Genomic DNA, 144,179 nt, shown 5'->3' with positions numbered 1-144,179 from the left:
AGGTCAATCCCCAAAACACGTTGTGCCCTGTTTATATTTATTAAAGAGACATTTATTACATTTTGACTTCCTCTGGATTTGCTCTTACCTACTTATCTGTGAGCACAACTGGGGTCCATCTCCTACTGACTCTCCTGATTTGTGATGTCTTTCAGAAGACGCTGGTACCAGTTGCTGCCACCTCTCACCATTTTGTGCAAAATTTGTTGTTGTGACTTATTCACAATGACTCCAGGTGAGGTGCTAGACAGGCCTTTTCTTTAAAGAGGACCTTTCACGGGTTTGGGCACAGGCAGTTCTATATACTGCTGGAAAGCCGACAGTGCACTGAATTTAGCGCACTGTTGGCTTTCCCGATCTGTGCCCCGGGTAAAAAGCTAGCAGTGGCGGTACCGTAGCTCTTTACAGTCAGAGGGGTGCTCCTGACAGTCTGTCAGGAACGTCCTTATCCACAGCAGCGCCTATCGCGCTGTACAGTGTGAGCGGGGAGGAATGCTCCCTCCCCTCCTGATAGTGCTCGTTCCTCCCTGCTCACATTGTACAGTGCAATAGGCACTGCTGTAGAGAAGGACGCTCCTGACAAACTGACAGGAATGCCCTTCTGACTGTAAAGAGCTATGGTACCGGCACCGCTAGCTCTTTACCCAGGGCACAGATTGGGAAAGCCGACAGTGCGCGGAATTCAGCGCACTGTCGCCTTTCCAGCAGTATATAGAACTGCCTGTGCCCCAAACCATGAAAGGTCCTCTTTAAAATGATTGTGTATCTGATGTAAACACAGATGGATCTACTCTAAGGTCAGTCGCTTGGTGTCCTCTTTATTTTTATCACATTGGAGAGGTCCTGAAAGAAATGGAGTGAGTAGTCCGGAAAGGCGTATGAGTTTGTCTTTCTCTGACTTTATTGAGAATAACATCGCAAATCCCGGAGCAGAAGAGGCACAAATAATGTCTCGGATGGTTCAGATGGTCTGGGTTTAGCTCTGAGTGCTCAGTGGACGCGTTCAATTAGAATTTCTTCAGAGTAATCAGGACCCAGTAAGTCAAAAAATATTTGTTTTACAGTAGGGAGTAGCGCCTCCGGGATATATGATTCAGAAAGGCCTTTGATGCAGAGATTGTCACATCTAATCCTGTTGTCTTGGTCTTCCATCCAATCTGCTAAGTCTTTAATATGTTTTTGACAAGTGTGAAGGGAAGAAATAGTGGCTTCTTTGAAGGCTATTAATTGGGCCTGTGTGGTTTCAGATTTATCTACTCTCTCACCAATTTGGTTAACATCAGATTTGATCTCTTGAAGCTCTTTAATAACAGGGTTCTAAGGCTTTTGTGAGGGTGTCTCTGTTGATCAAGGATTCCTCTTCATTGCTGTGATCACCATGAGGTGGTCGTTTAGGGAACGCAATTCTGGGAGTGGTGTCTTGTGTTAACAATGGTTTGGCAGTATTTTATTGGTGTTATAGCTGTTTATCCAAGCGAAGACATCCGGGAGAGGTAAATCTAAGGGAGGGAAGCAGATCAGTAAATAACAGACAGAAGGACAGAGAGAGGTAGCGTTCAGAGGATGTGTCTGCGGCCAGAAAGTCTGGATCATTAACCTGGTGGATGTGTATCAGTAGTCTTTGTGGATATGACCAGACAACAGATCAAAAGCAAAGGACATATATTTTGTGTTGTCCTCTCCAGATGGTGAATGGTAGAGCGGGGCTCAGGTAATCCCTCTGGGCAGACTGCTGGGCCTCAACAGTTGTATGAGTGACTTGATCAGCAAAGAGACAGATAGGTTGGGGGGGAGGCATATGAAGCCAGGCCACTGACCTGGTGCTTTGCCTCTACCCCTTGAGGTTGAGGAGGAGAGGGTCCAACAGATGCGATGTCCTCTGCAATAGTAGTGGCTCATCTAGGCAGCTAAATTGCTAGTTCCATTAAAATGGCGTGAGACAAAACCTCCCTCCATCCACCAGTGGAGAGAGAAAGTCAATCAACTCCATAGGTCAATCAACTAGATTTCCCACCACCAGGAAGACATGTAATTTGGATTTGATTAACAGAACTTGACTTCCCTCTTACCTTAGCCTCCTTTACCCCCGTCCCTCCCTTCTCATTACTATGGCACTCAGCCTATTTCTCTCCCTATTAGCTTCTATCATTAATTGTACCCTCCCCAACTAAGCTGTTCCAGTACTAAGTCCTCCTGGTCTATCTATAGCTATATCCCTGCTCTGTTTTATGCTGTTTCTTAACTTACATAATTTATTTCCTGCCCTGAAGTATAAATTTGTGTTTCAATCCATGTGTTTTATTCTAACTTTGTAAAGAATATATTTAAAAAAAAATACAGAACATTTTATAGAGACTGAAGAACATAAAAAAGAATAGAGATGGAACAAAATACATATTATCAAGGAACTGGCTCACTTGAGGACCACCCAAGAAAAGGAAGACCAAGAGTTCACCAGTCTCAGAAGGTAGCATGTTAACAGCAGCTCAGATTAGAGACCAGGTTAATGCCACACAGAGTTCTAGCAGCAGACACATCTCTACAACAACTGTTAAGAGGAGACTTTGTGCAGCAGCCAGCCTTCATGGTAAAATAGCTGCTAGAAAACCACTGCTAAGGACAGGCAACAAGCAGAAGAGACTTGTGTGGACTAAAGAATACAAGGAATGGACATTAGACTAGTGGAAATCTGTGCTTTGGTCTGATGAGTCCAAATTTGAGATCTTTGGTTCCAACCACCGTGTCTTTGTACAACGCAGAAAAGGTGAACAGATGGACTCTACATGCCTGGTTCCCATTGTGAAGCATGGAGGAGGAGGTGTGATGGTGTGGGGGTGCTTTACTGGTGACACTGTTGGGGAGTTATTCAAAATTGAAGGCATACTGAACCAGCATGGCTACCACAGCATCTTGCAGCGGCATGCTATTCCATCCAGTTTGTGTTTAGTTGGACCATCATTTATTTTTCAATAGGGCAATGACTCCAAACACACCTCCAGGCTGTGTAAGGGCTATTTGCCCAAGAAGGAGAGTGATGGGTTGCTACACTAGATGAACTGGCCTCCACAGTCACCAGACCTGAACCCAGTCGAGATGGTTTGGGGTGATCTGGACCGCAGAGTGAAGGCAAAAGGGCCAACAAGTGCTAAGCATCTCTGGGAACTCCTTCAAGACTGTTGGAAGACCATTTCCGGTGACTACCTCTAGAAGCTCATCAAGAGAATGCCAAGAGTGTGCCAGGCAGTAATCAAAGCAAAAGGTGGCTACTTTGAAGAACCTAGAATATAAGACATATTTTCAGTTGTTTCACACTTTTTTGTTAGTCCGTAGGTTTTAGAGGAGGAAAATAGGGGAAAAAAATTTTGAAGCAAAAAATGGTAAAAAGATTTAATATATGGGAGTTGTAGTTTTGCAACAGCTGCAAGGCCACATTGTATTCTAGGGAAAGGAAGTGATTTAGAACTCTTATTTATTTAATTTTTTTATATTATATATTTTTAAAGCTATTTTTTTTTTTTAACTATTTTATTAGTTCCTAGGGGGCTTGAACCTGCAGTCATTTGATTGCAAGTCCCATAGACGGCAATACAACTGTATTGCCGTCTATGGGACATTCTGTATATTACTATTACGGCTGGTCATAGACTAGCTGCAATGGTAATATAGCAGTGACAGGCCTGGGAGCCTTCATTAGGCTCCCGGCTGTCACCCAAACAGGTCGGCTCCTGCGATATCGCCACGCAGGAGCCGGCCTGCAACTTTACAGGTATGGGGCCGGTGGGGACCGGCCCCGGGGGGATAGTTTACACTTTGGGTGGGGGGGAAGGGGCCGCCAATACAGAACCGGCATCCACTGTAATAGGCGGATGCCGGGGAGGGTTAGACGCCGGCACATGTGTCGGGGCCTGAGACATCGCTATGCTCCTGCCCTGCATGAAGCCAGCAGCGACAGGAGTGATGCTGCTATTGCGGGGAGGGACGGAGGAGCGGAATAGCAGCATCACTCCTGCCGCTGCTGGCTTCATGCAGGGCAGGAGTGTAGCGATGTCTCAGGCCCCGCGGCACATGTTCCGGCATCTAACCCTCCCCGGCATCCGCCTTCCTATTACAGCGGATGCCGGGTCTGTATTGCAGCCACATTCGGACTATAAGACGCACCCTTCTTTTCCCAAAAAATTTTTGGGGAAAAAAGTGCGTCTTATAGTCCGAAAAATACGGTATATAATTCCACATGTGTTAATTCATAGTTTTGACGCCTTCAGTCTGAATCTACAATTTTCATAGTCATGAAAATACAGAAAACTCTTTGAATGAGAAGGTGTGTCCAAACTTTTGGTCTGTATTATATATATATATATATATATATATATATATATATATATATATATATACAGTCTGAAATTATTTTAGTTTATTTTTTTTTTTTTTATTTTTTTTTTTTAAAGCCAGCCAAACAAGCATTATAGTAGCAAATTACAAACAGGGAGAAAACACCCAAAAACCACAAGGCTCAAACTGGACTAGAATAAACCATAGAAATTACTAAAGCCAGGAAATGCTTAAAGGGCAGCCAGTGAGGGACTACTTCCTAACTAATCCTGCTCAGAGAGTGAGCGGCTGCTCAGTTCTGAATCAGCTGCCCCAAACAAACCTAGGCCTTGTTCACACAACAGTGCCAGTTTTGATAAATCTAATGTCTATTAAAAGTAACCATGAACATCCGTTATTTTGCATCCATTATGTTTTTCCATTTTTGATAGCCGAGCGTCATCCACTTTGCATCTGTTTTGATGGGATGTTAAAAAATGGATGAATTTTATTGATCTTTCTATTTTGACCCAACCCACTGAATGTTTCTAATGGAATTAACTTGGATGTCAATCAGTTTCATATTTGTTAAAAACAGATCCATTGATTTCTATTGGGTCTGTGTGTCTGTCAAAATGGACAAAGATAAAGTATTTCAGTTTCTCAACTGACAGCTTTTTCTATTTTTTTATAACATACTAGCTGGTACCCGCGACTTCGTCTGCGGTGATTGTAGCAGTGGGTATATACAGGCGTGGGTAAGGTTTTCGTACTGTGTATAAGGGATGGGATATGAAATGTAACTTTGTATCTTGTTTTTGCTGTAATTCAGAGAATACGTGACACTTTTGTGTTGAAGCTAATTTGTATTTGAGCTGCTATATGGTGTTCTGAGAAACTGTACATAGTGTCTTTGGGACAGAGGGATTTGAAGTTAAGATACCTCGATATACGACATTGTATGCTTTGTTATTTTCTGCCAGTAGTGTGTTGACATTTTTTTGTTTTTAAAAGTTGCCATATTCTGACAGCAGTCACTTTTTTATTTGTCTGTGTCAGGGGATGTCTTTTTTTGCAGGGCCGGGTGTAGTTTTTAGTTGTTGCATTTTCGGGAAATGCTATTGGTTTGATCACTTTTGATTGATATTTGTATGATAATGAAAATAGTGAAAAAACAGCGGTTTTGGACTTTTCAGTATGTTTGCCGCTACGGCGTTAAGCGTCCAGGCAAAATATTTGTATAGCATTGTAGAGCGGGCGATTTCGGACACAGGGATACCTAACATGTATGTGTTTCACAGTATTTAACTACTTTTATATGTGTTCTAGGGAAAGGGGGGTGATTTGAATTTGTAATACTTTTTATTTTATTTTTTTTTCCATTTTTTTTGTTTTTGTTTTTGCATTTATTAGACTGCCTAGGGGTATTGACATGGGTGGGCGGTGTCGCGGATTGTCAGAGCAGTGGGGGTCGGCAAACATGGCTGATCCGGACTGTTAAAGAGAGCCTCCTGGAGTATCGTTAAGGTGAGGGGCAAAGTGGTAAAGTATATGTATATGTGATTGTGTGGGGTTAGGGGCTAGGCTGTAGAGGGCAATATGAATTTTGTGGCTTGCTATGGTCCAAAGTGTGTGAGATTGCAGAGATGGTGGTGTGAGTTTGGGTTTTGTGGGGGTCCTGGCACAAACGTATGTGTGCTATTGTGATGAAAAGTAGCCTATTGCGCAATCGGGTGTATTAACTATGTTTGTGGAAACTTTCAGTCAAATCGGTCGAGCGGGTTTTGCGTGATTGAGGAACAAACATCCAAACACACAAACACACAAACATCCAAACTCACAAAGTTTCACATTTTAATATTAATAGGATTATACCTCCATTTGTCTGAAAACTCAAGGTCTAAAAACATGTAAAAATATTTTCCCGTACGACAAACGCCATAGGGGGAAAAAATTCAAAAGAGCCAAATCACTATTTTTCCATTATTTAGCCTCCCATAAAAATTTGAATTAACAGTGTCCCAAAGTCAAACCGGTTAGTTGTCACAGAGGGGTCCACTATCTGCTGTCCATTACATGGAACAGTGGAGGCTAGAGAGAAAATTCCAACAGGAATTGGAATCAGTGGAGCGGCACCTATCAACAGGTACTAAGAACTTAAGGGATTCTACCATTAAAATACTTTTTTTTCTAGTTGACATGTAGGAATAGCCTTAAGAAAGTCTATTCTTCTCCTACCTTTAGATGTCTTCTCCATGCCGCCGTTACGTAGACATCCCAGTCATTTTCTTGTGGTCTGTGGGCATGCGCAGTCGCATCTGCCCGAGGCCTACAAGTTTGACTGCCTGCACCTGAAGAATACAGTCCTATGAAAAAGTTTGGGCACCCCTATTAATCTTAATCATTTTTAGTTCTAAATATTTTGGTATTTGCAACAGCCATTTCAGTTTGATATATCTAATAACTGATGGACACAGTAATATTTCAGGATTGAAATGAGGTTTATTGTACTAACAGAAAATGCGCAATATGCATTAAACCAAAATTTGACCGGTGCAAAAGTATGGGCACCTCAACAGAAAAGTGACATTAATATTTAGTACATCCTCCTTTTGCAAAGATAACAGCCTCTAGTCGCTTCCTGTAGCTTTTAATCAGTTCCTGGATCCTGGATAAAGGTATTTTGGACAAACAATTCAAGTTCAGTTAAGTTTGATGGTGGCCGAGCATGGACAGCCCGCTTCAAATCATCCCACAGATGTTCAATGATATTCAGGTCTGAGGACTGGGATGGCCATTCCAGAACATTGTAATTGTTCCTCTGCATGAATGCCTGAGGATTTGGAGCGGTGTTTTGGATCATTGTCTTGCTGAAATATCCATCCCCGGCGTAACTTCAACTTCGTCACTGATTCTTGAACATTATTCTCAAGAATCTGCTGATACTGAGTGGAATCCATGCGACCCTCAAATTTAACAAGATTCCCGATGCCGGCATTGGCCACACAGCCCCAAAGCATGATGGAACCTCCACCAAATTTTACAGTGGGTAGCATGTGTTTTTCTTGGAATGCTGTTTCTTTTTGGACACCATGCATAACGCCTTTTTTTATAACCAAACAACTCAATTTTTGTTTCCAAAATGAAGCTGCCTTGTCCAAATGTGCTTTTTCATACCTCAGGCAACTCTATTTGTGGCGTACGTGCAGAAACGGCTTCTTTCTCATCACTCTCCCATACAGCTTCTATTTGTGCAAAGTGCGCTGTATAGTTGACCGATGCACAGTGACACCATCTGCAGCAAGATGATGCTGCAGCTCTTTGGAGGTGGTCTGTGGATTGTCCTTGACTGTTCTCACCATTCTTCTTCTCTGCCTTTCTGATATTTTTCTTGGCCTGCCACTTCTGGGCTTAACAAGAACTGTCCCTGTGGTCTTCCATTTCCTTACTATGTTCCTCACAGTGGAAACTGACAGGTTAAATCTCTGAGACAGCTTTTTGTATCCTTCCGCTGAACAACTATGTTGAACAATCTTTGTTTTCAGATCATTTGAGAGTTGTTTTGAGTAGCCCATGATGCCACTCTTCAGAGGAGATTCAAATAGTAGAACAACTTGCAATTGGCCACCTTAAATACCTTTTCTCATGATTGGATACACCTGGCTATGAAGTTCAAAGCTCACTGAGGTTACAAAACCAATTTTGTGCTTCAGTAAGTCAGTAAAAAGTAGTTAGGAGTATTCAAATCAATAAAATGATAAGGGTGCCCATACTTTTGCACCGGTCAAATTTTGGTTTAATGCATATTGCGCATTTTCTGTTAGTACAATAAACCTCATTTCAATCCTGAAATATTACTGTGTCCATCAGTTATTAGATATATCAAACTGAAATGGCTGTTGCAAACACCAAAATATTTAGAACTAAAAATGATTAAGATTAATAGGGGTGCCCAAACTTTTTCATAGGACTGTATGTATGAAGAGGACGTTCCTGAAGAAGATGGAGGCGGCGCTGGAGAGTTCTCTCGCAGCATTGGAAACGCCCCTAGTGCTGTTTGAGCGCTGGTGACCGCCCCCAGTGCTGCAAGAGAACTCATTTGCATACCGACGAAAACCAGGATGTCTACGGAACGGCGAGGAGAAGAATAGCCTTTCTTAAGGCTATTCCTACGTGTCAACTAGATAAAAAAGTGTTTTAATGGTAGAATCCCTTTAAAATTGTGGAAGTGGTGAAAGGTCCTTTTTAAACTATGTATTCATTGTAGACACTTTACATAAAATAGAAATACACTATACAAACCTGCAGGATTCTACAGCTTGCAGGGTTTTTTCAGTTAAATATTTTTTACTAGCATCTCAAGCTGATTTAAGCAGCAATACTTACTGATCCTCTACTACTTCCATTCCAACATCACCAGGTTCCCCTGCTGGACAACCATCTACAAACAGGAAATGACTGTTCAGCCAATCATTGTCTATAGAGGTGACCTGCCTCATCCAGTGATTGAATAAGCGGCATTTCCTTAGGACCAGAAGGCAGAGATCACTGTGGAACCCTGGCAAACTCTGAAGTGGACCAGCTGGGGTTGGGTGAGGTGAGTATTTTGTGGCCAATATGTTTTTGTTTATTGGGAAAACGGGGCAAGCAAAAATGGTGGACCCAGACTTTTGTAAGCCGACAGAATTATGAAAATATCAATTCCATACAATTTGGTGTTTAGCAGTCACTAGGCCAAACATGGATAAAAGGCAACTCCAAGAGAAAGACATTATCCACTACTGAGGTCCTTCTTGCCCCCCTTGAAAATGACAATCACTTTTAATAAATATTTTAGACTTTGTTCTGGTGTTAAAAGGTTTCTGGTATTATTGAAGGGAAGACTATAGCAGTATGGAGTGTTGTTCTTGCTGATAATAAAGAACATCATTTTTCAGAAAACTATTCAGAAATTCCATGACAGAAATTGACAACCCTTAGATTTCTGATGCAGATTTAAGCTTCATGTGCTATGAATCTTCTTGTGGATTAGCCCTGTTCGATCATGGTTTCCAACTTGGTGAATTCAGGGCGCTGTCATCTTTCTGGCGATAAATGCTGCCAATCTGCAAGGACATGATCCTCTTTAAGTGGCATGTAATGTGGAGCATAACTATCTTCGGACACGTTGGTCTTACCATCAATTCTCAAGAGAGGAAGGGGGTGAAGCATTGGGAAGACAAAACACATTAGTACACAGAGTTTGGGCGGGTAGACTAGAGAACAGAGCCTAGAGTAAACTGTAGTGGAGCCTGGAGTTTGTAATGGCCAGTGAGAGGACAGTAGATTTTGGACATCTTCGTGGACTGTTGAAAAGTTGTTCCATTTCCCCAAGTTTCAGTAAAGCACCTTTCAATTACTATTTGGTTGTCGTTACTTCATGTCCTGCACGTGACAATGTCACATTAATGTACATTTCAAATAGTAAAAGTGTAGAAAATGACATACTCTTATGAATGTCGGAGGAAATTCCCATTGAAACCACAAGGTTATGGATTTATGGATCTCACAAAAAATTGTTGGAGTCCAGGTATTTCAGCCCAAGGTTTCTGACGTATGTGTGGTCCATGGCATGTCTGGTGTAGGCCTCAGCTCAGGTGTAGATTCTGGGATCATTACTGACCAATAAAAGGCTACAGAGCCTGCAGTTCATGGCAGTTCCATGAGGTGAAAGGAGGTGTGTGGTTCTGTCCTGTAACTCTAAGTCTGGTGAGACCATATTGCTCCTGTTTTCTTTGTGTGGGTGGCAGAAAGCCACACGTATAGTTAGGTTTTCCATTCTGTTTAGCTAGTGGCTCAAACAAGCAGGTTTTTATTTTGTGTTAGCCTGAAGTTAAGGGTAGGTTCACTCTTGCGCCCGGTCTCTGATTTCGGGTTTCCGTCTTCTCCCGAGAGAAACTGGAAAGGAGACGGAAACCCAGAGGTCAGTTTTCAAACTCATTCACTTGAATGACACAATGTCCTGCATGTCCGACTTTGTGTCCGGGTAAAAAAATGGTTTTGCCGCGGAGAGGCAGAAGATGCTCACGGGTGGACACTTTGCACACCCATTCAAGTGAATGAGTTTGAAAACTGACCGCCAGGTTTCTGTCTCCTGACCAGTTTCTCTCGGCAGAAAACAGAAACCTGAAAGAGGAGACCGGACGCAAGTGTGAATCTATGCTTAGGCTGTATTTTGTTTTGCTCATTTTGTGCCTGAGGTCAAGGTTTATTTATTTCCCTGTTTGTTTTTTTCTAAATAAATCAGTTTGCTGCACGTTTTGTGTCCCTATCTTGACTGACTGTTTAGATCTGCACCACTGCTGCTACCGAGCTAACTTCCTCACTCTAGCATCTGCGGGTTGGCAAAAGCTGAACCTCATATAATGAGCCAAGTGCTGTTGTGTGTGATTGCACCGTGCACCCCCGAGCCATCCACCTGCGTGCCGCCACCTACCGCTTGCTACTGGCCCCCCTTCTCCCCCTCGCCTCTGCCCTTTTCCCCCCGCGCCCCAGCCCTCCTTCGCTTAGGCCCCTCCCCCCCCCGTGCGCCCCCAGCCTCCCGTGCCCATTCCCGCATGGCCCTTTCCCCCACCTGCACCTACAGACCCCCTTCTTCATTGCGGGCTTCCTTTGCATGCCCCTGGGCTCCCCGTGCATCCCCAGCCCCCCTTCCCACTGGGCACCCCTTCCCCATATCTCCCCGCTCCTCTCGGCATTCACCACCACAAGCCTCCCTCCCCAGCTCCTCTTGGCACTCATCACCCCCACCACACCCCTAGCCCACCTTCCTCTTGGCACCCCCCTGCTCCTCTCGGCACTCACCACTAGCACCCCCCCCCCTCCTCTCTGCACCCCCACCCTGCTGCTCCATGCTCCCACAATGTGCCTATGGGCCGCTGCGTCCTACTTTCTCCACCCACCGGCATACTCACTGAAAGCGTGCAGCCGGCCGCTGCATCACACCCTCGACATTAAGGCACCATGTCTGCTTCTGTCTGGGCCGCAGCTGAGATGCCATGTTAATTCACTTCGCTCGGCGCCGGCTTCTTCCTGTATAGCGCCGCCCACTGCAGTCTGTGGCCCTATCGGACAACTATTTGAGGACCTGAGATGATGTCATCTCGGGTCCTCTAGCGTACAACCAACATAATTTCGGGGCTCACGGTGGGGATACCCAGTCCGTGACGGGGATTCTAACCAGCATATGGTCTAATCTGAGTGCCATTGCAGGTATGTGTGAAATTTCAAGCAAATCAGTTCTGTCATTTTGGCGTGATTGAGGAACAAACATCCATACCTACAAACATCCAAACTTTGACATTTATAATATTAGAAGGATATGATATGTGTGTAAAAGTCCATTACTAACGTTCAATGTCCATGTCAAGGAATTAAGGAAGCTTCAAACACTCTAAAAAAAGCAAAATGACATGATCAAACGCTTGAAAAAGAAACTTTTCCAACCAAAAGACAACATTCACACCACACTCTTTCCAATGTCTATTTAATGGGCTGACATTTTAGGCTGCCTGGTACATAACAGAACTAAATGGAGTCTAAGGGATACCATAATGAAAGATTACAGAGAGCTATGTTTTTTTCCTGGAGTTTCCCTATTATATAGAAGTAATTAAATTCTGTCAAGAAACCAATAAAAACATATAAATTATGATACAAGATAAACATGTTACAGTTTATTTAGTAATGAAGCAGATGTGGAACCCAGTATGCTTATGATGGTTCTGTATAAATAAAAGAGGGAAACATATGTGGTCTTCTTCAGCTGCTTCCCAGGGATAAAAAAATGTAAATTGGTATCTCCTGTGCCCTCAGTGTTGTCTTTAGCCAAGTAAGGCTGAGCATGTATTCACTTAAACGTATTTAATAACATTTACCTTTGCTAACCTGTGTTTTGATAACTTAAATGGTTGGACTCACATCATCTTTTACGCACATGGAAGTGATTAGTGGCTTTCCTGCTGACCAGTAGGAGTCCATAAAATAAGGCAGTGAACTTTCTTGAGAAAGACCTTAAGGAGAGTAAGGTTAAAAATGACATATATCATAAATGAAGACAAGTTATATAATGAGGAAAAAAGCACTGGAGAAAATTTACTGTTTACACCAACAAAGGGCATAAATGTTCTATTATTTGGCACAATTTTGGTGCACATTGTCACTCAAACTCACTGAAGTCATTACTCCGGCCCTAACTCATCTTTTCAACCTATCTCTAGCATGCCTTCAAACATGCCACCCTCACATCTATACTTAAGAAACAGTCCCTTCAGCCAACTATCGTCCCATCTCACTGCTACTGTACACTTCACAACTGCCTGAACACCATGTCCACTCCAAACTCTCCTCCTATTTCTTGTCCAACCTGCTCTTTGACAGACTTCAGTCAGGCTTCAGACCCCGTCACTCCACATACACTTGCCTTAATCAAAGTCACTAATGACCTTCTAACTGCCAAATCCTAGTGTCATTACTGTCATTACTGTCCTCCTCCTCCTTGATCTCTATGCCTACAATCATTCGCTCCTTCTTGTTAGAAATGTTCTCATCCCTTGGCATCTCAGTTCTGGCCCTTTCCTGGATCTCCTCATACCTCACCAACTGCACATTCAGTGTCTCCCACTTGCATACCACTTCCTCACCATGTCCTATTTTTTATAGGTGTCCTCCAAGGATTTGCAATAGGATCCTCCTGTTCTCCATCTACACCCTTGGCCTGGGCCAGCTCATAGAATCTCATGGTTTTTATTACCATTGCTATGCTGATGACACTCAAATATATTTCTCTGGACCAGACATTACCTCTCTGTTGTCCAGCATTCCAAAGTGTCTTGCGGCCGTAGACTCCTTTCTCTCCTCCTCTTTTTTCAAACTTAACATGCAGAAAACAGAGTTAATCATCTTCGCTCCACCTCGTATGGCCCCTCTACCTGACCCATCTACCAAAGTTAATGGAACATGTTTAACCCTGTCCCACAGGTCTGTTGCCTTGGGATAACCTTGGACTTTGACCTATCTGTCAAGTCGCAAGTCCAAACTCTCAACACCTCCTGCCACCTCCAACTCAAGAACATCCTTCGAATCCGCTCCTTCCTCACCCATAAACTACAAAGATTCTAATCCATTCCCTCATAATCTCCCACTTAGATTAACCCTAGAACGCATACCCATAGAAATCGGGTCCGCCAGGACGGGATTCTGTAATGGATCTGGACCTCCTGGCCAGGCCTGTGAGGCCCCAGGTATGCATTCTAGGGTTAATGTAACACGTTTCTCCATGGCCTCCCAGTGAATACTCTTTCCCCTCTCCAGTCCACCTTAAACTGTGCTGTTCGTTTAATACACCTCTCCCCCGTTCTTCATCGGCTGCTCCCCTCTGCCAATCTCTTTAATGATTACCCGCTGCCCAGCGAATAGAGTTCAAAATACTAATGCTGAAATACAAAGGCATCCACAACCTGTCCCATCCATATATCTCTTACCTAATCTCCGGCTATCTGCCCACACTTACTTCAGATTCTCCAATGACCTCCTACTCCGCTCTATTCTTATCTGTTCTTCACACAACCATCTCTAAGATTTCTCCTGTGCATCTCCCATACTCTGGAACTCATTACAAAGACACATAAGACTGACCTCCACAATCACAGGCTTCAAGAAGGCCCTGAAGACTCACCTATTCAGGAAGGCCTACAACCTCCAATAACACTACTGTCACCACACTGCCATCTGAACAGCTTCTCCCCTCACCTACTGTCTCTATCCCTCTTCCCTCATAGATTGTAAGCCCTTGCGGGCAGGGCCCTTTATCTCACTGTGCCAGTCGGTCATTGTTAGTATTATATTTGTTTGTATATTTTGTGTACCGTATGTAAACCCTGAAATGTAAAGCACCATGGAATTAATATAATAATGTACATCACCATGGAATAAATATAATAATGTACAGCACCATGGAATTAATATAATAATGTACAGCACCATGGAATTAATATAATAATGTACAGCACCATGGAATTAATATAATAATGTACAGCACCATGGTATTAATGTAATAATGTACAGCACCATGGAATTAATATAATAATGTACAGCACCATGGAATTAATATAATAATGTACAGCACCATGGAATTAATATAATAATGTACAGCACCATGGAATTAATATAATAATGTACAGCAACATGGAATTAATAGTTTTATATAAATAAACAATAATAATAATTGTGCAACTCTACTTTTTGGTCAGTTTGGCCACAAGCTGAAGAAGAGGAGTGGGACTTAGCCAAAAGGGTTGTGGCTTAAGGAAATGTTGTTTGAGATGAGACATTTTGCACTAAAATTTCTGCATAAATTTTTTTTCGAAAACTAAAGCTCCACGCACATAAACGTGACCTATGTCAGTGTGGTAGCTATGTTTTAATATATTAATGTGCTAACAAAATCCTTGAGAGGTGCAGTTCACCCTTCCCAACTGGGTTGTCAGACATAGACACATAAGTTGTGCCACAATTTTGATGCATTTTCAACAATACATCTGCCGCTTATAAGAACATTTATCAAGACTGGGACACTTTGTGCTAGTCTTAATATTGTGAGTGCTGGCAGAAGATGTGCCAAAAGGACTACAAGACTTAAGTCCTTTCATAATTCTGGCAGTCTGCAGGCAGACCTGTGTGCAAGAATTGAGATCTATGTCTGGCAAGGACTGTAATAAATTCCCCCAATATGTAAGAAAAAAAAAATGGAAAAACTGACACATTAGGAGAAATTTATGAAAGTCTAAAAAAAGGGCCCATAACAACCAATCATTGTGCAGCTTTCAGAACTGTCATACATGTCCTGTACCATATTTATTATAGTGTTAGGTGAACCTCTCTAGTTTTCTTTTGAACTTGACCATTTGTGTTTCAAGATTGATTTCAGTCCAAATAACTTTGTTCCAAATCTAAATTTAAATTGGCTTAAAACAAAGTGGCCCAGGTTTACTATTGTGGTTATGACACTGGTGTAAATTTGGCACATCTTTGGCATACTGTAGTGCAGTGTGGTGCATCTTTAGCATATCTTGGCACATAAAAGCGCCACCATGTGCCAAACATGTACCAGAATTGTATAAAAAAAATTCTAGTTTCAAGTAAGCCAATTTACAGTAGGTATAAATGTAGCCCAGACAATAAGGATATGCCAATTTATCATCCAGCTTCAGCCACGGTGATAAATCTGGTGCATATTCAGTGTAAATTTGCACTGTCAGACTATTAGTGAATCAGGCCAATGTATGTCACCCTGAGGACCCTGGAGCTTTTTCTCCGCTAGCGGAAGGCTCTATGTCACTCACTCCTATGATCTCTCCCTATATCTGTCTAAGTAAATACATCTATCTAATCTATCCTCTTCTCCTCACTTTCCGCTATTACCCCTCCTATATTGAACTGTATTTTTTGTAGTAATACTATTTTTTTTATTTTATCAAGCTGCTGATCAGTTCTCTGACTTCTTCAGTTCTCTCTGACTTCTACACAAAATGGCAATTCTCTGGGTATTTTCTTATACATATGTTGCCTTTACCATTGTCATTGACCTTTCCACCCACACATAGATACTCATGACTGGCTGAGAGGCTGATGTAAAGGATTATTGGAAAATCCGTCTGGTTCACTGATCATGTGGTCCCTTGTTCTCCACTTCCTCTGGAATAAATGGAAAATGTTTCAGCGTTGCTAGAATCTGAAGTTCTTGGTGAATTTTGGTTTGGTGGGAAAGGTGTTATAGATGTTTGGAAAGTGGCATGGATTATGAATCGACAGTGTGTGTCAAAACAGTTAAAAGTTTGATGCAATTTTCACCGGCAAAGTAAGGCAACTAATATATGGTATAAGCCTAGACTAGATATTCTACAGATACCCCAGATTCATCATACAACATCAGTGACTGTGATAAATCTGGTGCAGTCTATATTTATCTAGTCTAAATTTACACTGTCTAAAAACTATGCAGAATTTATTAATCTCCCAGTGTATTATTATTCATTAAGAGTTCCTTTGAATTGTTGGAAGCAACACAAAACATACAATGAATATATATAACTCCCAACATGGTTGGCTGCATATTAAAGCTAATAGGGGAGATTAATGAAGACTGCCATTTTTAACACCAGTCTTCACAACCCTTGTGCTGGCAGAAAGCGCATCCAACTTCAGTGTAGGTCCACGTCTCAACAATAAATGAGACACACCCTTATCCCTAAAGGGACCCCAAAGGATCCATGGCACTAGTCAGTTCAGCTCATGCCTCTGATCTCAGGAGCAACACTATCAACTGAAGTCTTACTCGGAGGCTAAGGCCCCACGTTGCGGAAACCCAGCTTTTTTTCTTGCAGATTTTGTTGCGTTTTTTTTTTTAACCAAACCTAGGAGTGCCTACAGAAGGAATGAGAAATATCTAGGAACAACTTAGGGTAAGTTCACACAGGGTTTTTTGGATCAGAACCTGAGCTACTGTATAGTTAACTTCAGACACATTGTAACGGACCATCAAAATATAGACATGTCCTATTTACGTCTGTTTTCATTTTAATGTACACCACAATACACTGAAATGTACGGGAGATTCCTGGAAACGATTGCCCCTCGAGTGCAAAACAGCTGTGAAAAGTGGATGTTTTACAACCATTTTGCACCTCGGTGGTGGGAATGTCGTCTAATGCTAGGGGGTGTACTTTTTGCATGCGCAGGTTTTTCAGCAGTTTTATGTTTAGTTTATGTTTCAAAGAGAGAATGAAAAAATATCAAGTGTAACTCAACTGAAAACAAGTTTTTGATGCACTTTGAGGTGCAGTCAACTCCAGTTTCTCGAAAATTTGTGTTTTCTCCTATTTCTTTTTTAAGCTGAAAGATTCAACAAGGAACTTGTGTCTGAAAGCAGAAGATAAGGTGTATTATTTTCTTAGATTTTGGATTTTTATTTTAAACGTTAAACTTAGAGGATTTACTCTCCACTATGAAGAGGAGAGTATAAAAGTTACAAAGAACAGATGCACAGTCTATGCTTAGAACTGCGAGCCAAAGTTATAAAATTAGAGAATACCGGAAGAGATAAAAGATAATGATCCGATTAGAAGTCTTTTTCCAAATATTAAGAGACGATGTTAAAATTACTATGAACTATTCGAGCTAATAACTATGTAAAATATTTCTAAAAAATACTGAGGTTTGATATCTAAGGCCGAGGCCCCACGTGGACAGGTACAGTATAGTCACAGCAAAGTGGATGAGATTCGCGCCCATAAGACCAAACTAAGACATTCATTATTTTCTTTATTTGTCTATTTTGCGAGGATGTATCAGCGTTTATACTATTTTCCATTTTCCCCTTTTTGTGATATATGTTGTTTTTATATTTTTGTGTACAAATAAATTATATTATATATTATGTGTGGAATTCTCATTTTGGGGAGTGACATATAAACAGTTTGCTACAAATCTGTGATTTTTATATTACAATTAACCCTATTTCTTTGTGTTTGGTTTGTACACCAAATGTGTCATAACTTATCCCAGTACATATCCCTAGATCTCAGAATAAAACAGACCCCAGGCCAGACCCAAAAATGAATAAAAATACAAACTCTAGGACCTAAACAAGGTATAAACTCCACACACCAAAGTAAGTGCAGACTCCAATATTACATACAGACTCTGTACCAAGTATGAGTAGTGATGAGACAGGTAGTACTGTACACTGTCCTGATGTGGTGAAACAATTATAAAAACTCCACTAATGCTAATGCTTAGTATCCCATTTTATTCTGTATATATGGACACTGCACAGTGGCACCTCTTGTTCTGTATGCTATGTGTAATTGTCACTATCTGGACAGTGACGCATTAGGCAGTCTATGTGGCTTTAGTGTGGTATGACTGGCTGACAAACTAGTTCTGAGCTATCCTCAAATACTGACTTGGTTCGGTTTTGAGGCAAAGTGCAGCTATACACCAATGAGTATGATGTGTGCTGTATGCTGGGTGAACACGTTTGTTTAGAGGGTGGGGGTGTTAGTGGGTCTGTTAAGAGGCCCATAGACGTTCAATATTATTTTGCAATGTGGGTTGCACAATATTTTGACGGCGTCCCCTAGATGGTCAATATTATTGTACAATATTTTGGTTTGTACAAAAGATTGTACCGTATGGAGGCAATATTGAAGATTGTGCAATACATTGCGCAATCGCGAGCACAGACGTACAACCACATTGTGCAAACAGTCCCTGCCAGAAGTCAACATGTTGAGTGAAACTGAATTGTGTTGCGTGATAATTGCTGTGACCGCAAGTCGTAAAAAAGGAAAGAAAATAGGCTCGCAGAAAGGTAGAAAATGGGCCAAACAGTGGTTTATTGATAGGGAGAAGTTCACCCATGACAAAGTACTCAATGAACTGAGAGTAATTGAACCAAATGATTTCCGCAACTTTGTACGAATGGACAGAGAATTATTTGATGAACTCCTTGCTTTGGTTACTCCTGAAATCGGTAAAAGGAACACTATCAAGCCCAAATACATCACTAACACAAAAAAATTGCGCAATATTGCCAACAGACAGCACAATATTATCCCATTTGCACAATATATTTTCAAGATTTTGAAAATCACACAATATATTGCACAACCTTTCAAAATTGCCCACATACGATCAATTATATTGCACAAACCAAAATATTGCGCAATAATATTGATCGTCTAGGGGCCCCTTTACTCCAATCAGGGGTGAACCTGGGCTTTCTGACGCCTGAAGCGGCGTCAGAAAGCCGCCCCCCCCCACCCGGAGGAGGGGCGGAGCTGTGGGGCGGGGTTGCAAGAAAGGGGCGTGGCCGTGCTGAAGGGGTGGGGTCGAGCTGAAAGGGGGCGGGGCCGAGCGGAGCGAGCGGCATTCGCAGGCAAAGAGCAGGCAAGGAGAGGACCTGCTCTCTGCCTGAGTGTGAGGGGCGGCCGCTGGAGCAGCGCTGCGTCCAGCAGGGCCGCCCCAATACACCGCTCTCTTCCCGTGTCAGGCTGCAGCTTGTCCTGCACTGGCTTAGGTCAGCAAAAATGCCACCCTCCCGAGACCCTGGCATAGCACCACCTAAAGCGGTCGCTTCAGGTCGCCTCATGGGAGGTGCGGCGCTGACTCCAATACTAGTGAGTACAGACCTTTTGGGACTTATGTAGACCCCTATGGCTTCACCACATCAACTTGAACTCCAGCTCCATTTACACCATTGGGGTGGTGATAGTGCCTCATTTTTCTCAGAGACATACTACCTATGGTATATGGGATTAAGATGTGAGATCCCTATACTGCTAGGGGCTATTACGCCGGTAGTTTTCTATAGACAGACTCTGTTGTACGTAGTTAATACCACTTACACCCACGAACTCAGTTATGGTTCAGTTTTTGACACTTTCAGTTTCCTTTTGATATGAATTGGTACTTTTAAAGGACAAATAAAAGTAATATTTTAGTGTATCTTTTTTGTTTTTCACATACCAGTACTAAGTTGATACACCTTCTTTACTATCACTCCCTCTTTCTTGAAGTATTAACCCATTAACTGCCATGATCCCCAATTGGGGATCGGGTACTTTAACTCGCCTATGACCACCATCTGTCAATGAGTAATAGAAACAGGACATTCACGTGCGCCAGCAGGATAGGAAACCTAAACTGATCACATGTATGCATTGACTTGCGTATACGAGGGCAGTTCCCATAATATTGGGCGAGAAAAAAGGCAGTTAGTGGGTTAATAATCAAGCAAACATGTTGTTCATCATTCATTTCAATGGGACTGAGCTGTAACATTGCCATGTGACCAAAAGACATGAAGTCACTTCCTGAGAAGAAGAAAGCAGCCATGATCATTATTATTAAGTTCTTACATAAAGGTTTACAATTGCTTAGGCGCCTGTCCAGATAATCAGGAAGTCATTGATGTACCACATCCTCACATAATTCAATAGAAATGTCACATGAATTTTATTCTCACATTTGTAGTGGATTTATTTTTGAACACTGGAAACACATAGGGAGTGTATTACATGCATTTGAAAACCAAAAGTGTCTGTGAAGGATATTCATACAGGCATAATATTAAACTATAATGATAAATAAAATCTCTCCAAGTGACTTCTGAACGTCACAATCTCACTAAATCCATGTATTATCTATCACTATCTACGGATGATTAGCTCTTAATATTGTTATTATTATTATTATTATTATTATTATTATTATTAAACCTCATCATCATCATAATCATCAACATAATAATATTATCTCTCATTCACATATGATTTATTGGCTGTAATCTCATTATTATTGTTATTATTATTATTAATATTATTATTATTAATAATAATATCAATAACAATAATATCTACACATGATTTATGTCTCTAATCTAATTATTATTATTATTATTTATTATTATCCATTATTGACTCGACTCACATAATTATTATTAATAGATTGTATTTGCAGTAAATAATAACTTGTATACTGGTTGTATTACTGAATAATTTATAAAATTTAGAAAAATTCTCTATAGAACGGTCAAAATATAAACAGTGTCTTAGACACCATTTCTGTCTTGGGCCCAGAGTGGCAAGGCTATTGCTTATTTATTATTGTAGTCATACTGCTGCATTATTTTAGAGATCATTTTATCCCAGGGAGACATATATAAAATGCAGTTAGATTTGGGAAAACATCAGGAAAAATCTTTCAGTCTTTGAAATTCCCTGCAAAATAATAAACACAGCTGAAAACGTATTTTCTCTGCCAGTTTCATCTTTTCTAATGGATAATGGCAATGACCCTTAAAGTTTCCTGGCCTGACATGAGTCGGATGAAGAGTTATTCCTAATTTACACAGTAATGACATAGCATGTAGTGATGTGCTTGTGCAAATATGGAGTGCTAAGTACCTATTATTCAGTCAGTTCTTACTTTCTTGTTTTCATTGTGCTTTAATTTTACCAATGTCTTCAGCTTTTCTTATTCTGGGCATCCTGGACCCGTGCCCAAAGCCAGCAAAAGGAAGGTGTGGACAATAAGGTCACCAAAGTCAGGTGCATGACCAAATGCTTTGCATTGCCACAAAGATAGTGCACCCCCTGCTGGTGTCATCAGTGCAGGATTTAAAACAACCATATACTGAGAAATAGCATCAGACAAACTATATTCATTGAGCTTAGGGCAGATCGCAGTCTGTTACTGTGCTCCCAGCAGGAGACTAGGCTAGTCTGCATTCAGTGGGGTAAGGGATACGCATGAATACATGCATGGTAGGGGCCCAACTTTCCTTTTTTTCTTTTAAGAGAATGTTACCTTCTGGATTATCCCAGGCAGTAAATGCAAATATTTACTTCCCAATCCCTGCTCCTGCCCACGATCTGCTCCTTCATCTCCTTCAGCCTCTAGGGGCATCATACATTATGTCCTTACACTGAACAGCATCCAGATGTCATGTCCTGGCATAATATACAAAAAGAGGCAGTATATTGTAAGGGAACCTGTAAATGGGGCATCTGCTGTATGGAGGCCAGTAAAGGGATCATTTATGGTATGGCGACCTGTAAAGGGGACACTTACTGTGTGGGAGGCCTGTAAAGGGGTAACTATTATGTGGGGGCCAATAAAACGGACAGTATACTGTATGGGGCAAAAAAAGGAGGCAATGTACTGTATATGGTCCAACAAAGGGGAAATATTCTATATGTGGTCCAATAAAGGGAAATATACTTTGTGGGATCCAATAAAGGGGACCATATACCATTTGGGTGATCAGTAAAGGGGATGGTATACCTTGTGGGGGCCAAAAAAGTGGTTTGTATACTGTGCCAGAGACAATAAAAGGGAAATATACTGCGAGTAGAGTCAGTAAAGGGAGTTAGTAAAGACAGCGAGATATTATGTGGGGGTCAATAAAGGAGACATTATACCATGTAGTTGTCAGTAAAGGGTCCTTATACTGTGTGGGGGGTTAGCAATGGAGGCATTGTACTGTGTGCGAGCCACTAAAGAGAGTGTTATAGCATGTGGAGGCCAATGAAGGAGACGTTATATCATGTTTTGGCTGGAGGACACCAGTCAAAACCTTGCTATGAGGTGTGGGTTTTCTTAGATATTAAACAAATACTATTACTTCTACAGCAGCACTTGAAAGTTTATTCTTCTTTAACCCTTCAAAGGGTATTTTGTAAGTTTATGCTTGGCGACTTTTTTTTCTTCATTAAATTTTTTATTGTTTACAGTGAGTAAAACAGAACAAAGTACAAGATAAGAAAACCTGTACAAAAATGTTGGTGGGAGGGAGGATCAACAAAGGAAGGGGTTTCAGGGGCGTAGCACTTGGTAGGCGGAAATTATGGTAACTGGGGAAGAGGGTAACATTTAACTCTGGCACAGCAGAGTTAATCTAGAGTAGACTGGTAAGGCAAATTGAAATGGATTGGTGATAAGGGTCAGACCTGGGCAACGTACGGCCCGCGGGCCACATCCGGCCCTCTGACTGCTTCTGTCCGACCCGAATAGCTTGTGGAAGTTCATTCAAAGACCTGAGATGATGCCATCACAGCCTATCACCAGGATAGGCTATGACTCGTTAGTGGCCGGAGCCACACGGGACTGTGTGCTTACTGCAAGCTGCCGGCAATGGAGGCTGCTGGATGATAAAGAAGAGAGAAGAGACAGCATGTGAGCAAGAGGGGGGAACTAGGGGCAGATGGAGTGGGGACATTAAACTGGGGCAGCTGGAGGAGGATATTAAACCATGGGGGTAGCTGGAGGGGGACATGTCTGCCTCTAGTTGCCCCCAGTTTAATGTCCCCCTCCAACTACCCCCACTGTTAATCTCCCCCTCCAGCTGCCCCAGTTTAATGTTCCCTTTAGTTTCTGCTAGTTTACACTGGGGCATGAGGAGAGGGACTTAATAGTGTGGGACATTTGGAGGGGAACATTAAAATGTGGGTACATATAATGTCCGGGTGACTGTAGGAGGATTATACTGTGTGGGGGCACATGGAAAGATGATTGAGAATGGGCGGAGTCAGCATTGAAGTTTGTGGAGCTATATTTGCCGCTGCGCGGATGGCCCTCTAGAACTGTTACAATTTCTCATGTGGCCCCATGGGAAAATTAATTGCCCACCCCTGGTCTAGGTAGTTCAAGTCATGCGGAAGCGTGTGTTGGCCGTGTTAGGGATAGGGGGTAGCAGATAGGGTTAAAGAGGGAAACAAACATGGGGAGAGAGAACTAGTGGGGGAAATATTGCAGTGGGAGAAGGAAAGTTAGGTTGAGGAGGTAGAAAAGCTAGACTGGAAGTCAGGAGAGTAGTTAAAGGTGTTCCAGAGGATCCACACTTTCTGGTGTGAGCTGTCACATCCTAGGAATAACGGATCTCACCACCACCAACTCAAATCCAATCAGTTTGTACATGAGTTTGGATTGTAGTTTTGAGTAGGGGAGCAAGGAGGACAGGGCTAGAATGTGATAGAATCTAAGTGGCGAGCAGCCGGGTGAGTGGGAGAGGAATGAAGAGTGGAGAGCATCCAGGAAGTCTGGGATACCCAAGACAGGAGTAAGCAGGCCATCATTCAAGAATAAGCAAGCAATGAGATGGTACCTCCTGTATACACCAAGAACTTGGCGTTTGATGTATGGGAGATCCAGAGTTGCTCTATCTGACCAGTGATGTTTACGTAACCATGGAATAGCTGTAAGAGGTGAGGGCAATCCAGAACTTGGAGCAAGTGAAATGGTGCCAATCTAAGATTCGGGCAGCAACTATCAGGATTGTTTGGAAGAGATGAAGTCTGGGATGGATGTTAATTTTTAGAAGGTTTTGATGAGATGAAAGTCAATAGACTGGACTCTGATGGGTGTAAATGGGTCTGGAAGAAACAACGGAAAAAGGGGCTAATGGATTGAGAAATTGAAGGACCTGTCAAGTTTGGTGGAGGAAGCCGGATGATATGGGGTTGTTTTACAGCCAAAGGTGTTGGATACTTGACAAGAATCCATGGTGGCCTCAATGTTGAGCTATATGTGAGTATCCTACAAGATGTACTTCGTACACTCAAGTACTTTGGGTATGAAAAGGATCACATGGTGTTCCTGCAGGACAACAACCCGAAGCATACGTCGAGATTAGCAAAGAAATAGTATGATGACAAAGAAGTAGAGATGCTGGTCTGGAATCCACACACCTCAACCCAATTGAAGCCAAAAGTTAAAAACATTGTTACCCTTTTGCTTGTCAGTGTATAAGTAAATAACTAAGTCTGATATTTTTGACCCATTTGTCTGCTTTGGTTCTCTTTGTTTCATATTAGGTCTGAAAAGCTAGCACCATTTTAGGTCAAATTTACGAAAAAATATAGAAAAGTCTGATGGGTTCACAAACTTTCAAGTGCCACTGTTCACTATAGAGGTTATTCACTGATTTCCTTAGTAACAGGTGCATTGTAGAATATAAACTTTGTTTTAAGATAATCTGCTGAATAGGGAGCCATTAGTAAGGAGAACTTAGCAGCTGTATACCATTTTTGTGGTGTTTTAGCACACACTCTAAGGCTCCGTTCCAACGGAGTAACGCGTCGCGCATTCAGACACGTATACACGTGTCAGAGTGTGAGCGCTCAAAACAGATCAAATCAAATCAGTGGGTTAAAAAGCCTCCCATTGATTTCAATGTGCAGCGCCCGTAAGCTGGCACACATTGAAATGAATGGGATCTGTTTTGAGCGGTCACACTCTGACACATGTATATGTGTCTGAATGCGCGGCGTGTTACTCCGTGGGAACGGAGCCTAACTCTTGTGCTGCCTGAGGCAAAAATTTAAATGGTGCTCCCTCCTTCAATTTGAGTCCAGGGCCATATTTACCATGAGGTGAGCTGAGCATCGCAATGTAGACTCCCTGAGGGTTGACACTGATTTGGGGGCAGATTCCCTCATAAATTGATCATTCTTATTAATAGTCTCTTTTATAAATATCAGACTAAACAATGACCAGTTCAGCTCCACTGCATAGGTATTACGGAAATGATAATTGCAAAGTTGCAATAAAACTACACATAAATAGAGATGAGCGAGTAGTACTCGATCGAGTAGGTATTCGATCGAATACTACGGTATTCGAAATACTCGTACTCGATCGAGTACCACTCACTAGTCGAATGTAAAAGTTTGATGCAGAACCAGCATTGATTGGCAGAATGCTATACAGTCGGCCAATCAACGCTGGTTCTTCTCCTACCTTTAGAAGTCTTCTCCATGCAGCTTCCCCGCGGCGTCTTCCGGCTGTGAATTCACTCTGCCAGGCATCGGGCCTGGGCAGAGCCGACTGCGCATGTCCGCTTGTAGTGCGGGCATGCACAGTCGGCTCTGCCCAGGCTCGATGCCTGGCAGAGTGAATTCACAGCCGGAAGATGCCGCGGGGACGCTGCACGGAGAAGACTTCTCGGAGGATCCAGCCCGACCCTCACTCGTGGACTTGGTAAGTATAATTTGATCGAACGTTGCCTACCCCTGAAACGAGCATTTTCCCCCCATAGAGTATAACAGGGTTCGATATTCGATTAGAGTAGTCGAATATTGAGGGGCTACTCGAAACGAATATTGAACCTTGAACATTTTACTGTTCACTCATCTCTACACATAAAGTATGGACCATATATGTCTGCAGATTTTTAACTCTTCCTATCAACCTCCACTGGAATTTCATATTTTGGTGACAAAGAAATAAGCAGGAACTGTTTCCTGTTTGTTATGTAGATCCACATAAATGGCGAGAAGTCAACTCAAATCACCACCCAGGAAAAATATTAGTCAGTGACTGTCACAACATCTGCTTTGTGAACTCTACTGAGATTTCGCAAGCGTAGCTTTGCATTCTTGTGTGCCATTCATATACACAAGGATCTTGTTTATAAAACGTGTTTTCGGCAATACCAGTTACGTGAAATACAAGCCTGGAGATAAAAAAACAGCTCACAAAGTAAATTACTCTAGAACATGGACACCACTTTTATCAGATATTGGTATGAATAGAAAACAGCAGATTCTTGGTGTTACGGTGGTATGTAAGACAAGGATCAGCAGCTATTCAATTCTTCCTCTCAGATTAGAGAAGCACAACAACGCCATGAATAGGTCACTCCTTACTTACTAATCCTTTGCCGCACAGGCTCATTGTCAGATTTATACTCACTTCAAATGGGGAATAATCTTCTCTCAGGAACAACTAAGATTGCCCAAAGTCTGAAAAAGGCTCCATGGCAACTCCAGCATGGCTTTTCATTTACTTGGAAGGATTTGTGATGTGCAGGACCCGCATAAGACCCTTTTTTCTTTTCACGGGGATTACTTCCTCTGCAAAGAAAAGAGCAGCTAGAATATGCAATAGACATTTCTTGCTGCATATATTAGAAACTTCTCATATGGTCCAAAGATCAATCTGTAAGGATGTTTCTGGGAAGGGTACACAGAATATTTCAGGAGGCAACTTGGGAATTCTGGACTCTGGGTTGCAAGTAAAGGTAGCCAGAAACACAAAGAATCCCCTCTAAACGAAAAAGCCCATAATTATTTCAGCATTCACTTGTGAATATACATGAATAGCTATAGATTTAGTTTATGTAGTGCAAATATGTGAAAAGTAAAAACAAATACATAAGACCCAAGGCCTAAATTTACTAATAGTTAGATGGTATAACTATAGACTGAAAATACCCCAGATTCACAGCCACTGAGGCTGGATGATAAATCTGCTGCTTCTTTAGACTGCCTAGACTAAGTTTATATCACCTATTAGCTTACTCTGAGCTAGACATTTACCCCCAAATTATGGAATTTTGGCCATGTATTGTTGCATTTAATCCATGACCCTTTTTCATGAACAGAACTTGAGTAAGTAGAAACAATTACAGCTCAAACAAGATGCACCAAGATGTGTCAAAGTGTCCCAAGATGAGCCAAAGATGCAGCACATTTATGTCAGAGACTAGCAGTTACCATAGACTACCCTGTATCAAGTCTGCCCTATTGTGTGCAATGAGATATCTCCTCATGAGGGCATCCATAGGAACACAATGAATTTAAATCTTGCTTTTCATATGTAAAAGTGAGTATTTCAATAAGGGATGCAAAGGGAAACTGTCATCTCAGAATATCTGCTCAGAGAGGGCAGCAGAAAGTAAATTCATAAATGTTTATTTCCCTCATGTGTCATATATTGCAATTCAAGAGTTTTTGAGAATTTACCCTTCAGGCCTGGTTCACATCTGCGTTCGGTATTCCGTTTGGGGAGTTTGCTTGGGGACCATCTGAATGTAATACCGAACACATTAAAAAGCGGTACGTGTGTTTTCTGCTCAGTGTCCGCATGAATCATGCAGAGAGAAAAGTACGGTAGTTCCTGAAGTACTTTTCTCTCTGCATGACTCATGCGGACACAGTGCAGAAAACACACGGACCCCATTATATGTAGTCTGTGCGCTTTCATTGCTCACCGCTTTTTAATGCATTCGGTATTCCATTCAGGTGGGGCTCCAAATGGACTCCCCCAACGGAATACCGAACGCAGATGTGACCCAGGCCTCAGACTTCACAGCACACAGCCAGTTTTATGCGTCCATAATATGTGGAGCCACATTAGCCATGTGCACTTACTCCAAGATTTCCCTGTAGAATACAACTGATCACTGGGGATCCTAGCAGCAGGACAACCTGTTATCAGTCTTCAGGGGACCCTTTTAACAAATATTAGAGATGAGCGAGTAATATTCGATTGAGTAGGTATTCGATCGAATATTACGGTATTCGAAATACTCGTACTCGATCGAGTACCACTCGCTATTCGAATGGAAAAGTTCGATGCAGAACCAGCATTGATTGGCCGAATGCTATACAGTCGGCCAATCAACGCTGGTTCTTCTCCTACCTTTAGAAGTCTTCTCCGTGCAGCTTCCCCGCGGATGCCTGGCAGAGTGAATTCAGAGCCGGAAGATGCCGCGGGAACGCTGCACGGAGAAGACTTCTCAGAGGATCCAGACCGACCCTCACTCGTGGACTTGGTAAGTATAATTTGATCGATTGTTGCCTACCCCTGAAACGAGCATTTTCCCCCCATAGACTATAATAGGATTCGATATTCGATTCGAGTAGTCGAATATTGAGTGGCTACTCGAAATGAATATCGAATATCAAACATTTTACTGTTCGCTCATCTCTAACAAATATGTCATTTCGCGGTGGACAACTCCTTTGCTTTAAGTTTCACTCAACAGGATAAAAAAAAGAGGAATGAGAGGAAAGATATGCTATATGTTAGCCCATGCGCCATGCATCAAAGAACAGGACCTGATGAAATACTAATTATTTGGAACAATACTAGCACAGGAACCACGTCATGGCTGCACGTCTCTTGTGAACACCAGCACTTTGTATAGTCTGATTAAAAAAAAAACCTTTAACCTCTTGTCTTCCATCAGGAAGTCATATTCTGTTTCCTAGATAAAAGTCATGATAAAGTGTCTCCCCTCAGTGAAGAGATGATAGAATACATCAGATATGGTAATAGGACATTCTTGTGCACCTGATATCTCCTGGAACATGATGGTGCACAGTAACTCCTGATGATATATGCTTCTTCCACATCATGATACAAGAGGCACAGATAACTCTTTGTTTGAGAACGGTTTTCTCATTAAACTCACATTTTCACGGTTCACCAGAATAACCAAGATCTGTCTACTGCTTCTTCTGTTCAACAGTTTTATTCCATTAAAGATAACATAAACTGCCCAAACAATTGCAGCATTGTGGTGAGCCGAAGTTCAAAGGGTGAACGGACGTCACAGAGGAAAAATGTCTGCTTTGAAGACGAAATAGCAGGGTATGGTTGTGAGGTTTAATGGCATTATACGATAAAAATATCAATGAACACAAAGCAATGATCTAGTTTCATGGAGGGGATAGAGTGGGATGTGCTTTGTATAAAAATAATGTGGAATTCATATTTTTTGCAGCCTGTGTATATTTTTGTGTTTCCTTTTGTATGAACATCATACATTTCTGTTCCATTTTTACATTTCTCATCAGGAAAAGAAAAAAAGTGATGGCTTCCTATACTGAAAAGAAACAGGAAAAAGAAAAAAAAAAAACATTTGGGATATCTCTTTGGGACAGTGGCTCAGTGGCTAGCAGTGCTGTCTTGTAGCAATGACGTTCTGGTTTCATCTGTATGTTTCAGTGCTTGCATGCGCTTCCCACTGAGTACTTCAGTTTGTTCCCTCTTCCATACTTGCTGATAGCTTAGATGGCTTCCTGTAGTGAGTGTCTAAAATAGGGACATTACATGGCGAGCCCCACTGGGGTACAGGAAATAGTGGGAATAGTTCTTGTCTGGACAGTATTGCGGAATATGTTAGTTTTATTACAGATGTAGCAGAATTGAACTTATTTAATGTATCACAAAACACTACAAAAGTAACTGAAACAATAAGGTTAAGGTTCTGTACCACAGTGTTATTGGTGTAAACTTTGCTACATCTGTACATGTATTGCTTTAGTTGTGTATTACAGTTTCAAGTATTGAAACTAATGCTCTAGATATACAATGTACCTTAAAGGGGCTCTATTATTAGATTTTTGGCATTTGAGATAAACATATGCCTGAATAGCCCTTAATTCAAGTGCTGCTAATTGTTTTAGAAAAGACCCCCCCTGTTTTATTATGATTTACTGGTAAAACGGATATGCTAATGAGTCCCTCTGTGCACCCTGGGCTTACTGCGCATGCCCGAGCGCCATTTTCTTATGGAGAACTCCACAGTTCTCAACAAGAAAATGGCGCTTGGGTATGCTTACTGTGCATGCCCGAGATTTCAATCTGCTACCGCCGAGAATACAGATCCTGGAGGCAGTTACTCGCAGGGAGGAGGAGGAAGGACTTAGAGCACAAGCAACAGAGGTGGGCGTGAGCAAGGTTTGATGCTGGGGGGTGTACGGAATGCCCAGGGTACATGGAGGGACTCATTAGCATATCCGTTTTACCAGTAAATCATAAAAACGGGGGGGGGGGGGTCTTTTCTAAAACGATTAGCAGCACCTGAATAGCCTTTTTAACCCCTTCCCGTCAATGGCACTTTTTGACTTCCTGACCAAGCTCGGTTTTCCAAAACTAACATGTGTCACTTTATGTGGCAATAACTTTGGAATGCTTTAACTTACCAAAGTGATTTTGAGATTGTTTTTTTGTAACAGATCCTGAACCGATTCAGTACATGCAATGCAACTGACACACTGGATGCAAGAAAGGATTCCTTAAAATAATACCAGATAAGTTGGGTCATCAGTTTCTCTGCGGCTTTACTGTAATATGCTGGGGGAATGCTGCCCATGTATGTGAATGAACCCTAAATAGGGTGCGGTTGCAACAAGAGTTTAGTAGATGGCACGATGAATACTTTGAGTGGTGCTGGGGTGGGAAAAATGGTGCCAACACTTAAGGCTAGGATGCAGCAAAGGCGTAGTGTTTGGCAGAATAAGTGCTTTGAGGGTCAAGATTGGAGGGGGAGTAGTTGCTGTCTTCAACTACATCCATGTCTAGTATTTTTAGAGAGAGCTTAGGCAGCAAACAAAATTTTTGTTTGGGGTGAAATCAAGCCTTAATACACACCCAGAAGTGTTTCCTAAGGAGACATAATAGCCCTCTACTACATAAAGGAGACTAGTATTATAAGTTTCGTGTAAAGTTGTGGGGACGTATTGATGGCTTTGCATTAGTATCCAGGAAGTTACAATTCTATCTGCAGGAACTGTACAACAAAGATAACGTAGCTATTGAGGACATTGGAGGATTATGGATTTCTCACCCACAGGAATAGGAACTGACAGACTAAGTAAAAAAACTGGCAAAGTCTCTAAAGCTACAGTGATTATTAGCACAATATAGTGTGATAATCCAAGTGCAGAATAGATTATACCCTCCACAGAAAAGGATTGTCCAAGGTTTCATAAACCTCTAATCTCTTTTATCTCAGTGGGAGGTGTATAAATCAGTACTCATAAGGGTGTATTCACATGAGACGGTTTTGTGGTGTAAGAAATTAGAAAAGAAGATCAGAGAAGCATGTGCTTATTCAGCATTACCTCCTGTAAAGAAACATTGCACTCATGGTAATAGAGGCATATATTACTGAATATTGCAATATACAAGACGAGCATCTCTGATCAACATTTATGGGCTTTGTGCGGCCTGGCTGAATTTCTTCAGAAATACAAAAAAGTTGAGCTGCCTATTTTATTTTACTTAATTTTTTTAATTTTAAGTGGAAAGAAACATGAAAATGTGAAACATATGTAACGCAAATATCAATTCAAATACAAGATAATCCGATGAGTCGAACAATATGTCTTATTCATCACTAAAAGACATTTCCTATTTCTTATAATGTAAGAGAGGACCCTCCTTAAGACGTTCTCCTCTCACAATTGTCATAGTACATTAAGCAACCATTTGCCTGCCAATTGTAAATCCTGATTTTGTGCAGCTACATGGCACATCCAGCTTTACCTTATTACATATGTCTAGAATACTTCAGAGCTTCAGTCTTGTATGAAACATACAATAAAATGTGCAATATTCAATACAATACGCAGATAACACCAATATTATCACTGCTAAAAAGCTATTGTGAGAATTAATTTACTACTTGGACTACTGAACAGACACCTCTTCTGTGTCCTCCCCGGCAAGTACAACTTCCTTGTCTTTATTTCTTCCGCCTATTGTTCTAATATATTTGAAGGTAATTTCATGGAGAATAAATCATAAACCCAGCAAGTACTGATGACATGTGTGCAATATTCTGCAGAATCTCCAGTTGTTTTAATAAAAGTTTAATGTTGTTTAATAATTTCTGTATTTATCTGTACAAAGCAGCGCTATCTATATTGATGATGCTATAGTCTGGGCCACATATTGATAAAATCAGGGCCGCACCCATGGGGGGGGGTATAAGGGGTCAGGCCTCCCCTCTGAGCATCAGAACTTATTTTTTACCATTTAGCATTGGATCCCTCGTTTTACAGTCACAGCAAAGTGGAGGGGATTCTAGCGAATCCCATTCCCACCTTGTGGAACATATATATGTGAAATGGACACACTGTGATCTCCAGCATGTCAATTATACCTATGATAGTGTTAGTTGTTTCCCTATAGGTATAATGCAAGCAGAAAGTCTGCAGAGGAAACCTCTGCAAATTTTCTGTATAAAGTGCTGCAGGAAGAACTGTGATGCGTTGCTGCTGCGGTTTTTGCTGCAACACATTTTTGCTGCAGGACGCCACGTAGGGCCTTAGCCTAATACTATCCAATAAATCCCAGTGGTTCAGTGGTAAGAATTGTTACAGCATTGAGTTTATTAGTTCATACCTGCCTATGGGCAATATCTTCATAAAGAATACTCGTATATACAAGATATCGTGGGGAATTTAGAAAGACTGGCCTTTCCTTCCCCCAGTCTTAAGAAGGTCCCCAAATGGCGCAAAACCTCAGGCCTCTTAATAAATCAGCCCAAACTGAAATCTACTGTACACCAGTCAGGATCTACTTAAGATTTCATGTATAACTGACACCAGTTTTCTGATATGAGTACTAGTAAGTTTCTTGTTTTCCACCCTGCACTGGCCATTTTTGCAGTGGCTACTACGGCACAGAATGAACAATACAGCGTATCTTTTGCACAAGGAAAGTCTCTATGTCAAATAAATAATAAACTTTCCCCCACTGTCTGTGAGTAAAAACCTTATACCTACCTTCCACTTTTTCGTTACTCCACATCCAATGTCATCTTTTTCTTGTTTGATATTATTGTAAAATGAAGAAAATGGAAAGCAAAAATTCTATATTTTTTTGAAATGTCTCCATAATGAATATGTGGAATCTAGCACTCATCTCATGGTAAAAACATTACTTCTTTATTTGAATTCACATATTGAAAACATAAGAAGACATCCTAGAAAGCACGTATATGCATTTGGAGCAGCCTGGATTTTACTTATAGCACGAAAAATGAATGTGCTCCATGTGTTGAAGATGGTAGGTTCTCCTATTTCCATTCACATTTCCAAAATCCAAAGATTAAATTAAAGTTACACTTAAATCATCTTAGATGATCCTCAGACACCATGAGAGAGGCTGAGACCGAGCCATCAGACAGCCAGACTGATCAAATTCAGTAAGAGCAGCATTCTGCATCTTGCTACATTATGTACTAGGAAACATACAAGCTGCAGAAACTAATTTAATAATTTAATAAAACTCTGCAGCCAAATTTTTTTCAAATAAAAGTGCATGCATTTATGTAAAAAAAAAAAAAAGTGATCCAAAATGTGTCTACAGACTTAAAAAATATGGATGACCTTATTAAAGTAGATATTCATATAGATGATTGACATAAGGCAAATATTTTAACAACTCCATAGTACAGTGTATACTTGACGAGTAACACTAGATCTGGCCATTATAGAAATTATATTTTACCCATTTATAGCAGTTTTTCCACTGTAGTTGTATCTGTAGTTTGCTGGTGGCTGGAGAACAGCTGCCATATACTGCTCACAGTAAGTAGGGAAGAATCTGCTCAATAACTGTCCCATCCTCATTCAGAAACAACACCAGGATCATGACCTTTAAAGGGGCTCTATCAGAAAAATTATGCTGATAGAGCCCCACATATGCGTGAATAGTCTTTAAAAAGGCTATTCAGGCACCGCTAAAGTTATATTAAACTACCCCCCAGTTTTAAAATAAAACCCTAAAACAGAATATGATCAACTTACCCATCGTGCAAAGTGGGCGGGCATTCAGGGTCTGCCGTCTTCTTCAGCCAAGCCTCCTCTTCCAGCGATGTCCTCGGGTCCCGTCTAACTAGCTAACTGACATTGATAAAAAATGGCGTTGGCGCATGCGCAGTAGCATGCTGCTTCTACTACGGCTACTGCGCATGCGCCCACGCCATTTTTTATCAATATCAGTTCGCGAGTTAGACGGGTCCCGAGGATCCTGTGTTTTCACTTAGAATCACCAATATTATTGGTAAGAAACACTTTTTGTTAGACCTAGAGACATAGTGTGGACAGACTTGAAGTGATGAATGTTCCTTGTATTTAACACTTGAATGACTGTGCAGCATTTTTCCTTTACCTGATTTCTGACATGTTCTTGTGTGTATGAGTTTTACTCTTTACTTGTTACATTTGAGACACTGGTTTTTCTCTACCTATTTTTTCCTTTACTCTGCTACATAGGGACTTGGAAATTTACACACATATGTGATTAAGATACCTTTAGGGCATCGATGCTGCTTTTCTCTGTCTGATCCATTTGTATGGTGATTTGTGACACAGGTCTCTGCCCTGTGGGTGGCCTTGTTTCTACAGTATTGTTAGTCTTAGCGTGTTATACTTATATATAATGTGCATTGTTTTACATGTTTTTGTATCAATAAAACTGTATTTTTAGAAATATTATAACGGTGAATGTCTTAATTACTTGGACTTTCCAGTCCTCTCTGTTTGTATTGTGTGCTATTTGATTAAGACATATCCTTGATTGGGCTGATTTTTTTTTAGGTCATTTATGTATATTGGATGTTTTTTGACCTTTATGTGCTATGCTTTTGTTATATTGCTGTATTTGTTAGTTTGACTCTTTTCAGTATTAAACTAAGATGTGTACATAGTAAAGTCAGAAATATATATAATTATTCAACAGTCATAAAAACCTTAAAAATGAAAGACCCATATTGTTTCTGCATAAAAAAGTATCACAACTACTCTTCAACCTGCACATGTCAATGCAAGCTCCTCGTACATTAACATTTCAATAATAACAAGGAGTTCAGTGTATTACGTGGACTGGAATTTTTCAGCTGTTGGACATCTGTTCAGTATTCGTCCAGGTCATCTCCATAGTGTGTCACGCAGGACGCCACAGTCAGCAGTCGGCTTTTAAGATGGTTCCAATATCTCTCTAAGTGACCCAATGCTCCCAACCTCTGACCTACTGGTTTTTTTTTATTCTTTTATGTTTGAACCCTAAAATGTTGAACAATTCCATGATAGATAATGGGACACTGACTAGAGGCTGTTTGTTTAACCAAAAACTCATGTGAATTACACCCCGAAAATTAATCTAGATGTCAGGTATTAGACAGAAAATCTCTTATTTCTCAGTTTGTAATGATTAATAGAGGGCACAGAAATGGAGCTTTCCTTATGTTTTTCATCCTCAACCACAAAGCTAATGGGAGTTTTCTTATCAGTTTAGACATCTTATGTAAAAGCTCAGCAATAGGCAAGAATGTAAGATATCAAGTAGTCAGAAGAAGACTATAGGTGTCACATAGACTGAAACATGCCATAGATGCGCATTGGAGCAGTGTACCCACCGAACAGATGGAGCATTTTTGTTTTTCATTTTGATTTTGTACTACTATGAGCATTTATGTGCATTGATGTCTCTGCCCAACAACAAAAGAGTGGCAAAGTATCCTCTTCTTTATTTAGGGCATTGCATAATTCCTTTACTTAGACATTCTGCTGTATAGGTAGATTTATACAACACACCATCTAATGGTCTGGCACTGAGATAGGATCCCACTCCATACACATGTATTAAAGAGAATCTCGCAAAATTGTGTTGCTATGTAATCTTTTTTTATGTAATTGGTGCTTCTGTCCCATTTGGACCTACTAGTGCATCTCAATAAATTAGAATATCAACAAAAAGTTTTTTGGTTTTTTTTAGTAATTTAATTGAAAAAGTGAACCCCATATATTATATTGAGTCTTTACAAACATATGGAACTTTTCCAAGTGTTTCTTTCTATTAATGTTGATGATTATGGCTTACAGCCAAAGAAAGCTCAGAAGTCATTATCTCAGAAAATTAGAGTATTATATAAGACCAACTGTAAACAAATAATTTAATACAGAAATGTTGGCCAAATGAAAAGTCTGTCTAGTAAATGCTCAATATTTGGTTGGGGATCCTTTTGCATTAATAACGGCATCAATGTGGCAATGTGGCCTGGAGGGATCCGCCTGTGGCACTGCAGAGGTGTTAGGGTGCATGCACACTACGTAACGCCGGGCGTGTATGAGAGCCGTACACGCCGGCGTTACAGCAGGGCTGCCGAACACTTCCCATTCACTTCAATGGGAGCGCTCGTAAACGCCACTGTTACGAGCGCTCCCATTGAAGTGAATGGGAAGTGTTCGGCAGTCTGCTGTAACGCCGGCGTGTACGGCTCTCATACACACCCGGCGTTACGTAGTGTGCATTCACCCTTATGGAAGCCTAGGTTGTATGTAGGTTGTATGATAGCAGCCTTCAGCTCGTCTGCATTTTTGGGTCTGGGGTCTCACACATGATAGGCCATGTGTACCTCTTGTTTTTTTACATGATGTGCATGTGGTTATGTACAGTACTGTTTATTCTTTGTTCTTTTCTGGAGATGTTGAGTCTTCCCACTTGCAGTATACCCTATACTACACACACTATGCATAAATGCTTTCTAATCACACTAGATGGGAAAGTCTTACATGAAAGGGACTGTGCTGTACATTTCATGTTTTCTGCCAAGATCTCCATTGTGGCAGCTTGTCACTGCAGTGTATTTTTGTGTAATTATGGGCTGGGAACCCAGTCTGTAACTGAAAGCAAGTGCAGTGAAGCTAGCATGTGCCTGAGTAGTGGGACCTGTTGAAGCTGAGCATATACCCCTGCATACTGGGTATTTGCTATGTGTTGCCAAGGGACCTCTGATCTAACACCAAGAAGGTGGCTATGAATTATGGCGAAATGTTGCTGAGTTTGATCTACTGACATGAACTTTTGTGACTGAGTAATATCAGATTGGTTTGGATGGCATCATAAAAAGAATCATATAGCAATGAACTTTTAGTAATGTGTGAATAGATGTAGCAACTGGCGGCACACTACGTTACGTAGTGCGGCCACTCTTACACAAACTAAAGGAGTGGTGGGCTACACAAATAGCTCAGGCCCTCTATGTGAACAGCAAAGCATGCCTTGACAGTTAGCTTTACACTTGCTATCTCTGTACATGGGAAGAATATGCAAATCTGTCTCCCAAGATGTAAACAGGGAGACAGTGCCTCTGTTATGGTGCCCTCTATTGGGAAGCACCCTGAACATCATGCCCGACTTTCCCAGAAGTCTTTACTGCATAATGTGGGGTTATAACCAAATCAATTTCTCAGCGGCACTGTTTCTGTCTGGTTGGACTTCATTAGTGCAACCTAGAGAGAACTGATTTGGTAGACGTGAGAGGCTGAGAGACCAGATTATGGGGATAATGTCTCTCCTACCAAATCAGTTCTCTCTAGGCTGCGCTGATGAAGTCCAACCAGACAGAAACGGTGCCGTCCATAGAAATTGATTTGGTTATAACCCCGCATTATGCAGTAAAGACTTCTGGGAAAGTCGGGCATGATGTTCAGGGTGCTTCCCAATAAAGGGCAGCATAACAGAGGCACTGTCTCCCTGATTACATCTTGGGAGACAGATTTGCATATTCTTCCCATGTTCCCTTGCAGTGGAGCAACTATGGCTGTATAAGTCTCCACACACCTGAGAAGGTGGTCTCTCCCTAAGGAGTGACATTATCTCTGTACATGTACATATATGTAGCTATGAATGGGCTTTTTAGCAGATTGACCTGTGTTCCGTCCATATATGTTTTACCAAAGCTAAGGACAGATCTTAGAAGATATGTTTTGAAACATATATATAGATAATAACAATACAAAAATTTGCATTACGTCACAAAAGAGCAATCCCATAATCTTAGGTTAATGAGCCAGTAAAGCACAAGAAAGTAGCTATAAGTTCATTCGACTTATTGCTTCATTGCCTCTAAATCCCCTTTATAGAAATGGGAATTTACTTTCTATCCACTACTAGTACATTTCAAAGTACAGGTAACACTGGGAACAATAGACCCCTGTTTAATATACCCTGTGCCTTTAGTGAAGAAAGCATATTTGGCAGAAGACGGCCTGACTCTGTTTGAAGTATACTTTTTCTTGTGTAATAGCTGTCAAAGAGATTTGCCTTGCGTAACTGTTACAATTATCTTTGCCAAGCAAAGTATGGAAGCCAGCAAGAGACGTATCGAATATCTTGTTTAATTAAGAGATAATAGTTTACTATAAATTTTATCACTTGAAAAGATACAGACATTCTTTCAACATCAAAGAAATGAACAAACTTTAAACACGGTTTACCTCCTTCACCTGATTATAATGTTACTTGAGATGCTTAAGGAGGAAATATACTGTTATTAACAAGAAAAGCTTTACTTGTACCATTATGGATCTCTTTAATGTTTGGAGCTGTGGTTTATCTTATTATTGCTTTGTGCGACTATGTAGAATGTGTTAGTGCTTTATGAAAGGAAAATGGCAAAAGCATAGAGGATGGGACGATAAAGGGAATAAGCCAAAAAATAAACACTAAAAAATGTCAGCGTTCGAGGAGTCAGGGAAGGACTTAACACTGTGGGTTCTGTTCAGGTTGTGTATCACTGATAGAATATCTGAGGCAGGGACCATTAGTGAAGTTATGGTTGCTCTTGGATGAGGCACAGTCTAAACAGAAACCATAGTGTGCGGTGTCCTATCCGAGTTTTTCCTGTTATATTTTGCTGCCCTGCTTTGACAGTTCCTGTTCATTGAATGGAAGGGGCTGCGGAAGCATGGGCGGAACACTAGAGACATCCCCATATCCCCCATGCGCCGCCTGTGCCATTCATTCACAGCAGTCGTGTGCTACCAATTTTAAGACCAGGTTTTACATAGAGAAGAGCAGTAACAGCCATTTTTTTTCACAATCATAGGCTACATGCACAAAACAATGCAGCATCCTTAGTTGTGAAAGAGTTCTGTTGTCACGCAAGTGTACACCCAAGGGTAATCTGTTTTTACAAATTTCTTAGACATGAGAATATGGAGGCAACCATGAGATCATCCAGAGAAAAAGCATGTTCTATTTTTTCTCAGATCGTTCACATGGAGATGTGAAAAGATCCATTTAAGTCTATGGGGCTGTGTGCCGGCTGTAAATACAATGGCTAGCATAGAGCTGTGGAATCATATTGTGTGAATGAGCCCACAGCCCTAGATGGAAAAAACAAGCCCTTGTATCATACTAAGAAGATGCGTTTACGTATTAGAGAATCTCTCAAAGGTCTCAACAGAAATGCAGGAGAGATAAAATAACTTTTTCAATCTTTGTAACTTTTTTCACCTTAAAAGGTTTTGCAGAAATCCCTTCATATACTGAAGAACCAGTATAAACATATGCTTCCTACATATTCCCCGTTCTTTCTCTAGCCACCACTAAATTTGGCATTTTCTGCAGAGAAAGTCTGCAGAGTTTTTCTCTGTGGACTTTCTGCCTCTATTATACCTATATGGGAATCGTCAGCATTTCCATACGTATAATTGACATGCTCCGATTTACAAAAACACAACAGTTCTTGAAATCGCAGGTTTTCTGCAGCGGATATTTTTTTGCATTGTGTGGATGAGATTACCCAGAATCCTGTCAATTTTGCACACCCTGTAAAATGCCAAAGCAAAAATGCTACATTATTGCAACGTGGGGCTCCGGCTAAAAATAGATTTGATAGTAAACATTGTGTATTTTGTGCTGCTGTTGTGAGAACATCTCATGTGTGTGGTGTATGTGTGTTGTATGCGTGTATGTGTGTTGTGTGCGTGTATGTGTGTTGTGTGTGTGTGTGTCTTGTCTGCGTATATGTGTGTTGTGTTTGTGTATGTGTTGTGTGAGTGGAGTGTGTGTGTTGTGTGTGTGTGTGTTGTGTGCGTGTATGTGTGTTGTGTGCGTGTATGTGTGTTGTGTGTGGTGTGTGTGTTGTGTGTTTCACACTGCAATATGGTTTACAGTCAGTTTAAACAATGGAAACTCCTAAGCAATAGCTGAATCAGAACCCAAGTAGTTCATGTTTTTATATTTTAAGTATTTCCTGTTCTCTCTTTTACGATATAATTGTGTATGGAAACTCCCGGAGATCCCTTCATTTTTAAACATCAAGTAGTAATCAATTTACATTGCAAAACATTCTTAAACTGTCTTGAAATCTCTGAAAAACACTATATTATAAGTCCTAAAACTGTAAATTTGTCAGATGAATCCCATTTGTACTCATACTCATAGTCGTATCCCAGACTCTTATTAGCTTGAGGATGATTAATAGTCCACATGGTCTGTAGTGTTTGCACTGGGTTACTAATAATGTAGAAAAAGTTGTAATTCAGCTCACCATATATGCTTGAAATGTCCCAATTCCAGAGAGCACGGTGTTGGGTGGACTCCTCCCAAAGAATACTTGTGATCCAAAAAATAAAGGTGCACCAGCTACATCCAGAATGGAAATCAGGAATATTGCAGCAGATATGTAAAATTTAACTTTTATTCTTCATTTTCCAATAAAAAAAAAAGTTACATCGTAACTCTGGTGGTACATCAACAATAAAGCGACGCGTTTCGAGACATATAGTCTCTTCCTCTGGCTTAAACTTTTGATTACCTCCACATCTTTTAAACCATAGCGTTGATTAACCACTCCCACCTACTGCCAATTAACTCTTACTTTTCACTCATTTGACACATTGCATAAAACATACAAACATTGTACTTCTATATGTTTTCCATGTTAATCATTATCGGCATATTCTCACATATATATATATATATTACTGCTGCATAAAACTTGATACAAATCGCTTAGTCTGAACCATGTCTGATTACCCATAACGCCATATAAAAAATAAATATATAAACCATATAGATTTTATAATACTTATAATGGTTTCTTATTTTCCACTATATTGAGTTTCTTCTTAACGCAAGAGGAACCTTACTGCTTTAATGTATATGTATGATTCCCACTCACATTTGTTGATATATTAACGGCTTCCACCTAAAGCTCCAGCCCACAAGTATTCTTTGGGAGGAGTCCACCCAACACCGTGCTCTCTGGAATTGGGACATTTCAAGCATATATGGTGAGCTGAATTACAACTTTTTCTATATTGTACATTTGGACTATTATTCGAGCTCCCGTTATTTATATGATGGATAATGCCATGCAACCCAGTTTTAACCGGTTCACAACTGAAAGAGCATCAAAAATAGCCACAGTTTTTGACTGTAATATGCCTAATGTTGTAGTAGCAGGTGAATTGGATACGGATTGTAATCAAAAGTTGCAAAGATGGGAACGATTAATGAATGAAGAATTAAGATTGTCCTGGGATTGTGTTACTTTGGACAAATATATACAATACCGCATGATCCCTAGGGGACTGAGACTAAAAAAATTTCCTACAGTGGTTTATAACGATCAATTTATGACCACATGGAATGAAATATTGTCAGATTGTTCCCTGAGACTCATGAAATTAATAGTGGAACAAGAGAAAATACGATTGGATGAAATTAAAAAAGATATACAAGATTTACAAACATCATTCCAATCATTTGAAGAGGATACAGGATATAAAGGTGCACGGGACAACATTTTAAAAAAGCTAGAAAATACAGAAAAACAAATCATGTCGGTTAAAAAAAAGAAATTTACTAGAGACATGGAAGACTATACTACTGGATATGTTTATTTGCAGAAAAAACGTGGAAATACACCTAAATCAATATTAAAAAAGAGCAAATATCCTCGTACTTTATCAGAACGAAGAGTCTCCTTCAGCTCTTCTGATATGGGATCCGATATTTCCAATAGTATGCATAATGACAGTAGCAGTACCAATGCATCGGATTCATCTATACCTTATAGAGAAAAGAGAAGATTTAATGATTTTTCTTACAGATCAAAAAACGGGCAAAATGCACAAGGAGGTCGGGAAGTAAACATAAATCCAAAAAATCGATATTTTACACGGTCCCACAAACCTCCGAATTAGAACCGGCTGGTGTGGATAATTGGGACAAAGCTGTGTTGAATTTGTCTTCAGTTCCTTTGTCACAAATGGAGATATCCATATTAGCCAAGGGGCTGAAATTTGTCCCTACTCAAAATTTTGACATTTTTTCAACTGTTTTGGATGTCAACAGGTTTATAAGAGCATTAACTGTAAAAAGGCATTTTTTTGAAAAGAATAGGATTGGTGATGGGTCTATGGAAAAAGAGTACAATGTGATTTCGCTAAATGATATTGATAATACACAAATAAATGTTTTTTCGGGCATGATATATAAAGAACAAGTAGCATTGTTAAACCTTATGCAACTGCAGAATGAAAACACTATGTTTAATGACCATTCTATACACAAGGTCAGTGTAGAGAGTCCTAATCCAGGATTTTATCCCCTAAAGTCCCGGGCTCCGGTCTACGGTTTGTTTCAAGCTGCTGTGGAATCGGACCTCGAGACTTTGAGGGAAAGTTGCAAAACCAGTTGTGGAGGAAATAATTTATCCAGACAGGAACAGGAAGCCTTAAAGGCATTACAAAATCGGAAAGAAATAGTAATCAAACAATCTGACAAAGATGGTAGAGTGGTGGTCATGGACAGCGGAGACTATTTGAAAGGTTGTTTAAAAATTCTGGAGGATAAAAATACATATAAATTATTGGAGGGAGACCCTACAGAACATGTTAAGAAAAAATTGGAGGATATAGTAAATATGGGAGTTTCATTGGGAATTTTCTCACAAGAAAAAGCAAAGTTTTTGGTACCTAATCATCCAGTCATGGCCATATTACACGGTTTGCCCAAAACACATAAAGGCCTGACTCCGCCACCGCTACGGCCCATAGTAGCGGGCATTGGGGCATTAAATGAATCTTTATGTTCATGGCTGGATAGGTTGTTGCAGCCAATGGTACAAAGAACCCCAGGGTATTTACAAGATACTAAAATGGTTTTGCAGAATTTTCAAAATTTTGAGTGGAAATCTGGATATGTATGGATTACGGCAGATGTAGAGCAGCTGTATCCGAGCATACCACACGATGCTGCCGTGATTGCGTTGGAGTATCATTTGCGCAATTATAGTAAATATTCTTTGGAGTTATGTCAATATATTATTGAGGTTACACTTTTTTTGTTGCAACATAATTTTTTCAGTTTTAATGGGAAATATTATTTACAGGTTAGGGGAGCCCCTATGGGGGCCCCCTTTTCACCATCTATAGCCAATTTATTTTTGTCTTGGTGGGAGGAGGAACATATTTTTTCATTTCAAAATCCTTATTACGGCAGCATCGTGTGGTATGGTCGATATATAGACGACATATTGGTCGTCTGGGAAGGCAGCCAAGACTCTATTCCAGATTTCATATCATATCTAAACAGTAACGATTTAAATTTGAAATTTACATCCAACAGCAGTGTATCTAAAGTGGCATTTCTAGATATTGAACTGTGTGGAGATATGGACACAGGGTTAGTGCAGAGCAAATTGTACCGTAAACCAACATCGGGGAATAATGTTTTATTGGCTAACAGCCTACATCCCAAACATACTGTAAAAGCGGTACCGGTTGGAGAATTGCTTAGAACAAAAAGAGCCTGTTCTAGCAATACAGAATATCATAAACAAAAAGTGGATACTTTACAAAGATTAAGAGATAGGGGATACCCTGAGTGGAGCCTAAATAGAGCAAACAATATAGTAGAATCTAGAACCAGGGAATCCTTATTGAATCAAGTCAGTAAAAAGAGAGATAAAAAAGAACATCAAAAAGTGGTATTTTCTACTCCATACTCAAAACAATTCAATTCCATTAAAGGCATTATAGAAAAAAATATGCCTATTTTAATGCAAGATGCTACAACTCGAGAAATACTAAAAAATGGCATTCAGATAGTAGCAAAAAGAGGAAAATCGTTAGGTAGTCAGTTAGCCCCGAGTTTGTTTTGTAATATAACTAAAACTCCTTCCACTTGGCTTAATATGGTAGGTTTTTTCAAATGTGGCATGAATAGGTGTGGAGTGTGCCAGTTTGTTAAAAAGACGACTAGATTTTGCAACTCAGGAAATTCACAAAGTTTTCCCATTCTAGCTTTTTTGAATTGTACCACAGATCATGTGGTGTACGTTATTGAATGTATACAGTGTCAGCTAATGTATGTCGGCTGCACAATTAGATCAGTCAAAATTAGGATAGCGGAACATGTAGCAGGCTGTAATAAAGATAATGAGGGAGTGTCAGGAGCATCGCGACATTTCTTTGTTAAACACAGAGGTAATACCTCGAGTCTTAAATATTACGCTATTGAATATGTATCCAAACCCCCACGGGGAGGAGATTGGCGGAAAAAAGTTCTCCTTAGAGAGGCTTTTTGGATAATGAGGTTGAAGACACGTTATCCAACAGGCTTAAATGTGAGAACAGATATTTCCTATATTTATTGAATACAAATATTCCAGGTATACAAGTTAATGATGTTTAAAAATTTATAAGAGAACTTAAAAGGTAAATAAAATAATATATCTATTGAGTAGTATGTAGTATTAAATGTTTATAGTTTACATCAAATTAGGCACATATTACAATATAATATAAGGGACAGTGTCATAAATTAAATACTCACTTTTAATGAAGCGATGGATAAATATGCGGTTCAAGCGGGCACTTCCTGGTTTACGTATGCGTTCCAACTAGTAGAGCGTTTCCGATCATGTGATAAAAGCAGTCACGTGCAGATCACGTGATTCTGTGAGAAATGGATATGGGCTGGAGCTTTAGGTGGAAGCCGTTAATATATCAACAAATGTGAGTGGGAATCATACATATACATTAAAGCAGTAAGGTTCCTCTTGCGTTAAGAAGAAACTCAATATAGTGGAAAATAAGAAACCATTATAAGTATTATAAAATCTATATGGTTTATATATTTATTTTTTATATGGCGTTATGGGTAATCAGACATGGTTCAGACTAAGCGATTTGTATCAAGTTTTATGCAGCAGTAATATATATATATATATGTGAGAATATGCCGATAATGATTAACATGGAAAACATATAGAAGTACAATGTTTGTATGTTTTATGCAATGTGTCAAATGAGTGAAAAGTAAGAGTTAATTGGCAGTAGGTGGGAGTGGTTAATCAACGCTATGGTTTAAAAGATGTGGAGGTAATCAAAAGTTTAAGCCAGAGGAAGAGACTATATGTCTCGAAACGCGTCGCTTTATTGTTGATGTACCACCAGAGTTACGATGTAACTTTTTTTTATTGGAAAATGAAGAATAAAAGTTAAATTTTACATATCTGCTGCAATATTCCTGATTTCCATTCTGGATGTAGCTGGTGCACCTTTATTTTTTGGATCACAAGTATTCTTTGGGAGGAGTCCACCCAACACCGTGCTCTCTGGAATTGGGACATTTCAAGCATATATGGTGAGCTGAATTACAACTTTTTCTATATTGTACATTTGGACTATTATTCGAGCTCCCGTTATTTATATGATGGATAATGCCATGCAACCCAGTTTTAACCGGTTCACAACTGAAAGAGCATCAAAAATAGCCACAGTTTTTGACTGTAATATGCCTAATGTTGTAGTAGCAGGTGAATTGGATACGGATTGTAATCAAAAGTTGCAAAGATGGGAACGATTAATGAATGAAGAATTAAGATTGTCCTGGGATTGTGTTACTTTGGACAAATATATACAATACCGCATGATCCCTAGGGGACTGAGACTAAAAAAATTTCCTACAGTGGTTTATAACGATCAATTTATGACCACATGGAATGAAATATTGTCAGATTGTTCCCTGAGACTCATGAAATTAATAGTGGAACAAGAGAAAATACGATTGGATGAAATTAAAAAAGATATACAAGATTTACAAACATCATTCCAATCATTTGAAGAGGATACAGGATATAAAGGTGCACGGGACAACATTTTAAAAAAGCTAGAAAATACAGAAAAACAAATCATGTCGGTTAAAAAAAAGAAATTTACTAGAGACATGGAAGACTATACTACTGGATATGTTTATTTGCAGAAAAAACGTGGAAATACACCTAAATCAATATTAAAAAAGAGCAAATATCCTCGTACTTTATCAGAACGAAGAGTCTCCTTCAGCTCTTCTGATATGGGATCCGATATTTCCAATAGTATGCATAATGACAGTAGCAGTACCAATGCATCGGATTCATCTATACCTTATAGAGAAAAGAGAAGATTTAATGATTTTTCTTACAGATCAAAAAACGGGCAAAATGCACAAGGAGGTCGGGAAGTAAACATAAATCCAAAAAATCGATATTTTACACGGTCCCACAAACCTCCGAATTAGAACCGGCTGGTGTGGATAATTGGGACAAAGCTGTGTTGAATTTGTCTTCAGTTCCTTTGTCACAAATGGAGATATCCATATTAGCCAAGGGGCTGAAATTTGTCCCTACTCAAAATTTTGACATTTTTTCAACTGTTTTGGATGTCAACAGGTTTATAAGAGCATTAACTGTAAAAAGGCATTTTTTTGAAAAGAATAGGATTGGTGATGGGTCTATGGAAAAAGAGTACAATGTGATTTCGCTAAATGATATTGATAATACACAAATAAATGTTTTTTCGGGCATGATATATAAAGAACAAGTAGCATTGTTAAACCTTATGCAACTGCAGAATGAAAACACTATGTTTAATGACCATTCTATACACAAGGTCAGTGTAGAGAGTCCTAATCCAGGATTTTATCCCCTAAAGTCCCGGGCTCCGGTCTACGGTTTGTTTCAAGCTGCTGTGGAATCGGACCTCGAGACTTTGAGGGAAAGTTGCAAAACCAGTTGTGGAGGAAATAATTTATCCAGACAGGAACAGGAAGCCTTAAAGGCATTACAAAATCGGAAAGAAATAGTAATCAAACAATCTGACAAAGATGGTAGAGTGGTGGTCATGGACAGCGGAGACTATTTGAAAGGTTGTTTAAAAATTCTGGAGGATAAAAATACATATAAATTATTGGAGGGAGACCCTACAGAACATGTTAAGAAAAAATTGGAGGATATAGTAAATATGGGAGTTTCATTGGGAATTTTCTCACAAGAAAAAGCAAAGTTTTTGGTACCTAATCATCCAGTCATGGCCATATTACACGGTTTGCCCAAAACACATAAAGGCCTGACTCCGCCACCGCTACGGCCCATAGTAGCGGGCATTGGGGCATTAAATGAATCTTTATGTTCATGGCTGGATAGGTTGTTGCAGCCAATGGTACAAAGAACCCCAGGGTATTTACAAGATACTAAAATGGTTTTGCAGAATTTTCAAAATTTTGAGTGGAAATCTGGATATGTATGGATTACGGCAGATGTAGAGCAGCTGTATCCGAGCATACCACACGATGCTGCCGTGATTGCGTTGGAGTATCATTTGCGCAATTATAGTAAATATTCTTTGGAGTTATGTCAATATATTATTGAGGTTACACTTTTTTTGTTGCAACATAATTTTTTCAGTTTTAATGGGAAATATTATTTACAGGTTAGGGGAGCCCCTATGGGGGCCCCCTTTTCACCATCTATAGCCAATTTATTTTTGTCTTGGTGGGAGGAGGAACATATTTTTTCATTTCAAAATCCTTATTACGGCAGCATCGTGTGGTATGGTCGATATATAGACGACATATTGGTCGTCTGGGAAGGCAGCCAAGACTCTATTCCAGATTTCATATCATATCTAAACAGTAACGATTTAAATTTGAAATTTACATCCAACAGCAGTGTATCTAAAGTGGCATTTCTAGATATTGAACTGTGTGGAGATATGGACACAGGGTTAGTGCAGAGCAAATTGTACCGTAAACCAACATCGGGGAATAATGTTTTATTGGCTAACAGCCTACATCCCAAACATACTGTAAAAGCGGTACCGGTTGGAGAATTGCTTAGAACAAAAAGAGCCTGTTCTAGCAATACAGAATATCATAAACAAAAAGTGGATACTTTACAAAGATTAAGAGATAGGGGATACCCTGAGTGGAGCCTAAATAGAGCAAACAATATAGTAGAATCTAGAACCAGGGAATCCTTATTGAATCAAGTCAGTAAAAAGAGAGATAAAAAAGAACATCAAAAAGTGGTATTTTCTACTCCATACTCAAAACAATTCAATTCCATTAAAGGCATTATAGAAAAAAATATGCCTATTTTAATGCAAGATGCTACAACTCGAGAAATACTAAAAAATGGCATTCAGATAGTAGCAAAAAGAGGAAAATCGTTAGGTAGTCAGTTAGCCCCGAGTTTGTTTTGTAATATAACTAAAACTCCTTCCACTTGGCTTAATATGGTAGGTTTTTTCAAATGTGGCATGAATAGGTGTGGAGTGTGCCAGTTTGTTAAAAAGACGACTAGATTTTGCAACTCAGGAAATTCACAAAGTTTTCCCATTCTAGCTTTTTTGAATTGTACCACAGATCATGTGGTGTACGTTATTGAATGTATACAGTGTCAGCTAATGTATGTCGGCTGCACAATTAGATCAGTCAAAATTAGGATAGCGGAACATGTAGCAGGCTGTAATAAAGATAATGAGGGAGTGTCAGGAGCATCGCGACATTTCTTTGTTAAACACAGAGGTAATACCTCGAGTCTTAAATATTACGCTATTGAATATGTATCCAAACCCCCACGGGGAGGAGATTGGCGGAAAAAAGTTCTCCTTAGAGAGGCTTTTTGGATAATGAGGTTGAAGACACGTTATCCAACAGGCTTAAATGTGAGAACAGATATTTCCTATATTTATTGAATACAAATATTCCAGGTATACAAGTTAATGATGTTTAAAAATTTATAAGAGAACTTAAAAGGTAAATAAAATAATATATCTATTGAGTAGTATGTAGTATTAAATGTTTATAGTTTACATCAAATTAGGCACATATTACAATATAATATAAGGGACAGTGTCATAAATTAAATACTCACTTTTAATGAAGCGATGGATAAATATGCGGTTCAAGCGGGCACTTCCTGGTTTACGTATGCGTTCCAACTAGTAGAGCGTTTCCGATCATGTGATAAAAGCAGTCACGTGCAGATCACGTGATTCTGTGAGAAATGGATATGGGCTGGAGCTTTAGGTGGAAGCCGTTAATATATCAACAAATGTGAGTGGGAATCATACATATACATTAAAGCAGTAAGGTTCCTCTTGCGTTAAGAAGAAACTCAATATAGTGGAAAATAAGAAACCATTATAAGTATTATAAAATCTATATGGTTTATATATTTATTTTTTATATGGCGTTATGGGTAATCAGACATGGTTCAGACTAAGCGATTTGTATCAAGTTTTATGCAGCAGTAATATATATATATATATGTGAGAATATGCCGATAATGATTAACATGGAAAACATATAGAAGTACAATGTTTGTATGTTTTATGCAATGTGTCAAATGAGTGAAAAGTAAGAGTTAATTGGCAGTAGGTGGGAGTGGTTAATCAACGCTATGGTTTAAAAGATGTGGAAGTAATCAAAAGTTTAAGCCAGAGGAAGAGACTATATGTCTCGAAACGCGTCGCTTTATTGTTGATGTACCACCAGAGTTACGATGTAACTTTTTTTTATTGGAAAATGAAGAATAAAAGTTAAATTTTACATATCTGCTGCAATATTCCTGATTTCCATTCTGGATGTAGCTGGTGCACCTTTATTTTTTGGATTACTAATAATGTGCAAAGGAGTGCCGGCTACTTAAACTGCTAGTCAGTTTGGACAAAAGCACTTGTACAGTATAAATAGTCCTAAAAGACTGACTATACACCAAAAGACAATGATTTATTCCAAAAACTAGACCCCAGTGCAGGCAACACACCAGCCTGTTATGAGAAGAATATGGATTTCCTAAACAGAGAAAGACTCTTTGTAAGAGAATTCAGACTAGCATGTCAACACAGGATAACAGATCGGATGAAGTCAGTCAATGTGCCCTACGCAAACTATGCCAGAAAGAAGAGGAATAAAACAAAGAATAAAAATACCATTAAAATATACATAGATAATAGTCTTTTTATGAATCTGATATATAAACAATTAAAAGGGATGTATAGTTTTATGTAACTTTATTAAGGTATACCTAGTAAACCAATTTACTTATATACAGTACACATAGACTTGTTAATCGCAATAGATTTGTCCATAACATAGACTTGTTGTCCATAGAAATATCTCTCTGAGGATGTTTTGCTACACCCAACTTAAAGGAATTGCAATGGGAGACGAATTCTGAAAGCACTGTTTAATGGGACAACCCCTTTAAACTCTGTTCACACTGCATTCAGTGGCATTTAAAGTGCGCATCTGAAGGTATGTCCGATATATATATATATATCTAGTATCAGTTAGTTATATCTCCATTTAAAAAGACATCAGCAATATTTTCAATACTGATTGATTTGGCCACTGTCTGGCCATCTAATGGAGATGACCATCTTAGTTTAGACTCCACTTTGAAGGACATTTGTGACCACTGTATAAATAGCTTCAGAGAGATTCCTATAGAAGAGCTGAAACACCAGTCACCTAATACACCCTGGTTTACTATATTGCTTGAACTATGGCAGAATATTAGTACAATTCATCGCTAAAGTAAGAAGAGAAATATCTGCTGAAGGGCTACACAGTGATATATGTGTTTAGCGCACAGAGCGGGATACATTGCATATGTTTGGATTATATAAAGCTCTCTTGAATGTTAAACAGACTTGGCCAGAACAGTACACAAAGATGTTTGGCCTGGCAAGTACATGATCAGGATTGATGATTTGCACATTATGTACAGCAGATGTCTGTATAAATATCTCTACCGTAATAGAAAAATGTACTAAAGTGCTTAAGGGATATGGACGACTTCTGGATATTAATTTACTGCTTGTGAAACAACTTCATTAGGCAATGCAAGAAAAATGGCTGAAAGCGTTACACAGCACTTCTCTATAGTCATCTGTTTCTTAACCTCATTCAGATATCACAGGTAACCTGAAATGTTATCGACACAAGATAGTATACAATAGCAGTGATATAAATATAGAGAAATCTCCGGAATAACCAGTAAATATTTGTTCTATTGGCGCACTATTACATATGCATTTACGTAGGTAGAGATCCGTAACCACTCTTGACATGTCTGTTTTAGTAGATTCTTGAATTCTCCATAAATTAACCTTTATGGGTCATATATTCTCAACTCTGGTTCTGCTGTTCTTTTGTTATTCCTTGTAACTAGGGTTGAGCGATTGTGTTCGGAAAAAAATCGGATTCCGATCGGCGATCGAGAAAATTTCACGATCGCGATCGGAATTCCAAACACGATCTTTTTAGGTGGGATTGGGATCGGTAGTATTTCCCACAATGCCTTCACACTGAGTATATAGTGTATACTCAGTGTGAAGGCTCCGCTGCGGTTCCATAGGAATGAATGGAAGCAGCCGGCACACAGCCTTAACCCCCTGGCGCCGGCTGCCTCCATTCATTCTAATGAGAGACTAAACTAACATGTCTCATAGCTACTTACCTCCAGAGATGGCAGCTCCGCTGCTCCGCTGCTGTTCGCCTCGCTGCCGCTCCAGCTGCAGTCTTCTTCGCCTCGCGGCCCCCTCCCTGCCAGGTTAGGAGAGTGTAGGCGGGTTAGGAGAGTGTGGGCAGGTACAGGGCGGGGAGACGTCACGTCTCCCCTCCCAGTACCCGCCCACACTCTCCTAACCCGCCCACACTCTCCTAACCTGTCAGGGAGGGGGCAGCGAAAGGAGAAGACTGCAGCTGGAGCGGCAGCGAGGCGAAGAACAGCGGAGCAGCGGAGCTGCCATCTCTGGAGGTAAGTGGACACCAGGGGGGACTAAATAGCCAGAGGATTAAAAAAAAAATCCTCTGGCTACTTAGTGATTCACTACACAGCGTGGATTCTAACAATTCTTAGATTCCATGCTGTATAGTGAATAGGATTGCTTTTAAAATCCGATCTCCGATTAATAAAAAAAATCCCATTGACTTGCATTGGGATCGGAATTGGGATCGATATCGGGTTCGAATGAAAAATGATCGGAAATCGGATTTTAAAATCGATCCTGAAAAGTCAGGATCGGCTCAACCTTACTTGTAACATTTATGAAAAAAACAAAACATAAAACATTATATCCTCCTTGTCAAAGGAATATGTCCATACACAGCACTAAATGGACACTGCCAGGATGTGTTCGGTCGACTCCCCAGCTATTAACACCCAGATGTCTATTTATTCATTCATTTCTAGTCAAAGTAACAGTGGAACACCAGGAAGAGTTGTATAGAAATACTCCAGAATTGTTATTTTATGAAGACTACAAGTATTTACTGGACTAGACATGAACTTGTAGCATCCCAGTGGGTTACTCCAGCAGGTAACAGCCTATTAAAAAAATACCCTGGCCCTGTGGAAGCCGGTACCGCTGCTACCCCGCTATTAACGCCATTGGTATTACCCCCTTAGATAGGCTGATTCACTGAAAATGGGAAGCAACTGAGCTTGTGGTAGCTTCTAGCCACCAAGTTCTGGAAAGTGAGTAGACTAAGAGACTTCTGATGTTTCCAAAGAGGAAGGTTGTGTGTGAGTTTAGCTATGACCCAAAACTATTACAACTATGGCCTTCAGCCAAAAGGAGAAGTTCTGGTGTTGTTATAGTGACATTTTATGGGTCTAAGAGCATTATTAAGGCATTAGAGCACCAACCCTGTAGAGCCGCAGGATGGATAGAGCATCCTGAGGATAGAGAGTAGAGATGGGCCACTATTAATAGAGAGAGGGAGAGCGAGAGATCCAAGTGCAGGCTGCTGGAACTACGATCCACCAAGCTCACCCCATCCCCACAGTGTGTAATTGTACCTCCACTATTATGGAAGCTGTCGGCTGCCGTATTGCATTGGATATCCAGTAAAGCTACGTGTGAACTTTTTTTTTTGGAACCACAAGTCTCTTGAGTCTCCACCATCAGGGGCACTCTGACTCCCACTTGGTTCAGGAAGGCTGAAAACCATTAGGATATGCCCCCGGGAAAGGCGACTACCACCCCCAATCAATTACACCGCACACACCCTGAGCTCTCCACCAGCCATTGTGAAAAGTGCTGTTTACTACTACTTCCAGCCACCAGATTCCCTCCAAGAGATTACTGCACGCTGACAGCTCCTTTTTAGAAAAAAATCTCCTTAAAGCGTCCTCCAGTTATAAATGAATAGTGCACCTTAATGCAAGAAAGTTGGTTATTAGAGATGAGCGAGTACTGTTCGGATCAGCCGATCCAAACAGCACGCACGCATTGAATTGAATGGACGTAGCCATCGCAGGGGGTTAAGCGGCCGGCCGGCGTCAAAGCGGAAGTACCAGGTGCATTAATTTCAATGCGTGCGTGCTGTTCGGATCGACTGATCCGAACAGTACTCGCTCATCTCTATTGGTTATAAGTGGTGAAGGAAACATAAAACATTAAGAAGACATATTACAAAGTTTCTTATATTTAAATGTATTATTCATATATGAATAGTGGTTTATAACTGGAGGTACGCTTAGACTATGCTCCTCTAGTGTAGATTTTACCATTATCTGTAAACTATTATGAGAGAACGCCCCTTTCAGAGGTTCTAAGATACCTCTTTTTATGTGACAGTAGACTCCAGCCAAATCTAGGTCAGTACTGAGAATGAATAACATACATCAATACCATAGAATCTTCTACTACTTAAATCACAAGCTTCTTCAAAAGAGTTTGAGGAGTTCTTGAAAGGTCAATAACCCTAAATGATTGGAGGAAGGAATGTTTGCTGCAGCTAATGCATGCATGACATATGCATTTACTTAGTACCTGCTAAGTGTTTAGGTATGTGTGATGTATACAGCGATCCCTCAGGTTACAGTCTGTGTTAAAGGGATTCAATCATCAAAACTGATTTTTTTTTCTCCCTAGCACGTAGCCATAGCCTTAAGAAAGGCTATTCTTCTCCTACCTTTAGAGGTCTTCTGTAGATCTCGAGCGTACTGTGTAAGCGGCCAAAATGGCCGCAGGCATGCGCAGTTAGCTCTGCCCGATGGCAGAGAGGGCATTCCAGAGGAAGAAGAGGCCGTCGATGGACAGTTCTCTCGCAGCATTGGGGGCGCTGGTGACCACCCCCAATGCTGTGAGAAAACTCATTTGCATATCGATGAAAACCACGATATCTACTGAATGGCGACACGGAGAAGACTTCTAAAGGTAGGGAAAGAGGTAGGTTATCAATTTTAGTCACACTGATCAGATTCGCAACCACTGTCTGAGAAACCCACGAGTCCAGAAAGTTGACAGTCAACAAAAGCATTACCAGAAAGGACATCATCATTAAACTTCATTTTAACTGGTAAGATCATTTTCTTTCTGGAGATGATGGGAAATATCTGACTGCCTAGGTGGTCTTCCCAAGAACCACACAGGCACTGAAGTTTTCCAGAACAGGGCGCTTGGGACAGTTTTTGAGAATATGACGGCATCTCTGTAGTAAAAAAAAACAGACCCTGCTGTCTCTGGAATAATCTCCTGTTATGTATCGACAGAGTGAATCCTAGCTGAATAGGTTTTGAGCGTGACTCTGAAGTGGACCCATTGGGGAAACAAAATACTGTTCCTTTTTGTATTCATGTAAATGCTGTTCCAAGCAAATTGCAAATCCTTTATAGCGTTAGGCATTGACAAAACTGACAGCAGATAGTCTGATCATTCTGCAAAATGAACACACCACTTTCTGAACTCCAAACAGCAATCCTCAGCTGAACGACAACTTTGGTGGTGGAAGAGAAAATTGGATTCAGCCACAGAGTAGTCCCAGCAGCAAAAAACGGTCCGCAGAAAACAATTCTGGAGCATGGGGTTTTAATGAAAAGTCCCATGCTTTGGATTCTGCCTGCATAATAACTCATTGCTGCTCATCTCCCAAAGAATAGGGTCGTAGACAAAAATTCAACTTCAAATTCTCGGAAGATGGCAAAAAATTTCCACTCACCAGAAAACCTGCCAGTAAGATTTATTTTGGTTTCTAAGGGGAACAACAAAAGGAAATAGAACTTGAGATTGTGATCTCTACTGCTGTTGAATCCTCTTAGCCAAACCCTGAAGCAGCTGGGTAATACCTTGCATCAGGCCTACGAGTTTCTGCATATGTTCCATAATGGAAAATAGCTGTTATAAGGCCTGCTATTCTGTTATGGTTGAGTCTCTGGAGCAGATATCAGAAATTGCAGGAACTTGCTGACAACAGAGAGCAGTAGAAGTAGCTGTTTAAATCTTATACAGCGCTGAGAGATAGATCCCAAACACCTTAACCAGGGCCAACAACAATTATGCCAAATTTGGGGCCCAACAGAAACTGGTACAAGAAATAAATGCTCCACAAACTGAAGTAAAACCAGAACCCTTTGTAAGGCAGATCAGAACCAAGAGGATAAATCAGTAGTGTGAACATCCAAACCAAAAGTCAGTATGAAGGGTAACGTTAGGACACAATAAGAGATTTTGAAGATTTCCAGTAACAAGCCAAAGGTCAATATAAAGAAGTCCAGCACAAAAATGATCAAGATATGGAAGCCACACTAGGTAAAGCCAAATAGAAGGCACCTGGCTTTAGAGGGGAAGGGTTTAAATATCCCTCCTCAGCTGCTAATTGTATAAGTATAAGAGAGGCCTGAAGACTGCAGAAGCTTCAAAGATTGGCACAGTAACGTTACGGCTAAGGCGCCATGTAATGGGCCACAACAGAAAAACACTGCAGAAAAAAACGTGACAGAGACGCAACAAGATTTTTCCCTCAATACTTTTCACAGAAAGTCCACCGAAGTTTCCTTTTTTATCCTATTTTTTTTACTAGGACCACTTTCAGTTCAGTTCCAAAAAGCTACCCTTGCTTTTGACTTTTATGTGTCATGACCTTGTTATTTGTATGTGTTGGTGTGTGTGTCAGTTGGGGATTTGATCCAGGCTCCTGTGTTCTGCTGGGGGTTTCTTTGCCACTGGACCATCGGTTTGGGTATTTGGGTATGTTTAGACTTTCGGGAGATAAATAAAATTACGGTCAGGAACCCTTATCCCCTGCCTTTGATACCAGACCTGTTTAACCAAGTTGTGGGGGCCAAATGGTTCTCAAAAATTGACCTGAGGGTGGCCTATAACCTTTTGAGAATCAAGGAAGGGGATGAATGGAAAACCGCCTTTAATACCCCTGAGGGGCATTTTGAGAATCTTGTCATGCCGTTTGGTCTTACTAATGCCCCAGCATTCTTTCAAAATTTCATTAATGATGTGTTAGGTCCAGTTCTTGGTAGAGGAGTTCTAGTTTACCTGGATGATATCTTGATTTATTCTAAGGATATTTCATCTCATTGGGCAAAGGTTAGAGAGGTCTTACAAATACTCCAAGAAAATGCTTTGTATGCAAAACCGGAAAAATGCCTGTTTGCGGTTCAAGAGTTGTCATTCTTGGGGTATATCCTGTCACATGAGGGCTTCAAGATGGACCCAGAAAAGGTTAAAGCTGTGTTAGGTTGGCCAAGGCCTGAGACTTTGAAAGCATTACAGCGGTTTCTGGGCTTCGCCAATTATTATAGAAAATTTATTTAAAAATTTTCTGTGATTGCTAAACCTATAACACATTTGACAAAAAAAGGGGCAGATCTCTCGCAGTAGCCTGTGGAGGCAGTGGAGGCTTTTGAGGCCTTGAAGGCTAAATTTAGCTCAGCTCCTGTGCTTATCCAACCAGAAGAAAATAAACCTTTTATAGTTGAGGTTGATGCTTCGTCCGTGGGTGTTGGAGCGGTACTGTCACAGGAGAAAGAGGGGCATCTTCATCCATGCGCCTTCTTGTCTAAAAAGTTTTGTCCTGCGGAGTTGAATTATGACATTGGGGACCGTGAATTATTGGCAATTAAGTGGTCTTTGCAGCACTGGCGTCATTTTTTGGAGGGTGCGAGACACTCTATTAAGATCCTTACGAATCACAAAAATCTAGTCTATTTGGATGTGGCTAAACGCCTAAATGCTAGACAGGCTCGGTGGGCGCTTTTCTTTGCCAGGTTTAACTTTTCAGTCACCTACAGTTAGGGCCAGAAATATTTGGACAGTGACACAATTTTCGCGAGTTGGGCTCTGCATGCCACCACATTGGTTTTGAAATGAAACCTCTACAACAGAATTCAAGTGCAGATTGTAACGTTTAATTTGAAGGGTTGAACAAAAATATCTGATAGAAAATGTAGGAATTGTACACATTTCTTTACAAACACTCCACATTTTAGGAGCTCAAAAGTAATTGGACAAATAAACATAACCCAAACAAAAAAAAAATTTTTTCAATATTTTGTTGCGAATCCTTTGGAGGCAATCACTGCCTTAAGTCTGGAACCCATGGACATCACCAAACGCTGGGTTTCCTCCTTCTTAATGCTTTGCCAGGCCTTTACAGCCGCAGCCTTCAGGTTTTGCTTGTTTGTGGGTCTTTCCGCCTTAAGTCTGGATTTGAGCAAGTGAAATGCATGCTCAATTGGGTTAAGATCTGGTGATTGACTTGGCCATTGCAGAATGTTCCACTTTTTTGCACTCATGAACTCCAGGGTAGCTTTGGCTGTATGCTTGGGGTCATTGTCCATCTGTACTATGAAGCGCCGTCCGATCAACTTGGCAGCATTTGGCTGAATCTGGGCTGAAAGTATATCCCGGTACACTTCAGAATTCATCCGGCTACTCTTGTCTGCTGTTATGTCATCAATAAACACAAGTGACCCAGTGCCATTGAAAGCCATGCATGCCCATGCCATCATGTTGCCTCCACCATGTTTTACAGAGGATGTGGTGTGCCTTGGATCATGTGCCGTTCCCTTTCTTCTCCAAACTTTTTCTTCCCATCATTCTGGTACAGGTTGATCTTTGTCTCATCTGTCCAGAGAATACTTTTCCAGAACTGAGCTGGCTTCTTGAGGTGTTTTTCAGCAAATTTAACTCTGGCCTGTCTATTTTTGGAATTGATGAATGGTTTGCATCTAGATGTGAACCCTTTGTATTTACTTTCATGGAGTCTTCTCTTTACTGTTGACTTAGAGACAGATACACCTACTTCACTGAGAGTGTTCTGGACTTCAGTTGATGTTGTGAACAGGTTCTTCTTGACCAAAGAAAGTATGCGGCGATCATCCACCACTGTTGTCATCCGTGGACGCCCAGGCCTTTTTGAGTTCCCAAGCTCACCAGTCAATTCCTTTTTTCTTAGAATGTACCCGACTGTTGATTTTGCTACTCCAAGCATGTCTGCTATCTCTCTGATGGATTTTTTCTTTTTTTTTCAGCCTCAGGATGTTCTGCTTCACCTCAATTGAGAGTTCCTTTGACCGCATGTTGTCTGGTCACAGCAACAGCTTCCAAATGCAAAACCACACACCTTGAATCAACCCCAGACCTTTTAACTACTTCATTGATTACAGGTTTACGAGGGAGACGCCTTCAGAGTTAATTGCAGCCCTTAGAGTCCATTGTCCAATTACTTTTGGTCCCTTGAAAAAGAGAAGGCTATGCATTACAGAGCTATGATTCCTAAACCCTTTCTCCGATTTGGATGTGGAAACTCTCATATTGCAGCTGGGAGTGTGCACTTTCAGCCCATATTATATATATAATTGTATTTCTGAACATGTTTTAGTAAACAGCTAAAATAACAAAACTTGTGTCACTGTCCAAATATTTCTGGCCCTAACTGTATGTCCCTGGTACTAAGAATGTCAGAGCAGATGCTCTTTCAAGGAGTGTGACTCCTAACCATGAAGCTGATAAACCTGAGTTTGTACTTAAGAGGGGAGTTGTGCTAGCAGCCTTAGACACTCAATTAGAAGCTCAGATCCTAGCAGCCCAAGACAAAGCTCCTAGGGGTACCCCACGGGATAAATTATTTGTTCCTCCAGATTTACGGGGTCAGTTGTTGATGAAGTGTCATGATTCCAGGCTAGCGGGTCATCCTGGGGTCGCCAAGACTAAAAGATTAATTACAAGGAATTTTTGGTGGCCAGGGTGCAGGGCAGAGGTGGCTGTGCACGTGGCCAAATGTGCAGTCTGTGCTAGGTCTAAGGCTTCACATGCTCAGACGGCAGGCCTATTACACCCGTTGCCTATTCCCAGTAGTCCTTGGACACATTTGACTATGGACTTTATCACTGATCTTCTGCGCTCAGAAGGTTACACGGTGATGTGGGTTGTGGTGGATAGATTCAGTAAGATGTGCCATCTCATTCCTTTTCAAAAGCTACCCACAGCTAAGACCCTGGCAAAGGAATTTGTTAAAAATATTGTCCGTTTGCATGGGGTTCCAGTAGACATTGTTTCCGACAGGGGTTCTCAGTTTGTGGCTCGGTTCTGGAGAGCATTTTGTCGCAAGCTGGGTTTTAATCTATCCTTCTCCTCCAGGTACCATCCCGAGTCCAACGGGCAAACAGAAAGAAAGAATCAGGATATTGAGCAGTTTCTTCGCTGTTTTGTGTCTGACAATCAAGATGATTGGGTAGATTTCTTACCTTTGGCTGAATTTGCTCTCAATAATCACGATTCTTCTGCAGTGGGCTGCTCTCCGTTCTTTTGTTGCAGTGGTAAGCACCCTATATTTGGCCCCTTTTCTGGAGTAAAGTCCTTAGTACCAGAAGAGGAGTCCTTATTGAATAAGATGGAGGATGTCTGGGTCAGGGTGAGGAGAATTCTGATAGCCTGTTCATGTAGAACTAAGATGGTTGCTGACAGGAAAAGGAGAAAGGTAAACTTTGTGGTGGGTGACCGAGTGTGGTTGCTGTCTAAGAATCTTAAGCTAAAGATTCCGTCTAAAAAATTGGGGCCTAAATTTATTGGTCCTTTTTCGGTAACTGAGGTCATCAATGATGTTTCGGTCAGACTGAACATTCCCCCCTCATGGAAGATCAATTCTGTGTTTCATGTGTCCCTTCTTAAGAAGGTGAGCTCTTCAGGTGATACATCTGTGGTGGCACCACCCCTTGATATTGATGAGGAGTACGAGATCTCCCGGATCATCAACTCACGGTACTTGAGGGGATCCCTTCAGTATTTGGTTGCCTGGAAAGGGTATGGTGTGGAGGACAACTCGTAGGTTCGGGCTTCTGAGGTGTCTGCACCCAGACTGGTGGCTGCCTTACACCGGAGATATCCGGATAGGGCTCGGCCCAGGAATCCGGGGGATTCCTGTTGAAGGGGGGGGGGTACTGACATGACCTTGTTATTTGTATGTGTTGGTGTGTGTGTCAGTTGAAGATTTGATCCAGGCTCCTGTGTTCTGCTGGGGGTTTCTTTGCCACTGGACCATCGGTTTTGGTATTTGGTGTCAGTCCTCTGAGCATACTTGAGGTTCCAGGAATTGAACCTCAGGTGTTAAGTATTGCCATCAACCTATGGGAGGATTCTGGGGCTTTTATAAGGAAGAGGTCAGCTCCACTAGTTGCCGGTTTTTGTGGTCCCATCCTAAAATTTGTGGCCCTGGGAGGAGGAGTGTTTTGCTTGTGCTGCAACTGTCTAGGAAGGAGTTTGAGTGTTGTTTGTGTGTGAGTTTGGTTTGTCCCTCCACACATCTACTCTGCCCTGTCCTTCACTTCTGTTTGCTTGGCACTATCTGGTTGTTTGAGGTGGGTTCCAGTTTATTTTGCCCCAGTCCTGTGTTTACCCTTTCCTCATCTCTCCACTGTCCCTCTCCTCACTCTCTTGTTTTTGTATTGTGTTGTGCTGCGTGTCCGTTGTCCAGCACCTCCCAGCCCGTTTGTCTTTCTGCAGCTGCACCTTGATTTCTGTAGGGGTCACCACCTTAGAATCCCCAGTCCCTAGCTCTCCTGTAGCTCTTGCCCTATCTGTCGGCTAGGTCTTCATGCTAGAGAGCCAGGAGTTGTCGGGGCCAAGGCTAGCTTGGGGGCAGCTGACCACCACACGTAGGCAGGGCCTAGCTAGCCACCGTAGTATCAGGGATGGTCTCCTTCCCCTGTTTCCTTAGCGGTGCATTCTGCAGTCTGGTATCTGGGTCTGGACTTAGACACAAACGTGACATTATGGAAGAGCTTGTTTCATTTACGTTAGTTATCTGGCAGTTTCTGTACTGCAGAGATCACTTTTTGGAAGTTATCTCCTTTCTGCATCTTTATTAAGGAGATCATTTGGGGATGTTCAGAGCATGGTGGAGACCTTGCATCAGTTCACAGATGGACTAAGTTTTCTGCAGGTAATCCCTATGAGCCTTGATGAGGTTGAGATCAGGCCTCTGGGGGGTCATACCAGTTAAAGAAGCAAATGCTGCATATACTTCAGGTCAACACTGACACACTTTTGGCTGACACAAACTGAAGATCAACTTGTATTTTTATATTTGTCACATTCCTCTCCTTGAAAAGGATATAAAGTAGGACTTTAGGGAGAGCCAAAGAAATGAGTTCAGAAGGAAAACTAAGGAGTGGACCATGAGGGTAGTGGACGCCTTGTAGTGATGTCATCTAATATTTTTCAAAGCATGCCAAGTATAATTCCTTTTGATGGTTTGTACAGTCCATATTTACTTCCAGATCATACAATTATCTCATCCTACATCATCTGATAGATTGAATAATAAGCTAGTGTTGAATGTCTGCCCATAGACTACATGACTGCGGCTGTGCCATCAGGGTGGAACTGAGTTTTGTCACTGTAAAGAGATTAGTTATTAAATATTATTTTATAACAATATATTCATAGTTAGTATGGTAACAACAGATATGTCTAAAACATTGGGTGACATTTAGTGCAATTAGCCTTAACAAACTGACGTACATGCCTTGCCCCAAAATTTATTAAGAATTTTAGACACTTGTATTGCATCATGTGACAAGGGGTATAGCTAAAGATACAGATAAAGGTCTGTGCTTGCCAGAATTAATTTGACTTGATACAATAATATGTACCCATACAAACCCACAGACCTTATATATTATAATGGGGCGATAGGTTTCCGCCCAATTTCCACGCAGAAATTGCTTGCATAACTTTTTTCTCCGCATTTTTCAATAAGATTCGAGGACGGAATCCCCGAACAGAGTGCAAGTGATGGTGTGAATCCAGCCTTAGACAAACAATGCTCCGGATTTGTCATCCAGCATGAGTCACTGTGAAAAATATTAGCAAATCTGCCGAATTGTAATACAATCTACTTTTTAAAAAGAAAGGACAATTTGGTTGGACCTTAGTTAAATATCAATGACCACCATGTAATGCTTCAACTTTCCTGTGGTGGCGTGCTGTAACTTTTAATACTACCTGAAAGATTCCTTTGCATATTATGTTTCACCATTAGGGAGCCTTCTATTAAAAAATAATTACTGTACCAAAAGAAGTCAACCTTATCACCGAAGAAAATCATTGGTAATTTAATTATATTCCAAGACATGATAAACTTTGTGATGAAAAAAGGTAACAAAAGTATCCCCTCAAATGAGCTCCGGCATCACCAGCAGAGCATTTACTGTAAGGATCTTCAATATTATAGAAAAGCCTGCAGGGGTCTTTGACATCTAATATATGGGTCAGTTGTAACCTCAGTTATAACTAGAAAATGTGCAGAGTGAAGGCTTGTCTGTCAGCGACATCATTCAATCGCTATTAAAAGTGCTGACTACATCTGATCTTCAGGAGGTTACTATGTAATGCAATACTCTTAATAGCTGTATTCTTCACATTCATTGTAAAGTCATTTCTAACTATATTTTATAGCACAGTAGTTAAGAAACTGAGAATGTTGCTCTGAAAGACGTTGTCTATGAGTTTATTACTTATGACCTATTGATGTTAAGTAGCAAATTGATGGAGTTCAATTCTGTCCCCCCTACTAAATAGCTGTGTGCCGAATCTGCAGCTCACTGCATACAGTATATAGGTGTTGTCAAAGGTAAAGTACTGCAAGCTCAGTCCCATTGTCTTGAACTTAAAGGGGTTGTCCAGGATAAACTGATAATTATCCCCTAAACTAAACTCCCTCCCCCACCTAACTTGTAATTTACTTCAATTTAAAAAAAATATAAAATTACCCATATCCTTGGATTGGTCATGTGACCACTCCAGGGATAATTTCTGATAATCTAGTGACGTTCCATTTCACCACTTCCGAAACAGAACGTCACCATAACAATAATTACCAAGCCTTCCTGTGTGTGGGGGATGGGTCCTTCCCCTCTTCCTGTCTTCTACTAGTGGGCGGAATAGATTAGTAGGAGGCGGGGAGTGTGAGAGGGGTTAGTAATGGGCAGGATCAATAGACAGTGAGATACAGAGGGTGGAAAGGGCTAGTAATGGGAGCGATCGCTAGGCTAAAGAGAGACAGGACATGGTGGGAGGAGCTACTAATGGGCGGGATTGCTAGTCAGTGAAGGTGGGAGGGGTTAGATTAGGGACATGGAGAGGAGAAGGGGGCTGAATGAGAGGGAGTTAGTGCAGCAGCTACACAAGAAGCTGCACAGCAGAAAGATAATAGCATGTATATAAAGGCAGAGAATGCAGGAGCAACCAGAGACACCCAGAAATCACTCCAATAACTGCTAAAGGTCTAGGGGTGTATTTATTAACCCATCACTAGCTCTAACAGATCTTTATAAAACAAAAATAAAGATTTTCTGCCCGGAAAACTACTTTAGGCTAAGGCCCCATGGGACGACCCGCAGCTATACAGCACTGCGGGATAAACCACAGTGGCAATGCGGTTATTCCCACAGCTATTTAAACAGAAAGTTTGCGGAGTTTTCCACCACGGACTTTCTGTTACAATATATCTATGGGGATGCCGCCGATGTTTCTATATACATAATTGGCATGCTGCAATTTCCAAAACCACGCCAGTTTTTGAAATCGCAGCATTTCCTCGCTGCAGTTTTTACTGCAATGTGGGCATGGTATTCACAAGAATCCCATCCAGTTTGCAGCTGCTGTAAAACGTCGCAATTTTTCCTGCAGCGTTTCCGCTGCAGACAGATCGCAGGGTTTGTGGCCCATGGGGCCCCAGCCTTAGACTAAGCCCCATGTTGCAGAAACGCAGCTGTTTTTGTTGCAGATTTTGTTGCGTTTTTTTTTTAGCCAAAGCCAAGAATGGCTACAAATGGAATTGGAAATATATAAAAAGATCTTATACTTCTAACTTCTGCTCAATCCACTCCTGGCTTTGGCTCAAAAAAGTCGCAACAAAATCTGCTATTAAAAAAGTTACATTTCCACAACGTGGGGCCTTAGCCTTAAGGACATTCTCTTAAAAGGTTACGCCCAGTGATATCAGATCGTAAGTACAGAACTATAAGAATAAATATGTTATAAGAATCAGTATAGTATGAACAAATACAGAATGTAGACAGGCAAGGTCAAATCCAATGAAATACAGGCAATACAAAATGAGGAATCAAAACAACCACAGTCAAAAACTACTCTAAAGCAAGGTATTAAAAAATGATCAAATGCAAAGTAGAGGTTACTAACCCAATACCAGATCACTAAAAATCACTGAATTTCTCCAGATTTTTACAATGAATGTTTCTAGGACATGTTTTGATTGTCCACTAACCTGTTATTCCGATAAATTGAATATGTTTTACATTTGGAACAAAAATCTACAATATAAAGTGGAACACAATCCAAGTATGAATCACACTAAATCCTTTATTAGGTGAGACATAGCATACGCAACACCACATATGTTAATCCTCCTTTCTCAAACTGAGCATTTACAGCTTTCAGAATGACTGAAAATGAGTAAGAGGTGTTGGAAAAGTCATTCTGTGCAGTGATAGAGACGTCAGCTTTAACTCCTTTAAAGGAAATGTATAACTTTTATTTCTTTTTTCTAACTAAATAAAACCAGATACTGATACATATTTCTTTTTTATTTTATTGGGAAGCCATCTTGCCTGAGTTGCTGATAACAGAATTCTGAGATCAGTCACAAGGACAATAGAAACCTGTAGACTAGAGACGACTCATTATTCTCTGTACAGGGAGGAAGGAGGAGATGAGCTATGGCCCTCGCCTATAGTCAATGATGGATCCAGTGATCAGGAAGTCCTCATGCCTCTTCATCATTGTGTAACCCAAGAAATATGTCAACAACACTCGCTATTACCGCTATTATGCCCCTGCACTCATTAGTGTCACAACCTAAAAAAGTGAGCCTAACCCTATGGACACCTATTCTGTCTACATTTTATATGCCCAACTGGTGATATTGTATTTACACCTTTACAACAGAGGTTTGACTGTTCATTGTAATCCTGTTTGGACTGCTAAAAAGTGATCCTTTAGGCTAAGGCCCAGCATAGCAAGCCACAGAGAAAATGCGCAGTGGAAACGCATTGCATTTTTTTCTGCAGCACTATTCACAGACAGTTCGCAGAGCTTTCCCCTACAGATTTTCTGTTCCTATCAGACCTATACGGAAAACACCAGCTTTTCCATAGGTATCACTGATATGCTGAGATTTTTTGCAATGATTCTGGCTAATCCCATAAACTGTGCAGGTACTGTAAAACACTGTGTTTTTGCCATGGCATTTCCGCCACAGAAAAATTGCACTGTTTTTACAATGTGGGGTGCCGGCTTTAGGCCTGGTTCACATATGTGTTCGGTGTTCAGTATTCTGTTCGGGGAGTCTGATTGGAGACACACACCCCACCCCACCCCACCCCACCCCCGAATGGCATACCGAACGCATTAAATAGTGGTGAGTAATAAAAGTACAGGGAACCCATAGACTATAATGGGGTCTGTGTGTTTTCCGTATGGTGTCCACATGAATCGTGCAGAGAGAAAAGAACTGCTTGAAGTAATTTTCTTTCTGCATGATTTGTGCGGACACCACACGGAAAACACATGGACCCCAATATAGTCTATGGGGTCCGTGTGCTTTCATTGCTCACCGCTTTTTAATGCGTTTGGTATTTCATTCGGGGGGGGGGGGGTGTACTTCGCATGCTCAATTTCTAAAGTGTACTGATACTGCTTCATTCAGAAAGTTGGCACGAGCATGCACAGTATGCACGGCTGGGACCCAAAGTGGCCATGCGTACTGTACACGAACGGGATTTGGAGCAAGGAGGCAGTCAGAGTGCCGCTGGAATGATAGTGAGGACAATAGCATAAAGTTTGGGGGAAGGTCTAGAAAAGAGAAGAGGACATCACATAACGGTACATAAGTGGGATCAGAAAGATGACGCGGCTGTGCTCTGTGGTAAAACTATATACCCCCAGTGCACCCTGAGAAGGCTGAAGATAAAGAAGAAAAGTGAGTTTATTTAAAATCTACAAGATGCATCTGAACCACAAAGGTACTGCTGGAAAAATATTTATAAAGGCTACAATACATGGTGTTTAGTTAAAAAAAAAAAAAACATTTTTGCCAATGATATATTCTCTTTAATTTGTTATGGAAAAAAGATCGATGGGGATAGGTGAGTATGTGCCAGGGACAGGTGAGTATGTGCCAGGGACAGGTGAGTATGTGCCAGGGACAGGCGAGTATGTGCCAGGGACAGGTGAGTATGTGCCAGGAACAGGCGAATATGTGCCAGGACAGGTGAGTATGCTTCTTTTTTTTATTTTTTGCCTCCCCCAGTCTCCACATGAGTTCCTCCAATTCCTGGACAACCACTTTGAGTGTAAGTTTCATCACGGCATTGTCAGTGAAGTGTGATCTTGGTTTTGTGCATGAAAACATGTTCTTATTGCTTTAGCTTTCATATTTCTTCATTGCATTGGCAATGACCTTTACTTGCATTAACCATTGGGTTAGGCCTAGTTAACACGGGGCAAGAGGGGTGTATTTTGGTCCTGATTTTGATGCGAGAATCAGCCGCGGAATCCGCCTGAAGAAAGGGCAGTTCGCTAGTAAGCTAGCGGTCTACATACAGGGGCGGATCCAGGGCCAGGCGAGCCGGGCAACCGCCCGGGGCCCCGCGCCTAGCGGGGCCCCGCGGCAGGGCCCGTACCTAACAAAACTCGGGTCAGTCGGCAGGGCAATTGCAGAGAGCCCCAGCACTTGCAGGGGCCCCCTGTCGGTCCTCTATCAGTAGCTGCAGCTCCCTGCACACAGTGTGCTTTACACATATACTTTCCCTATTAGGAAGTATATGTCGGAAGCACACTGTGTACCTGCAGCATTGGCTGATAGACAGCAGCCAGCCAGGGAGCCGCAGCTATGGATAGAGGACGCTCCCACCTCAGCCCCCTTCTCTGGCTGCCCTCTGTCAACCAATGAGAGGGTGAGGAGAGCCGAAGAGGCGGAGCTTATCGCTCTACAGAAGATCCCTGCTGACCTGCATCTTACACACGAGAGGGAGAAGTTCAGCAAAATGAAAGTAAAGACAGAACACGCAGGTACAGGCTGGAGGGGGGAGGGGAGTTTCTATTCCTATTAATGTCAGGCATTTGGAGTTATTCATTTAGTTTTGGTAACTCCATGTGCCTCATATTAATAGCAACTAACCCCATCATGTCCCTCACATTAACCCCTGTGTACTTCACCATAAGGGTTACTGATGTGTGAGATATATGGGGTACTAATCATGAAGATACTTCATTATTACCTCCATGTCTCTCACATATCAGTAACTCTTATGTGAGGCACACAGGGGATTAATGTGAAGGACATGATAGGGTTAATTGCTGTATCCGTGACATTCTGCATTCATTTAAAGGGGCTCCACATATGCGTAAATAGCCTTTAAAAAGGCTATTCAGGCACCATAAATGCTATATTAAACCCCGCTTCCATTTTTAAATAAAAGCATTAAAACATATATGCTAATCGTACCTGAACGTGCACCATGGGCGGGGATGCACGATGCTACGTCATCTTTGGGTACGCCTACCTCTTCTGTCTTCTTGTAGTTACGCCCTCTGGTACCGTGTCTTCTTCCGTTTTATTGTCTTCAAATCCCACACCTACGTAATAGCGCTTCCCTCCGGAGCACTACTGCACAGGCTCACTTGCCAGTCCCCGTAGAACTACACAAGCGTACTGCACGCTTGCGAACTGCCATTAAGTAAAATGGCGAGTGAGCCTGCGCAGTAGCGATCCGGAGGGAAGCACTATTACGTAGGCGCGAGATTTGAAGACCTCAAGCCGGAAAAAGACCAATAGGAAGCCGGCAGAAGAGACGGGACCAGAGGGCATCGCTCCAAGAAGACAGAAGAGGCAGGCGTGCCAGAAGATGACGCGGCATCGTGCATCACCGCCCCCAGTGCATGTTCAGTAAGATTTGCATATATATTTTTATGCTTTTATTTAAAAACGGGACTGGGGGTTAATATAACATTTACGGTGCCTGAATAGCCTTTTTAAAGGCTATTCACACATATGTGGGGCTCTATTAGCATAATTTTGCTGATAGAACCCCTTTAAATGGACATCGGGTGCATTGTTTTAGACTCCGTGCCTGTCCTAAAGATGTCCGACTTTTCAAGAGGACAGAAAAATCCTACATGTCGGGTTTTTGTAAGTAGGGCCCCGCCACAGTCAATTGCCCAGGGCCCCGCAAAGCCTGGATCCGCCACTGTCTACATAGACCGCTATTGTGAGGGGACGGATTATGACATGGATTCAGCGCCAAAATCCGCCCCCTCTTGCCCCATGTGAACAGGCCCTTAGAGAACCATACGTTGTTTTTTAGTTTGTGTCCTACTGATTACAGATGTTCTATCAGTTATATAAGCTCTCACATAATATATACAGTATTTATTAGAAGTAACAGTTTTATTCGTATGGTAGGCGAAGAACGTCTTCCTGTCGTCATCTATCTAGAATGTTTCTTCCATTATCTCCCCAGAGGGGTAATACATGTCCAGTGCTTAAAATGATTGTCTAATGTTTTGTATCGACTTCCATTCAACCTTAAGAGAAGAAAAGTAACTTGATAGACATTCCAGTCGCAGGTAACATTTGCTTCTATTCTCATGCCCATCACTAAAACCACAAAATGTGAGGCTGCAGTTTCTCCTTGTTATCCTGAAGACTGACATCAGATACATCAAACGCTTTGCTACATCAAACAAATGTGCTACAGATGTTATCATGTTTCTGGCATACAGACATACATACATATTGCAGCACATGGCACTACCACATTGAACTGATATAGAATTTTCTCGGCATACTTTACTGCCACTAAATATGACGGTAAATGTTTTTGTCTATCCATTGAAGTGGTCTTGTTTCTTGCAGACTGAAAACACTGCTGGGATTTCAGTGAGAGATGGAAAACCACACACAACCTTCACTTTGCAAGTTCTGCAAGAAGAAAATGACCTGAATGTGAAAATCAATCATTTACTAACTAGACAAATGTATCCGCAGGGAACTAAGGCTTCTTTTATTACATCACATAAAACAGGCAATAAAGAACATCCCCATCCCTTAACTTTACTTCATCACAGAAATTATTGATCATTATGGAGGTTTCTTATGGCCTGTACTGTATGTAAAGTATACACACCTCTGTATAGTCCGTTCATTCTACTGTCAGAGCTTAAGATGAGAAAACTAGTTTAAGCACCTTCCGATATTTAAGGGAATTGAATAGTAAGCAATGGCTCATAAACACTGAGATTTAGAGTCTTTCTGGTTTTTTGCATTCTTTACTAAAGCCACACCTATGGAAAAGTCCTCTAGAGGACGATAACTCTAGAATGGGATTTACGCAAAGATTGTATATCCATTAAAACAGACGAACAGATAAGTGTTCATGAAGTCAAACAATTTACTATACAGGTGCATCTCAATAAAATTAAAGGGATTCTACCATTAAAAACTTTTTTTTTCTAGATAAGACGTCGGAATAGCCTTTAGAAAGGCTATTCGTCTCTTACCTTTAGATGTGATCTCCGCTGCACCATTCCTTAGAAATACCAGTTTTTACCGGTATGCAAATTAGTTTTCTCGCAGCGATGGGGGCGGGCCCCAGCGCTGGAAATGCAATGGGGGCATTCCAACTACTGCTCGAAAACAGGCTCCAGCGACGCCTCTATCTTCTGCTGGATCCTCCCCTTCTTTCTTCGGCATCACCTCTGATGCCTGCACAGTTGGCTCTGCCAGTGAGACACTAGTAGAGCCGACTGCGCATGCGTGCAATTGCGGCGTTCGAACTATGGCCGCGGGCATGCGCAGTCGTCTCTACTAGTGTCTCACTGGCAGAGCCAACTGCTCAGGCATCGGAGGTGACACCGAAGAAACACGAAGAAAGAAGGGGAGGATCCAGCAGAAGATAGAGGCATCGCTGGAGCCCATCTTCTGCTGGATCCTCCCCTTCTTTCTTCGTCGCTGGAGCCTGTTTTTGAGCAGCAGTGGGGACGCCCCCATCGTATTTCTAGTGCTGGAGCCCACCCCCATTGCTGCGAGAGAACTAATTTACATACCGGTAAAAAACGGTATTTCTAAGGAACGGCGCGGCGGAGATCACATCTAAAGGTAAGAGACGAATAGCCTTTCTAAAGGCTATTCCGACGTCTTATCTACAAAAAAAAAAGTTTCTAATGGTAGAATCCCTTTAAAATATCATCAAAAATTTATTTTTTAGTAATTCAATTAAAAAAGTGAACCCCATATATTATATTGAGTCTTTACAAACAGAGTGAACTTTTTCAAGTGTTTCTTTCTGTTAATGTTGATTATTATGGCTTACAGCCAAGGAAAACCCAAAAGTCATTATCTCAGAAAATTAAAACAATTAACCCAAAACAGCGGCAAAGGCTTCCTAAACGTTTAAAAAGGTACCTTGGTCTGGTTCAGTAGGTGACACAATCATGGGGAAGACTGCTGACTTGACAGATGTCCAGAAGGCAGTCATTCACACACTCCACAAAGAGGGTAAGCCACAAAAGGTCATTGCTTTAGAAGCTGGCTGTTCAGAGGGCTGTGTCAAAGCATATTAATGGAAAGTTGAGTGGTAGAAAAAGGTGCACAAGTAACCGGGATAACCGTCTTGATAGGATTGTTAAGAAAATTTCATAAATTTGGGGGAGATTCACAAAGAGTGGACTGTTGCTGGAGTCAGTGCTTCAAGAGCCACCACACACTGATGTTATCCAGGACATGGGCTACAAGTGTTGCATGGCAGTAATGGCAAGGAGTAAGCCAACTAAGGTTTGGTTAAAGCTTAGTGGCTAACATCATTCAAGAAGTGGCCAGTCGATAGCATATATCACTGTGAAACTCACAACCTAGTTTCTCCTATTTCATACTGGGACCAACTTCATAGGAAGACAATCTATTAATATGTTTTTAGCTGTGGGAGCAATCCATAACACTTGAAGGAAACCTACATAAGTATAAGGCCCTGCGTACAAGTTCCATACTATAAATAAAACATTTCTTTTTGGTGGCATAAGTCTAATTGTTCTCAGTAACAAGTGATATTATCAGCAGGAATATAACAGTAACCAAGTTTATGCGTTAGATGATAAATAACTGATGTAATGTTTCCCGCTCTCATCTTATCTTATACAAAATATCAGATATGACAGCTATGTATGAAGCGCCAAATTCATGACAAATAAATAAACAGTCTTGAAGTTTAATCAGAAATTCTTTCACTATTTATTTGCTAAAGCTGTAAGTATGAAGTCGTGGTCTGAAATGATTACTCTAACACAAAAGATGGAATTGTTATTGCTAAACTTGTCAAAGTTTGACTTGGGTCGTCAAGAGATTTTATTCACATATTTTAACTCTTTCAAGGCATATTCAGAGATACAATTCATGAGTACATAGATGATGGAAACACATTAAAAACTAAGTGTAATATATTCTACATATATTCACCATCATTATAGTTAGACCTATGTAAATGGAAGTACAACACTAAAGTACAGAACTTAAGAAAATAGCCAAGTACCAGAGGACCCTTGGTTTAGGTATGTCACCAAGTACCAGAGGACCCTTGGTTTAGGTATGTCACCAAGTACCAGAGGACCCTTGGTTTAGGTATGTCACCATGTACCAGAGGACCCTTGGTTTACATATTTCATCTGTATAATTATGATAATACTGGGCACGTAACATAGTAACATAGTAGATGAGGCTAGAAGAAGACACAACCCTATTCTTTTGATGCAGAGGAAGGCATGAAGCTGATGCAATTGCCCCATGTCAGGGGGAAACCAATTCCTTCCCTACTCCGAATCCAGTATAAATCCCTGGATCAACTTGAAAAATCCTAAAAATCTAATACCCATAAATTGTCATTTTTTTTCCTTTCAAGAAATACACACCCATCTTGATCTTGTTCAATGAATCCAAGGCTATTTACAATGCTCTGTTTATAGTTTGCTAATCATGAAAGACCAGCAGTTACACACAAGTGAGTCATGATGGGTGAACATCAACCAAGTTTTTCTAGAACATCGTGCAATGAACAACAACTACTGCAACAATAGATCCATTTAAAGGCAATTGAACTAACCATGGGTGCACTTTTGGAGGTGCTGGGTGTCAAATCTAGACCCTGTTGCTTGGTCCATGTTCATTTTACTGTATTGAGGGACTCTCTGGTCTAAATAATAATGCTATACTCACTGAGTATAATTGAACCAGATAGGGCTTTGTATGTAAGAGTACCAGGTTCTGCAGAGATCTGAGGGAAAGCTCAGATATAACTGTTTGCAGATTGGTCGATTATCCTTATAGAGAAGTTTGACTTACACTAGGTTCACACCTGCGCTCAGGTTTCAGTTTTTCGGGTCTGCTTGGGGACCTGAAAAACGGAAACCCAATCCACTTAAAAAGCAGTTACCCGCAGACCCCATAGACTATAATGGGGTCAAAAGTATAAGGAAAATGTTTGTTTTTGTACCATGTTAGCCAGTGGATAGGAAATATAAAAACTAAAAACTTGAGAGTCTTCAGTAGTTGATATCTTTTTAATGGCTATCTAATAATGATGACAGATTACAACGTTTCAAAGCTCTCGGCTTCTTCAGGTATATCTAAAAACTATTTCTGAAGGATGCATATTTATGTACAGAGGGACACATAGGAATAGAATTCTAGGAGGGAGGGTAGAAGGTTATTGGTTATTGGTACATACAAATAAACAATTCATCAGTTTGCAATGTTCTTATCAATTCACAGAGTGTCTTTTATGGCTGTTTCAGTTCAGTGATTTCTTTAGGATGCCATGAACCCATGTGACAGATTCATCCCTTTCTGCAATGTTTGAAACAGGGCCATAAACTTGCACTCATAAATCAGTCTCTCTTTCCTGGATTTAAAATTCCCTCTTAAAACCAAAATTTTCATGTCATTGGTGATATTATGATCTTCATTGCTGAAATGTTTTGACATGGGAAGATCCATTCTTTGTTCTCTAATTGTATGACGATGTAAGTTAATCCGCATTTTAAGTTTCTGACCAGTCTCTCCAACATACAAATTTTCAGTGGAACATTTGGTGCATATTGTTAAATACACTGCAATAGGTGTGTTACAGGTGAATGTACCTGGGATTTTATATTCCCTGTTAGAATTTGGTATCTCTATCCTGTCAGTGGTCAGTATGTGAGGGCAGGTTTTTTACCTTTTCTGTCCGCATGGAAATGTTCCTGTGTTAGTTGGGGGTGACAGTGAGCTGCTAGTAACCATATTCCTGAGATTTTGGGGCTGTCTATAGCTCAGGAGAGGGGGGTCTGAAAATATGGATTTTAGATGGTCATCTTTTTGCAGTAGTGAAGACTGAAGACTCCCAAGTTTTTTCTTTTAAAATGGGGTCTGCAAAGTTTCCGCTTTTTTTCAAGCAGAATGGTGGATGGAACACACCAACAAAAACCAAGTGCTGGTGTGACTCCAGCCTTAAATTCTTAGTCATGTTACAAGGATTGTTAGAATATCAAACTTAAAGGGTAACTACCCCCTCTAGGGAGAACTAGAGGTACAATATTTCTTTATGTAAGAGCAGAGCTACTTTATGTAACGTGGTGAGGACACACTTCTTGAACACTTAGTTTATGGCACATTGTAGGGCTAAACTTCTGTCCTGGCTGTGCCTGTTAGTAAAATATGAGTGCAGACCCATATACACTGTCTACCAATAAGTATTTAGACACCTGTGGTAGAATAGAAAAACAACATTTCTTCATATACAATAGTTGGTAGAACCCAGCAGAGGCTTCCTTACAGATGGTATTGATCGACACAATACTCCCGGATGCCTGGTGAAACTCCTGGTGTATGTGAGCTATTGGTTGGGTGCGGTTTCTCTGGCCAGCACTCGTCAGTCTTTATCTCCCAGTTTCGGGGGTCTGCTGACTCGGGGCACATTCTGACAATCACCGTTCACCTTCCACTTCGTAATCACATAGGCCACTGTTGATTTTAGGTAATTCAGTTGGCTTGCTATGTCCTTTAAGGATCAACTATTTCTGTGGTACTCCTCAATTACCCCTTTCTCGAAATCGGACAACTCTGCACTTCGTGGCATCTTGCATGCGAGTAATGCCAATGCTGTTTCCTATTTAACAGCGGAAGGCGTGACATACATCACAACCGCAGATATCTTAATTTGCATGAGTATCCAAATACTTATTGGTAGACAGTGTGCTGCTTTGCATACCTCTTTGTATATTTGAGTTTCCTCAGGTACTTCCGTTTCCTTCCACACTCTAAAAGCAATGTTATAGTTATTACTACTGTCTAAGTCTGTGACTAAATGAGGGAAATTAGATAATATGGACAAGAATTGATGTAAGTGAGCATAATACGTATGGCACTGCAGAATATGTTGGTGCTATATAAACAGAAGACTACCGCTACAGATATATTAAGATTTCAGACAATTTACTTAAACATTACACTTGTCAAAAATGTTACTGAATTAAGAAATGTTTGTCACCAACTTTATTTGTAATTGGTGCCCATCGTCTGATATATATTAGATTCAACATCCTGGCAGTGAAAGAGTTAATGTCCCTCTTGGTATGCACAACTAATGAGCCATACTGGCAGCCTGACTAAGTTCACTTGTTGAGATTATGCTAATAAATATTTCCTTGGACTCTTGATACATGTGAGTGGGAGAATGATGAGGGTCAAAGGCTAATGTTCCTTTGGGGCCCAGTGCAATATACATCCTTGATCTTGCTTTTTCATATACACAGTGAGGTCTGCCAAGCCCATTCCCATGCATTAGAGTAGTTGTACTGATAATGTGCGCACAGATGATTTCCCAATTGTCTTTTCTTTATTTACATAGATTTTTTTCCTTGATGTAACACTGCAAAGAAGGTACCTTCATGTATTTTTAAGGTTATTTCTATTGCAAAATCAATTACTACAAAGACTATACTAGTTCTATTATGTACGACATTTGTGTATTTTTTATTATAAGGTTTATTATACACTATAAATTTTGTATATAGTCTATGGAATTAATACATCACTTGGAACTTTTTGTATTTTTTTTTTAGTTGTCATTGTACTTTTACTGAAGAGAAGTGTCCGTTTTAATAGATGATTACACTGCCAGGATGCTTGACAATGCAGAATTTCTAAAATTTCAGAAAGAGCTCCCGGGCAAGGAAGAATGAGAGATGAAGATACAACTCCCATTCCTGTGTCCCTAAGTGCCTGTATCTTTATATCTGTAGGATATTGAAGTGAATTTATAAAGCTAAGATTCTCTGTTTTACAATGACACCAGAACCATGGTTCAAGGTACTACAGAGCACAACATACTGGCATCTTCAGTGATCGAACCTCCAGCAACTCAGTGCGACTTCTCTCCTCAGAAAACAAGCCATTTTGACTCTTCACGCACACACAGACTTCTGAGTTGATTTGTTATAAACACATGGATGATTTTTAACATAACAAAAAACTAAAAAGGAAGTTTCATACCCTGTGCAGGGGGCTTAGTTGTGCGAATTCTGGTGACTGTTCTATTACAGTATTACCCCCCTCCCCTAATAAGTCACTAGTTACTTTACATGTTGGCACAGTCACTAGCAAGGTAACTGAGTAATACAGCTTTTCAGTGGCGTAACTAGGAATGGCGGGGCCCCGTGGCGAACTTTTGACATGGGCCCCCCCCCCTTCCTGACCGACACCGAAGACCTCGACCGACCACCCCCCCCCCCACGCCGCATTCCTGCGCGCTCTATTATGTCCCATAGTGGCTCCTGCACACAGTATTATACCGCATTGTGGCCTCTGCACACGGGATTATGCCCCATAATGAACACCCACGAACAATTATACTCTGGGGTATTTTCAGACCCCAGAGTATAATAATCGGAGACCGAGGGGAGATACAGACATAAAAAAAAAAGTTACTTACCTGTCTCCGGCTCCGCTGCAGTCTTTGGTTGTGTTGGCCATCTTTAATAACACACTGATGTCACATGACATTTCATGCCCTCCCTCCATCTGCCCCCAGTTTCATGCACCCCTCATCTCTACCCACATTTTCATGTCCTCTCCTCCATCTCTGCCCCTAGGTTACTGTTGCTCCTCACCACACACACATACACACTCACACACACTTACACACAGACAGACACTCTCCATCCTGCATCTCCCTTCCCCCTCCCCTTCATTACCTCGCAGCACACCTCTCCTTCTCTTTCCAGGACTGTACGGGCTATAGACACGCCCACCCAGTCATGTGACGGATGACGTCACACAAGGTCCTTTCAGCTTTCCCCGCTCTTAGCACAGTTAAAACAGTTTGTCTGTGATAAGAGCGGGGGTAGCAGAGGTAGCTGTCGCCGGGCCCCTTATGTCCTGGGCCCTGTGGCAGCTGCCTCTGCTGCTATGGTGGTAGTTACGCCACTGCAGCTTTTATATAATACCATGGTATATACAAAGGAGAAAACCTTGTGCTGCTGACGATGATAATCCAGAACATCAATGGTGCAGTGAAAGATTGTTCATTAATAATATAAGCTGAACTGAACAAATGAGGGTCTAGTGAAGGCACTGGTTCAATGGTGAAGACGTAGCCTAAAGTAACAATGTATATTTCTTTATTTGCTATTGTGAGCGCAATCCGCTCTAAGTATCACCATGTTGAAGTCCAAATTAATAATGTTGATGTATAAGCTAGCTTAGAGAAAAACAGATACAGACACAGCTATGGTGTATATAGTGGATCTTCTTTAATGGAGGGAATAGACAAAGAACAGGTTGGACTAGTATAATTAGCAGAACATGATTGGTGGTAAAGTTGTAAAATAGTTCTGGCTCACGGATATTGGATAAGAAACTGGAGAGGAGTCGTATCCCATTAAGGCTGAGGGAGGATGAGCTCTCTATACAAAGAGCAATGTACAATGGCTGCAGGCATGGCCCTGGTATCCAAAATGGAGGTTACACAAACTGGCATCCTCCACACTGTATGCATATGAAGTAGAGGGCAACTGCCATAGTTTATCCGGGAAGTACCAGCAGCTTATCCTTTTTCACCAAATATACATTTTCCAGAGTTGTGTGGTTTTCCTATTACCTTACCTGCTCCATCACCTAATGTTGGGTTTATTACGCTAATCGGCACCTTGTTTTCTCTACAGTGTTTTTTTGGGAGGGTTTAATGTAGATTGTGAGCCCCATATAGGGATCACAATGTATGGTTTTTTTCCTATCAGTATGTTTTAGTGGAAAGGGAGGAAATCCACACAAACACAGGGAGAACATACATGCTCCTTGCAGATGTTATTCTTGGCGAGACTTGAACCCAGGACTCCAGTGCTGCAAGGCTGCAGTACTAACCACTGAGCCACCGCGTTGCCTCCATCTCTACAGTGTTAATTGTACATACGGTGGAACTCTCTGCCCTCCCTTATAAGCTGTTATGAACAGAATAGTCTCCCTTTTTGAGTCATTATTTGCTGATATAAAATATTTTGTTGTTGTTATGTTTCATAATTGCAGCAGAATATTCTAGTAAAGTATAAGTAAAGGTTATTACTACAATACATAGAATATTATATAACAATAAAATTCCAGTCCTGAAGTTGATTTCCTTGGGCTCTCATTGGCCTGTAGATGTTTTTGTTCAAGTTCAAAGACCAAGTGCCCGACTCATAAAATTATTATTCTCACAGGCTGCGGAGAGAAGAAATGCAGAGCTCATTTTCATGCATTTTAGGTTGAAGTTACAGAAGAAACTGATTACTGCTTATTGTAAAGGAGCATTGAATTGTGAATGGCAGCTAGCAAAGAACATGTGCAAAGAAATACAGGGGTGGTCTTAAAGGTCACTAGGTAGGGCTAATGCTGAACAGATTTCATGAATGGAGAGTCATCCATAGCGTTCCATAAGGTATATATAAGAGGCACTGTTACAGGGTGTTATGCAAAGAAAGGTGAAAACAATTGTATGTTTTATAGCAGCAGTCATAAATGGAAATGTACTGTTAGAAAAGTTTCATTTGGTTTTATCGGATTATTTTCTTACTGTTTTTTTCATGAAAGTGGACGATTGATCGTATTTTACATTCGAAGTATGTAAAAAAAAAAAAAACAGTTCTAGATCTTGTAAAGCGTTATGGTTCTTTCCACTATTAGGGTGCATTCACACTGAGTAAACGCTAGCTTATTCTGAATGTAAAACACGTTCAGAATAAGCGGCGTATAAAGCAGCTCCATTCATTTCTATGGGAGCCGGCATACGAGCGCTCCCCATAGAAATGAATGGGCTGCTTCTTTCACTCCGAGCAGTCCCATTGAAGTGAATGGGGAGTGCCGCGGTGTACGCTCCGGTTCATTATCACTGAGTTCATACTGCTGAATGACACTGATGCAACCCCACTTCTGGCCTTGTGGCCACATGACCACTTGGAGCCAAGAAATGTTGGAGCTTCTGCATCCTAGGAGACCCAGATCAGCTAAACAGTATACTGCAAGAGGCTGCATTCTTACTGTAACTTAGGTTAATGTATCAGCCTCAGTTATAGAAGAAAAAATGGGGGAAAAGAGGAAAGTTAAAGGTCTCTTATGGCTTTATGGGAACACAATGTGTGAAAATAAAAAAAACACTACCATGCCACATCACAGATTATTGCCCTGCCAGCAGTGACACATCAATGATTTGCATCTACAAAATAGTTCCTGTTATGGAAAGGGAAAACTATTTATGGCTAAGGCCCCACGTTGTGGAAATGTAGTTTTTTTTTTTGTTGCCATACAGTGGCCCCTTAACTGGCCCACCTTATAGCAGGATTAGATGATTACTTACCTGTCTGCTCCTAAGTTCCACTCCTTCAAGTGCACTGTTGCGACATCATGTGCGCCCAGAGCAGGAAGATGTGGGAGGGGCTGGAGAGCAGACAGGTAAGTATTACCTGTCTTAATGTTGCCTGTGGCCTATAGGTTGTAGTGTAGCGGAACAGGTTTGGTGCATCATTTCTTCCTAGTTTTGCGATCTGGTTGTATTTTTACCAATCAGATCGATAGAACTGGGGAGAGCTGGCTGCTACATTCACTTTAGTGATCCCTGCTCCTGCTGGCAGCCTCCTCTTCCCTCTTCAGCCTTTAATCGGCCCTGTGTGCCGCACATCACGTTGCAATGATGTAATGGGCAGTGTACATGGGCACCCTGGAGGCTGGAGAGGGAAAAGGAAGTTGCGAACAGGAGCAGGGATCATTAAGTGGGCCAGTCTGAGCTTCTAGAAAGGATATGTATTGGGAGATGATAGATAGATAGATAGATAGATAGATAGATAGATAGATAGATAGATAGATAGATAGACAAAGTACAAAAAGTATAAAGCAGCACAGTAACACACTGCTGAATTGTAGGTGCATAGAAATCCTCATGGAAATCCTCCCTGAGGCTAAACCATGCATTACGAAAAACCTGCTTTTTTTATGCAGAGTTTGGTTTTTTGAGTCAAAGCCGGGAGTGGATTTAGCAGAAGGGAAAAGTATAAGAGCTTCATTTATATTTCTCATTCCTTTTGAGCCGATTTTTAGTTTGGCTCAAAAAACTGCAACAAAATGTACAGCAGAATATGGCCTCAGCTTTGGATAGGTAAAAAAAATATGGTACTAATTCAGTAATAAATCCATAAGCAGTAGGGTTTTGTTTCTTAGCTATAGAAAAAGCTTGAAAAAGATTCCAAATTTAGGAACCTATTTAAGAGTCAAGCACGTGTATTCACTTCCTCTTATACCGTGTTATTTTGATTGGAAGCTCCTGTTAAGTTTTCCTTGTTACAATAACGAAGGATTATGAAGATAATCTTGTTTCCCTTAGTCCTAACAGCGGCACAAGAACATATTGTGCCGCTGGTGGAACGACAGGGAAATAAAATTCAATAAAAATGATATAAAAATAAAGGATAATAAAAGTAATAATAATGCAATTCAAAACAATCCACTGTGTGTACATACATATATCTTTAAGCTATTTCATGATATTGCCGCACCTTTGTGTTTGTAGTGAGAGCGAGACAGAGACATATACTATATATAAAAACAGATAGTATAGACCAGTGGTGGTCATGTTATCCTGGGGGCACGCTTCATGGTAAAAGCCACTGCCCCTCCGATCCTGCCAAGTATGAATGTTCCTGCACAGCCTCAGGTGACATCCTTACGTTACAAGTACCAGGATGTAGGGAGCAAGTGTGTTCAGTACTTACCACTCTACTCCCTACTTATTCTCTGCTCCAGGGGTCGAATGCTGACATTACAGCAGACCCCAAAGCAGAAAGGAAGCATGAAAAAAGTGCTAAGTAGTGAAAGCAGGTTATCACTCGCTTCTTAAACATCATTGAGCATGGGAGCACTGTGGGGGCCCTTTGTATGTGAAAACATTATACTATGTGGGGAGGGGGGGGGCACTGCAGGGCCATAATATGAGATGTGGAGCATCGTGGGGGTCATTATATTACATGGGAGCAATGTGAGTCCATTATCTTACATGTTGGGCACTGTAAATCCATTATATTACATGGGGGCAAAGTGGGTCCATTATCTTACATGTTGGGCACTGAAAGGGCCATTCTACTGTGAGTGTGAGTGCCATTATACTACATGTGGGGGCCCTAGCAGGGCCATTATATTATATGTAGGGGAATTGAGGGGACCATTATGCTACATCTTAGGGCCCTGAAGGGCTGTTAACGGAAGCTCCAAATAAAGCATTATTTTGTTGAAATTTGGTACTTTGGGGGTATTTGGTTGGATTGTTTTGGGTTTCACTTGGGGTACATTGCTTAAAAAGGTTGAGAGACACTGGGATGGATAAATGGATAGATAGATAGATAGATAGATAGATAGATAGATAGATAGATAGATTAGACATGGAGAAATAGATAGATAGATAGACAGATACATAGATAGATGAGATACACACAGAAGGCGACACTCCAATTGGGGAACAAAATTTCAGCCCTATAGAACGGGACATTTCTCAAGCTTGAGAAGACTTTCCTTCTATCAGCGCTGTGTTCATTTGGATTTTTAGATACTGTAAATAGATACTGTGGATGTGAGACGAAGTTTAATGGGGTATCACAGGGATATGCCTTAGTTTTATGATCAATGGGAGTCTGACCTCTGGGACAACCACCAATCCACAGGTGAGACTCCACCAATCGGAAAGTGATGGTATCTCAATATAATAATATGTATAGAATATAGAATACCAGTTTTATTATAATAAACAAGCAGGGTTACTGAAGTTAAAGGACTAAAATACATGGCTAAAGACATAATCTTCTTGTACAATATATAAGTATGATGCAGTACAATGAAATAAAGTCCTAGTTTCTCTTCACAAACAGATATAAATATGTTTATTAATTTTACACATACATGATAATTTTACTTTTTAGTTTCACAACCAGTTTCTATACACTTGCAAGCTAGTTAGATAGTGTATGTTTATTCTTTGTATTTTTATTACAATTATCTCTATGGCGGATTAACCTGTATTATGGCTTCACTTCCCAGCAGTTGCTCCAGTGTGACACTAAGAAGAGCAGGACATGAGCAGCAGTTTATCAGGGCTCTGGTGTAGAGCTGATCACAGAGCTGAGATGTCAGACACCCCTCCCCCTATACGCCCCCTCCATTTATATAGCAGTGAATAGGAAGGAACTCAGCCAGTGAGAGGAGACAAACTCATCCCTGCAATAGTCTGTACATACAGGAGGGAATAAGACTGGAGAGGGGTTCATAAAGTCAGTGTATGGATGGCTGGGAGTGATCTGCACTGAGCCCTGGACACTGAGTTCTCTCACATAGGAGATACTACTGCTGGATTATAATCTACATGCTTGGATTGTAAAGTGTACAAGGCTCAGTCAATGTGAGAAGCCATGGAGATCCCATGCCTGTGTCTTTCAGCGATCGTCAGTTTGCTCCCAGTGCTCATCGTGTCTGGTATGTGTGTATTCCTGGACTTGTGTTGCTTTTTTGCGCTTTACAAATATTATCTGACGTCCGATATATTTATATTGGTATCCTAAAAATGTACTATGGCTGAGAGAATACAGGTCCCTTCTCTACCAGCTCCACTATTGATTAGAATAAGATTTGATAACGTAACACACTATGTGACTATAAATAACATCAATAACCACAAATGCAATGTCTAAATGTGTGATTGACATTTGTGTAAATGCTATTGATACTGAGGGATCACCATATTATGACCACAGTACGTAAATTTACTGGGAATATAATATTGTAAAAAGTGTTTTATTGGGATTTTATATATGTGACCATGTGATCAGGTAAAAGTTTACGTATTCACAAAGCTTAGCAGATAATCCACTGATACGATAACCACTATGTATTTATTCCTTAACTTTATTCTAACAGTTCTTTGTATACATCAATATTAGTGTCATCATATTATCTGTGACCAATATCACAACTTTTTGACATGTTATAATGTGTATAGACAATGCCAGAATGTCTTAAGGTACATATAGAAAACTATCTATACAGGATTTTCTCCTCCATTCACACAGATAATTGTACAAACTAAGAATCAAGATTTAGACAGACATTGTACTTAGAGACAGCAGAACATTACTTATGGGATCTATCTATCTATCTATCTATCTATCTATCTATCTATCTATTCTATCGTCTATCATCTATCTATCTATCTATCTATCTATCTATCTATCTATCTATCTATCTATTCCATCAATGACCAGAGCTATCTATCTATCTATCTATCTATCTATCTATCTATCTATCTATCTATCTATCTATCTATCTGTCTGTCTGTCTGTCTGTCTGTCTGTCTGTCTGTCTGTCTGTCTGTCTATCTATCTATCTATCACCAGAGCTAGCTGGCTATATATTAACCCTTAAGTACTATCATGGTGTCTATCATAATGATATGTATATGGTAGTGGTGTATGATAGACACCATGATAGTTCTTAAGGGTTAAAGAGAAGCAGTATATTGTCAAGAATAATCTGAGAGTTTTATGCTAAAAGAACATCTGTACTTATCTATAAGATCCAAGAGATAATAAAACAAAGTGATTTGGAAAGAGTACAATGTTGTGGAATAGCCATGTCTACAAATGTAACATTATGTTTCTGTGGTGCCCCCACTATCTTCTTTCCTTAGAATGACCTTTTATACTATTATAATTATATATTAGATCATTGTTGCTTGTGCTGCTGCTATTTCAGATTATCAGATGTTTGTAAGATGATCCGTCTTTCGGTGTTCTTAGTACATTTTACTTGAAATAGATTAGACTCTTTTTATTGGGCTTACTCATGCTGTGGTCATTGGCTCCGGAATGAATCTTTGAAGTTGCATTTAAAATTTTATCAGGACTGGCTTTACTCATGTCCAGATATAATGGGCTGAAATGGTCTCAGAATACTGTGATCATTATTGAACTCAAACTAAACCCATATGGCAGATAGATGAGAGGGAGAGATAAGATACATAGATAGATAGATAGATAGATAGATAGATAGATAGATAGATAGATAGATAGATAGATATTATTGAGAAGATCCATAAACAGTATATCTTTATACATGTAGTATTCATGGTACCTACTAACTGGTACAACTAAATTTTTGCCTTAAATCATGTATTCTTTCAATAGAAAATACAGACAATATGACAACCATATTGAAGCATTATTTTCTTTTTATTTAATGAGCATTACAAGGATTGCCCAATAATCATCACAGGATAGATGATAAATAGGTGATGTGAAGGGATCCAAAAACTGGGACCCCCATTAATCATGAGAACAGGGGTAAATGAGCATGCACATGCATTCTAATGGGAGCCTCAGGACCCCTATTCCCATAATTGTTGGGATTCCCAAAAACCGGTCTCTTATTACTTATTATTGGGATATGGGGCAAGTGGTGATTATCAGAAACCCCTCTAACATGTGATAGTGATTTTCATATGTAACTGTAAAAAAGTTAAAGGACTAATGTAATGTCTAGAGCTTTGACCTACAATGGATTGATTTGTTTTTTGATCTGTAGCCTCAGTAATATAAGTGAAGCTTATAGAAAGTTCTACAAGTATCTATCACATACATGTAAGGAAAGATTGCTAGAGGCTCTTAAAATTGGATACATTTGTACATAAATTAGAGCTCATAGTGTAGATCATTTCTTGCACTTCCTGTCACTAACCTCATTGAAGTAGACCAGTGATCCCCAACTAGTAGCTCGGAAACCACATGGGGCTTGCAATCCCCCCATATGTGTGGCTCGCCATAGAAGCCCACATTTAGGGCCATATGGCAGCACTGTTTGCAATATGACATAAATACCGGCATTATGGAGTTTCTGGATGGTATAATGTTCCACCATTAGTTTAATTGTAGTAAACGCAAATGTTTGAGATTTCATAATTTGCTTCTTTTTTATTGACTGTGACTCTTGACCACCAGTCAAAGCTTAATGCAGCTCATGGTAAATCAAAGGTTGGGACCTATGAAATAGACGACAGTCAGCCCCCTGCCCAAGATGGCTTCTCCAAGGCTCCAATAGCTAACATTCAGCTCTACAGTAAAAGATGGATGGAAGGTTTAGTGTCCAAACTTAAACCTTAATCTATTCCTTAGCTAGCAGCACCATTAAGATTTTCACTGTTAGCTCACTTCTTATTGTTCAAAACCCATTATAAAATATCTTCAGTGATCCATATGATATGGCACCATTCAACAACTAGACAGCTTCTTATCCCTCGTAGCGTTCTACAATTGTGTATTCACAAGACTTCTCACACCATATCTCAATGTTACAACCATTTTCATATTGTAAATACTGAACTTATTAATTGATAAAATTATTGATTGGAGAAAAGCTTGAGATCCGCTGAGTATAATCCACTGGCTTGATGTATTAGTATTCCTTGTGTAAGAGCGGGCTTAAAGACCCTTAACAATGTTTTCTTAGGAAAGCCAATGTTGAGCCGCTGCATTGCTCCCATTGTCACTCTTCAATGACTTGATTTCCCTCAGTGCTTAGTGGGGTGAAAGAAATTCTGTCTCAGTATCTTACAAAACAAGTCAGGCATTTCTCACATGAGTCTAAAGGTAAAGTTCCTTGTGTCAGTTTGTTTGCAGTCTTTTCTTTGTAGTCATTGGGTTCAGTCAACACATATTTAGCTGTGTTTGAATGAAGAATATGATTTCAGTGCGAGCCATGAGAATCGCGTCTTGCCAGGAGCATGCTGTTTGACTTCACTTGTGCATTAATCCCGGCTGTTTATTCTCTGCTTTGTGATATCCAATCAATCTCGCTGGAACCTGTTTGCCAGAGACCGGTTCCAAATCTTTTTTGCTCGACTTTGTGAAGTTTTCGGCTCTGCATTTAGCTTCTTCGGATCACACGGTTTGTTTTTCTTTTCCTCTTAAGAAAAGTTATTTTGAGAAACTGTCCAGAAAGTTGTCTGAAAAAGATCAGATGTGCCTGCAAGACTATGCAGGATTTATTATTGAGTTATGTCTGCTGTCCCTTATCCTTTGTTCATAGCACAAGGCCATTAGGTCGCCTTCACACATAGTTTTTGCAGAAAAAAATGCCTTTACTTACCGCCAATAGGAGAATGCCTAATAAAAAGTCAGAGCCGGGGCCATGCTGTGTTTTAAAACAAAATACCAAAGGGGCAAAAACATACCCCTTAAGGCCAGGGCCTCACGTGGTGTAATCCATGGCGTTTTAGAGTCCTTGCAAGGTGGATGGGATTCTAGTGACTCCTATTCACACAGTGCAGAAAAATACACGCAGCGGAAATGCTGTGATTTCCAAAACCATTGCATTTTTGGAAATTGTAGTATGTCAATTTTAACTGCGTAAAAGCTGGCGGTTTCCCTATAGGAATAATTGAAGCAGAAGTCCACAGATGACTTTCTGTGGAATGCGCAATGTGTTTCCACCACCGTTTTTCCCACAGCGCTACTTGGGGCTTTAGCCTAAGATATGTAAAAGGTGGCAAGAAAAAAAAACGGAGTGTTTGTAGGGATTTTTATATTTTACTGCTGAATAACATGTAACATCTGTCTGCGGCATTTCTAGTGGTATTTTTATGAAAGCGTTCTTAAAAGGATCTTATTCCCAGAGAGTTTATACATTTAGGTTGTCATATGCAGTTTTTGAAACTGAAGCCAGGAATGAAGTGAAGAACAAAGGAGTGTTGCACCTATCCTGTACACCAGGTTTTGGCTTCAAAAACTGCATCTGAAAACCTGAACGTGTAAACACACCCAGTGAACTAGAAGGCGATATGTGTCAGACCTTTGTATGTTCTACAAGGGCCTATGAATCCTTCCATCATCTCTGGAGTGCTGCATATAATCCATCATCTGTTTCCCCATACTCTGGAACCCCTTACCACGACACATAAGACTGACCCCTACAATCACAATCATCAGGAGGACCCTGAAGATTCACCTATTCAGGAAACTCTACAACCTTCCATAACCCTGCTGCCACCACACCACCATCTGAACATCTTCAGTCCTCACCTTCAGCCTTCATCTCATAGATTGTAACCCCTTGCAGGTAGGGTCCTCTATTCTACTGCACCAGTTGGCCACTATTGTATTTGTTTTGTGTATTTCATGGGGCTCCATAAGACAGGACACATATCCCTCAAGTCATTTACATAGCAGATGCATACAGCACATATCACTCATATAGTACATGTATGCAGCACATGTCACTGATATAGTGCATGCATAAAGCACATTGCTAATATACTACATGCATACAGCATATTAATATATTACACTATGTACATATCATTCGCCATCCCATACATCTCCTGAGCACTGCACATACTGTACATACCTTTTCCTGAAAGGGAAAGACATTCAGCAAAATAAAACCCTGCCCTTGTTTGTTAAGCCTGGCCCATCTCGGGACTAAGCTCCGCTTGTATGTTTCAGAGGTGCGGCTCTCCAGCTCACTTGGGCCCCTTATTCCCTGGGCCCCTGTGTAGCTCCACTGGCTGCACAGGCAATATGTGGCTTGGAGAGACCTGTGTATGGTACCAAGGCCATTTTTGCAGGACATTTCTGGATTCAGGGTCATGTCCCGCAGTCCCGGTCGGTGGGATGTATGTCTCGGTTTAAACTCATCTGCATCCAGAGGACACAGATGAGTTGCATACAGCAGACAGCTCCTGCTTCAACGCTGAGCTCTGCTCCGGACACAATGTGAGTGACGTCATCACATCGCACCCGGAGCCGGAGCTCAGCGCTAAAGCTGAGACTGCAGACAGAACGACAGGAGATCGATGAAAGGTGCGTATCAGTGTTTTTATGTTATGAACAGTAACCTAGGGGCTGAGATGGAGGGGGGGCATTATAATGGGGCAGAGATGGAGGACATTATAATGGGGCTGAGATGGAGGGGGACATTATACTGGGGGCAGAGATGGAGGGGGCACATGAAACTAGGGGCAGAGATGGAGGGGGGACATGAAACTGGGGACAAAGATGGAGGGGGGACATTCTACTGGGGCAGAGATGGAGAGGGAACATGAAACTGGAGGAAGAGATGGAGGGAGGACATGAAACTGAGGCCAGAGATGGAGGGGGGACATGAAATTAGGGGTAGAGATGGAGGGGGAACATTATACTGGGGCAGAGTTGGATGGAGGACATGAAACTAGGGGCAGAGATGGAGGAGGACATGAAACTGGAGGCAGAGATGGAGGGGGAACTTTATACTGGGGGCAGAGATGGAGGGGGAACATTATACTGGGGCAGAGATGGAGGGGGGATATTCTACTGGGGCAGAGATAGAGAGGGAACATGAAACTGGAGGAAGAGATGGCGAAAGGACATGAAACTGGGGGCAGAGATGGAGGGGGGACAAGAAATTAGGGGTAGAGATGGAGGGGAAACATGAAACTGGAGGCAGAGGAAGGGGGGACATTAAACGGGGGGCAGACAAAGGGGGGACATTAAACTGAGGGCAGACAAAGGGGAGACATTAAACTGGGGGCAGACATGGGGGGACATTAAACTAGGGAGGAGATGGTGGGAGATATTAAACTGGGGACAGATGAAGATGACAATTAAACTGGGGATGAATTAAGAAGGACATTAAAATGGGGACAACTGGAGGGGAACATTAAACAATGGGGGTCACTGGAGGAGGACATTAAACCATGGGAGTAACTGGAGGGGGATCTGTTTGCCTCTGGTTGCCCCCAGTTTCATGTCCCGCTCCAGCTGCCATTAATATATTGTCCCCTCCCAACTATCCCCATTGTTTAGTGTCCCCATACAGCTGCCCCAGTCTCATGTTCCCCTCTAGTTTCCGCCAGTTTAAAGTGGAACACTTGGAAGGGAACATTATAATGTAGGAACATATAATGTATGAGTGACTGTAGGAGGAACATACTGTGTGGACACACAAAAAATGAATGAGAACGGGCGGAGTCAACGTAAAAGTGGACAGAGCTAAATTTGCCATGGTGCGCACAGCGCACCGAACATTTTGTCCCTCTTTCCATTTTTCAGAAGTTGGGAGGTATGCCAAGGCTGTTTTCTTATTCCCAGTCTTTGGACTGGTTCTGTGTACTATACTGAAGCATAATATACATGGTTTTTGGCTCTTTCATCATTATTTGGGGTGACTGCACATGTTTGCTGATTGGACACTTTAATCTGTACTCTATATACTTTATTTTTAGAGGCCCAACCCTATAAAAGACCATTTTCCTGTGCAAATTTGGGTGGTCGGCTCAAAGAGGTCTTACCATAAATGAAAGGTTTGGAGTGTCCTAGTTCTCAGCACCAGGGATCATAGCTACGGTGTATTAAGAATGAGTGACGTACTGTATGTTATCTACCAGTCTGATGCAGCAGCATCTACACTGACATATGTCACTCAAATAAACTGCAGATTGCTTCATTAGTTCTTACCAGACTTCCAAGATGTCTAGGTGCCTCTGTGATCACCCGCCTGGGATTCAAGATGAAGGGTCTGTGGTTAGAGGGTATGGAGAATAATTATAGGGCTGCTCTCTTAGTCCCATCTGCTTAGAATTACAGAGAAGTTTTAATCCTCAGCATAACCTTGAGACAATTCGGAGCCCACAGATAGATCAAAACAACAGCTGCCAATAGATGAAATGGGGAAACTATTCAGTGTTCAGCTGAAATATGTGTTCCAAAGGCATACATGTATCTTAGACATGCCTCTCTGTTCTGGGATAGTGTATCATGTCTAACAAGCAATGATGCAGAAAAGTTACACCACGTGCATACAAAATGACTAAATCTGGATGTGGATGTGCAGTTCTGCCTTGTATCTAATCTAATCTGATGTTCCACAACACTAGATTATACCGTGATGTGGAGAGGACAGAATTCATTGACTTTGAGGCTCGGCCTGTAATACCATCAAGCTGTCACATGTGCGGAGATTTAATATTACCTACACGTTACTTCCCTGGAACATCTGCAGCCAGTTCATCTCCAGCTAAACATTTTCTTAGTGAATATGGTTTTAACTCAGAAGTATATTTGCTTAGTGATTTGTTGTATATTTTAGTTTCCCATCAAGGTTCAGTAAAAAAACAGTTTTACCTTTGGGAATTCAGATATTTTAATGTAATAGACTTACACTGCTCAGCAATATCTGGGACGTTCCTCCAGGACAGTGTACAACTGTAACACCTGCATGGATAGAGGTTGTGTAACATTGTGTATTGACACCAGGAGAAAATTACACAATATGTGAATGTAGACGTCTCCTGTCCATCCTAAATAGTCTCTTATAGTTCTAAAGCAAAATCATGGTTGTCATCTCAATTGTGCAGTATGGAGAAAAAAAAAGTTGCATGTGAATTTGCATCTATTGCCAAATTTTCATCTGGATGAGAATTTTTGCAGTAGCCATAAATTCACTTTTTTTTGTATACGGAATAATTAAAATAGTTTCACAATCTTAAAGTTACTGTGATTCCTGCTCAATTTGGTGTCATTGTGGAACCTTAGACTTTTAAGCCTAAGGCCCCATGTAGCGAGCCAGAGTGAAAAAGCACTGCGGGAAAAACTGTGGTGGAAATCTATCGCAGTTTTTCCCGCAGTGCTTTTGAAAAAAAAGTTTGCAGAGTTTTCCCCTGTGGACTCTCTGCTTCAGTTATATCAATAGGGAAATAGGAATAATTGACATGCTGTGTTTTCCAAAAGCGCAATGGTTTTAGAAATTGCATTTTGTAGAGACTGTAAAACGCCGTTTTTGCGTTTATGCCACATGGAGCCCCGGCTTGAAAGGATTTTTCAGAATTATGTTATTAATGACTTATCCTAAGGATAGGTTGTCAATATTTAAATCCTGGTAATGCCTTTAAGTGGGTGTACCTACATTTATATCAAAGGGAATTACATAGGAGGCAATTCCCCAATGTATATCTATTACATGTATACCTCTATTAGGCTATTAGAGGAACCAAACTACCCTGCAGCTTCCCTTTCAGCTGTCTATTTTCCAGAATTCTGGGTATGCTTTGGTATAGATGGAATACAGCCCATCCTAAACTGCATTGTTAAAGGGATCCAATCATTGGAATCCCATTTTTTCTCCCTAACATGTAGGAACAGCCTTAAGAAAGGCTATTCTTCTCCTACCTTTAGATGTCTTCCCCACACCACTGTTCGGTATAAATCCCGGTTTTCTTCTGTATGCAAATGAGTTCTCTTGCAGCACTGGGGGCGGTTCCCAATGCTGCAAGAGAAATCTCCAGCGCTGTCTCTATCTTCATCCGCGTTTTCTTCCGTCCTGGGTTTCAAAGTTCTAGGCATGCGCAGTCGGTTCTTCTATCTGGCCTCAGGCAGAGCCAACTGCGCATGCCCGCGGCCATTTTCTTGTGGCTGCTTATATAGCTTACTTTGTAATGATTGGATCCCTTTAACAAGGCAAATACCTATAATACTACAGCTTGTCAGTAAAGCACAAAAGGTTAAAAAATACCCAAATACTTGCCTACAGTAATGGCAACCCTATTCGATACCATTGTTCTCTTGGGGTCTGTAGACTATATAATAAAGAAGCCAGTTGATGACAATTTTATACATGTAAAATGGTCTCCATAAGGAATGATAGAGGCTGGAGGGCTATGACCACTCAATACATGCTGGAAGACTATGAACCATGATCGGTCAATAACCAAGTTCATCAGTGGAGAAATAGAATAACTTTGTGTTGCTTCTGCATGATATGTTTCATGAATGTAATATTGTCCTGCAGATGCATTAGCAGACTATAGGCTGCCATTTACAGAAAGCTGTGGAATACATGGATTCTACTCTATGGGTTTTCACAGATCAGAATATGTTTGTTGATGAGATACCCAGCTGCCATATCAGATTGTAAATTTCCATTAGGGAATTACTTATGCAGTTCCCTAATGTATTCTTTAAATCAGTTATAAGGTGAACAGAGGTGTAACTTAAGGGGGTGCAGAGGGTGCAGTCGCACCAGAGCCCAGGAGCCTTAGGGGGCCCATAAGCACTGGCATCAGTATTGAGATTGCAGTACCAGAAACATGTTATAGAGCAAGGTTTACTGAGTAGACTCCTGAGTTTAGGAGTCCAGTGGGCGGTCTTACCCTCTAATTGTCAACTGGCAATAAATCATGGATAAGGCCACATACTGGGCTCAAAATGAGAAGGCATTTCAATAAATAAATGACAAGTTATACCGAATCTCTTCCTGAAAAACTATATTTCAACTTACAGTATGTATCTTTTTCTGCTCTATAGCATGCTACCCACAAAGAAGACAGAAAGGTCAAAGAGAAGCACATTTAACTTAGAAGTCTTCATTATCAGTTCAACCATTGTGCATGTACAAAGATATTTTATTTTTTTCCCACCAATACAATTATTTCATCACAGAATAATGAAATTCAGTCCAAAAAGCCCACCCAAAAATTTGGCAGAAGAAGTAAAGGAATGATAACTTTTCCTGACCTTTTGTATGCATTAGCCATGCCAACAGGAATAGTTCAGTACTTTGAACATTCAGACATCTTCAGGCCATTTCTTTATTCGATTAAGTAAACTTATGTATTCCTGCGATGAAATGTAGAGTAAGAACACTTGATTGGAAGCAGCTCTTCCAGATCCATGAACCTGTCTTTTATAAAGCTAACCTCTGCGCTATAATGCAGACAGTCCCGTAATGCTGAACAAGGTCTCCTTTGGGGAAATGTTCCAAGTAAAAATATTGTAGATCCTGCATCGTGTCAAAGCATTTCAGCTGGAACGTGTCCATTATCACCCATTTCCATTGCTTATGTGAAATTCTATCTCAGAAATCAACCATGAAAATCATTTATGCTATTTTGTTGCTTGTGAATTTTTTATACTCTTTGTAACACTAGTTTCATATTCAAGCTGTTCTATTATGCCAAGACCTTTATTTGCATTTGTTACATGTGCAAAACTGGAAAGGTCAGAGGTTACTTGAAAAATATGAATTTCCATGTGCATAATGGGGGATATTCATTAATGCAATTACAAAAGTTTTCTAGCATAGTTACATTGGCGCTCGTGCTGACTGCCTTTACTGTCAGACTCCTGCCATAGAGAGAATGGGACCACGTGTGTCAGTAGCAGAGCAGCTCCCTTGATCTAAAATAATGTGATATCCAGAAGATTATTACTCCTAAAGAAGGTGGCAATGTCTTGGTATGGTTAAAAACATTGATGATATCACAACTGACATATTTTGATGCTGTATTTTTCCTTTAGAAATGATGCGTTGCTGCTGTGATTTTTGATACAGCGCTTTTTTGCTGCCGCCTGCTACGTGGGGCCTTAGCCTTAAAGACAGAGTACCTACAACTGCAACTTATCATCTATATCACAAGATAAGTGGTGGTCTGATCACTGTGACCCTCACCCATCATGAGCACATAGACCATTTTCTCCCTAGTATGAACGGTAGTGGTCAGAAAGGCATGACATTACATTAATAAATGTTGTAATATACTTTTCTAATTGATTTTGGATCCTAGCTGTGAAATACTGTGCTGAAATCTACAGCCTGTTTGATATTGTTTCCTGTGTTTCTCTCATCGGTTTTCACTGGAGTACGGGTCTATAGCTCTGATCACGCAGTGAAGTTGAGATTGGAGGGGGGTCAGTTCAAACAGATGTACCTACTGTATATATGCACTCTATGCACAGAGCAGCGTATAAATGATGAGATTTTCAACTGATGATATTTGGATCTGAAAATATGAATAATAATACAAGTAGTCATATGAAAGATGAGAATCCCATATTTTGTATGACAATAACAGCACTGTTCCACATATTATAATGCCCAAGATATAACTGTTTGAAATGACCCCCCCAGACTTCCCTGCATTATTAGAGCCCTACACTCATACTCCAGTGAAAAGGAGTGTGAGAAACAAGTGAAAGAATACAGAACCGAAAGAGGAATTCCGTATAGGATTTCACAGAAAACAGCCTCAATACATTAGCAAACTATAACAAAATGATAGAAAATCAGAAATTGTCCAAAAGTTTATGTACACTTTAATGTAGATCTATTGATCAAAACCAAATGGATTTGAACCAAAATTAGTGATGAGAGCGCCCTCGGGAGGTTCAGTCTAGAAGCCTGTATCTCTTATTCGGTATGATGAACATTCAGTATCTGGCTACATAGTCTGTCTACATGGTTTACCTCTCTTGTAACTCCTGGATGCAGTTTTATTAGAGATATGATTTATTGACATGGTTCAGTAGGTATCTTATCTGCAATGTAAGAGGCCGTACTGTGTCAGGCTTCAAGTAAAGGAAATTTCAGTGTGTAACAGGTCCACATAGCATGTATCACTAAAGAAGTGGTTGCTGCTTAAAAGCATTTCTAGATGGCACTTGTCCTTGAAGTTCTCCACTACATTGCATGCGGGTCAGTGCAAGACAAAATAATTAAACCGCTCTTGAGTGTGTCTGTAAACATGTGCTTGGAGTTAGCCGAAGGCAAAAATCTTCTGGAATCAAGGTGCTAAGTGAAACAACCGTTGAAATCCTATGAATACAAGAGGCAGGTGCCTACTCCACAACATGATGACCGAGGGTTCGAAACGGACAAATCCAATCTTGGTTCCTCAATATCATCCATGTAGTTCAATAGAAGAGAGGAGACATGTTTATTATTATTTTTACCCAAGCAGAATCATTTATTGTATGTGAATAAGTCGTTAAGGTTTAGATAGATATATTAAAAATGTTTGTTATATAGTAAAAACCTGAATATAAAAGAAGCAATGCATACAGTCATGCTATCACCATAGCTCATATTTTTTGGCAATCTGAAAGAAAGAGAGATACTTAATGTTGTAGCAGTTTCGTTTACAGTGCTTCATTTTCCGATGCCATAACATCCTCTGAACAGAGTCATCGCCAAAATGAGGCCAAGACCAAGTGCCCCATAACAGAGCCCATCACAGTGTCCCCTGAACTGAGTCAATGGCCAATATGATGCCAGGACCAAGTCCCCCCATAGCAGAGCCCATCACAGTGTTCCCTGAACTAAGTCATTGGCCAATATGATGCCAAGACCAAGTGCCCCCTAGCAGAGCCCATCACAGTGTCCCCTGAGCGGAGTTATCGGCCAATATGATGCCAAATCCAAGTGCCCCATAGCAGAATCCATCATAGTGTCCCTGAACGGAGTCATCACCAATATGATGCCAAAACCAAGTGCCCCATAGCAGAGCCCATCACAGTGTCCACTGAACAAAGTCATATTTTTATTGCGCCCATACTGTTGTACTCAAGGGTCAGACACTTGACATAGGGGCAAAGAATACACATTGGGTAATTTATTAAGCCATTTGCACCAGTTCTGTGGTTCAAAATGCACAAATTTTAGCACCCATTACATTTGTCTTCAAAACTGCAACTTTTTAATCCCAACATTTTTAAAATTGGCAAGAAAAGTGGGCAGCATTCCACAATGGTGGTGGTGTTTAGCAGAGGGATTTAGCCTCCCAAAGACTGATTTTGAGATTTCAATTTCTAGCACAAGGATAAAAAATATGCAAATCTATTCACCAGGATGTAAGTAGGAGAACAGTGCCTCTGTATGCCGCCCTCTAGAGGGCAGCCCCGTCAACATCATGCATGACTCAGTTAATAAGCCTACTAACATGATGCGGAGTTTATTGCCAAATTAGTATTTCTATTCCAAAAGGAACAGATTCCCAGCTATGGACAGCGCTGTTTCAATCTTTTGGACCTCCTCAGCATAGCGCAGGGATACTGATTTAGCAGAGTGAGAGACTATAGACCAGGGTCAGGGGATATTCGTACACATCAGGGAGAGTGTGTGCCTACATAGGCAGTACGGAACTTACAAGTCATTCCTGCTCCGCTAGGGATTCTGGGTAAAAAATATGCAAATCTATTCTCCAGGATGTACTGTAATTAGGAGAACAGTGCCTCTGTATGCTGCCCTCTATATTTGCATATTTTTTTACCCAGAATCCCTAACGGAGCAGGAATGACTTGTAAGTCTCGGTACGCCTATGTAGGCACACACTCTCCCTGATGTATACGATTATCCCCTGACCCTAGCACAAGGATAGTCAAAGAGGCACAAATTTATAAAGAGTAGTGCGATTCTTAATACATTTGGGGCGGCTCACCAATAAAGTTTAATGACCTCCATGGTATTTTTATAACCTTATAAAGACTGAGCCAGCTTTTGATCAAAATATCTAATTTATGGAGTACATTTAGAAGAAAAACATGATTGTTTGGAAACTGAGACTGAGAGCTGTTATTAAGGAAGCATGACTTCTCAAGGAACAAACTCTCTGTGCTTTGAAGCTGCTAATCCACACCCTCAGCTGGAATACTCGCATTGATAACATGAGTGAGTTTTGCCTCCAGACATCAGACTGACATATCTGAGGGGATATAGAATATGCCTTTAAGTACTACTGTATCTTGACTTCAGGACGAGCAAACAAATGTGTATAAGTTCATAAAAGCTTCTCTTAAGATGCCTCCTCTATCACAAGTGCTGAGCTATATGTGGGTTTTTTTTCCAGACAAAACATTCCTTTGTTCTTTGTATCAGCAGAGATCTACTTTAGAGAGAACTTGAGACAGAAATGCGCCTTTTATCTTTCACTTCTTGTCATCTTCGAGAAGAGCCAGCTCTTATAATAAACAAGCGAACAGATTCATTCTCGAAACAAATCAAAAAAAACCTCTCATCATAAACAAGCCAATACTTTGGATAATGTTGAGACCTCAGGAAATGGTTATTGATAAGTGTAAGGCTATGTGCGCACTTGTCACGTTTGTCACAGTTTCTGCAGCATTTTGTTGTCAATATAGGAAGAATATTTTTGTCAAAAAAGATGTTTCTTCTTGAAAATGATGCCCTGCACCAGATTCTGACCCTCACTGTGCCCTTCAGAAGCCTGAAACAACTTTAGGCCAAAGTCCCACGTTGCAGAATCACAGCTTTTTGGGGGCAGATTTTGCTGCTGTTTTTTGAGCCATAGTCAAGTATGGCTACAAAACTAATGTGAAATATATAGGAAGTTCTTATACTTCTATCTTCTACTTAATCCACTCCTGGCTTTGGCTCAAAAAAATGCAGCAAAATCTGCAACAAAAAAAAGCAGCATTTCCGCAATGTGGGGTCTTCACCTTAGCCCAACTTAGTATCAGAAGGACAGAACTGTACCATAAAACGATATAGAGGTTGAAGCTCTAAATTCTCTACCTAGGTCCTGAAATCTATTAACACAATTCTGGAGCATCTTTATTGATAAATGTGTTGTGTCATCTTCTGTTACTATTGGAAATGTATGACTAAACTGGCAATGGGGTGTTATCATTGCATTTACCATAGGGGTCCCTACCGGTTGTAGATGACAGTGGCCATGTTCAGTGTGCTATCCGCGTATTTCAATGGGCCGTGTTCAGTGTGCTATCCTATTCATTTCAATGGGCCTGTACATTCTGTCCTAGCCACAAAATATTGAACAGGTCCTATTTTGTGGCTTTTGCATGGGCAGCACATGGGAAATATGCCCATTTCCCCCATGTGCCGCCCGTGCTTTTAATTCACGGCTGGCTGGTTGCAGCATGGTCATCTGCAACCGGCTTGAACTAGTAGAAACACTTAGATCAATGGGAACTACATACATCCCTATGTACTATCAATTCCTAGTGGAGGCTCAGTCAGATAGAATTTTATCACTTATACCATTACCTAATTATATATGGATTTAAACCATTTTCTTAATTTTCTATATTTTTTTACATGCCCTTACCTCCTGTGTATATACAGCAGCCCTTTTACTGTGTAGTACATTGCATTTGGCCTGTGTATATCAGTTAATCATAGTGGATATATTCTAGATCTCTCTAAATAACACAATAACAATTATTATAACTGTAATAATAAGTCACAATCTAAATCCAGGGTGAGATCATCTAAAGTAAAGCCACCACTGATATTGTTGGCAGGTAAATGTGCATAATGTCATACAGTTATCACCATAACAAATCTGTCTGAACACAATAAGAAGACCACTTAATATAATACTACATAACAGAAGTAGCAGGTATAGCAGAACACGTCAGAAAAGAGTGAACATATTCAAACATCAGGAGTCTGATTGGTTCAGACTAAACTTCAATTTTAGACATAGCCTTTGTGCTTACCCATTTAGCTGGTTGTAATGCAATGACTTTGCTTTTTTTTCCTTAACCCCTTTCATTTTTGACTCCCTGCCTTCCAAAAGCCATGACCTTTTTTTTTTTTTTTTTTTTGGAATGCAATGGAAAGGAAAATTCACAAATTGTACTTTGTAATGGTACCATTTAATATTCTGAAATATGTACTGGGAAGGTGAAAAAAAATCAGAACGAAGTGGAATTGAAGAAAAACTACATTTCCGTGACTTTCATAAAGGCTTTTTTACACATTCACTGTGCAGCCAAAATGACATGTCACCTGTATTTTATGGATCAGTGCGATTCCAGGGTATTTTTCTGGTTAAATCTCTTTAAAAAATTCTAACTTTACAAAAAAATATTTTCTTGGCGTTGCCAGTAAAAAAAAATTTAATATTTCTGTATACAAAGTTGCATAAGGCTTCTGGGGGTTTTTTTTGTTTGCGGAGCCAGATGTTATTTTTAGTTATAAAATTTCAGGGAATGTCTATTGCTTTGGTTACTTTTTAATAAATTTTTTATGAGAGGCAAAACTGCAAAAAAACAGCAGTTTGGCACCTTTGAAATATAATATAATAATATTTGTATACATTTATAGACCAGGCTTTTTCAGATACAGGGATACCTAATGTGCACGTGTTTCACTTTATTTCTGCACTTTGATATATGTTCTAAGGAAAAGGGGGGGGGGTGATTTTAATTTTTACTTCTTTTAAATATTAAAAAAAAACACCTTTTTCTTTAACTGTAATTTTTAGGCTCTCTAGGTGTTTGGAACCCCAGAGGGTCTTATCATTAATGCAATACAAGGTGGGGAAAATGGCTGGCCGAGCTACTTGGGAGGTTAATGCCCGTGATCAGCGCAGGTACTGATTGCGGGTATTGTTGCTGGTTCACCGTTGTATAATACAGTGGAGACCTGGCAACTATGGAAGACAGTCAGCGCCTGAGAAGCCATATTTAAATGACCAACATCCACTGTACTAGGACAGTGGATGTCGGATACTTTACTTTCATGGCCATTTCAATATATGAAATATTTTGGTTGCTGATGTCCCTCAAGTTACAATGACTTCAGGATACAATATTTTCAGCGTACAATTTTCTGGACCACTGTATCACTTGTAAAACCCGTGCATTTAGTGATGTGTATGCAGACTTGCTGACTAGTAGCGCCTCTCTTCCAGTGTACTAAATACAGTGTTGGGTTCCAGTTCTTAAATACATCTGCTGGAAAATTGTGTTTGATAATTTGATAATTATTTTCTTACGCGAAAGTAGACAGCTTAGCTGTCAGCTCCACAATTGTTGTATCTGGGACGGTTTCCTCTGAGACGATGGGCCTTAGCATGTTATGTCACTGTTGCTTACAAAAATTTAAGTTGCCTCAGACTGAAGCTACAGGTTACGGTATATTTGCTCATATATTGTGTTGTGTTGGATTGTGTTGCTCAGTTTTAGGATTTGAAGTGAATTTGCACATTCATTAACATTTCCTATATAGTCAGAAGATCAAAAATATAGGCATTTTGTAATTTTATTTGATTTTTTTAATAAAATCTCTTTTTGTTACCTGGAATCTGTTTTCAAGCAGCTGTTGACCGATCTGTTGTTCCTATTACATGTCTCTTACTATGTATTATCTCCTATATCTCTGAGTGTAGACTGATGATCTGTTGTGAATGAGCTGTTGGACACTTGGCTAGTAATACATTAATCCATGTTGTCTAGATCATTAAGGCACAGATACTTCAATCCAAGCCTTAGATTGGCCATGCAGATTACATGGTTTGACTGACAGCTATTATCTCACCACCTTACACATACGCACACACTTATAGCCAAGCTTGCATAGAACAAAAGGATTAGCCACAATGTATTCCAAGTTGAGAGTAGGGAGACCCCTTACATATTAGGTTGTCCTGCTGAAATCAGCAGGATTGATCAGGATACATGTAAAGGCTCGTTCACATCTGTGCCCGGGGTCTCCGTTCTGCAGGTTTCTGTTTCCTGCACGAAACTGGGCAGGAGATGGAAACCTGCAGGCCGTGAGCGCCCATGAGTGTTTTATGCTACCCGCAGTGAAACCATTTTTTTTTAATGGGACACAGAGTCGGACATGCAGGACATTGTGTCCGGTTTTAAAAAAACGGTTTAGCCGCGGAGAGCATAAAACGCTCACCGGCGCTCACGGCCGGACACTGTCTGACAGGTTTCCGTCTTCTGCCGGCAGAAGATGGAAACCTGATACGGAGACCTGAATGCTGATGTGAACCCATCGTAATGTGTATGGGAGCATAAGATGTGTTGTTAATTACATAATACACTCCTTGGATAAAAATCAGTCCACGGTCATGTGATGAACACACAGCTTGTTAACGTAAGGGTCAGTTCGCGCAGAGTTTTTTGCAGGCAGATTTTGACGCGGAATCTGGCTCAAAAGTCGCCTGCAAAAAGGCCTCCCATTCATTTCAATGGGAGGTCCTCGCTTTTTTTTTTTACCTGCAAGCTATTTTTTTTCAGCTGGCAGGAAAAAGAAGCGACATGCCCTATCTTGCCTGTGGATTCCACGGCTGACTCAGCCGCGGTGTTCATGGTGCGAGACTCCCTCCTGATTAGTTCAATTCATTTGGGCCTATTCAGGAGTGCAATGGTGATGCACTGCATTCGGCATCCCGTCATGGATAACCGCGCAGAGAAATCACACGCCGGAAAAGGTTTCCACCGTGTGAACTAATCCTAACAGCACAGTAATCAGACCATGCAGCTGTGTGTCCATTACATGACCATGGACTGAATTGTACAAATGCACATGGACAAATTGTACAACTTTTATTATACAAATAATAACATTTGTCTCTCAGTGTTGATCCAGATGTAAAAAAAAACCCCTTTAAATATGTGTAAATGGTAAAAAAAAAACAAATGAAACTAAATATTCAAAACATTTCAAAGGGAGACCAATCTGGAGGTACTGCAGGACACATTAGCATGTTTAGGCCACGCAGGCTGGTCACAGTATCACAAGGAACATGTGGCCTTGTGTTGTCCTGTTGAACAATGACACCTTGGATGCTTTGTAGAAATGGCTGCACCACTGAATCCACAACCAAATCAATATGACACCAAGTAGTTAGTATACCTGAAAGGAAAGCCAGAGGGGTCCATCTGCCGCACATTAAGCCCCCTCCATTTTCAGCATCCATTGCCAAAAGCAGTGGTGTAATGTTGATGGAATATTTGTACCCGGACATCTGGCTCATAGCTCAATGTCACCCAAACACTGATAGTTTGTGTCTACACTGTTTGCCACCCTAGGCTTGAGTTGTGATGTCCAATTGACTTGCAGTACTCAATGAATCACTTTGCACTATTTTTCCAACCAGACTATCCATCTTGGCATTTCTTGCTGCTATTACAATTTGTCTTTGTTCTCCCAACCACCAGGAAGGACATGCAAGTTTGAGCAGTGTTGACATCTTAGTTTAGGTGTGTAGTGATATACTGGAGTGATAAACCAAGGTTTCTAAGTTCAAGGATTCTGTCTCTCTACATTTGCAACAAGTGGTGATAAATGGCAGTTCAACAAACAGTCTCACAATCCTATAACACCATTTGATCCAATTTCTGAGGTTTCATGTGGCTGAAAACCTTGCGCTACCTGCTTTAAAATTGGATCATTTGATCTTATGGCTTGTCCTTCTTGGTGTTCTAATTTCAAAGTTAAAGGGATTCTACCATTAAAACCTTTTTTTTTGTGGATAAGACGTTGGAATAGCCTTTAGAAAGGCTATTCGTCTCTTACCTTTAGACGTGGTCTCCGCTGCGCCGTTCCTTAGAAATACCGGGTTTTACCGGTATGCAAATGAGTTCTCTCGCAACGATGAGGGCAGGCCCAGCGCTCAAACAGCGATGAGGGCGTCCCCACCGCTGCCAGAGAATTGTCTCCAGCGCCGCCTCCTTCTTGGTTCGCAGCGTCATCTTCAATGTCTTCTTCCGGCGCAGGCTTGTAACTTCTAGGCATCAGGCCTTGAGCAGAGCAGACTGCGCAGGCGCACAGGCCACAGAAAAATGGCCCCTTGCACAGTATTGTTAGCGCAACATGGGGCCTTAGCCTAAGAGCAGCCTGAAAAACTAATTTAAATGGTAAAACGTATAATATACTAAATCTGTAATAATACTACATAGACTTTATACTTGTTTATGACTTTTTTTTAGATTTCCCCTTCACTTCAATCACCATAACGTTATACCAGCTAGTTAGCTTAGTATACGGCATATTCCCACATGCCCTGACACAGATTTTACTTATTAATTATGTATAATTCAGAGGTTTCATGTAATTGATTATAGAACTATATGAAAAAGTAAAACTGTAAAATGGGACATTAAATGTATGATTTACTGACTCCATTTCTTTATTATTTCTCTTTTACACCCAGGTTTAGGTGATGGGTCCAATGTATTCTTAACTGACAGTAGGTCGCATCCCAGATCTTTGGAGAAAACAGCATGGAGGACTTACAAGGAGTCGCAGTGTCACCATATGCTGAAATATTTGCATAATGGAGCCCGAGTCACAGTGCAGATGCCTCCAAACATTGAGGGACATTGGGTATCTACAGGGTAAAGACATCTATCTATTTATATCATATAAAACAATAGTTTTTTAGGTTACTAGTTGCCAAGCAAAGTAGTACCCCCAATATGGTACCAACTATAATTGGAGTGGTTATGTATTGCTATGGTCAGCACATGGAAACTGAGATCTTGTATATTGTAATACTCTTTTTATGGCTGCAGTATTTTGGGGCAATAAAAATAAAACAAAACAAAAAAGTAATTTGAAAAAATGAAACAAAAAATGCAGCATGCTACATGTGAATCCATATTGTTACATTGTAAAGTATTTGTTATGTATTATAAAACAGACTGCTATGAATTGTGTAATTGACTACATCAGTTCCGTTACTTCATCTGTTTAGGCTCTGGTGCTTTTCTCAACCACATCCTACATTTGATAAGTTATTAATCTGGCCTGTTCTGGACTCTTAAGTTTTGCAACTTCAGTTTTCCCATTTCTGTTGCTGGTTGGCTCTGCTATTTAGACCTGTCTGATCCATCATTTTTATGTATTATGTCCTGTTGGTTTTATTTGTTTCTTATGGACCTGGACCTGTTTAGTCCTGTTTCCCTTTGGCTTTTTACTCTTGCCATCAGGAACCTGATCCTGTATACTGATATCTTGAGAATCCCCCATATTTGAGCTTGTATCTTGCTATCCTAAGAACCCTGAAACCCGAGTCTTCATGCTGGTGTCATGAGAACCCCAAAAACTAGGCCTGTATCCTGTTATCCTGACGTCCATGAAAATTGAGACGGAATCCTGGTATAATGTGTCCTGCTATGCCTGTTTCCGTGGTCTGTTACTAGTCTGCCTGGTGCAGAGGCAATCTGCCAAGACCTTGTTCCTGTGATGAGAACTCATCTGTTTCTGGATACTGTCCCTAATATCTCCCGATTCTCCAGATTTCTCCTGGTTACATCAGGGACCCTGCCTGTGTCACATCATGTCAGTGCCATGTCCTGTTCTGCCACTTTGGTGTTTGTGCACTGCCCAAGGCACTATCGCTTCAGGCTCTTAGTCAGTTGTGGTTTAAGAATCCACTAACTTAATGAGTTTTACTCTTCTTTATCAGAACTCTGCTTAAAGTTTTTGGCTACTTTCAGACCAACATTGAGAGATAAATCTGCGCCGTTCCTTAGAAAAAAAAAAAGTTGTACAATTTTACAATCTACTTTCTGTATCAATTCCTCACAATATCCGAGATCTTTGCATCTGCTTATTCCCAGTGGATAAAAATCAGTCCCTGGTCATGTGACATACAGTCCATGGTCATGTGATATTCAGTCCATGGTCATGTGATGGACACACAGGTGCACAGTCTGATTGCTGTAACTGTAACGAGCTGTGCACCTGTGTTTCCGTCACATGACCATGGGCTGAATATCACATGACCAGGTCTGGTTTATATCTACTGGAAGTAACAGAATGAATGGCAGCAAGCAGCGATCTAGAAAACAGTCAGGAATTGATACAGATAGTATATTGGAAAATTGTACAACATTTAATTATATGAATAACGTTTGTCTCTCAATATTGATCTGAAAGTGACCAACACCCTTAACTTTTGTTGTGTTTTTGCAGTTGTTAATAAAGCTCCATTACACTGACATTATCTTTATAATATATATAGTATGCACTTGTCTGGTTCACTACTCCCTCCTGCCCACTATCATTCTACCATACTTTCTATCTATACATATAATAATCAGATGAATATACAGAGAAGTTCTCCAAGAATATTAATGTTCAGCTGATGGGTGTGGGTCTGTACACTACCTTATTGAGCACTAGCTGAGGACATTGCCAATGCTGTTGGCTCACCCCTTCCTTAAAGTAATTTGGTTTAGAATGATCCTATTAATATTATAAAATCAAAGTGATGCCTCAAGAGACATCACTGTCTGCCCAGTTTAGACCCAAGTCACTGATATTTGATATGGTCATAACACTGACCTCTGTTGACCGTCACTGTCAGAAGGTTAACCTGCAACGTCTGCAGTTCAACCACCAAAGAGAAAACATGACACTGCCTTAGCGCTTGTTCTGGTTTAAAGATTCCTGTGTCCACTCATGAAGTGGTGGAGTCGGCAGCCACAACAAGCTGTCTCCTGTTTCCTTGTGGTCTGGCATAGGACACACTAGGGGAAACCTGTCTATAGAGAGTTTCCTTGCTGTCTGGCCCTAGAAGTACTTGGCAAAGCAATGCTGTTTCTTTTACATGTATATTTAGAATCAAGTACATTCATTCCTTATGAGGCTGTAACTCAAATGTTTTAATTTTGTTGTCAGAGGGGGCTCTTTGAGAATATTGGAATGCAGAACCCACCCTATTATGCTTTGTGGCTATTAATGTATCTGAGCTTTCATTAAAAGCTGCATTCCCCACAATTGACATACCACTCAGATTGGATTATATAAACACTTAGATGTTGTGGTTCCATAGAAGAATGAGATTGTGTTCATGTTTGAGGGGAAAAAAAATCCCAGAGTTCATTGCAACAAGACAAAATTGAACAACTGGGAAACTTCAAAGGATAATCAGAACCTCATAGTAATGATGCAATGTCTTACTATCATTTCATAGAATTATATACTCGATGGTATTGACACGTATTTATGATGCGCTAACTACATATACATTGTTAAAACTTATCAACAATTATAAACAACTTTTCTAAATAAATAATACAAATGAATATAAGAAACTTTATAATTAGAGATGAGCGAGTACTATTCAAAATGGCCGTTTCGAATAGCACGCATCCATAGGAATGAATGGAAGCGGCCGGCACACAAACTTTGCCGGCGGCCGGCCGCTTAGCCCCTTACGTGGATCCATTCATTCCTATGGATGTGTGCTATTCGAAACGGGAGTTTCGAATAGTACTCTCTCATCTCTATTTATAATGTATCTTATTAAAGACTAAGGCTTCTTGCTTAATTTCTCAGGCTCTTCTACTCCTTGATCACTCCATCTTAACCATGCACTGTTATCTTTTCCCTTTCTCATCCAGCAACCTCTCTCCTTCCCCTCCTGTCTCCATACACTTAACTGAAAACCTGTACTCAGAGCTGGAGACAGCTCTATACCAATAACAAGCTGATTAACCAATTAAGTGGAAAGCAGCCTGACAAATGGAAAAAGAAGCATTTTTCTTTAATAAGATATATTACAAAGCTAATATAAGAAGCTTCTTATATTGACTTTCACTTTTCATAATAATAAGAGATACACTTTAGCGCTACATTTATTGTCTACCTGCAGTACTCAATTAATATTATTTAGGTGCAACACGTTGGCTCAGTAGTTAGCACTGCAGCCTTGGAGTCCTGGGTTCGAATCCCACCAGGAACAACATCTGCAAGGAGTTTGTATGCTCTCCCCGTGTTTGCGTAGATTTTCTCCCATTCTACAAAAACATACTGTTAGTAAATCTGCAGATTTTTTTTTTCTGAAGCGACCATAATAGGTATTAACATGTTGCCTGGAAAAAAAACAAACCTAAAAGAATGAGGCTGAGGTCCCACATTGCTTTTTTTATTGCAGATTTTGTTGTGGTTTTTTGAGCCAGAGGTAGAACTATAAGAACTAAATTTCTTCCCTTTCCTCTTGTAGCCATTCTTGGCTTTGGCTCAAAAAAACGCAACAAAATTCGCAATAAAAAAAAAGCTGCATTTGCATAACGTGGGGCCTTAGCCTGAACAAGCTAAACTGTGAAGCATTAGACAGTGAATTTCTTAGGAAATGTGTCCCAGTCACACAGAGACAGTAAATTTCAGGCTGTATTGTTTGGCTAGCATAGGCCTAAATGTTTTCCTTACCTTAGAAGAGTTAATAGCAGATTATTATTTATTGTATTTTCATGATTGTTACAATTGTGGTCAAACTACTTAAATTGTAGTTCTGTGAAAATACGGTATGAGATTTTGATGGCATTTCTGATGTAAATTATAGCTCACATCTTCAACAGCCTCGAATGCTCAAACCCCCATTGATCTGGAGCATGGGGGACTTTTGTTCCTCTTTCTAAATGGAGCGGTGGTTGGCAGTGCAGGCACTACTCTATTCATTTCAATGGGAGTACCCGAGATAACCAAAGTACAGGGCTCACATTGCCATGGGCGCTCACATTGAAATGGATAGCATAGTACATGTGCTGTCCAACCACAACTCCAAGGAAAGAAAGTCCCCTGTTCCCCAGTTGGCGTCTGAGCAGTTGGAGCCTCACTGATCTGCAAGTAATCCCCTATACATAACTTACATTTGTTGGAAAACTCCTTTAACTGAATACAGCTGTCTATCCCACTGATATGTGACCGTTCCTTATGCCTGTATTAAGACATAGGTGACCGTGAAAGCTCTGCCAACCCGCAGTTGCCAATATCTGCAAGTTTTGGGTGGTAAATTTGAAGTTTTACTTCCACAATGATGTTGCCATTGGCATTGGTGTGTACCTCGAAGAGATAAGACTTCCTATATGAATACTAAGTCTTGAACAAATTTGCAACGTTGATTAAAGTTACAAGAAATTATATTATTTTATTTTCCATTAATTTGCATGGTTGCATTTCTACTCTTCAAAAAAAAAAAAAGTGAAATACACATTTCATTAATTCTATACTGTTTCAACAATTTAGATGTGAAGTTCGATCTGGACCTGAATTCATCACAAGATCCTACAAGTTTTATAACAATAATACATTCAAAGCATATCAGTTCTATTATGGGGGCAACCACTGTACAAATCCAACCTACACCATTATTGTTCGTGGAAAGATCCGTCTTCGCCAGGCATCATGGATTGTCCGTGGTGGGACTGAAGCGGATTACCAACTTCATCATGTGCAAATTGTACCTCATAGTGAAAGCGTAGCGGAGAACCTCACATGGTTAGTGAATCAGACGTGCCCTGGCATCATCCCTGAAGACAAGCCCTGGAAACCAGATGTCAGCTATAATCTATGGAAAGAAGACAGCAGTTTTAAATGTTTAGAGGCTCTCAATTTTGCAATGCATGAACTTCAACTTATCCGTGTGGAAAAGCAATACTTGCATCATAACCTGGATCATCTAGTGGAGGAACTATTCCTTGGAGATACTCACACCGACGTCACCCATAGAATGTATTACAGACCATCCAGTTACCAACCAGCTCTGCAAAATACCAAGGTAATTTCCTTTTATCTCTAAAACACTGACTATTATGGAGTTAACACATCTCCTAACTTATTTTCTTAGCTTTCTTCAATTAGCAATAATTTTGACCAAACTATTCCATGTTTTGAAGAGAATCTGTTGTGAAGGCAGATCACATTGACAAAAAAACATCTTATTAGATGACCGAGGTGCCGCAGCTCCCAGTACTGAAATCTTTACTTTTGGACGTACCCTGGGGTGCCAGTTAGTATCACAAACATTTCTATGCCCCTTAGCTGTTTTCTGTGGGTGACGTATCCACTAGTATCCCAATAGATAGACCGGAACACGCCGAAAGGGCACCGGAATATTGGAGACAGTTTTCCTGGTGAAGACACCAGGTTGGGCATCGAAAAGTGTTGACAACTAACTAAGGATTATAAGCTTTCAGCAGCACATCATTATTCCCGGATTTTTTTGTTTTTCTATGTCTACATTTTTACCAACAACCACCTGTTGTTTGGTCCCCAGGTGGTTCAGTAGTTGTCTATAAGCCATACCAGGCTCATTTATTGTCTATCTGAGGCACCAGTTTTTAATCTCACTATTTCGTATCCACTAGTGTTATAGATAGATGGCCTAATATAGACAGGTAATAGATTCATTCCCAGAATTCCCATTAATATACCAAGTAATTGGACTGAACTTCAGTAAAAGACAATGAGAATGAGTTACACTGTTTCTGGAAAACAAACCTTTTTTTTTAAACGCTGGACAGTTTCTTTAAGCATCCAGCTATCATCCATTTTTCCAAAATCCGCTAGTATTATAAATGGCATATAATAGATGATCCTTTTACAAATTTAGCACTGAGGTCTACACACTTTGTTACACTTTTGTGTAGTGTTACATAGAGATGCCACGTCCAACAGAGTGAGACACACTTTTTGTTAGGGCTTTCTGCTCTGGATCAGAGAAAGTGGTCCCAAAGGACGGATCCCCATTCTATAGCAGCCATATGCCCTAATAGGGAATATAGACAGGGTTTATCTTTATGAGACAGCCTAATTAAAAAGAATCCCTAGTAGACTGATAAGACGTCGTCTTCCTACCACTAGTTACCTTTTATTTAGTCTAATTGTTGCTCCTCAGGGATCACACATAGTAACTGGACACTAATCTTAGTAAAAATATTTGGACACATACATGTTTCTTTAAGCACGTAACTTCCCCCTAGGGTAATGTGAACATAATAGGAAGTAATATGAAGTGAGGTGCATAGGTTGTCTTTGTGCTTCTATGACTTCAATAAATTGCCTTACTGAAATAATAATATTAATATCGCTTAAGTTCACGGAAAAATACGTAAAAGAAATTAAAAAAAACAAGCACTCAAAAAGGCTAAATATTTAGGTAGCTGAGCCAGGCAATGATCACCAGTGTCTAATTCTCCACTTGCTTGTGGCTTCACTTGTGGCTTCAAATGAGTGATAATGAAAGGTCCAGACATGCCATGATGTGGAAGGCTGCCATAACCACAAAATCAGCCTTCAGGAAAACTGGACACGCTCCAGATTTCCGCAGTCCTGATCTGATCTCAAGGTGATAAATTCATCTCTCAAGCTAAGTCTAAAGAGTAGCAGGTTATGTTCCCTTCCAAAAATTTGTATTAATTTATTTCTCGTTTTTATAATTCCCAAATATAAATCATCTTCCACGCTGACGGATACCGTTGACCTTTGGCATTACTTTAGGGTCTGCAAATTTCTATAGCTCTGCTTCACAACAGGTCTGTGTGTTGTACGAGCCATCAAATATAAGTCTTGGACAAACTAAATCAATATTTTTCTCACGAGGAAAATATATATTACTCCATTTTTCTTTTTAAAATGAGAAAAATTAAAAAATCATAGATTGTATTTACATATAAATATGGAATACAACACAAAAAAATCTAAAATAATATATTTAAAAAATGAGAATGAAATAATAAAATCTTAAACAACTGCTAGTACTTGTGCTTGACCACATCATTCCACAAGCACCATGGAATAAAGTGATGGGTCAGATGAGGGAACAAACCCAGACAATAGACTGGCCCAGAATTTCTTAGATAAGTCATCTGTTGTAACAGTTATCTATGTAGAACCCCTTATAATGAGTCTAGTCAGGGTAACTATGTGGGGTCCAGTAGATAAGGAGTGGGCTCCGTACCCTGAGAAGTGAGGTGCAGTTAGGGATTATAGAAAACATGAAACGCTGAATGGAGATCACCAAGCGACCACGGACAGGTCAGGGCTTTCTTTCTATATTATATATTGTGTATTGTAATATTACTGTGTGCATCATCTCTGTACTGTGGCATCACTGTTGGCATGGTTCCTGATCTATTCAGTTGCTGAGTATATTATCCCCCTACTGTGGCATTGTCTCTATGCAGTGACATAACTGTATGCCACTACTCTATGATATCAAGATGAGACATCATCGCTTGGATGATTCTTAACCTGTAAGGGCTAGTTCACAGGGAGGTTTTTGCCAGCGGATTTTGAAGCAGAATCCGCCTCAAAATCCACCTGCAAAAACGCCTCTCGTTCATTTCAATGGGAGCAGCTAGCAGGAAAAAAAAAAAAACGACATGACCTATCTTCAGGCGGATTCCACCTGGAAAAACCCATTGAAGTCAATGCGAGGTGGAAAAACCACAACGCGGTTTTTTGGGGTTTTTTTTTAAAGAGAAGCATTTTTCAAAGAGAAGTTTACAGGTCCATACACTGTGCTGGGAAAAAAACAAAAAAAACAAACTAAAAACGCTAAAAAAAAAATGCCTCATGTAAAAAACCGCATCTAAAAAATATTTCCTAATTCCTGAAGCAGATTTTTTTCCACTGCCAATAAACGTCGTGTGAACATACCCTAACTGTGCGGAGGGCATTATCTTTGTCCTGTGACATCATCATTGTCTATATGAGTATGCTTATACTATGACAACACTGTGTACACTATCCCTGTACTGTGATGTCACTGTGTGCATCTTGGGGCAATAGGGGGCCAAAATAATCCTATCCTTTTCATGTTACCACTAAAGTGCTATTACATGCGCTCTCTACAGTCAGTATTTGACTTTCTTACTTCTGTTGGTTTTCTAATAACAGTCATAGGATATTTCATAATTGTTTATGATGGTGGATTTCATGCATATGGTACATTACCAAACATATCTAGGTCGAATGTTTTTTATAAACTTATTGATGTCTCTATAATAGCGGAGGCTTTCTTTTATGTTCAGGATATAAATTATTTTGTTTGATCTTTGCGCTCTTAGCAATGTGGAAGTCAGTTGGGTTCACAGCTCTCCACATTTTAATGACTGTATAGACCTTGCTTGTTACAACATGAACCTTTCAGGATAGGATAACTTGTATGTTGTATTGAAGTTTCCCTTTCAAAGCCAGAAAGAAAATTAGACACTTGTGTAATTTTTTCCTTTATACAAGGAAATATGAAGTATTTTTATCCTATCAGATTCTAGACCATAAATCAAGGTTGAAAAAACAGAAAAATCATGTTTTTGAATGGTATATCGAATATTCTTCAGTGATATTTATGAACTAAAAACTTGAAAGGACTCATTATATATTATGGAGTGCTATAGGATGGAGACTTGGCACAGGGTGAAATCTGTCCAGACATTGCAGGAAAACAGGTTCATAATGCAATGAACTTGCTGAGGGTAGTAAAAAGAAACCCAGAGGAGTACACACACTCACAATAACGTCTAAATTACTATACAGTAAGCACAAGGTTCTGTTCACATCACATTTGGGGAACATATTTGGCATGTGTATAGGAAGTATGCCAGCAAACATATGCAATAGATACATACTATAAACTTATATATTTCCATATTTGCAAAAGGCTTAAAATGAGGCAAAAGAACACTTCTTTGGAATACAATTTGCTATTGAAGCTTATGGACTTATTGGCATATATACCAAATACACATCTGGAATGTTACCAAGGCATGAGGATAGGAGGCACTTATATTTATAATATATAACATTTTTACCATTGTGTCCTGTAAGACAAAGAAGGGGTCACATGGAAAGGGGTTTTTTGACAGTTAAAATAATCCAGTGAAACCACCAACTGGATTCTAAAGACTTGAACTGACAGGAACCAACCCCCTCCCAAGTTATTTTCACTTATAGGGACCAGGTGGAATATAGGGTCCTGGGTGTGTATGTGTTTGGGTAGTGGGAATATAAAGAATGAATTTTAGCAAATTATTTAATAAAAGTTAGGTTTTAGCCATCAAGTTAGGGGTACCCTTTGTGATAACAGTTGTATTTTGGTACTACCAACCCAGTGCATGTCCTGTAAGACAAAGAACTAATAGTATTTACTGAAGGTTCTATGACTGGTTATGATAGATTCAGGTCCTACTTTTGGACCCCTTCCTCTAGTGACCACTGTAAGGGAGCGGTCACACTTGCGCCCGTGTCCACCCACCGGGTCTCTGTCCCATTCCCCAGAGAAACTGCATAGGTGACGGCTTCCCGGTTCTCAGTTTTAAAACTCATTCATTTGAATGGGTTTTAAAAGCAAACCGCCATTGTCTGTATGCAGCCTCTCCACGGGGAAAACAGTTTTTTTGGGCCAGACACAAAGTCGGACATACAGGACTTTGTATCCGGCCAAAAAACCCAGTTTCCCTTCGAAGAGGCTGCATATGGACATAGGGGGTTGGTTTGCTTTTAAAACTCATTCAAAGTAATGGGTTTTAAGACTGACCGCTGGGAAGCCGTCCCCTATGCAGTTTCTCCGGGGAATAGGACAGAGACCCGGTGGGTGGACACGGGCACAATTGTGAATGCCCCCTTAACGTAGAGATGACTGTGCATGGCTTTCTCCATTCAATTGTATCGGAGTACTGAGAACAGTGGAGAAGTTGTTTGCTTGGTGAGAGGCGATATAGTAGCAGTTACATAGAGAATGGGATAGATACTAGATGCTGAAAGCCACTATTTTCCACAAATATGGACTTAGGTAAGAGACTGATAGAAGGTTCTCACTCGCGTTGGGCTAAATGAGCCCTATGTACTGCTAGTATGCATATGTTCTTTGTACATTGCAGCTATGAGGCATTTTCTGTGTACATTGTGTATTTGTGAGCCTTGCTTTGATGGTGATATTTTTGCTGTGCTCTCTATTTTGTACCCATGTCACTAGAAAGTCTTACGTAAAAGTGGGTTTTCCTGTGACTTTGAGGTCTTCTGTCTGGAGTTTCTTGTCTAACTATTGTGGCTGAGTGCAGTACCCCTGCAAAAGGGAGACTAATATACGTTGCTACAGGTTTTCTTCTCTGACACCCATAAGTTACAAAGGTTATGCCATGAAAAGTATTTATCCTTTATCCACAGGATAGAGGATAAATTCCTGATCGGTGGGGGTGCTGCACTTCAGCTTTTTCCGGAACTTACATTGAAGTGAATGTGACTGCAGTATGGCTGAAAGACCATCAGGGGCTTGACCTAGTTCTTAAGATTGGTCACAGTGGACCCCCACCGCTTAGGTATTTATCTTCTAAATGGGGCACAACGAAGGTCACGTTCCTACCCTATTACAAAGCAAAGTTTATACTTTCTTTAATATTATATGAAAGTATTCATCTAGGTGTCCAGGTCTACGTTTATTCTTCGGATAAGAGAAGCTGGGCTTTCCGCTGTGAATGGAATAACTGCTCATCTGTTCTCGTTTCATTTGCCTTCCACCAACTGTTTTTGTCTCTCAAGGATACAGGATATCCTCAGTGATACTTTTCTCATTACACAACATCAAAAGCCCCAATATTGGCACATCTTTATTTAAATTGTATTTATATTATCCGCTGCTGCCAAATGTCATTTTCCGCCAGTAACACAAAGACATTTTTGAACTGCTGAAAGCAACCAAGCCAACAGAAGATACAGAGCTGACCCGTCTAACTGGTTTACTGGCCAACAATTCATATCACATTATGTATAGAGCCGACATCTTCAATCTAGCAGCGTAGCTCAGTACAGCACTGTATATTCACATTCTCTATGCTGCTTTTAGGAGAATGACAAAAACCTTCCATTTCTTTTCATCTAAATTAGTATTTACAAAGGTTATCTGAATTATTTAAAGTGAATATAACCACCTCCACCAAACCTATTCAATTGTCACCATCATATTACACAGCACATTACATTGATAAACAGCGCACCTCTCTTATGTATGTTATGTAGATTTTCAGAAATTCCCTAATAACTTGGATAACCCCTTTAACTTGGGCATCGCTTAAAGAGGTTTTTTAATTACATAAAATGTCACTTGGATGTTTTACAAATATAATTTAAGTGAACGTAATAAGTGTTCTATAATATAAAATCTACTCTAATTTCAGTGTGAGGCTAAGGCCCCACATGGTGTCCCACAGCAAAAACCATTGCAGGAAAAATCAAAGCAGCAACGCATTTTGGTTCTTCCCACTGCATTTTGCACAGAATGTTCACAGAGTTTTCCTCTGCAGACTTTCTGCTTCAATTATACCTATAGGGAAACTGCCGGTGTTTTTGACATGCTGCCATTTCCAAAATGGGAAATCTTAGCATGTCCACTCTGTATATTATCCGAAAGTGGGAATGGAATTCACTAGAATCCCATCCACTTTGCTGTGACTGAAAAACTCAGTATTTTTTCCACGGTGTTTATGCCACATGGGGCCCCCGGCCTTAATCCTCTGGTACATATCAGTGCTATACCTGAAGGGGGCCATTTGTCTAGTTCAGTTTATTTGCCAGGCCCCCTTATCTTTCTTGGTTGGTCCAATAAGGAACAGACAGGCGGCCCCTTTCATTACATTACTGACACAAAGGAAGGGAAGACGTCTACCAAGTCTGTATGAAAACAGGAGTTAGTGGGACCATTGTATGCTTTATCTTAAATAAATTCTACATACATTTCTCACTCAATTTGTACAATTAATCGAATATATCTCAAACAATAACATTAAGCAAGGTAATACATAGTCTAGAAATAAAATAAGTTATTGGTTTTCTTGTACAGCTCCTTTGCAGGCTTATGTGTGTCCGTGAAGTAGATTAAGGTCACACAGGCCATCATTGTAGTTTACATAGAAACGCATAGAGTTGTATGTGAGCTGTATATCCAGAATGATTAGAATGGTGAGAGTATTTGGGGGGGGGGGGTTATGTTAGGGCTCTGCTTACACAAAGCTCCTGACAAACAATATATGTATCTACTTTATGCTTTTTAAGTAATTGAGTAAACCCAATGCTTATAATAGGAGCTTGATATCAGAATTAATCTTTGTATTATACTACTGTATTTGTAAATAATATTTAATATACATAACATTTTAGGGGGTTTAAAGCTAACACAATTTTACCTCTTGCCATTCACAAAAGACTGTAAAAAGTGCTACATGTGACAAGTTATAGTGAGACGGATCTTGCAGACAAACATTTCCTTTATGGAAAAGCAGCACAATATTCTAATCAAGATCAAAGAGGGCTTTGATATAAGATCAAACACGTCCTTTTCCGGAATCTTAACCTCCTCAGCACTAAAGTGCCCTGGCAAACACATGCCAAGCTGCAGTATCTGGCCACACAAGCTTAACCATCTTGTTGCTAGTTTTCCTTAGAACATGGGCACAGCTATTTACATGATTGCTATAAGAAATTACATAACTAACTTAATTTTAAGAAGATTTTTTTAGAAATACAGTATTTCTGTAATACACAATATAGAAGTGCAAAGAAAGAAAATTGCAAATTGGAGTCAAGGCACAGACGTCAAGCTTCCCATACCCCTAGCTGGCCCTTGCCAGTTTGGTAGGTTAAAGGCAATGATGTAAACAGACATTTAAACAGGACGTCCATCACAGAGGAGGGCCCGGGATAGAAGTGTGGCGGGCATTAACTCTGTGCCCAATAATTCATAAAAACTCTTATATATCATACTGTGGCCCCACTTTACCGTGACCATCTTAAGCAGCAAGTTCAGCAACTTGAAAAGTCTAAGATTATTTTGGTGTCCTTGACACACAGGGATGATATATAGTGATTTTACAGTACTGGACAATCACAATACAGAGATAAGAAACACATTGATGTCACAGTACAGAGATAATAAACACGATGATGTAAAGGTACCAGGATAATGCACACAGTGATATCACAGTACAGAGATAATAAAACACAGTGATGTCACAGTGCCAGGCTAATGCACACAGTGATGTCACAGTACCAGGATAATGCACACAGTGATATCACAGTACAGGGATAATGCACACAGTGATGTCACAGTGCCAGGCTAATGCACACAGTGATGTCACAGTACAGAGATAATAAAACACAGTGATGTCACAGTACCAGGCTAATGCACACAGTGATGTCACTGTACAGTATAATGCACACAGTGATGTCACAGTACAAAGACAATAAACACAGTAAAGTAATGGAGGTGCAGTTAGTTTTCCACATCCCTTTCCAACATCCATAGTTACCATATATCGCACCCTAGGTCTCAGTGGAAATTGACCCACTTAGTTATTGGGTCCCATAGCAGCTTCTATGTCTGTTACCCTGTGGTTACACTCATGCTAGCATATACATATACAACATTTTTTACATATATTTTGAATGTTTAGAACCTGATACAAGTAAAGACATTGGATAGTGCATATATAAGATTTTAACTTTATGTTTATTGTTTCAGAATCATGACCTGTCCTGCATTGCCTGTAGAATCATCTTCCGGTCAGATGAGCACCATCCTCCCATATTACCTCCCAAGGCAGACCTGACTATCGGGCTAAATGGGGAATGGGTAAGCCAACGGTGTGAAGTGCGTCCAGAAGTCCTTTTTCTCACCAGGCACTTTATTTTTCACGACAAAAATCATACATGGGAAGGCTATTACTATCACTACACTGATCCAATATGCAAGCATCCTACATTTACCATCTATGCCAAGGGCCGCTACAGCAGAGGCGTGCATTCAACTAAGGTCATGGGAGGAACAGACTTTGTCTTCAAAGGTGAGTGAAAATGAGAAGCAAGGACATATTATCCATACATGTATATATTTATTATAGAACAAAACAGGGCTAGAATTATTAGGCCCTTATAACAAAATCTGTACTAGAGCACCACCTTAAAGAGAATGAATGTACCATCAGGAAATTTTATTATAAACATTTTCAATATATTTTGGTGAACTCCATCATTGCCTGTAGGCTGTAATAGTCTATGACATTTCTCCATCAATTAATTCCCAGTCAGCTGCCATAAAGCAAACACATCCTGCTGCTTTGTCTTAACAGGAAAGAAAGGAAGTATGTTTCTTCAACATGGCCGCCCCCAGGGAAGATTTTATAAATAAAAAAATAAATGGCGATGACATTTGAAAATAGACTAAACACAATGGGGCAGATTTACTAGTACTGTCTAAGTATAATGTTACAATGTGCCTGATTTATCACAATGGCTGATGCTGGATGATAAATTGGGTTCACTTATAGAATATATAGCCTAAGTTTACACCACCTATTAGTCGGCTAAACAACAAATCTTTGACATATCCTCAACCCCTTGTCCCTTTCCCAGTAAACTGCACCCACTTGTCGGACAATTGTATAAAGCAGTTAATAGATCTGATTTTTGGGGGGGCTGAAATTGCTCCAGAATTTTTATTAGTAACAATGTGCCATTTCTTTTTTTGTTTAAATACTTTATTTCTTAGTTTATGGCTGAGGCCCCACTTTGCGGAAATGCAGCTTCTTTTATTGCAGATTTTGTTGTGTTTTTTTGAGCCAAACCTAGGAGTGGTTACAAGAGCAATGGGAAATATATAGGAAGTTCTTAGGATAAGTTCACACAAGGTTTTTTGGTCCAAAACCTGAGGCGGAGGCTGCCTCAGGTTCTGGACCAAAAGACGGGTAGCCACAACTGAATGCCAGTGCACTGCACTGGCATCTAGTCGCTCATTCTGCTCCGGATTAGGCCGAAAGAATGGGCCCAGTCGGGAGGAGGGAGTATCTTCAGGCCAAATCGCGAGGCGAATCAGCCTGAAGAATTAGCATGTCCGGCTCCTGGAAAAAAGACCTGACCAACTCCCATTGATTTCAATGGGAGCCGTTTTTTTGGTCAGGATTTTGAGGCGAATACGGCCTCAAAATCCTGACCAAAAAACCCCGTGTGAACTTACCTTCATACTTCTACCATCTGCTCAATCTACTCCTGACTTTGGCTCAAAAAAACCGCAACAAAATCTGCAACAAAAAAAAGCTGCTTTTCTGCAACGTGGGGCCTTAGCCTAATACATGGGACATTCCCTTTAAGCAGAAATCAAAGAATGAAAGGAAAGACAGATGTCAGGAAGTTGACACAATATATTTTTCCACAAATTGGAACAACATTTCTTCCAATGAATAGTTTTTTTTGCGTCTCGACAACATATCAGTTAATCTGGCTGTAGTTATACCCATTGCCTATGTTTCACCATATCGCCAATATTGTAATGTATTTTTACTTATTAGGAAAGATATATAACATACCTTTTTTTTTTTTATAGTAACTCACATGAAGGTAACACCAATGGACTATGCTACAGCTTCTTTACTAAATGTTTTCATTGGAAATGAGTGTGGACCAGAGAAATCATGGAAAGTTGGCGTGGAGCAAGATGTCACTCACACCAATGGATGCGCAGCTTTAGGAATAAAGCTTCCTCACACTGAATATGAGCTCTTCAGGATGGAACAAGATTCACAAGGAAGATACTTACTTTATAATGGCCAAAGACCAAGTGATGGCTCAAGCCCAGATAGACCTGAAAAAAGAGCAACATCTTACCAAGTGCCGCTGGTCAAATGTTCCTCCGCAGTCTTACGGCCTGAAGGTTCATTTGAGCAAAGCCAAAAAATGAAATCTGGAACATCCATAAAATCAGGATCTTTGTTTATGAGTATTCCTTTGCATTTTTGGTGTGTATTAGCATTAATATACATTTGGAATAGATGAACTGAAGGTAGAAATAACATCCTTTGTATTTGAGAACATGGGACCAAGGACCTTTTGTTATTTGAAGACATCATATTTGTTTACTTGACGCACTTGGATGCCTGAGAACTGATGCTCAGATTACTATTCCTTCCCTCTACAGCAACCCCTTCTGTAAATCCAAAAACCATCTGAAACTTGATCTCTGGAATTCACCAAGCCTTACCCTGCCTTATATGACTGCACAACAGTAATTTATGCACTTTATGCCAGCAGACATTTTGTATTAATATATTTTAGAGAGAAAACTATTTTATGTACCATTGAAGTCTCAGTCCCGTCTGTGCCATATTACTGTTGTGACCTTATTGCGTTCCAAAACTTATTTTTTTTTAACAGTGTTGACAGACCAGGATCTACTTTATGCAGTATTGTGCCGCTAACATAAGGACTATCCCCTCTTTACTTTCACTCCTTTCCTTTTTGGGATGGAGGGGCTTTGTAACCCTCTGAGTTGAAAATTTGTTGTATATATCTGCATACTGTACATAGATGTATATGAAAGATACTTTGATTTATATTAACATATTACACATTTTACACCAAAGAATAAAGTCTTGACAATTGTAAATAGTTTAAATAGTTGTTGGACTTTTATAGGGCCAATATATTCTGCAGTGGTCATGCACTAAATTTTACAACATATGTATGAGAAGTCTTAACAGATATCGTATATAGACAAGATAATGATTAGAGATCAGGAACTACAAATAGAGGGAAGCGCACAGCCATCTCTATGTTTGACATATTTCCCAACTAATAAAGGTCACAAAAATGGACAATTCTGGAAGCATCCACCACTGCCATTTTGTATGTGATAAAGCATACCTCTAATACCACCAATTCCCACCCATGTTCCCTTTGAACCTACCTGTCCAATCCCACACCGTCCCTATTGGCCACATCTCATAGTACCTTTCTTTATGTAACGCACAGTGATGATGTTTCCTTAGTTCCCCTCACACTATAATGGCCACTAAAGTGTTCCCACATAGTACCATGCCCTCTAAAGCAACGCTCACATACTGTACAGTCACTGACAAAAGTTCTGTCGCTTATCCATGTTGTGGAATCAAAAGCTTATAAACTGACTTTAAATTCATCCATTGGTTTTAGAAATGACTCATAAGTAGAGATGAGCGAACAGTGTTCTATCGAACTCATGTTCGATCGGATATTAGGCTGTTTGGCATGTTCGAATCGAATCGAACACCGCGTGGTAAAGTGCGCCATTACTCGATTCCCCTCCTACCTTCCCTGGCGCCTTTTTTGCTCCAATAACAGCGCAGGGTAGGTGGGACAGGAACTACGACACCGCTGACGTTGAAAAAAGTAGGCAAAACCCATTGGCTGCCGAAAACATGTGACCTCTAATTTAAAAGAACAGCGCCGCCCAGGTTCGCGTCATTCTGAGCTTGCAATTCACCGGGGACAGAGGTTTCCGTCCAGCTAGCTAGGGCTTAGATTCTGGGTAGGCAGGGACAGGCTAGGATAGGAAGGAGAAGACAACCAACAGCTCTTATAAGAGCTAAATTCCAGGGAGAAGCTTGTCAGTGTAACGTGGCACTGACGGGCTCAATCGCCGCAACCCAGCTTTCCCAGGATCCTGAATGGAATACACTGACAGTGTATTCCCGTATACCCTATATATACACCCCCGATCCCCGTTCCAACAGTGTGCCCCCCCACCTTCACCCTAGAAATACCCTGCAAGTCCCCTAGCAATAGAATTGGGGCTATATACACCCACTATTTTTGCTACTGCCATATAGTGCCATTGTCTGACTGGGAATTCAAAGAATATATTGGGGTTACATATACCTTCAAGTCCTGCCACTGCCATATAGTGCCATTGTCTGACTGGGAATGCAAAGAATATATTGGGGTTACAAATACCTTCAAGTCCTGCCACTGCCATATAGTGCCAGTTTCTCACTGGGAATTCAAAGAATATATTGGGGTTACAAATACCTTCAAGTCCTGCCACTGCCATATAGTGCCAGTTTCTCACTGGGAATTCAAAGAATATATTGGGGTTACAAATACACTTAAGTCCTGCCACTGACATATAGTGCCAGTTTCTGACTGGGAATACCTGGCCGACACCAGCTCTGCCCTCTCCGATCCCTCTGTGCTCTACAGCCTACACTTATTTTCTCATCTTTTTTTCTGCACTGCACATCTCTTGCCTACTTCCTTTGGGATCTCAGAAGTGGTGGTCTCAGTGCTGAGAAACACATCTGAGTCCCCCATGCAATATGCATTAAGAGAACCCTGGAGCCTACCATAGCATCGAGCCTGGCTAAATGCAGAGAAAGATTTTGGACCACTTCCAGAGATGGTAATTTCAGCGCTGCAGTTGGCAACGGATGGTGTAATGGGATTAGCTGAGGGATCGCTGTCTTGACCACTTTTTGGCACAAAATGAAAGTCCAATCCAGCCAAGTATGGTGCAAGGATATGATGCAAGGACACCTACATATCCGTCTGTGACACATTGGGGAGTTCACCCTCATCCGCCCTTTTGGCCTGCACCATAATGCGCCTCTTCCCAGCTAAGCTAAGCGCTGAATTTAGGGACCGCCTCATGTTTGGGGGAAAGTGCTGGTGTGGACGGCACAGTGAGGTGGCGCAGTAGACACTCTGCCCAAAAAGGGCAGAGTGTCCCCCAGCCGGGACTCCAACATCTCCTGGGCCAGATTTTTGGAGATGAGGCCGTTGAAGCCTTGGGCATGTGGGTGGGTTGCGCTGTACTTTAGCATGAAATGAAAGGCCTGGGAGATGGGGAGTTGCTGGGAAGAGGCGCATGATGGCGCGGGCAAATGGAGAAGTGGCAAGAAAAGGGGAGGATGAGGGAGAAGTCAACAAAGTGGCGGAGGCAGATGAAGTGATGTCCTGGCTCGTCCTCTGGAGTGCATCACCAGCACTGTGAGCAGAGGCAGTGGCATGAACGGCGGGCGACGTTTGTCCTGCCGTTGCTGCCTGCCACTGATTTCAGTGCTTGGATTCCAAATGACGGTGCATTGAAGTGGTGGACAGGTTGCTCTTCTCAGGGCCCCTACTCGATTTCGAGAGGCAAATTGTGTAGACGACACTATATCTGTCCTCGGCGCATTCCTTGAAAAAACTCTACACCTTCGAGAAACGTGCCCTCGATGGGGGAGTTTTCTGGGCTGGGTACAAAAGGGAACATCTTCGGACATTCCGGGTCTGGCCTGGCTTCGGCAAAGCAGCTGACCTCTGCCTCTGGACATGTCTCTGCCTCTAGCTACCCTTTTTGGTGCTGCACCTGCCTCAACATCCACACTACTTTCCCAGCTTGATATCCGCCTTGTCCAGGTGGGGTCGGTGTCCTCGTCGTCCACCACCTCCTCTTCCAACTCCTGTCTCGCCTCCTCCTCCTGCACAATGCGCATGTCAACTGGCTGCCCTGACAGCAACTGCGTCTCATCGTCGTCGATGAGGGTGGGTTGCTGGTCATCCGCCACCAAATCGACCGGAGATGGAGGAGACTCTAGTGTTTGAGAATCTGGACACAGATACTCGTCTGTTAGGTCCGTGGAATCACGAAATGGAGGGGCAGGTTGCGGTACAGTCAAAGGAAGGGAGAACAGCTCTGGGGAGCAGGGACAGTTGGGGTTATTGTTCTGGGAAGATTGGGAATTTTGGGTGGAAGGAGGACAAGACTGTTGGGTAAGAGGAGGTAGAGGCTGACTGGCTGGTGGACAATGTGCTTTAAGCGTTATCCGACAGCCATTGCAAGACCTGTTCCTGGTTCTCGGGCCTACTAAGGTTTGTACCATTCAGCCTAGTTAATGTGGAACTTTTGTGCAAAGTGCAGAACTTAGGGCCCGCCTGATGTTAAGGGACACACGCTGGTACAAGGCTCAACTCACCCTAAGTGCCAAAAACACTGCTGGTGCAAGGCTCTACTCATGCCAAGGGCCTCAATCTCTGCTCGTAGCTCAGCTTAAGGTCCTGTAACTTTGTTTGGAAGGGCTCATGTTAAGGGCTAGAAAAGTGAATTTTGGAAGGTCTTACCACATCACACACACACACTCAAAATGACAGTTAAGGGTGAGGGCTTTTGGATTTCCCATTGTCTATTCCATCTGTGGTTGTCATGGGGAACGTGATTTAAAGGGGTGGTTGTTACTGTTTGTTGAGCTTAAATTGGGGTTTGTGTCCATCCATTTGGGGAGTAAAGAAGGTTTCCAGGTATTTTCCCACTTTGATAGAGGTTTTTTTGAATGTGTAAAGTGTGTAGTTGTTAGGCTGTGATGTTGGGGTAATAGAGGGTCTTTGGTGTGTTAGATGCCCCCAGACATGCTTCCCCTGCTGTCCCACTGTCATTCCAGAGGTGTTGGCATCATTTCCTGGGGTGTCATAGTGGACTTGGTGACCCTCCAGACACGGATTTGGGTTTCCCCCTTAACGAGTATATGTTCCCCATAGACTATAATGGGGTTCGAAACCCGTTCGAACACACGAACAGTGAGCGGCTGTTCGAATCGAATTTTGAACCTCGAACATTTTAGTGTTCGCTCATATCTACTCATATGAAAGCTGAAACCCTCCCAAATGTTTTTTTTTTTGTTCTTGTTAAGAAAATAAATTGGCTTCACTGCTGAAATATTGATCATTTAATGAACACAGAAAGGTCAGATTTTGGCAAGACAAAAGTTTTGTCGCCCACATAAAGTAATGTGAAAATGAAACCAATAATTCAGTTCAAATACAAAGATATGTTTCCTAACATTGGTGATTGAAGTTGTGGTGCTATTAGAGCCATATTTAATATTTTGTTTGACTTCCATGAACTTGAAGAATGGCATCCATGCGTTTCAACAATGATTCATACAATTTATTGATGAAGTCATCAGTAGTAGCAGAGAATGCAGTCTAACATGCCTCCCAGAGTTCATCAAGAAGCTTCCTCTGTCAGCCTACCTCAAACATGCTCAATGATGTTCATGTCTGGTGACTGGGCTGGCCAGTGCTGGAGCACCTTCATCTTCTTTGCCTTGAGGAACTTTAACCCCTTCCCGACATGCGCCGTAATAGTACGGCGCGTGTCGGGTCTGTAACTATGGCGACCGCCCAGGAGCCGGGCGGCTGTCATAGCCGCCGGGTGTCTACTGCTTTAAGCAGTAGACAACCGGCTCTAATGCCTCCAATCGGTCCCCGGACCGATCGGAGGCATTAACCCCTCCGGCGCTGCTGTCAAAGGGATCACCGGCAGGGATCGGCAGGGATCACCGGCTCCTGGAGCATGCTCCAGGGCCGACGTCATGTTGCCATGACAGCCGGGAGCCTTGTTAAAGGCTCCCAGCCGGTCTGCAAATTCTCTCTTTTGCAGGCTGGTGTATGCAGCCTGCAAAAGAGATGATGATTTTTTGCAATGCATTGCAATGCATTAGCATTGTAATGCATTGCATTAGTGATCAGACCCCTGGGGTTCAACACCCCTAGGGGGTCTAATAAATGCAAAAAAAAAAATAAAAAAAAAAAAGTAAAAAAAAAATATAAAAAAATATAAAAAGTATTAAAAGTTCAAATCACCCCCCTTTCCCTAGAACAAATATAAAAGTAGTTAAAAACTAGCTAATACAATTGTGTTCATTATGGCAGAGACAGGCAGTGTCTGTATGTAACACAGAATGGAGTTGCTGCTGCCTGTACTTCATAGTCCAATGTGGGTGGGCGGAGCTACACATGAATTTGGGGGCGGAGCTAAACGGCAGGTTGCCCGTGAAACCCCGCCCACCAAATGATGCAAGAAACCAGGAAGAAAGAAGTGTGTTTTTTATGTTTGTATCCCTCCTGGGTCTTTGATTATCATACTCTGGGGTCTGTAAAGAACCCAGAGTATAATAATTGTTCATGGGTGTCTACAATGGGGCATAATACTGGGTGAAGGGGCCACTATAGGCTAAAATGCTGTGTGCAGGGGCTACTATAGGGTATGATGCTGTGTGAATAATAGTATGTGCTGTGCGCACAATAGTACGCAGGAATGCGCGGGGGGGGGGGGCGGAAGCCATGTCAAAAGTTCACCATGGGGCCCTGCCATTGCTAGTTACGCCCCTGATAGACAAGATAGCATAGTAACACTGTACGGTATATAAATATATATATGCTGCATCTCCCCTCTCATTCCCTTATCTCTGATCTTCTTGAACACTTTAATAATCTGACATTTTTCTATCAATTGATGTTGCATCACTTCATTTCCCATGAATCACACTCATCCTATTACAATGTCTATACAGTCTGGAAGCAAGTGACTCCAAATATGGCCAATAATCCCAAGGAAATAAAAAAAAGAGAAACTACAACGTGTAATAAAAAACACACATAAGCTGAACAAACTCTGCGAGTGAGCTGAAAAGTTGCATTATTACATACATGGGCAGATATAAAACCAATGCTTTCACTAAAACGTGTAGTGTTTCAGGTTTATATTATTTTTCACTGGTACACCATTACTTATTGTTCACGCATAGTGCTGTTATCTATCTATCTATCAATCATAATAATAATAATAATTTTAAAGATGCAAGAACACACCTGCAACGTGGGTAGTGGAGGTTCCCAAACACAGTTTGCTTCCCAGTTTCCCTGACTTAATGTAGTCATTCACATGAGGCTGCCAGTCTTTCACTCACACAACAGTCTCATTTATAAAGTCACTGACACAGACAGTTTCTGTCTTCATCACTGTAGAAGCGTCTCAAGTCTACCTCTTCTCTACAGTACAGCAGTGCAGCGTATCATAGCTATGGCCATCACAGCAGGAGGAAAACTAGTAAAGTGACAGCACATTAATCACCAGAACTAAGAAACATATTTGTTACCGGAGTATCCAATATTATCTGGGAAACGTCAACGGAGATATAGAATGAGTGAGGAGATAAAATGTCACATAAGGGTTAAGTCATAACTTCTCTTTTGGAAGGTATCATTTAGGTCCTAATGTAAATGGCCATTCAACTGTTTAGCAGGGGTTCAAGGCCAAGAAGAAAGGTACATGTATTTTGTATATGAAAAATCCACAAGTCTAGTATGGTGCTGGTGCAAGTGATGCCAGAGTAACAGTAACAATCCAGCTGACCCTTAGGCTAAGGCCTTACATAGCGGGCTGCAGTCAAAAGTCGATGCAGGAAAAACCACAGTAGATATACATCACATCTTCTCCACAGTGTTTCTGCTTCCATGATACCTATATGGAAACCGCCGATGTTTCCATAGGTATAATTTACATGCTACGATTTTCAAAACTGCAACAGTTTTAGAAATCACAATGTGTCCGCTGCACATATTTTTCCGCAATGCATGGATGAGATTTGCAGGAATCCCACCCACTTTGTAGGGACTGTAAGACTAAAGCCCCACGTTCCGGAAATGCAGATTTTTTTTGTTGCAGTTTTTGTTGCGGTTTTTTGAGCCAAAGCCAAGAATGGCTACAAGAGGAATGGGAAATACATAGGAAGCTCTTATACTTCTCCCTTCTGCTCAATCCACTCCTGATTTTTGCTGGAAAAAAACGCAGCAAAATCTGCAACAAAAAATCTGCATTTTCGTAATGTGGGGATTTAGCCTAAGGCTAAGGCCCCACTGGGCGGAAACGCAGCGGTTTTGAGCATTGCGGAAACGCAGTGGGAAAAAACGCTGTGTTTTACAGTACCAGCATAGTGAATGCAATTTTGTCTAATCCTAGCCCCACACTGCGGAAAAAAATGCTGTGGAAAAGCTGAGTTTTTCACTCCATAGATTTCTATGTAGGAGTGTGAAAACCACAGCAAAAACGCAGCATGATAAATGTGCTGCAGAAACTCCGCAGAAAAGCATCAAAATCCACAGACAAAAACTCATTTTTTTTGTTTGGTTGAGGTTGAGGCCCCACGGGCCAGAACCGCCGTGCTAAAGCACAGCGGGAACAACTGCGGCATGAACGCATTGCGGTTCTTTCCGCAGCGCTTTGAACAGAAAGTTCATGGACATGCATGAAATCGCAATGGTTTTGGAAATCGCCGTCCATCCACGCTGCAATTTTTTCCGCAAAGTGGCCATGGGATTCACATGAATCCCATCCACTTTGCAAGTACTGTAAAACGCCGAGATTTTTCCCCCGGCCTAAATAGCAGAGGACCATAATTCTTTAGGATTTTCAACCTAGCCTTTCAATTACCTTTATTGCACATGAAAAACTCGAGTAAAAACACAATGAAAAGCTCAACAGAAACCTCATATGAATTTCTGCAGCACAAAACTGAAAAACGCAATGAAAAACTCATGTACATGCACATTTTTTCCGCAACAGAAAACGCAAAGTTTTCTCTGCAAATTTTTACTCTACATTTTTTTGCTGCATTTCCGCCCAGTGGGGCCTTAATCTATAATGCAGTGGTAAAACATAGTGGATTCTGGATGATCCCATCCACAATTTGTGGAAAAAATTCTGCAGTGGAAAAGCTGTGTTTTCAAAAATTTGCAGAATGACAATTATACCTGTGGAAATGCTGGTGTTTTCCGTATAGGTATAATGAGGGCAGAAAGTCCACAGAAGAAAGCTCTGAGAAACTGCAATGTGTTTTTTTTTTTTGCTGAGTTTCATTATGTGGAGACGTAGCCTCAGGCCACCATGTTGTGGAAATGCTGTGTTTTTTTGAGCCAAAGTCAAGTGGGGTTTGAAAAGAAATGGAAAAGGAAGCTGTTAGAGTTTCCTTTCTATTAAGTCCACTAATGACTTGGACTCAATAAAAAGTCTGAATAAAATCTGGAAAAAAAAACAAAAAAACCTGCATTTATGCAACGTGGGGCTTTAACCTCAGGCTGAGGCCACATGATTTGGAAAAGCTGCTTTTTTGTTGCAGATTTTGTTGGGTTTTTGAGCCATAGTCAAGAGTGCCTTGAACAGGAACAGGAAAAGTAAAGGAATATCCTTGTCACTCAGTACAAGTTCTTCTTTTGTCCACACGTTTATACTTTAAGGCCTATGGCTTTCATATAGGAAGAGATAAAATGACAGGTGCCCCTGCCTTGGGGCTAACGTATGAAAAAACAAGAAATTTACCCACCTGCACAGCCGCATGAAAAGAATGGTAGATGTATATATTATTATTTGTAGACCATATCCTACTAATATTATAAAGTTTGTGTGTTTGGATGTTTGTGAGTTTGGATGTTTGTTCCTCAATCACGCTAAAACGCCTGGACGGATTTGCGTGCAATTTTCCACAAACATAGTTTTCCCTTGGGATTGAAACATAGGCTACTTTTGGTGCCAATAAACAACATGGCTTCCTAGCAGGAGACTCACAAAAGCAGGACTCCTAGCCCCAACTATAGAACTCGCATTTCCTGCCACAAACTGCCTGCACACTCCTTACTGTCGCCTCACGGGTAGCCCTCACTCTACTCACTCACATTTACATATAGCTTTCCACTACACACGGAGGCCCGTTGCTCCTGCCTGCAATCAAAATGGACTGGGATTGCAGGCATTAACACTTGACCCCCCTCCCCCTCAAACACCCCTTGCCTTCAACGTTGCAGACCGGCTCCTACCTGCTGAGCTCACAGGACCCGACCTGTCCCATACTGAATGCTCCCAAGCCTGTGTTTACAATCCTACTATCGCAGCTGGGCTATGGACAGCGCAGATAGTAAGGCACACAATCTCTCATAGACGGCAATACACTTGGATTGCCGTCTATGGAGGCTTGCATTCAAATGATTGCAGGTTCACACTCCTCAGTGGAACGAAGAAAAAAGTCAAGATCCTCATTTGAATAAAGAATAAAAGTGGCTGAATCAGCAGAATTTGCCTCTTTGATCCCACATGGGAACCAAGGATTGACCCAGCACAATGACTGACTCGGATCTCCTAGCTTTGCTTCACCAGATCAGGTAGGAATGTACCAGGTGGTTGGCTTCACTACTTGAGGGACATGGGTGCTTCCTCCTCAGTGGCTTCAGTTGTCCCACCACCTTATTGCGTTCTTTCCTACCACAACACAGATGAAGCAGAGTTTGGGCTTCTGCCACTTCCAGTCTGTGCACGTGGATACTAGAACAGCACACACTTCTATTAGTTGCCCCAGTGGACAGATCATAGCAGACGGACCTACGTGCAACTGTGCCAGCCCTCATTTCTTAGTGAGAAGTCTTGTGTTCAAGCTTGCAATGTTATTATTACTATGGCAGTGATGTTTACGATATGTTAAAAGTGATGGTTGCTAAACTGGATGGTGGTAACAGAAATATGGTTCTGCCTAGGACTGCTTTAACCACAGGGTAAAAGGTAAGACTGCCAATGAAAAAGACTTGGGGATTTTGGTGGCCAGTAAACTTGCATTTAGTGAACAGTGTCAGGCAGCTGCTGCTAAGGTAAATACAATTACGGGATGCATCAAAACAGGTCTAGATTCTCATGACAAGAACATACAGTGCCTTGCGAAAGTATTTAGCCCCCTTGAACTTTTCAACCTTTTGCCACATTTCAGGCTTCAAACAAAGATAATAAATAATATATATATAATATATAAATAATTTTAAATAAATTAATTTTGGGGGGAAGAATCAACAACAATTGGGATACAACTGTGAAGTGGAACGAAATGTATTGGATATTTTAAACTTTTTTAACAAAGAAAAAACTGAAAAGTGAGGCGTACAAATATTATTCAGCCCCTTTGCTTTCAGTGCAGCAAACTCACTCCAGAAGTTCATTGAGGATCTCTAAATGATCCAATGTTGTCCTAAATGACTGATGATAAATAGTATCCACCTGTGTGCAACCAAGTCTCCGTATAAATGCACCTGCTCTGTCATAGTCTCAGGGTTCTGTTTAAAGTGCAGAGAGCATCATGAAGACCAAGGAACACACCAGGCAGGTCCGAGATACTGTTGTGGAGAAGTTTAAAGCTGGATTTGAATACAAAAAGATTTCTCAAGCTTTAAACATCCCAAGGAGCACTGTGCAAGCAATCATATTGAAATGGAAGGTGTATCAGATCACTGCAAATCTACCAAGACCCGGCCATCCCTCTAAACTTTCATCTCAAACAAGGAGAACACTGATCAGAAATGCAGCCAAGAGGCCCATGATCACTCTGGATGAACTGCAGAGATCTACAGCTGAGGTGGGAGAGTCATTTCACAAAGATATCCATAAAAAGTCTCTTTTAAAGTTTGCCACAAGCCACCTGGGAGACACACCAAACATGTGGAAGAAGGTGCTCTGGTCAGATGAAACCAAAATCGAACTTTTTGGCCTCAATGCAAAACGATATGTTTGGCATAAAAGCAACACAGCTCATCACCCTGAACACACCATCCCCACTGTCACACATGGTGGTGGCAGCAGCATGGTTTGGGCCTGCTTTTCTTCTGCAGGGACAAGGAAGATGGTTAAAATTGATGGCAAGATGGATGGAGCCAAATACAGGACCATTCTGGAAGAAAACCTGTTGGAGTCTGCAAAAGACCTGATACTGGGACGGAGATGTATCTTCCAACAAGACAATGATACAAAACATAAAGCAAAATCTGCAATGGAATGGTTCACAAATAAATGTATCCAGTTGTTAGAATGGCCAAGTTAAAGTCCAGACCAGAATCCAATCGAGAATCTGTGGAAAGAGCAGAAAACTGCTGTTCACAAACGCTCTCCATCCAACCTCACTGAGCTCCAGCTGTTCTGCAAGGAAGGACGGACAAGAATTTCAGTCTCTCAATGTGCAAAACTGATAGAGACATACCCCAAGCGACTTGCAGCTGTAATCGCAGCAAAATGTGGCACTACAAAGTATTAACACAAGGGGGCTGAATAATTTGGAACGCTCAATTTTTCAGGTTTTTTTTTGTTAAAAAAACATTTAAAAATATCCAATAAATTTTGTTCCACTTCACAATTGTGTCCCACTTGTTGATTCTTCCCCAAAAATTTTTATTTTTATATCTTTATATTTGAAGCCTGAAATGTGGCAAAAGGTTGAAAAGTTAAAGGGGAGACCCATAGGCACATTTTCACCCAGCGATCAGATGCTGTCCTAGTCAGTAATGTGTCTCTGCTTTCTCTTCTCTACTTAGGGAGTCCATTAACCCTCTGTTATATGCTCCACTTCTGGGATTTATTTAGTGCCAGAGATTTTTTTTTTTTTTCTTCAGTGTGTGATCTTTTATTGAACCAACATGAAATATTGTGTAAGTATTCTTGCATTTGAGTTTGCAAAGCTCAAGAGGTCTTCAGACCAGATGTGACTGAGATAAGAACATCTAAAGAGACAAGTGTTTTTCTAGGTCTGGACGCTCTTGCAGTGAAACAGCTCGCTTATTTTCTACTTTAATCCAATAAAGTCAGTTACATGAACAAGTAGTTTTGCAACACAACATTCAGGAAATTTTTTAAGTCATTCCATGTTTTATGATGTTTTCTAAGTAATTTATTAGCACAATACAAGGAAAGGATTTCCCTAAATGTACTAAGTCATGACATAGCTTTGTATTGTGGTTGAGAAGAACCTGGGCTTATATGTTAAAGAAGACCTTTCACCTCCTGGGGTATATGCCCCCGGTTAAGAGCTATCGGTGCCAGTACCGTAGCTCTTCACTGTCAGAAGGGTGTTTTTGACAGACAGTCAGAACCACCCTTCCTCACAATAGTGTCTATTGCGCTGTACTGTGAGAGGGGACGTTGCTTACTGCCCAGCGATGACGCTGAGCGGTAAGGAACACCCTCCCCCCAGTACTCGTCTATCAGGAGGCAAGTTAGGCTTTCCTCACCGCTCTCACAGTACAGTACTAGAGACACTGCTGTGAGGAAGGGCGTTCCTGACTGTCAGAAACGCCCTTCTGACAGTGAAGAGCTAGGGTACTGGCACCGATAGCTCTTCACTGAGGGCACAGGAGGTGAAAGGTCCTCTTTAGCAAATAAGCCCAGGTTCTTCTCAACCATTATTATCTGCACGTCTATTTAAAAAAAAAAAAAAAAAAGCACTCAATAGCTTAAAAGGATCCTATCATTCAAACACATTTTTTTCTAACACGTCAGAATAGGCTTAAGAAAGGCTATTCTCCTACCTTTTGATGTCTCTCGGCGCTGCCATTCGCTTGAAATCCCAGTTTTTGTCTGTATGCAAATGAGTTCTCTCACAGCACTAGGGGAGTCCCCAATGCTGCGAGAGAACTCTCCAACGTCGCCTCCATCTTCTTCAGGAACGTCCTCTTCACGAGTCTTCTTCCGGCGCAGGCGATCAAACTTGAAGGTTTCGGGCAGAGCCAACTGCACCTTACTGTGTAAGCGGCCATTTTTCTTGTGGCCACGGTATGTGCAGTCGCCTCTGCCCAAGGCCTACAAATTTGACCACCTGCGCCGGAAGAAGATGCGTGAAGAGGACGTTCCTGAAAAAAATGGAGGCAGCGCTGGAGAGTTCTCTTGCAGCATTGGGGACGCCCCCAGTGCTGTTTGAGCGGTGAGGCCCGTCCCTAGTGCTATGAGAGAACTAATTTGCATACAGACAAGAACCGGGATTCCTACGGAATGGCGGTGTGGAGAAGACAATGAAAGGTAGGAGAATAATAGCCTTTCTTAAGGCTATTCCGACGTGTTACTCAGAAAAAAAGGGTTTCTATGATAGGATTCCTTTAATTAGGTGAGGGCTATGGCTCACATCTGGTTTGGGATTCCATTCAGGGAGTCCGCTTGGGGACCCCCGAATGGAAACCTATGCACATAGAAAAGCAGTTACCTTGGACAACACGTAGACCCCATAGACTATAATGGGGTCCGTGTAATTTCTGTTTGGTTCCTACATGAAACGTGGAGAGAAAAGTGCTGCTTGCAGTACTTTTCTCTCTGCATGATTTGTGTGGACAGTGAGCGGAAACCACACAGACCTCATTATAGTCTATGTGATTTCTTAGCTCACCGCTTTTTAATTCATATAGGTTTCCATTCAGGTAGTCCCCAAGTGGACTCCCCGAACAGAATACCAAATGGAGATGTGAACTAGGCCTAACAGACACTACTGTGGGGGGCTAATAATATCTTATGAAAAATTATGTATAGAGGTAGAGGCAGTGATTATTCTATCTGTCCATCTCTCTCCCAGAGAGATGCAGTTTGGATCTTGCCAGACTGGTTATGCAAGACACTATGCACTGTGCTATCTTACAAAGAAACTAATTAAAATGGAGACAGTTTGGCAGGGACTACGGGCATTGTTAGGAAAGGATCAAAGACCAAAGACCCTTCCAAAGATAAAGGGACAAGAGAAGGGTAATTAAGCTAATTGTCTCCAACAAGGATGTCTATTGTCTTTAGAATACCATGAGATAGACATCTAGGATGTGTATTTGAGACATGTGCTGATGGCTGCCATTTTGATTGATACCATGCGGTTACCATGAGGTCACTGACTCCATTTTAGAGTAAAACTAGCCTTCAGGGGGGTGTGACCTCTCTCCAGTTTCTTATCCAATAGATATGCATCAGGGCTATTGTTACAAACTTCTCCACCAATGGATGTATGCTAATTATACTAGCCAATCCTGTTCTGTCTATGCCATGTGATATATACTTTGTTCTAGCCACCATTAAAGCAGAATCCATTTTGATACACGACCACCATGTGTCTTGTGGTTCTCCAGGCCAAGATGGCGGAGGCTGATCTTGGCCTGTTAATTAATTTTCCTTTACAGACAGCATATCTCTGGGGTATTATGATTTCCCCCGACACTACTATAGGACTACTGGAACACGCTCTATTCATGTAAAGGAAGGAACCAGACAAGGAGTAGTCATACACAAAGAGCCATATTAGTGGTGCCAGATCTACCACAAAATATGACACTTGAAAACACGATAGCAAATAATCTATGACTCGTCATAACTGATATACGTGTAGTGCAGTAAACGGGCTTGCATCCATCTTTATCATGTGCAGATTTCTAAAACAGCATTATATTCATTTCACAAATCTGTCACAGTTCTCTGTGATCAGAATTACTTATTTGTGATAAATCACAAAATTCCAATATGCAGGAAAAACTAGGACACCTACAAGAATGAGCCGCACAATAATAAAGCTAGAACAATACTGCCCTCTTGTGGCTTACCTAAATTATCAGGATTTTCAATCTATTCTAAGCTACAGCACTGTAAATATTTTTATTAAACATTAAAGATGTTAGTCAAATCTCTGTAAACTAAACTAAGCGCTTCACAATAATTAATAATTACACGGAAACAGATTAGACAGTAATGAAACAGCAGGTGTCGCTGTGTGTCTGTGTGACAGAGGACAGTTGTAGCATGCATGTTAGAAAACGCCACAACAGGTTTATTTAGAACCAATTTACTGCTGACAGACTCTTTTAAATATGTTTATTTTATTTATAAAATGGGGAAAAGGGAGGACATGAATTTTTGTTTCCAATTTTTTTTCAAAACCCACCCACCAGCTTGCTGAAGAAACTGAGAAGGTAGACAAAGCTGCAGAGACAGGGAGATGGGAAAACTCCTTTGGGATTGTGTGGTCATTTTAGAGCCCATGCACAAAGTCAAAAATTATAATTTATTTTTAGAAAATGCCATAAATTTTTGTGGGCACTTCATACGAGTAGGATATCCCTGGCAAGTGATGCAGAATGTTTTAACAAGTTAAGTCATACAACACAAAGACAAAATAATTCTTGCAGCCTAAATGTAGATTGGGGTGGTTCTGAAGGTTATCAGTCTGGGTGCTTAAGCTATAAAATATGAATTATAAGGAGTCTTTTAAGTTTCCCCAGGTTCAGACTGCACAAGGTCACCTGACCCACACACCAAGGAAGTTTCTTTGTATGTACCTAAACTCTGTGATTTGTAATGTGAACAAGTAGATATACTCATACAAGACAACTATTAATGACAAAATAGATATATAGATGCAGTAACTCATAACAGGGTGGACACTTAGTAGTTTTATATGCATTTTAGATAAAGAGCGTGACTTGAACTTTTATATTTGTTTATAATATTAAGAACAAAAAAATTATTTATTTTTGCTTGTTTTTAGACAACTGTATTGCAATCAATGGGAAAATCCCTAACTATAGAGGACAGCCATAGGCAAGCCTTAATAGCTATATTATCTTCAGAAGTCTCCGAGCTGCCATAATTACTGGCGAATTTACCATTTGGGAGCAATACTGGCAATGAAAAATGACCAGGTGGGAGGGGAGGCACCAGGTGTAAAGGGAAGGGTATCAGAGGCCCTATAAAGGAGTTCTGATAACAACCATTACCGCCTCAACTCCATTTTGTGTTAAATTGTGGTCATGATACTCATGGTGCATCTGAGCACTCCATGTTTAAAGACCCAACATCTGTTGTATTGTTTTGCTATAATTCTTCTGATGCTTTTTCTTTAACTTTACAAGTAGTAGTAGTAGTAGTAGTAGGTAGTAGTAGTAACTTGAGGGACCACTGTACAGTTCAGCATTAGGTTTTCATTCACAGCTATGCTCCCTTAAAGGGGTATTCCCATCACACTTGTTCACCAACCTGCATGCTGTGTGCCCTTCACTTCCTGGTTTTCTCGGCACATTGGTGGGCGGGTTTTCACTTGCTCTGCTATGTTTGCAGTTAGTAATGAGGGATTGGTTGTAAATTAATTACCACAGTATGAAGCTGATGAAAAGGCTGATGTAGCAGAGCTGGATTTGAGTCAGTTTGTAACACATACAGAGGTACCGGACTCCCTATCTCAGCCCTTACCAGCCAAATTCAATTAAACTGACTGATAAGTGGAAGAGCAGGAGATAAAAGCTCAGAAATCCCGGAGCTATCACCTCACTCTCTCTCTCTTTCGCTTGTCTGTGGCAGAGACATACACAGTTCAGAGCTGCTCCCAACACTCAGCTCCTCCCTCCTCCCTTGAGAGCAGGCAGCTATGTCACTGAGGGATGGATGTGGTTTGGGGTCCGTGGTCATATAAATGCATGTAAACAATGAAATGAATAAATTAAGATAGCAGCGAAACAAAGCAGTTTTGATAAAGCAATATATTTAGAAAAAAAGTCTTATATCCACATAAACCAGCAGTATAGATAGGATTCTTGTTATGGGACAACCCCTTTAATGATAATAAATTTATAAGTATTTTTCAAAAGCAGAGGAAAATAACGATTAGTAAGACCAAATTAGTGCTAGCTTGGGTCCCTGATGTCCATAAAACTAACACATGAATAGTGTATTTTAGTGAAGATGCTAATGGACAGCTTGCAACCATGTTCATGATGAGAGCAGGACCAGGTCAGGGGGAAAAACAGTAAATTGACTTAATTTCCATTCCAAGTTTATTTGTAAATATCATGCATAAAACAACCAACAATTTTAAAGGAGAAAAAAAAAATAAATTAGTGTGTCAAATCGCACCAAGGAAGATAATCCAATATCTACATAGGGCACGTGTACCTAAACATGTATAATTCATTAAGAAATTAGCTGAATGTATGGGGGGGGGGTTAGTTTGTTTTTTTTTAACTTCATTCAGTAGGCCAAAGCGAACCAAAACACACAACTCATGTCTGGACAGGAAGTCAGGTCCTCTATTGGTTCTGAATGAACTTCCTGTCCACATGTAAAATGTCATGTCATGTTGCTTGGAGAATCAGTGGCAGTCACACGACACTGGATGATCAGAAAGTATGATATAACTCACAAATACAGGTCACCAGGGGGCAACACGGTGGGTCAGTGGTTGGCACTGCAGCCTCGTAGCACTGGAGTCTTGGATTCAAATCCTGCCAAGGACATCATCTGCGAGGAGTTTGTAAGGTCCACCCGTGTTTGCATGCATTTCCTCCCATACTCCAAAGAAATACTGATGTAGAAAGAATGTAGATTGCGAGTCCTATGTTGTGCTCAAACTCTACATTATATATTTAAAAAAAAAAAAAAAAACACAGGTCACCAGAAATATTACTGTAGCGTCACTGTGACAGTCACTAACTCCTGAGGCTATTGTCTAAGAGGCCCTTTATTTCCCCATACAGAGATCTGGATTTCACTGCAGGGCCCCATCATGTCACTACCTCTACATATAATGTTCGTGACAGCTGTTCAGGCAAGTCAAGTATGTAGCAGAGACATTGTCAAAGAATAATGCAAGCTCAGGGTTTTTGCCTAGTGTATTCTTATTAGTACATCCCATGAACCTTATTTGAGGCTACAGTGCATAACAGTTTGTTCTTCAAAGAGGGTTTGAGACTTCAGCAGCCAAAGCACTGCAGAAAAGTCTGCTATGGGAAAGATTCATCACCGTTGATAGTCTTCATGGTTTGGAGATAACAGCACGTTTATTAAATTCCATATAATAACATAGCTGTCCCCTTTGCATCATTATGGACCAGTATAATGGTGGGGACTGTTATATAAAGACAACTAATTCCTACCAAATGATATATAGGCATAACTAGTACTGTTGCTCCATAAGCACACGCTTTCCTGTTCATTTCTGATAGTGGTTGATGAGGAATGGGATTGCTGTTAGGCTCATAAGATGAATCCTACTAATCCTATCCTACTAATATTATAAAGTGAAAGATTGGATGTTTGTGAGTTTGGATGTTTGTTCCTCAATCACACAAAAACGGCTGAACGGATTTGAATGAAATTTGGCACATAGATAGTTTGTAACCTCGATTAACACATAGGCTACTTTTTATCCCGGTAAATGACATGGCTTCCCGACTGTTATGAATTTATGTTCACATACTATATTACACTGCTCTTGTAGCAGCCTTATCTCAGGTCCCAGGGCTGTTATCTCTGTGTAAACACACGCTAACCCTCAGTGTACACACATTTGCATATTATCTGATCTGCTCCCGGCAGTGCAGACAAACTGACATGGGCAAACACCTTTAATCCAAATTAGCAGTTTGTTTTATCTTTTTCCAGGCATGTTTAAAATTGACAAGTTTGTCGCAAACAACGAGAGCTATGAAGAAAGCCAGAAGTCACAGAGTTCTCTTCAAGCAGACCTGAGGGGATCATCGATGCCAACAACATGCTCATTATATGGCGTCCCAGAGAGCTGCTGAGATGCCGGAACAAGTACAGGCACGCTGCGAAGAACAACTTCAGTGCCAAGCCAACTTGAGAGCTGCCGAAAAGCTGGAGCAGGCGGATCATCAACGCCAACAACGCACTCATTATATGGCATCCCAGTGAGCTGCTGAGATGCCACAACAATCATGGGCACAGCGCGAGGAACAAGTTCAGCGGAAGACCAGCTTGAGAGTTGCCAAAACGCAGGCGCATACTGCTGAGATGCCCGAACAATCACAGACATGCTTCGAGGAACAAGTTCAGCAGCAGGACAGTTTAAGAGCTGCAAATCACTGGAGCAGCCAAACCATCACCAGCAGCAATTTGCTGAATATAGGTGGATCATCCACTCCAACAACACACAAAGTTGTGGGCAGAGGCTAATATTTTATAAAGCACATGGTTATGTTTTGGAACAGTGTTTTTTTTGTCATCTTCGAAGACTTCAGGTCACATGGCAGCAGCAGTTTATTGTTTCTGGCCATGAGAGGATTTCACTAACATACCCAGATGTAAAAATAAATAAAATGACAAACTTAAATATTCAATTACTCAAACACTTAATTCTGAGCGGTTAGGTGCACAGTGAAAATCACCAGTTATATTTTTCTCTTTGCCACAGTTCATTCCGTCATAGTAACACCACATATACCAGAGTGAAGTTAGTGATACCCTAGCTGGGACTCCACTAATATAGTCGAGTGCTTGTTTTATCCATCTGATAATATAAAATGGTACCCAATGAGCCAACAATAAGCTTTTTTGGGAAACCAGACAGGAGAAATTGATCTTGAGGTTGTTGAGAAAGACACATTAAGGGTAATGTTCTAGATGAGGATTGTCCTCAGAGCGCCATCCTTAGTTCATCACAGGACACCACAGTTAATGCTTTACCAAGGTTAGATGTTTTAGATCCAACATTCTGTGATTATTAACTTAATATTGTCGTAGTGGTAAAACTTCTTAGCACCACATTGCACACTTAGACCTAGTGGTGAATAAGGACGTTCTAGCTGTATGTAGTAGCAACTTCAAAAAGTTTACGAACTTACACCATTTACCTAAATGCCTTTGCTGGGGAGTTAGATCATTGTATACATAAAATGAATCCGCTTACTACCAAGTAGATCATATGCATGTGTATAACGGTGTACGGACACCCAGATCCCTCATCAATGGTGCACTAGGTCTGGTTTAACCATGGGGCAAATGTTTAGACAGCAGCAGACTCAGATTGAGCAGGACGGTTATGTATTCTTGTTGCTGTTCCAGACAAAAGGTAGCAATTTCAACTACACGCTCTCCCCAAATTTCTTGTTGCAACATGGTCCAAGTGACAATAAACAAACCTGCCTCTCCAAAATACAATCCTACCCACTCTACTTTGACATGATCTGGGGTGTGATGCCCAAACAGTCACAGGAAGTTATAAGGACATAGGAGTTTATGCGCCATTCCTAGAAGCTCCATATGGGGGGGGGGACTTGAGATTCTGCTGTCCAACTTCCTCCCACTCACTCAGAAGCACCATACAGAATATATGTTGCTAAGAAACAAGCACTGTGGGGAGGGCTATAGAGGTGGGGGGGGGGGGGGGGGCGCAACTTCAGCATCAGTTCTTGGAAATCCAAAAGTGATATCAGAGATTTCAGAGCGAGTGTCTGCTTAAGAGGACGAAAGAGGAAGAGAGTCTAAAAAGTTAAAAATGAATAATTTTTATCTGACAATATATATTACATTTCTTATATTGGCTTGTATTATAGCTTTATGCAAAGTCTGTTGAGAAGTTAGTGATCATTTAACCTAATTTCTTACTGCATTACATTAACACAAGCAATGAGACAAAAGGAGGACACTGAAGGAACAAAGACAGTTTAATTCATATTTCATAATTTAGTACGGTTGACTTCTTCCAAAGACACTGCTGATAGCAAAATATTCTGAGCATTACATTTTATATACAACATTAAAGAGGATCACTATGAATCAAGGAACAGTCCAAAATTTTACAGCACCCCATGAAAGACTGATGAAATTTTGCACTAAATTGAAGCAAAATCCCCACATGTGACCCTAGGGATGACAACTCATTAAATCAAATTGTGCATATGACATTCCTGAAATGGCAAAGAAATGGAAATGCGGAAATCATTACAATACATATTTATAGAAGACAAAATCTTTCATTGCTCTGTGACATGGATTCTCCTTTAGGGTATGATGGTAAGACTAGATATTCCAGTCGTCTGTATAGTAGGGCTGCCGATTATTTACAAAAAGAAAGAAAAAGCAACATGGAGAAAACAGTCCAGGTTATAGCAGCAACACTTCTTTTTGCAGCACACATCTGAACTTGGTACTATGCAGCATGGACGGTTGTGTGTTCCATTTAAACTGTCAACCAATATACAATTCAGCCTCGCTACTTGGATGTATTTACACGGTCACTATCAAATGGAGCAATTTACTCTGGACAAAATATCTATCAAAAGGCGCAATGCACTTGAAAGATCGCAAGAGCATCTAAATCTCCAAAGTGTGTGACAAACTCAGCTGCAATGGAGTACAAGACAGAGGTTTCTGACTGGAGTCAGTGGGTAAAAGGAAATTCCTCCAAATCTAAGGATGGAAGTCTACAATTGTGAACAAAACTTCTTATAGTAGACCAGGGTCTTCAGATATCTAAGGAGTGTGGCAGCTTTCTAAGTCCATCACTGGGGTCAGCAGATATCACCACTTACCCCCTCCCAATTAACCCACGAATCTGGCTCATCCAAAAATGCACATTTATTTCAAGCAATACCAATTGTTGGAGGGGTTGTAAGTTCCAAAATGATTAGACCACATTCATTCCACCAAGGAGCAAAATGGCATTTTTCATGGCCGGTATTTGCACCCATGGGTGTCCATTTTCACAGATCGCTCATACACTGCAGTGTATGTTGGGAACTGTGAACACAGAAAAAAAAACAGACATTATGAACCGTCAACATATCGGTCATGTGAATAGCCTCCATTTACACAATGAAAATAATGTGGCCATTACACAACAGATTTTCACTGTTGTGTGAATATAGGGTTATTAAGTGACAAATGTGCCAAGAGTTTCTGGCTACAACATTATTCCCATTTATATATCCTGCCAGGACAAAGGAATATATTGACTGTAAGGTTTGTAAAGGTGCCTTGAGATCATTTGGAGGGAAAAAAAAAAATGTAAAAAGTTAAGACCTGGCTTTGGTACTGGGCACTAAGGACTAAAATGTGCAAAAAACATCAATGTATGCTTAGCAAACAAAACAAATGTGGCAAAAACAAGTGTCAAGCTTGTAAAAGCCTTAAAGTCTCCTTAAATGCTAAAAGCGAGATTAGTTGTGGTGTCTACAATACCAATATTCTAATTGACTATGTCACAGGGTAGAGAAGAAGGTAAGATACAGGTGTTGTCGGCCGAGCTCTTTGCCATGTATGGCGGCCCCATTCCCATAATGTCACTGTGGTTACCTTTATTCTTTCTCAAGTAGCAGCTTTGCTCATTGGTGATCAGTGTTCTTTCCTAATAAGACACACAAGGACAGGCTAAGGTACAAATGTCTATGAAAATTTCCCACTCCCTGGGGACTTGTGAGTGTCAATGATTAGAATAGGGCCAATGGCACAATCATGATGGTGGCTTCTACAAAACAGTGGTGAAATAGACAGTTCAGCCATCAGACACTTCAATATGTCTAATTTTAACTACTTCATGCAATTTAGAAACTATACACTTTAAAGTCGCTGGTCTCTTACATAATTTCCAATGCACTTTCATCAGTCTTAGCTTTTCAGACATGAACTGCAGGGCTAAACTGCAAATGCCTCACTCGGATTTTTCCAATATCCCAAAAATCATGCGTTTAAATGATGAATTTACTACGAAATAATCTTATTCAAACTGTGTTTGGCCAGAATCTTGAGTAAGAGAAAACCTCCCAGCTAATTGTGCGTAAACAAGCAACTTTAAGACAGATTACTGAACTTAAGGCAATGGATGACAAAAGTCTCAAAAAAAAAAAAAAAGTCAAGATGTAGAACTAAGTATACTAGCTTGCTCTTTTCTAATGGTAAAGTATGAGGGATTACAAAAAAAAAACAAAACTTGAAACTGTAAACTGATTGAATATTGAGAATTGCTTACTTATCTGGAAGACTATTATGTGCAGGTTTCCCAGGAAAAATGGCCGATTATACATATTGCAATTAGCCAAGTTTGTTACAATAATGTTTGCCCAAGAGTATTGAAAAGGGGGGCGGGGGGTTGGGGGAAAACACCTTGGGAAGTTACAGGAGTTTTGGAAAAAAAAATGTTAAGCATTTTATTGGTCGTGGCCCTACCGCATGGACCCTCACCAAATAAGAATGGGGTCCCAAATGAATGCAGCAGTAGTCAAGAGAACTTTACTATGCAAACACATCTGTTATTTAAGCACAATTGCTCTCTACAGCCAGGTGGGTTGTCCCTGTCTGTCTGTGTCTGCTCCTGCCTGAGACCACCCACCTTACACTAGACAGCATAAATGTGCTGAAAGTATAATAAAAAAAAAAAAAAAAAAAAAAAAAGATTGTTCTGTAATGGTAAGAGCTAAAGAAAAATTACAACTGCTTCAGAGATAGTGGGGTGACAAGTTGGTGGACATGATGAAAGGCCCTCAATAAGGGAGGGATTCCCACTAGTACTCCACTACTGCTGGCAGTCCATGAACAGAGTGCCAATACACCTCTCGACCACAGTTCGTGTCTAACCGGAAAGCAGACACTAATCCAATATTCTAGTAAACAATGGCAGTCTTGGTTGTCGGATACGCACCATTTAACCACTTCCTGTGTATAGTTAATGTGTTTACGTCAAATAAATCCCCTACAGACGTGTACTGTATACCACACACACATGGGAGACATCAAAGCAAATTCTAAAAACCTGTATCAGACTTTATCAAGCTGCAAAAATTTAGATTTCAGCTCTGATGAATAACGGTGAGTTTACAGACTCCTACTGCAGATGACATCTATAGCTTTAGATTGCCTGGTCCATTTACCATTAATGCACAACTACTGCAACTCCATCTACTGAGATGTGATGGTTTAGAAGAAAATGTACATGTAAGGGCAAAACAAAACACAAGACAGCCTAAAGCGCTCATGTTCCCATTTGCGAGTGACTCTCTGCATTCCCCAGCAGACACTTTACTACACAATATTTCTTTATAGGATACACAAGGTGAGGGGGAAACAGCTGGACAAAAAGGGGGAAAAGGCACATAATCCACACAATAAGAAAAGTCAGAATTAGGCCAGGTTATTTATCCATAATAAGCAGCAGGTATACTTATAAAGAAAACACTGGATTATACAGAGGTAAGGACGAGTTGTAGTGTTTCTAACTTTCTAATGTGACATCCTCACCCTTCCTTCTATTAACATGTGCACCAATAAAATACAAAGTCAGTGA

General features: G+C 40.7%; 1 protein-coding gene across 1 annotated transcript; it reads left to right on the top strand.

Moving 5' to 3' along the window:
* Positions 1-82,632: 82,632 nt before the first annotated feature.
* Positions 82,633-120,147, top strand: APCDD1 (APC down-regulated 1). Its single transcript, XM_075270661.1, has 5 exons — positions 82,633-82,899; positions 103,154-103,337; positions 107,977-108,508; positions 117,245-117,566; positions 119,102-120,147. Exons 1-5 carry the CDS (start codon positions 82,836-82,838, stop codon positions 119,548-119,550), a joined length of 1,551 nt encoding a protein of 516 aa, XP_075126762.1. The 5' UTR covers positions 82,633-82,835; the 3' UTR covers positions 119,551-120,147.
* Positions 120,148-144,179: the final 24,032 nt, after the last annotated feature.

This window comes from Leptodactylus fuscus, chromosome 4, assembly GCF_031893055.1.
Source record: "Leptodactylus fuscus isolate aLepFus1 chromosome 4, aLepFus1.hap2, whole genome shotgun sequence".
Classification (NCBI taxonomy): Eukaryota; Metazoa; Chordata; class Amphibia; order Anura; family Leptodactylidae; genus Leptodactylus; species Leptodactylus fuscus.
This window is presented reverse-complemented; position numbering and strand designations above follow the sequence as displayed.

Coding starts and splice junctions, on each gene's coding strand:
- APCDD1 (XM_075270661.1), top strand. CDS start 82,836: ATGGAGATCCCATGCCTGTGTCTTTCAGCGATCGTCAGTTTGCTCCCA. Junction 82,900..103,153: donor CCCAGTGCTCATCGTGTCTG/GTATGTGTGTAT, acceptor TTTTACACCCAG/GTTTAGGTGATGGGTCCAAT. Junction 108,509..117,244: donor CAGCTCTGCAAAATACCAAG/GTAATTTCCTTT, acceptor TTATTGTTTCAG/AATCATGACCTGTCCTGCAT.